This window comes from Spea bombifrons, chromosome 2 (assembly GCF_027358695.1).
Source record: "Spea bombifrons isolate aSpeBom1 chromosome 2, aSpeBom1.2.pri, whole genome shotgun sequence".
Classification (NCBI taxonomy): domain Eukaryota; kingdom Metazoa; phylum Chordata; class Amphibia; order Anura; family Pelobatidae; genus Spea; species Spea bombifrons.
Window position 1 is genome coordinate 22,759,299 of NC_071088.1, and position 144,179 is coordinate 22,903,477.

The 144,179-nt window shown below is 38.8% G+C and overlaps 4 protein-coding genes across 8 annotated transcripts in view; 1 reads left to right on the forward strand and 3 right to left on the reverse strand.

Moving 5' to 3' along the window:
* The first annotated feature begins 12,404 nt into the window (after positions 1-12,404).
* Positions 12,405-77,709, forward strand: MYO1C (myosin IC). 3 transcript variants are annotated; one of them, XM_053457126.1, is made up of 32 exons: positions 12,405-12,549; positions 45,325-45,480; positions 52,848-52,963; positions 58,629-58,827; positions 59,025-59,105; positions 59,645-59,824; positions 60,363-60,461; positions 60,657-60,770; positions 61,373-61,444; positions 62,605-62,724; positions 62,955-63,034; positions 63,480-63,585; positions 63,866-63,946; positions 64,056-64,147; positions 64,487-64,581; positions 65,700-65,746; positions 65,851-65,931; positions 66,797-66,902; positions 67,568-67,685; positions 67,780-67,893; positions 68,013-68,089; positions 68,328-68,396; positions 68,834-68,918; positions 69,324-69,483; positions 69,670-69,753; positions 70,534-70,627; positions 71,424-71,479; positions 72,003-72,138; positions 73,843-73,913; positions 74,371-74,468; positions 74,882-74,981; positions 75,769-77,709. In XM_053457126.1, the coding sequence occupies exons 1-32, from the start codon at positions 12,457-12,459 to the stop codon at positions 75,793-75,795; spliced, it is 3,207 nt and encodes a 1,068-aa protein (XP_053313101.1). In that variant the 5' UTR covers positions 12,405-12,456; the 3' UTR covers positions 75,796-77,709. The 3 variants fall into 3 exon arrangements, with proteins under 3 accessions (XP_053313101.1, XP_053313103.1, XP_053313102.1); XM_053457128.1 differs by lacking the exon at positions 12,405-12,549 and adding an exon at positions 18,743-18,820; XM_053457127.1 differs by lacking the exon at positions 12,405-12,549 and adding an exon at positions 40,374-40,584.
* Positions 77,710-92,440: 14,731 nt separating this feature from the next.
* Positions 92,441-106,646, reverse strand: YWHAE (tyrosine 3-monooxygenase/tryptophan 5-monooxygenase activation protein epsilon). 2 transcript variants are annotated; one of them, XM_053457131.1, is made up of 7 exons: positions 106,431-106,646; positions 99,614-99,813; positions 98,341-98,447; positions 97,363-97,569; positions 96,533-96,669; positions 94,996-95,037; positions 92,441-93,767 (listed from the first exon to the last, which is right to left on the reverse strand). In XM_053457131.1, the coding sequence occupies exons 1-6, from the start codon at positions 106,492-106,494 to the stop codon at positions 95,030-95,032; spliced, it is 723 nt and encodes a 240-aa protein (XP_053313106.1). In that variant the 5' UTR covers positions 106,495-106,646; the 3' UTR covers positions 92,441-93,767; positions 94,996-95,029. The 2 variants fall into 2 exon arrangements, with proteins under 2 accessions (XP_053313106.1, XP_053313105.1); XM_053457130.1 differs by lacking the exon at positions 94,996-95,037 and having other exon boundaries at positions 106,431-106,645.
* Positions 106,647-119,245: 12,599 nt separating this feature from the next.
* On the reverse strand, positions 119,246-128,783 carry CRK (CRK proto-oncogene, adaptor protein). 2 transcript variants are annotated; one of them, XM_053457132.1, is made up of 3 exons: positions 128,410-128,783; positions 125,561-126,093; positions 119,246-122,625 (listed from the first exon to the last, which is right to left on the reverse strand). In XM_053457132.1, the coding sequence occupies exons 1-3, from the start codon at positions 128,627-128,629 to the stop codon at positions 122,488-122,490; spliced, it is 891 nt and encodes a 296-aa protein (XP_053313107.1). In that variant the 5' UTR covers positions 128,630-128,783; the 3' UTR covers positions 119,246-122,487. The 2 variants fall into 2 exon arrangements, with proteins under 2 accessions (XP_053313107.1, XP_053313108.1); XM_053457133.1 differs by having other exon boundaries at positions 122,497-122,625; positions 125,731-126,093.
* Positions 128,784-137,059: 8,276 nt separating this feature from the next.
* Positions 137,060-144,179, reverse strand: part of NAGPA (N-acetylglucosamine-1-phosphodiester alpha-N-acetylglucosaminidase) — a 13,523-nt gene continuing 6,403 nt past the window's right edge. Inside the window, exons 4-9 of the mRNA XM_053457134.1 lie at positions 143,828-143,936; positions 142,982-143,110; positions 141,947-142,149; positions 141,283-141,330; positions 139,959-140,040; positions 137,060-137,980 (exon numbers count right to left, since the gene is read on the reverse strand). Coding sequence (XP_053313109.1) covers positions 137,758-137,980; positions 139,959-140,040; positions 141,283-141,330; positions 141,947-142,149; positions 142,982-143,110; positions 143,828-143,936 — 794 coding nt within the window. The 3' untranslated portion in view covers positions 137,060-137,757. The remainder of the gene's footprint in view (positions 137,981-139,958; positions 140,041-141,282; positions 141,331-141,946; positions 142,150-142,981; positions 143,111-143,827; positions 143,937-144,179) is intronic.

Below are 144,179 nucleotides of genomic sequence, written 5' to 3' on the forward strand. Positions count from 1 at the left end.
TTCCACTGCTTCCAAAATCAGTCTTTCCCTTCCAAATAAAATTACCTACTGACTTGGTTACGCAATGCAACAATATTATGTGACAATATAGAATGGACCTTGATGTGTCAAGTATATAAATAATATTCTAAAACTTAGTGTCCGGTGATATAGTCTGGCCTACAGCTGCAGGTCTTGGTGCAGAAGTCCTTGCTGTCTCAAAACTGGAGGCAAATTGCCCCCTCTTGGGCGGTCCGCTGCTGCTTAATGGGGCGGTTAGAAGGTAGATGTCCGATATCATCCTCAACAAGCAAATTTACACTATGGAGAAATGTACCAAGGGGGTCTCCATAAACCACTTTAAAGGTGCTGTGCACTTTTAACACAGAGAGCACTTGGATACCAGAGTTACTGTCCTAGAAGTAGGAAATGATTTGGTTGTAACAATCATGTTAATTGGTCCTGAATTAATTACTGTTTTCATTGGAGTATTCCATTTGCCCTTCGTGCGATTTATTTCCTCATCTTTAGTGGGTTCTGTATTAGAAGCGATTCTAATGCAAAGTTTGAAAAGCGGTCTTAAAATTCAAGTGACAACTGACAGCAGGGCAATGAGAAGATTAAGAACACTAGTAAATCTTTTGCAACAGAAACATTTTTATAAATGAACTCAACCCGGTGAGCCTACAGGTGACTACTTGTTTACTTTAACATGGAACCATGGTTAATACTGAGTGTAAAATAGTTTACATATAAGGAAAAAAGAATCAGAAGAAAATTACTTTATAATAGTAATACTATTCTAAAAATTAAATTTTTAAAAAATTATCTTTGTATTTTATTGCCCATTATTGTTTTTACAGAATTCAGCAAATTGGATGCTAAAATGGGGTAACTCACAGCAAGCTTACGGTAAATTCCGCATGCCTGGAATACTCACCAAATTCACTATTTTTAGTGGAACCGGAGTTCAGAGATTATTTTGGTTAAGATTTAGCAAATAAATTGTGGCCCCAAGTTAATTTCTGTGTTCCACAACTGGCCAATTACATCTGTGAAGTGAGATATTCTTTGTGTGTCTTTGATCTACTGTCGGTTTGTTCTTATTAATGTGTTTGTGCATTTTATGCTTTAAATAAATAGAATGACAATTTTTTATTTATTAGTTTGTGTGATATTCTTAAGTGTTGAGTTCTTATTAAGTGTTTTAGGTTAGGCAGATTGTGTGCCAGCTATCGCTGATTTACAAGCAGTCTGGAGAGATGCCAGCCTGATTACTGGACAGTGACAGGTTTGTTCTTGTCTGAATGGGAAGTACTGGGAACGTAAGATCACTGATGGGTCCTCCGTGCTCTATAACTTCGGAACAGAAGTCTTTCTTTTTACGGTACAATGAACAGCAGGTCACATGGCTCCCCGCCATTGTCTTCAACTGCAAAATATCATGGTTCACATTGTCACAACTTTATGTATTTTTTTCATTGTATGTATTGGTAAAGTAATATATTCATCATCTAGAATTTTTGTAACTGCTGTTTTACCAAATTCCAATGACTGAAATGATCGTGTGTAGGATGCACATAAATAAAATGGTAGTGTACTATTAAGTTGGTATTGTGTATTTATTTGGGATTATGTTTGCAGACATTGCATTACATTGGAGAAGGCAGTAGACCTGGCAGATCTGTAAGTTAGTCTTAACATATGATCACCAGCATTTCTTCATGCAAGACTGAAGATAGGAACGGGCACAAGGATCATATGCGAATGAAAAGATTAAATATGTTATATACTTCTGTGGCAACTGAACCTTGGTTACTATTAAAATAATACAAACTAGAATACTCTGTTTCTTATATTTTAGGCAACCAGATGAGTACATGCATATTTATACACATGTATAAAAACAAGTTTTTGAAATATACTAGAATTTTCTTCCACAATGGAAATAAACCAGTACAACAAGAGATACAAAGTTCTTAATGGTTGTTCTAACAAATGAAAAAGTTTGCCTTTCATGACTTTGGTTTGAGATGTCTCCTGTCATAGAGGTAAGTCTCAGTGATGATACAATCAGTAGCTATGCACACCTGCCATTAAAGAATATTATAAGCAGAGAATGCATGCACAGCAGCACAATATCAATTTCAAAGCGTAGTCATACATTTTAGACCAAACACAGCAAACATGTGTATGTGTATATATATATATCTATATATGGATATATATTGATGGGGAAAAAAAGCGAAAATTAAATAAATCAAGGTTCTGGGAGATTAAACCAGTGTGCTCTGACTTTTCATTTGCATCTTTGTTTTTTTCACTTACACTCTATCTCCCTCTTTCTCTCTGATCACTACTGTGTCCTTCTTCTTTCTTGCCTTCTTTCTTTATCCACTTTTCCCCGTGTCTTCTTTCTTCATCTGTTTCTTCATGAGCAATCCTCCCGCAACACTTTTGTGAAGGGGCGGAGCCTCTGGGCACAACCTTTCCCTCAATTGGAGGGAGTGGCTGTCTCCATGGCTCCACCCTTTTGTGGGAGTACTCCGAGAGGGCAAAAGGGCAGAGCCTCAGGACAGCCTCTCACCTGTTCCTACAATCTCCCTTTTTGCGGAAGCGCTCCATGAGGCCTGGTTCTAGGGGAAGTGGATGTAGACTAAAGAACAAGAAGAGGCAAGCGAAGAAAATGAGCTGTGAGAAAGGAGACATTATAGTATATCTTTAGTGAATAAATCCCTTTTAACCATTGTCTCTGCTGAAAGTGACCATTACTGAACAGAGCCAATGACTTCCAATAGTATAACCCGTCATCTTCATTGCCCCGATTTAGTTTTTCCTGTTCTTTCAGGCGTATTTTCTTCTTGTGATTGTTAAAAAGGTTTATAATATCTAGTCTTTAAGTAAAAGGGAAAAAAAATAATGCGTGATTTTCCTAAATACTGTGCTGTGTTCTAAAAAAAAACAAACAAACAAACAAAAAAAACTAAACTTGTGGCTGCTGAAGTCGAGGGTTTTCCAGCCACACGATGAAAGGCCCTGTCCGCGTATTTGTTCTTTCAGAGGAATGCATGTGATCGGCAGCACATACTGCTCTGCTTACTCATCTCAGACACACTGGGAACCGGCTCCCTTTTGTGACTCACATTTTCTGGTCACCGCAACAAACTATTTTTAATCCTTAGAGCGGCAGTCTAGTGTCTCATATAACCCAGCCAACAAAGAACGTATATTAAAGTACTCAGAAGAAACATACTTACCTTTAGAAGAGGACTGACTTGGGACCCGTATTACTCTGTCAATTTCAATTCTGAGCTCTACGTTAAATTACCTAGAATAACTACATTTTAAAGGTGCTGTTCCACTTACACAAAACATTAATGTTTAACATTTTGTAGTATATTAAACATAAACCATGATTTAATCTAATATCCTAAAAAAAAAAAAAAAAGTTCTAAGTATTTGGCAGTTCAACAGAATCTAATACGGCATCGCATTACAAATATGTTAAATTCAGCAGCACTTTTAAAAAAAAATCCCAATTGCGAATAGCTAAAGCCTATAAAGGTTTTCCAGGAACTATTAGTAATAAGTCTGTTTGTGTAGGATATTTGTCATTTTCTTTGATGTGGAAGTCCCTGGTGAGAGAATCTGTCCTATTCTCCCAAACCCGAGAGATATTTGCACACAGAGTTCATATTTCAAAGAACTGTGCATGCACTAGAGAATTGTCTTACTATATAGACTACTCCTGAGATGTGACTACATGATGAAAAAGTTTAGTTTCCCTGTAATATGTATTGTTGAAATGTTGGCACACATGCTGAGAAAGATAATACACCGGACTGGCCACTAGAGGTCGCTATGGGTTTATAGTCTAAATGGGTTTGGGTGTGTCACACGTCACCATTAAACCCATGGTTAATCCTGAATATATTTGTAAATTCAGAATATCTCAGACACATTAATAATTTAGCCTTCTGGTCGCTTCATCCCAGATTTACACAATAGAAAAACATGTAAATGGAATTATACATCTGGTGTCATTTGGTGTATATACCGTATGTCAGAAAGATAACTTCTAGCAAAAGGAAATCCTTTTTTCTTTGCAAATAAATGCAAAGACTCTTAAGTAATGTTCTAACTAATCTACATTTATTTTTGCCCCCCCCCCTCCCTTTGCAAATGCATAGAGGCATTCTGCAGAATATCCCTGGAGTGTCCTTTGAACTGAAGTTGACACTTGCCGCAGATGCCCAAAACATTGCTTACTGCGATACAATGATGATTATTTACATGTTAAGCAGTCCTAAAACCGCAGACTGCAGTCTTTACGGTCTGAATTGGACACGTCTAATATATTAGACTGTTACTTTTTAAATGTTAATAATCTGTCTGGCTGTATAATTAAGTTAAAAAGCCCAGATCCATGTGTCTCAAATCACAAGGGTTCTGAAATGTGTCATTAATATATAAACTGACCTCATGTCTACATTATGTAATGTACGGTGTTGATTTCCGCTGTTATTTTTGCCATTTGCACGATTCCCACCCAGTTAGAATTCCTTAGTTTTTCCAACAATGACACATCCCACAAATAAAAGCTCAAGGGAGAAATGTGTACTAATTAAAGTTAATCATGTGGTTCTCTGAAGACAAAACAAACAGATTTAAGTCTCTGACAATGAAATGAAATCAATAAAAAATGAGGGGGATGAATATCAGCTCTTACAACATGCAACATTGTACAGGATATGTGTATATAACTTCTGAACAAAAACCCACTTAAAGTTAGGCCCTTTAAATTCCACACAGTGAACCATGTATTTATTATCCACACCAAACAGTAAGCCAGCCCTAATTTTGCCCACTCAACAATCACTAGCCCATCCCCAAACAAAAAAGTGAGAATTGCAGTTGATCAAGGGAGAGAATCCGACTTACAGACAAAGCTGATGCTGAAGGATCAAGCTTGTCATGTGAACAAAGTGATTACCGTGATTGGTTACCATGGTGATCACATACTTCTGGCACTGAAAAAATTGGGTCTCCAAGGATCGTCTAAGTTGTAAACAGACCTCTAAAATATAGGTGCACAACAAGGACATGCAAGCAAAGTTCTATGCCATCATTAAAGCAATGGTAACATTGTTTTCCCATATGGGTTCAAATCTATAATTTTGAAAGCTCTCCATTCTCCCTGCATTTTCTGATCTACTTTGTCCTCTATTTATTCTATGACCTCACAAAAGTGATCATACTATCATTATCTTCTGCTCTTTTGGGGAAGTGCACGGTATGGCCAGAATAATGCAGATAGATTTGCGGAGAGAGAGCGGTACATAAACGCTTCTCATTTTCCACAAATCAACCTGAAAGGACATACCTTGTTAAAGTGCCGCCTGGATGCCATGGACCTACCAGGACCCATGTAAGGGCCAGCTCGGCTATAGTCTACAACATTTTACCTGAAGAAATCTTTATAAATTGTATACTGTAACAGGCTGTGAATCAATGAGCACTTGATGTTCTACCTGTATTAGCCAATTGACAAAAGCTTCTGCTCAATCCAGTCCCTACTGAGTGAGTGGCAGAATGTAAGTGTGCGTATGAGTGAGCGGCAGAGTGTAAGTGTGCGTATGAGTCAGTGGCAAAACAAATCGTGTCATGTTATCCTCAAGCCTTTTCTTTTTTCTTTCATTTAGATCCAAAGTTTCGGGGGTCATCTTATAATCAAGCAAGTATGCTAATGTATGAGCAAATGCCAGCACATCATCTACCATAACAGCATCTCTGTGAAAGCAGGGTTTTTTATGATAGGAAACCATGTTAAACCATTAAAGATCTATTGTTACTCTGTATTAATAAAACATTTATTAGTTTAGAAAACCAAAATGGGAGCCCCATCTCAGACTGAGAACGGACAGCACTGAAATAGCCTGCTCTATAAGAAGGTGCCTACTGGACAGGGGCATCATAGTTTTTTGCTCACTTCCACCAGAGGAGACCTCTCCTTCCATCAGCATGTCAGACTGCTCCCATCCATCACGGCAGTCCAGTCATAAAATGCATGGCAAGCCTCCCTTGCATGAGGAACACAGCAACCCCAGACATACATTTTGGCCTCTCATAGGTTTATTTGATTTTGCATTTAAGCCCAGAAAATATACAATTCTCTTCACTCACCATTTGCCTGGTTAAGTATTTTGTGACCTACTTTGCACTTCAACAAGTGGATATACTGTCATTCCAGGTTCAAAATCACCAATTTACTTATAAGTCAAAGATCCGAGGCCTGTAATAATAATACCGGTATATATTTTTTGCTATCTGGCCTCATTTCAAAGTTTATTGAATGTTGAGGTCTGTTCAGGGGAACAATAGAGTAGATCCAATTTGAATATCTTTTTAATCTGAGTTTACCTTTGAAATTTTATAGCTGGTCTACATGTAAAAAAAATGCTAGATGCATTGCAGCATCACCCTCAGCTGATTTTTCCCTTCTCTGGGCCAGTTTGATCTGAGGGCCAGTGTGGCAGCTACCTAGGATAGTGCCTGAAAACCTAGACTCTCATGTGAAAACCAGTATGTCTAGAATGTGGGCTAGAATATCTTATTGCACCACAAAACCATCCATGCTCAGATACACTTATGTATTGACATCCATGCAAAGTGATGCTGCTGGGTTCCTGTCTCTCCGTGCCAGTTTAAAAGTGTTTAGAAAGAGACCTACTGACCTTTGTGAACAATCTTGAATCGGCACGAGGAGACAAGAACAAGTGGTCACAGGGGCCTCTGTAGTTACCCCACTGCATTTGTGCATTAATATTGTCAGACCTCAGCTCTGTGGTCATGGAGCATAAGACCATTGGCTACTACTCTCCTCTGATTCTAGGCCTTTCTCACTGTACGCAACTTTGTGACCATTCGGCGTAGAGCGTATGCACTTCAGTCACATGTGCACGCATGGCATTACTTTCCACTTTCTTTTAACCCATTTTACCTCCTGGTGACCTAATTTCCTGGTGTGTTTTTCTATTTAAACTATGAGCTGTTAGTTTTTCCTTGACCTTTGCAGGTGTATCTTTGCGTGCTGATCCAGTTTGTTCCTACTATGTACCCGGCTTGCTTTTGTGGCTTTGATTCCATCTTCTGATTTGGCTTGTTCCCGACCTGACAATCATGCTCCTCATTACCAGACCCGGCTTGTTCCTGTGATCTTGTTTACGACTTCTGATTTGGCATTGTTCCTAACGATCATGCTGAACTGTACCAGACCCCGCTTGCTCTTGTGACCCTGATTTCATGTTTTAATTTGGCTTGTTTCTGATGTTTCTGCTCATATTACCAGTCCTGGCTTGTTCCTGTGCCTCATATCAGCCATCTCTGGTGCCAGCCGCTGTCATCATCCTGTATCTGTCTCTGGGTACTAGTTTCTACTCTGAGCAAGTTGAACAATTCATTTTCATTGGCAATGTAACTGTAATAGCCTACTATAGGTCTTTTAAAGAAACATTTTTAATGTATGCTGGAGACCTTTTTGCCTAGACTTTAGGGTGACCATATAGGCCATGTTTTCCAGGACACATTTCATTTTTACATATTGTTGACCAACCCAACTGCCTTACAGTATGATGGATGTATAGACTTATGGTCTGGTCAGCAATATGTGAAAATGTCTTCAGTGTATTTTACCAAATTGATGCATGTGTTCTCACTTTCTTTCCTATGAGCTCCCTTTTATTTTGAACAAATCAGACCCTCTCCCTTCCACTCCATGTTTTAATTGATGTGCCTGGGATGTCAGGGGGATAAATTAGCTTAGAAAGTGATCAACCCAGAACATTGGTCTAGAGGTATTTGCCCATCATCCAATATTTAACTACGTTTTTCAGTTTCCCCAAATCCTACATTTTACAGCTCAGTACACTAAATAAACATATGTAACAGTGTTTATAGCTTACCATAGGCAATAAATATGTATTATAACCCATTGTTTATGTATATACCATGGGAGCAGCCATCTTAACTTCCTGTTCCCATGATCTACATGGTGATTCCTCTAAAACTGAAAGCTGCCTTAAAACTTTGTTTAGGTTTTAAATTGGTATCTGGGACCACTAGGGAGAAAGACTGGAAGTTTCCAGTGCAGTAAATCTTTAGAGTGCTTTTTGTTAATACGTGTAAACAGTAGGTTACATACTATTTAGGGTGTGAGGGAAAGAGCAAGCTGTTCTGGTGCGTCTTCATTGGAGTAGAGTAAAGGAGCTTCATTATACAGCAGAGGGTACGAAAGGGTGGTGAACTGTCATGTCGTTTTAATTAGAAAAGGAAGCAAGTTTATCATGCAATATTTCATTAGCTTCCACTTTCCCTATTTAGCTTGAGCACTGGATGTTTCTAATCTTGTCTACTATGTGATAAACAGTATTTCTGTGTTTAGAGTATAAACAGGAAATAGCTTAGAATCTTAAAGCTACTGTCAGATAAGAGCTATTGTCTGCTTCCACATCACTTCCTTGCTCGGCCCTTATTATGACATGGGGATGAAACTATCTACCTTTAATCTGAGGCCATAGACGGCACAGCTCAAAATATGAGTTACATTTCCCACAAAGAATATAAATAGCATTTAGGGAAAAAATGTATATACACCATCATATATTTATCATGGCGAGACAGTGCTACCCGGGCAAAAAAGAGCACAAGGCTATTACGTATTTACCATGTGTCCCTCTTTAGGCACAGTCCCTTCTTCGAGGCCCTCTTTAGAATTAATACATTGCACCTCTTTGTCACATTTACCTATTTCCAGATGCCTGCTCACCTTTTGTACCTGCTATGTATATTTCCAATTGAAAACAGGAAATTATAATATTTTCGTGTATCCACAGCAACCACCAGATAATGTAGGTGCCCGAGTGCCATATGTCTTTGACCTTACTAACAGTTTATTCTATGATAACAAGGCTAAGATGTTATGTCTGAATGTTTTGACCTTAATTCTTAGCTGCCCATCCTGACCCCCTGGTCTGATTCCTGCCCGAGTATCTATACTGTACTCCCAGCCCTGACCAATTGGCTTTATTTTTATTTATTTAATTTCATTTAAATCTTCTTGGGGTGGGTAGGGGTCCAGTGGAAAGATATGTCTTTTAGTATTAGTGATTGAGCTGTGTATTTTTAAGGTGGCAGTTCTACTCATCTAGGACACTGGGAAAGCTCTGAAGCAATTAAATGTTGGTTGCATTTTTGTTTCTAATCTGCCAAATAATCAAATAAATAACAGAAAAATGTGATGGTATATTTTTGGAATTCCCACACCCTCATGGGATGAACTCTTTAATAGTCTTCTCTTGCCGTGCAGAAACTTCAAGGTCTTGTGTGCTTCAAATTAGTTTGAGTCAAGCTCCAACATTTGCATTGTTATATTGCAGCCCATCAGTATGTTCAGATCACAATTCTGATAGTGTTTCGAGGGTGGATTTTCATATATGACCCAGGCTGTTTGAAATAATTCTAAACTGTTTGCAATATCTAACTCATTTTCTCAATGCTTCGGTTATGTCTAAATTTACAGAAAACAGGAAGCCAGGACAATCAGCAATGATAATCAAATGGCACTGCAAGGCTGGAATCCAAATAATTTAATTTAAGCCTAATGAGGCTGGTTAATAAAGATATAATCACTGCAGATATACAAAAGTTTTAGATAAAATTCTCAGGGTTGAAAATATGTAACTTTTACTCTACATTTGTTTCCAACAATGCAACCCATTAAAGCTTTTAGACAAAGAGACACACTGTTAAAGTTAAGTTTAGAGTTTGTCCAGCACAATATTTTGTTAGGAGAAGCTTAGCATTGTTATTGCAAGAGTCATTTACTGAAGGATGATCCAAGGTATTCAATGATTACCCTTCAGCAACATTTAATACTACACTAACGCAATGTCACAAACTTTATATTTCATTCCAAAAATGTCAAGGTCAGAGGACACTGTCTGGGTGAAGTTTGACCATTGGTATGGCCAGACTTATTAGGGAATTTCGGTTGCTCTTACAAAACGGAAGAGAAAATATTTTTATATTTTATTAATACTTACTACCTGGTGTAGGAGGTCCACAAAGTGTAGACTGGCGAAGAAGGAGACCTATGGCAGACCAATGGGCGTTTGAACTCATTTGACATTACCAGGAGCAGGTTGTCCATTTGGGTGACCTCCTGGTGGGCAGAAACTTAATGGACTGCTTGGCGTCCATGTGACCTGGGGCACCAGCAGGTGATGTAATTTCCCATTGTTCTGCACGAAGGGAACAGGCAGTGGGACAAAGACAATTTAGGTCTGGGGGCATTTGTGGGTGCTGCTTTTGGTTAAACGTAGGCCAGCACCTCCATAAAATCACGTCTAAGGGTACAATAAACCAAATGCTTAAAGCAATAGAAGAAAAATGAATTAAAGCACAAAATTCGCCAGTGCTTTATCTATAAACAAAAATATGTTACAGTGCAGAGGTTAAGCTCACACCCACGGTGTACATATCCTCCAATACGCTGATTCAGGAAACAGTCCCTCAACTTTACTTATGATATGATTTTCCTTGTTTTTTTCTCTATTTTTAGAGTGAACAACTGAGGGCTTTCGAGTTATTGCCACCTTAATTTTCAGCAATCATTTGTTTATTGTACGGTTGTATCTGCTCAGCAGATTGTATACCACCAGTGTGTGTACTAGAATTCACATGCAGACAACATACTTTGGGATTAATCAGTAATCCTGGTTTAGGTGTTCAGGACAGCATCTCCACTTTGGTGTGGAACTAAATTGCTAACTTCTCTATAGTGAGATGCAAATAATGGCATGGATATATGTTTGTGAGTGTGCTGTATCTCTCAAATGAACAATCAGCCAGCAGTAAACCTTTTTTCTTAATCATAGGTTGTTCTTGTGCTAGGTGGTAATTATCTTAAAATCTTAATTAGCAACTGTGTTCCATTGTTTTACCATAATTAAAACATGTACTTCACTTGACTTCTTTCAGAGCCGTATAATAGTTAATAAGCAAGGTGGAACTGCTAAGTGGAATCCAACTCCATATAACTATTTTTCTGGGTAACAAATTAATTGGATAAGTTTCCATATAGTTATTTCCATATATTTAAGTGTATATATATATATGTGTGTGATGAAATATCAAATACTGCTTCAGAATGCCAATGCCCTCTACCGTCAGACCCTCTTGCCCAAAAAATTGAACAAATATATGTTGTTCTTTTTGGGACATGATTTACCATTACCTAATATAACATAACATAATTGATCTGGACAAGATAACGTTATATAACACAATAACAGCAATACGCTAAAAACGTATAGGTTTATCTGGTTACCCATTGAAAAGCTCCCCCCTAACCCTACCGTTTTAGGCATATTTTCCGATAGCCAGGAGTCCTAAAAATCTGGAGTGCTAGGGTACATATTCTTTGTTTAAACAAGATATTTAAGAGAATTCAACTAAAACCTGCCAGGCTTTCGCAGCTTGCATACCAAAATGTATCATCCATAATAATAGTTATGACAACAAGCAAAGCATACCTTTTCTAAATAAAACACTATTCACAAATTAAACAATTTAAACACTCTCTAATGATATTGGCATATTTTGTTGGTCATTTGCTCCATATGTCATTGTGTAAAAACACGTCATCTAATATTCAATTAGACAATAAATATGTTGGCTAAAACCAACCCTTTATTAAGGGGATACAGGGAAGTATAGGATGTATACTTTGTATTAAGTGTTTTTATAGAAGTGCTTATGCAGATGCTAAGCCTCGTATAAAGGAAATACTCGTGCAAACAAAATGCTGGATGTTTCTAAAACATTTTCAACAAATATACAGCAATTTTAAATAGATCTATATATAGATGGTTGATATAAGCTTTAAAGTACTTTATTCGTGTCGTGCAGAAATGAACTTTTCACCTTTCCTTTAAAAATGTAAGGATCCTGAGTGTATGCGTATTAGGTGTAACATTCAATACCCATGGCCTTATGCCAGCTGCGCTCATATTGTATCTAATGTAGTTTGACCTCTAAAGGTGCCCCAACAGGGACTGTTGAAGTTTTCTTAAGTTTACCATAATAAGCAAGGGCATAAATTAGCAGCTTCTAGGAGCCTTGACATTTTGAGGAACCAACTCTGACCTCCTGGAAAAATACTCTTGAACTTTCATTGTTGTCAGCATTCTCACCTTGACTTTGTATAAACATATAATTCCGGATTATCCACTTAAAATAGCGTTCCCTGACAAACGAGCTTTCCAGTCCTTCCTTAACTTCCCTAAAATCATCTAGTTCTAGTCCACACCATACAGTTGGTTGGTAAAGTGGAGAGGAGCATATGCTAAACCTGGTACCCCAAACAACCCAGCAATCCCCTTTCTGGATGTTGTAAGGCTGGCTTCTGCTTCTCATGAAATGATGGAGCTCAAGATTGAGTGTGTTCCCACAGGAGAGATTATCCGCTTGGTCAACCAGGATGGGGAATTTGTGTGCTCGAACTGCAAAAATGTAAGGATGTGTTCATATAACTTCTCTGTTGTCTGGTGGCTTGCACATCTAGTTTGGTTATTATTATTTTGTTCCAATCAATGTTGATGTAGCATGTACTGTATTTTACCAAGAATGCATTCCTAATTATTGAGGTTTTTGCTGAGATTTTTATTGAGGTTATTGAGCATTTACAACCTAAAATGAACAGAATTTGTATAAAGTGGGGCTTGTTCTTTGGCTGTTAGAGACTTTTTAAGGTTAGTTAATACTTTGACCCAGCAACAGCAGAGGGCCTCAGCTACCAGACCCTGGTCTAGCTATGTTTGATGGACTTGATGATCCTCAATAGCGGCTCCACCTAGGACTGCTTACTAAAGCTATCAAGTTTTTAGTCCAAGAACAAGCCATCATTTAATATTGTTATTGAAATCAGGAAAGCATTCTTATTCACAGCATCCATCTGGTATCAGACAAAAATACGCTGTTACAGTAGCAATCATTTTATTGTGTATAGTTTACAGAGTTTGTAGATTATGCAACATCATTTGTACATCACATTGTATTTGAGAGATGTAGTAGCTTTATTCATGCATCACGTGTTTGATTAATATGTTACTGCTGTTATTTTTTTGTATCATAGAGAATAATGTGTGGCTTCATACTATGAGTATTTTAATACTCCTATAGGGTTTAAACAGTGAAAATATAATCCTTACAAACAGCAAAATCTATGCAGATGTGTCTCCAATAACTACACCAACGTTGTACAGCATTCTTAACCATTAAAGTCTGCAATGAGCTCATTGGCCAATATGGTGAACACTCTATCAAGCCCCAGCAACACTCAAAGGGTTAAAAAAATCTATACTGCATGTAGGTCAGATGTCCCCCCCCCTGACATTTTGCTATAGAATGAAAATATAAAGGGAAGGTGGCATAGTTTGTTGTATTATGTGGTTCACTCTTGGTGCTGGCATATTTCCCTAATCAGAGTACAGCCAGAACTTCCTATCTCCTGTAATTGTAAACCGGTGTAACACATGTTAAACTGGGATTCCGAAGCAAAAGAACAATGGGTGTTTCTTTAACCCATTTGGCTGCCAGGAAAAAATGCTGAATTCCATATGTCTATGGAGTGTACTGTTTTGTAACTCTTTTGGGTCTTAACATTTAAAAATATATGTTTATGACAACAAATCTTATAGCATCTTATTGATACATCAGAATTCCCAGTAAAATGCTGTAAAGCCTATGTTTCACAAATCTACCACATAATTATTTACCTCTCCTGTCTCTGCCCTATGGACAGGTTTGGGGCTTATTGCCATGTAAGATCTTCCTCATTCAGGTGACCAGCATTCCTAAGATTTTCTAATAGTCCCTACCTTTCCAGGTTTCCTATGATTTCCTATGATTTCCTATGACTCTCCATGTAGTCACACATTATCACGTATTTTTGTATACATAATTATGATAATGCTATATGAAATAATAATAATAATATTTTAATTATATTGTTCTAGCAGATTCTGCAGTGGTTTACAATGGAAGTTTTGTGTAATAATGACATTTAATTGAACAAAGACATATGGTATGTAGGCTGCTGCTGCTGCTCACTAGAGTTTACAGTTAATTTGAGAAAACGGGAAAATCCCTCACTAGGTGCTTACCATAAATTGTCCAAAAACCCATAATGTCCTACACTGCATACAATGCGCAATATACTCTGCTGCTGCCCTCAGCAAAGGAAGGATTAGTAAAATAATATTTATGACATCGGCTGCATATATATATATATATATATAGCTTTATGTCTATCATTGATGTGATTCAATGATATCAATCCCACAAATAGCCTCAAAGGGATTTTTTATTCATCTGTTTGTCCCAATCATTGGTGATGCCTCTGCTGGTTTATGGCACCATGGGGATTAACCACATTGCTTATGTCTACATCCTCTAGCAAAGGGACATGGGCAACTATAAAGCTTCACATACTACACACAGCCTCCTGTATAACCTGAATTTAATATGAAGACAAGGGCCCTGATTCTGAATCCGGCATGGGGCCTGTTCTGAATCTCAGTTTAGAAATATGGCTTCCAGCAGCGCTCTCCATGATGTCTTTAGTTACTGCTACAGGCAGATGCCACCTGTCCTGTTGAGCGCTCGTATGTCCGCACTGTTATAAGGTCACCTTAACACTCTCATCCTGAGTTTACACCGTCAGGTCTGTCCTAATTTCTTGCTGGAAACATTTTGATGCCAATTTTCTGGCAAAACAAACACTGAAAATCGGCAGGATTGAGACCACCAGTGTCCACAATATGTGAACAGGGAAAAAACATAATATGTGAAGGACCAGAGAAACCCCCTGCTACCCAAACCACAAGTATACTAACGCAATCAAGCCTACGCTATACATTGTGGAACTTTTTGCTACCTAGCTCATCTGAGATACAATATCTTACTTTAAAACCCATAAAACTCCAAAACTATTAGAATGTTGGAAAAAAAAAACAATTTTGCTCACCGTATGCAAATCTATACCCTAGACCCCAATAGTCTCTCTTAGTGACTACACGGGTCCTGTCACCAGTCGTTCCCTATAAGTATTTATTTTACTGTTTGATTTTTTATGCTTTTCTTTTTTTCCTCCTACTTGACTTTTTGATACTCTCAAAGCTAGTGGGCCTGATGATGACATAGTGATATCATATGGAGTTCCCTTTAGGTATTTATTTAATCAAAAATATAATAATTTTTTTAATAATTATATTTCATTATTTTTTAAGAGGGAGACATTCTCCTTCCTGTTGATATGCCGAACCACATATGTTTTGTGCTTGCATGGGAGCTGTAGGGGCACCAGATACACCCCAGGGTGGAGACGCAGCTTGATGTCATGTTGGTCGTGACATTGGGTTGATATCCAGGCAGCAGGATACAAAAAATATTGGCAAGTATGCTTGCATGTTCTTCAGGAAACGTGACCTCTGAAAATTTAGAACACTAAATCAGGTAACGTCATGTTAACTTCCCCCATAATGCTATAAAAACTAACAACTTGCAATCTCTTCATTCCTTTGCCTCTGTTTATCAGTTTAATATTTTGAGACAAAATGGAAACATTAAGGGGTGTTTTTTGCCTAAAAAATCCAATTAGTAGTTTTTTCAAATTACTACATGAACTTGTATGTTTTTTAAAAATATGTCTAAATATTATTATGCATAGTGTTTGAGGCCAAATATACGATATGTATATCTATCTATCTATCTATCTATCTATCTATCTATCTATCTTCTGTAGTCCTTTGTGACAAGATGATACACAGGGAATGGGAGAGAATTAACTCTTAAATGCTGTTAAATTACATCTGCCAATATTCTGCCCCACAGCAAAGAATGTGGATGTATGTCATAGGTGTGTGGAGTAGTGACATCATTATGTTACATCACTGCTGAACAACATTTAGTAAAGAATAATGTCCTGAATTGTGATTGATTTTGTTAAGATACCACTGGTAACGTTGGGTGACCTGCAGCCACAAACATGCTGCAGTTGGCAAGGACATTTTTACAGTTATTTTAATGAATAAAAATGTTATAAATTGTATTTTTGGTGGTAGCAAAATCATACCCAACCCAAAGCCACAATAAGAAATCGGTAGATATCACAATGAGAAGATGTTGCTTTTGTCATCAACATGGCCATTCAGTTATGGTTGATGTTGATTTTAATAGGAATTATAATCAGCATTGCATCCATAAGGGACACAGCATGGGGTAAATAACTGAGATAAATAATGAAACATGCAACGTGCAGGGCTGCATTGCAGTTTCAGAAAATGGATTATAATTGAAGTCGGCTGGAATAATTAAGTCTATTTCCGGCTGTGTCACAAACTTTTTTCCCAAGTGCTTTAGGCACTGCACACCCCTATGGAATTTGGAGGTTGGAAGTTACATATGACCCACTGATAACCTAGATGATAACTTGGGCGTTGCATAGAATGAAAAGAGAAATCCTGTTTCATAATATATAGATCGATGTCTACAGATGAACAAACAAGGTGAAAGTTCAAGAGGTATTTACCATCACTATTTATCAACAATGTTTACTTCCAGATTTACAATTCCTGTCTCTGTGTCGTAGAACCTATTCTTACATCCGTTTGATCTTCCGAACCAGTCCATGATCCCCGCTGCCCACTATAGCAGGACAGTGGGGCTGCTGGGCAGGATAATGGCCAACAATCAGGACTGACCTTCACAGAACCAGACAGTTGAGAAGTATTTATCCCCTCCAGGGCATGTCTTCTTTGTTCAGGACACAATATGCCTTCTCTCTGAAAAGCTAATATGGAGGTCTACACAGACCACTGTAGCATAAATGGGCTGCTTTCAAGGAAGAGCTCTAATCTCTCCAACTGGCCTTTTGAGATCTGTCACTGTGTCTCACTGAGGAGGCCTGGTCTCCATCAGGTCAATAGCCCCTACTAAAGTGACCCTGTCCGTACCATCTCTATTTGTTTGGTTATTTATATATTTTTTTAATAAAAAAGAGAGATGTTTACCTAAAAGCAAACTTGACTTTCTATATCCACTTGTGTTACATAGCAGTATACTCCTATGCCAGCACTATTATTACATCACAAGACTTGGCAGTGATGATAATTGTTTGTGCACACATCTGTGGATGCTCCTTTACCAATCTGCCCGATGAGTAGTTAAATAAGTCATTGGTAAATAAAAGATTTAGAAAAAGATAATAGAAATAATGTAGGGGGGGGGTTCACTAAAATGTCCTGATAATTATACAGTGTATGGGTAACCTGGGTTTTGGTAACCATGTCAAAGACATAGCGACAAGGGGATGAAGGACCATCCTGACAGAAAAGACTGTAGTCCTCTGTGGTGGCTTTTGCTGAGATATTTCACCTAATGTTCTCCACTGCAGGAACACAGGGTCTCCACGCCATGATTCTCTAGTTACAAGGATGGGCAAAATGTCCATACCTGAAGACCTGTGTCCATGATAAGGCTTGTAGAAGTAATTGATACCATATTGTATTTACTAAAATCCCCATCACAAAGCTTTCAGTATCTTCAGTAAGCCCAATGATATCTTCCTAATAAAGATTCTTGGAGGTCACACAACAACCCCTGAAAACCTACTAGACGAAACCGAGTAAGAACGCTAACGGGGGGAACATTTTGGTCCATAAAGTACATCCCTAGTGTAGGCAGTGAACACTTTAACCTTTTATATGGCGAGCCTATAACCCACCCAGGGGGATACCTCCAAGTTTTTACCATCCTTAAATGATAAATTTAAAGATGTAATAATATTGAAAATGTTTATATATATATATACTTTTGATTATTGTGTCATTGCTGTGGTTGCTTAACCTGTAGTACACACATTTATCTTTTACTATTACTAAATTCTAATACACAGATGACATTCAACTGATTAATTTGGTTGCAGTTTATTTTCAAGATGAACTATAATGGAGGAACATTTATCAACTCAGCGATACCGAGAACTAGTGTGAATTAATAATCAGCTAATAGCAGCAACATAACTATATAAAAGGCGAGCGCGGCCCTTCTCAGAGAAGAAACATACCCAGGTCTGAGGACGGCAAGTTTCTGGTCTAGGAATATTCCTTATTAATGAGGTCACAGTTTAAAAACAATCAGAAGGACAACAGTAAATTGATATCAGGTTATGAATTCAATTTCAATGATGTAACTGTATATTTTATTGAATTCATTCTCACTTGTATAGTCTTCCTATAGGAAATGCTGTATATATTAAATTATAAATATTACAAAAAAAAAAGAAAAAGTGGAAACACATGTAAACATCAATTAGTTCAACCTAGCTGTGATGACCCATAGCACTGTACATAGGACAGGAAGTAACTTTTATGATTATCCTTGAAGGTCTAGGACAGCTGGCAGGTTTGGTTAAATAAAGTTTAAAAGGTACAATTCTGGGATGCCTTGTGTCCAAACACTGAAACGCCCTTACATACAGTACCCAGCCCAGCGCTATGCGAGTGCGATGTACTCAGCACTGTGTCCTATGTATACAAGCCCCGCCCTCGCCTCTCCCTAGCTGTACTGTCAGTGTTTGACATCAGGGTCACAGGAGGCGGGGCTAGTCGCAGCCACGCCTCGAACTCGTCCCCAGGCGCGCATGCGCAGTTAGTGGAGTCTGGACTGTCCCGGAGAGAGAGTTAAGGACAACCGGTAGAGCCACAAACAGACCTGCACTCAGGTGAGTTGTTTTCTGCGGCGCGGAGGCTTATTATCAAGCTCGTGGGGCGCCTCAGACTTGTGGGAAAGGAGCATTGGCGAGTCACAGAAACCCTGCGGGAGAGAGCTAAACACTAGAAATGAGAGAGGGTCAAAGTGAATGGGAGCGTGAGTGAGACGGCCGGTATGAGGGAGGGAGACCGCACATGAAGCCACAGGGAATATTAGGCATGTAGAGAGAGGTGGGTATCAGCAGTAAAACTGCAGCGGGCAAGTAGAGACAGCACTAAAAGAAGAGACGTCTCCAAGGTAGAGAGGGAGTGATGGAGGGAGAGAAAGAGAGTGCTGGGGACTAACTGGGTTAGTTAGAAAGCGGGCAACCCTTGCACGCCAGTTGGAGTTGGACGACAATTCCCATCATGCCCAGCCAGGCACCTTCAGACTGAGGGGAATGAAGCATTTGCTGCTCTCAGCCTCTCATCACAATCAGGAATTGACTTTCCCTTCTCAATGGAAGTTATTTTCTCTTAAAATGATCTATTTACAGATTAAATAGCTATGGTGCAACCTGGCAAAAATGATTCAGGGGACAATATCACATTCGATTAATACATCCCGCCACTGTCTGATAAACTGATACCCCAGGGGGTTTATTCACTAAAAGGTAGATTAACGCTCACGCGTCTCTATTCATTATTAAGGGTCCACGTTAGCAGGTTTCCCTGTGTAATGTATCATTCATTGTGTCAGGAGACTTTGAAGAAATCTCTATGATTGAACTATACATTATACAGGGCCAGCAGAAGAAAAGCTGGGGTTGGCTTTTCACATAGTGTAGTATAATTTGATGAAGAAGCTGAAACTACAACTCATCCCAACTCTTACTTTAGTGAATAAACCCCACTGGGTAGCGTGTAAAAAGAGCAGATCGGAGGCAGCCTCAAGGACAAAGAATTATCATGTAGTGATCTAGCTTGTGCAGTATACATGGTGCTTTACATAGTTTGGCATATGGAAAACTCAACCTACTGGACACATCTTTACATAAGGTAAAGGGGCCCTGATGAAAAACGTATACTGGTGTTACCTTGCGTCATGCTTTCATTATACACAGTCTTGGGTTGGATGGATTGCGCCACATCCATGGGCACCATGGTACAGGGATAATACGTCCTCGTTCGGAGGAAAGTAGGGTGTGTATCGCTGATGGGGGTCAGTTGATGAATAGGAAAAGTTGCATTTTTGTTGGACCAGCAAATTATTCCACCTTGTTAGCAGTTTTCACGGAAAACAAGGAAGTATCTGGCTGTAACATAATTGCAAAAGGGGTTTCTAATCTTCAATTATACTTTTTGAACTTAAACTTGGATAAGCAAACACAATGTGTCATTGGAACACAGGAGTGATGGGAGTGATAAAGAGCCTCTACACACCATTAAAAACCCGTTTCCAGCTACAATAGTCATTTACAAAATTAACAACGTCTACACTCTATTTCTGGTCCGGTTCATGTTTTAATGGACAAAATTTGCTTTTCTTTCAAAAGCAAGGGCATTCTTGAGTGACCCCAAACTTTTGAATGATAGTATGTGTGTGTAATATATATTTGTCAAACTATTTTTATTTTCTAGGTTTCTATAGACTGTTGAATGGAAATGTTATCTGGCCTTAACGTGAAAATAATCTTTTAATCTACAATGTGGTAATTCAGATGAAGTGCAGAGGTCTCTGTTTTCCTTTAGCGTGGGATTAGAGAGAAATTGCCTGGCTTGACTTCGCATCCACTTGTCTTAGGGGAAGATGCAGTTAGACTCGGGCCCGCACAATCTTATTTTCCTTTCCAGAAATAGTCCTGCAGCTGTGCCTGTCCCCGGCTGCTCTGTTTCGTGAAGAGGGAATGGAAGTATAGTGGCTTTGGATGGTCGGTCACACACGTGTTGTCCCTTCCCAAATGGAATTCCTTGGTGAAAAATCTCATATATGTGTGTGTGTATATATATATATATGTGTGTGTATATATATATATATATATATATATATATATACATACTTTGTGTTCAGCAAGTAATCATGCTGGAGGCTGTGAATGCATGATCTTCATGTATAGAAGAAAAAAAAATACGAAATGCCATTTTTAGACTGTAATTATTAAAATATGTTCTTTTTTTCTATAATATGCATCTGGCTTTTTTATGTTTAATGCGTTGCTGCCTGTCTTTATTATAGAGTAAATTGTGAGTATCTGTTTCCTGTTTGTCATGCAATAGAATCATTTCTAACAACCAATTAATTCCTTATTAGCTGGTATTTGTTGGCTTTTGATCCATGTTGACATAGACTTGGAAGACTAATTTGCTCGATGTATCAAGTGAAATTGAATACCAGTCTGGGTTGTAATGAGTGTTTTAATGGTTTTGTTCTATTTTGTATCCCGGTGAGGGATGTGATCATTGGTTAGCGTTCTTATTGCTATGCCAGGTTTAACGCAAATACCAAGGTTTAATTTTTATTTTGTTACTGTATTAGTTTGCCACGGAACTCAGTGCTACTTGTGGAGCCTCAGGGTGTAAAGAAGTTGGACCCATTTTTTTTAATGCAAATTAGTATTTTTCAATTTTATCTGTGTTGTGTGTTCAAAATATTACCGTGCTTGATTTTTAATAAGTGGTGAGCTGGCAGAGGAGCCTGAATTTGCATTGGGGTTTCCCCAAAAGCACATGGGGCATCTTAGTGACTCCCACGGCTTGTTGGCTGTGTGCGTGGGATATTAGATGACGCATCTATATCTTTCTTTCTGTGGCATAGTTATGCTAGAACAAATATCTAAGCCACTACCACCACCATCATCATCCAGGAGCTTGAGAGCTGCTCAGAGCTGCTATCTGTTGGAGGGCACTGTCTCCCCCAGGATTAACAAACCTGGTTGGGGTTTAAAGGTTGCTTTGTTCTGTTACGATGAGCTTCGTAAAGAATTTCATTGATGAGGCTTCCTGGAAAGATCTATTGTTTGTGTTGCGGAAGGTGAATTAACCTCCTTATTTCAGCCCCTGATCTGCCCAGCTAAACAATGTCGTGGTGCCTAGGTGTGTCTGCTGTGTGTTATTTTATATAGCAAGTGCTCTCAAACTTTTACTCTCCTTCCTATCAATCATGTTTTGTTTTCTTTCTGGGAAATTTGACAACACCACCCAGATCCTTCCTACCTGGAGACGGCTGTATGAGTAATTATTGTACAGATAAGCGATATACTGCAAGGGTTTACAGTTATGTTTCTTTATTATTCTTCTTGCAAGTGAGTGATTCTGAAATTGAGTCTTATAGTAAGATAGCACTGGGTTGCCATTCTTTAAATTTGTGGGATTACACATATGATAGACCTGTGTAAAAGAGGACTATATTGTGAACTTAGATTGCTTTGTAAACTAGTTGATGATCAGAAGAGGTTGTGGGCCCAATGTTGCTCACCAAAAGGCTTTTCAGTAATCTTAGCCGGTATTTTACATTATTTAATTGATAGTCGCAAACAGTATATGGATTTTGTTGGGCCTTAAATCTTGATGAAGTAGTTTTAATCCAGTTGCATGGCTGTAAAAAGTTAAAGACCTGGGTCGAAGTGGCCTCATCTCTTTAGAGTATGCCCGGTTTCTCTTCATACTCCTTGCCATCTGTGCAAAATGTGTCCGAAGCAACACCATAAAATACAGCTATAGCTCTGGCTGGGGTAAACGCTGCATGTGTGGCTGGAAAGTGCTGCTATTGATTTAAATGGGAGCATTTTCCTACCACTGATTGCTTCAAAGAGCCAATCAGTGGCAAGAACAGTCAGATCATTGAAAAGAAGGGCAGCGGCTTCTGTGTCGGGTAATAGCGTTGTTATGCATTCTTTTGAGGGGCTATCAGGGACATCAGAAGCCTTTTACCATCGAGTATAAGTTTATAACATGTTGTCCTGTCTTTTCCCTATTTATGAAACGTTTCCTATTGTGTTTGAGTCACTTGTACGTGGATGTGCAAAATGAGTCTTAAGACGTGTTCTTATATTGCATGCTTCATGCAATATCACAAGAGTGTTCTCTGGCTAACACTTATAAAGTGGGTTATTGGCCCTCATAACATTAATAATTTGCTTATTTCACCTGCTTCCATGGTGGAGTACAGTGTAGCTGCATAGAATATCCTGGATGAACAGTTAGTGACGTTTTATGGTCTGCCAAGTTAGTATTTCACTGTAATTCAACGTAGCTGTGATCCCCCCCCCCCGTATAGGCAAGTACTGAATGTTACCCCCAGACCCCCCCCGCCCAATCCCAGCCTTCCTAAAAATCCCAAACAGGCTCTGGACCTCCAATACAGAGCTGCTTGTTTTTGGCCACTAGAATATAATAGGGAGCTTGGTGATTCATTGGGGTATCATTATTTATGCAGTGCTTCTTACAGAATATACAATATTTTCAAGAGGAATGACAACTAGAATTGGCAGATGAAGACAAACCGATACATTGTGTGATGAGGGCCCGGCTCGCGAGCTTTGAGTAGTGTATGTTTCTCTGGCATTTAATAGCAGGTTAAAGGGCATTTAACGTGGGCACATGAGGTCATTAGCTGGAATGCTTGGCATCGGCTCCAATAACATGCCATCTCGTTTCATGCAGGGTAAACAAACCAAGTGACTGAGACTTAGTTGTGTATGCGTAAAAGTTGCCATAGCAGGGCAGAAATTAAAGGGATTTAAAAATGATGTGCTGTGTTACTTCATTAACAGAATGGCGGAAAAGAGCCAGTTCCCCCAATTTCTAAAAAGAATAATTAAGAAAAGATACAATTTTATATGAAGTTCCTATATAGATCAGTACTTCTGGCACCGTATAAATCTATATCGTGGCCTGGAGAAATGAAGGGTTTAGTATCGTTCAATGCTTTGGAAAGGGTTTTTCTTCTTCTCTTGTTCTAATATTAAAATCGGGCGGGTAAGCTTTGGATTGGCAGGGAAGGTATGTAAACCATTTAGTTTGGATGGCTGACACATCAGAAAAGAATGTGGCTTTTTTCAAACACAACGGGCTGATTAGTGAGTTCAGCTAAAGCTCCAATCATGTGTATTGGACAGTTTGATCTACCCAAGGATTACAAGTAGATTCAGTGGTTCCTTTTTGGTTTCGTGAGCGAATAACTCACAAATGACTCTTACTCCGTGTGTCAGTAAGCCACTGGCTGGTCTTTCAAGCCAAACCGTGCTGCCTGGGCAAACCAGGGAACGGAAAACCTTTCTATAGAGATTTTATGTACAGATCCAGTGAACTTTGCTTCATACTTTGTTAATCTTAGATTTTTGGGTTGATTACTTTTCCCTCAATCACTCCCAAATTCCTGGTTTCTGTCCATGGCAGTATTCATAAGCAACATGTTTAGTTGGCAAAAGGAGGCAGGTATGAAAAGGTGCTTTAACAAATCCCCCCCCCCCCAAAAAAAAAAGAAACGCTTAAAGGCAAAGGTGTGAAGGCAGAAGGGGCAATCGGCAGGTAAGGGGCTTCTTGCTCTTAAGAGTCCCAAGGCAGCGATTAAGCAAAAGTTACTTTAATCATTTGTAAGATTTACTAGGTTTTTTTTAAGCTGTAATGGCAAAAAGCACTGGGTGCGTTAATTTATATACAGAGACCTGATCTCCTGACACACAGGCTCTGTCTACACAGAGATAGGGTCCTTGGAATATAATGTGATACTGTCACTTTAAAAAAGTCTTTGGTCTGTAAATTCACTGTTAATCTGTAAATCGTGACCTTGTTTCTAGGGGAGAGCTTGTATACATGTCCCCAATGCCTATGCGTGCGCAGCCAGCAGGTATTGGGCTGAAGCCGCTGATAGAAGAGATAAACTGAGTATGTATGTATGTGAAACATTGCATTTGTCACTGATCAATGCTGTTTGTTCCGCTGATAAAAAAATAAAACTGGTGCTTTTCCCTTTTTGAAGTGGGAGAGTCGTTTATGAATAAGATTTCTGTTTAACTAGTCTTTGGTCCTGCGTGAGAATATTGGTTTATGAAGTCACGTAGCTGTGCTAAACCAATAACAGTCACACTAGACATCTGTTTGCTTTAAAGTCGTGCTTCTTTCAATAAAATTCTAAGTGATCATGGCACACAACTCTGCGGAAACTGTATAGTGTTTCCACTTATAAACTTATGTAAATACCCCAGGACTGTAGGTGTGGGATGAAGATGAAGCGGATGGATTTAAAATTAAATGAGGGAGCAGTATAAATGGGTTCAAATCCCTGTTGTTTGAACCATTCTGGTGTATGCTGCGTATTGAATGCATTGACATTTTCCATGGCTTTGTATTTTGGGTCTGCTCCGTTTAGCTCCAGGAAAGCAGGCATCATGGAAATAAGTGTAATATTTGCACAGAGATATAGCCATGGATGGGATAAAAATCGGTCCTGGCGCTTTAAGGCCTGTGGCCAATAAGTGATGTGTGCAGATGCACACCAAAGAGCCCCGTTTGCCCTGTAGCCAGTCCAGATAGCAGTCGGAGTGACCCATGACGTATTCCTGTCCCAAGATTTATTTTCACAGTAACGTGTATGAGACCGTATGACATACTGACACATGCAGGAAAAAGTGAAGAGTTAATGGAATTCTGTAGCCCAGAGATCAGTGGCCTTTTGCTAAACAGCTGTCATTGTATTGTTTATATTGGCTACCCATTAGGAATAACGCATAGCCTAACCCAACAGGTGCATTCTGTGTGTTTCTCTATTACTGCTTCACTTAACTCGGTTTCTTAACAGTAGGAGATTGCTTGATGCACTTTGATCATTCTAAATCCAAAGTTGATGTATAATGGTATTTTCTATTATATTTCCTTTATTTCATTTTAATATCGTGCTTTGAAGCTAATTCATTTTGCATTGAACAAATTTTTCTTGATAAGGTCACTAGTTGAAACATAAGTGTGCTTCTGCATAGTCTGTAGTCCTTTTGTGAGAGAAGAATATAAAATTTTAGTTAATGTTATCCATTATTTGCGAAATGGCGTGTTTTTCTGTCCACAAAAATCTTTAGAACTCGTAAATCGTGGTTGACATGCATAGTGCTGGTGGGTGGAAGGAATAGGGGGAAGAAAAGGAAGACTTGGTTGTTAATTGGTAAAGATTCTAAATATGTGCATGATTGGCATAGAAGCGACAAATCCATAATTAAATTGCGATGCTCGTTAATTGTCTTTCAATAAAACTGAACCTAAATTGTCTTATAACTGTGCTGATTGGTGATGTGGTATAGAGCCCTGTGCTGAATTTCTGACCAATCGTGCTCCGCTCTTTCAAACATTCTGTCACAGCTTTTAGTGATAGTGAAGAACTTAATTCCCTCATTCACAGATACTCATTCATTCCCTTAATCACGCATACGTGTTCATACAAACTTCCCCACCCCCTTAGCTGAACTGCAGATTTCCTGCGCATTCCCGCAAGGCTGCCTTTGCGTTGCTCGCACACAGTGCCTCTTCTCTTGTCCCGCCCAGGGGAAGCAGGAACAGAGTCATTTTCACTTGACTCTGCTGGGTTCCTGGGCGGAACAAGAGAAGAGACGCTGTGTGCGAGGAACGCAAAGGCAGCCTTGCGGGAGTGCGCAGGATTACTGGGACCCGCAGGTACATTGTCCTGTCTCCAGCACCCGAAAAACCACCCGTAAATTTTTTTATGTGTCCCACGTTTTAATATGGTGTCTGACCTGAATACATAGGCCCCAGACAACCAAATAGAACGTTGCTTCTTATTTCTTCCTTTTTACCCCTTTTTCCTATTTTGCCCTTATGGTGTTTCGGACGTGTAAAGCACTGGAGAATTTGTGAAGAATAAAAGATGAGTGTTTATTTATTTTTTTTTTTTATTAATATTATTTAGCTTCGATTTTTATAAATGTTAGCCTTGTCTGCTGCAACCTGTAGTGTAGTATTATGATATTGGTCCTTTCCAGTAGAGGGAGTTAACCTGTTGTATTTATGAAATATACCATTATTTCCCTCTTTATCTATCGATCTATCTATCCTGTTATTGTACATATGCATCATCGCACAGAAATCCCCCAAATTTGATTCATTCATAGTTCCTTGGTAGCAGTAAATTACTTTGTTGAAAGGGAATTCATTTGAAGTGTTTGATTAAGGTGGAACCTTTTTACACAACCCAACCTGTTATCACTCGAGCAGAAAATCTGGGTATATCTAGCAGCTGACGAGATAGATCGTAAAATAATTATGATTCAGTAGATTGATATAATTTTTTTTCATGATTGTCTGTGTATATATATATATATATATATAATTTATAGAATAAAACATATGGCCCTTCTCATTATTTTGTCTTTGTAGATTTTTTTTTAAAAAAAATTTTTGCTTACATTTAACCTGAGAATAACCCTCCAAAAAAGTAATCAGTCTCACTTCTATCGTTTGACACTTTACATTACAAACTGCTTGAATTGAATGGTCCGATGTAGGCCTTGTATCCAGACGTCGCTTCACATTAGATGGAAAACTGAATCAAAACGTGTTTTATAGGACATAACGTAGTTTGGATAATGGCTCGTAGGTTTGTATAGGGTAACATAATCATTACCCGCTTAACTATACATCCTGCTGCCACATGCTGGGAAATAGTGTAATACTGCCCTGCAACTGTATGTTACTATAAGCTTCCACAGTTAATAGGGTCATCTGGTTTATGAATCTAACCGGGGCTAAAGTAGTCAAATGGAATTTTGGGAATAATTAGGTATTTGTTTGTGAAATATCCTTGTAAAACAAAAAGCCCCCAAGCTGGTTCCGAGTTGGACAAGATGTTAGTGTAGATAGGAGACTTGGAAGGGCTTCACACGGTGTGTATGCTGATGCATTGTCCAGCAAGGGAAATTCGGTGTACGCAGCCCTACGCATTCTCCAGAGAGGGAACTTCTGATTAACTTTGGCTAGAAAACAGAGCTCAACACTAATAGCCTACCATGATCAGGACTAATATCTGTGCGAGGAAGATGGATTTCTTATTATAAGGTGGCCCAATACTTCTATTCTGCAGTCTGTCTGGCAAGGAGTTAATAGAAGAGAAATAATATATATATATATATACAGTATAGTATTTGACACTGACCTGTGTATTAAGCTGTGCAAAATCTGCTAGAATAAATATCCTGGAAGATACTAATCTGCGCATGTACAATGTAATTAAACATACATATGTGGCAGAGTCCCTCTGTTAATATACCGCGGTATATTCTGCAGGCAGTGTGGCTGAGGTGTGTGTATACATGCGGTCTTGTTCACGGTATGAAGTGGTGTCGGCACTTCTCTTTTGACCCGTTGGCAGTACTTACGCTGGAATCTGCATGATGTCATCTCACACCCAGGCTCTTTCTGAAGGCTGCAGCCTAACAGTACATCAGGAATGCTTGCTATGCCAAGGGCCTGTTCTGTGGCGTGCCTGCGATTAGCACTTTGGTGGTATTTCAGAGGAGGCTTCTCCACGAACAGATGGATTGCTCCAAAAGAAAAAAAAAAAATGTTCATGAAGAAATGTTAAGGGAGTGGAAGTTTCCAAATGCTGAAGAGATAACAAAGGTTATTGGGCAACTTTCCCTCATCGCTACCCTTCCCCATCAGGGTGGAATGTGGAATTTATGATTTAAGAAATTGCAAAAGTCTGGCACACTGCCTTCATTCCTGCACAACGTGAAGACTAGCACCGACTTGCTACCACCACACTAATACGAGCAATAATGAACCCGATATTATGAAAGGGTATGGGATCAGACATTGCAAATACACATAGAATGACTGAAACAAAATAACACTATTAGATATTGTAGCTAATAGCTGGTTATAGTCTCATTCCCTTGAGGCTGTACATTTTTAGTGTTAATGTTTATGGACGATCCGTTCCGTGTAAGCATTTATTGTGTAGTTGTACCTGCGTTGGTAGTGTGGCGGTAGTGTTCACAGAGGTCAGTCATTGGAAGATGAGAATAATTTGGACTGTGGGGAAGAGTGAAATGTGTTGGTGTAAGAGGCCGAATGAAGAATTTTGGCAGATCTACAAAATAACGCAAACTAACACTTTCATTGTTATGAGAAGTAAAACAACATCTTCCTTTGTGGTTCCTCATCAGGCACGACGTGTCCGGGGGAGTTTAGTCCCACTTTTTTGTTTTTCATTTTCAATCCAACTGTATGCGTGTTAATTCATTCTAATGCGTTAACGCACTATTACTCCCTAGTGCGTTAATACCTTATGTATGGCAAACATGGGAAAGAACTCCATGCTGGCACTTGAAAAAAAAATGAAATAAATTTAATGTGGGATAGTTAAGAATACCATGCATTGTATATATGCAAATAAAAAAAGAAGAAATTAACTAACAATTCTTACATCATCAGTTATAATCTCAATGGGAGTTTGTGCTTCCGATATTTCTGAATATACTGTAATACAGTGTGATATTACTGTCAAGTCTTGGAGTGGAAGGGAGTTATGCTTCTTGTTATGCTCATTTGTAACACCGTGTCCCTGTCCTCAAATGCCTTTACTTCAGGTGTGTGACACAATTTCATGTATATATTGTTGCAAGCACATCACTAGTAAATTCCCAGAAACTTATAGAATTTACAGGAATAAATACCTTTTTTCCCCTATGATGAGGGGTCTGTACTCATAAAGCTCTGGTCCTTGTACTGATTTTTGAGCAGCGGGTTTTGGGTCCATACAGATCACTCCTACAATGCAGTAATTACTGTTCCCCATACTGATGGACTGTTTGTGCGCTATATATAATGTATGTTTTTTAGAAATGTTACATTTCATCGGGATTGTGCTTTTAATTTTGGCGCTGAAGGCATAGGTAGGTCAGAACATGGTTGGCTGCATAATGAACGAGCAGAACTTATCGCTGAAGCGGCCGCATGAAATCCCCGACTGTAAGCGTAACAATTAATAATTAATTTCACTCTCCCGTCAGTATTTGCTTTAACTACAAGTCGCTTTGTATAGGAGAAAAGGCCTGTGAATAATTCATGAAAGTTGCTTTTGTTTGCATATCCTGCAATGGCTATTCCGATACCTTACTGGTTACGTCTGTAGAGGCAACATTTGAATAAAAAGTTACATTTTAAACTATATATAGTACAATAATCTGTGTTAGCTGGCCTGGAACATGCAGTCGGTGTCATGTGGTTTGAATGGTTAGAGTGCAGGAAGATAATGAAAGGACAGCAGGCCAAAATATAGACTTTACATTATAAATGCCCATAGGAGGGAGTCTTATAATAGAAGAGGAATGACTTTTACTTCACTAGAAATCAATTAAAGAACATTGGCCAAGGCAGGGGTTATATTACTTTACATTCTGTGATATGTGGAGCAAATCCAGCATAACCAAAAACGCTCAAGTCCTAAACTAGCCCTCTTCTCCTTGCCTTTTTTTAAGGCTGTTTGCACCAGTGGGTTTTTGCCAAAGTGGAAGAATAACAGGAGGCTTTTGGCTTTGACTGGCATTTTTCACCAGCGTGAAGGACTAAGCTGGCACTCTGTCAAGCATAATTCAGTTGAGATGTTGAGGAAATCTTAGTCTTTAAATTAGTCTTGTGTTAAACAGGGCTGCCAAACTCTTTCTATGAAATAAGCTCACTGGGGATGTACCCTCATGATGCATAGTGACGTAAAAGAGATGAAAAACAGCTTTCCTACACTAAAGTAGCCTCTGAGTCCCGAAGGACTGCTATGGCCTGCCCATTTTGTGGCTTGGCATCCCTGGGAAATTTGGGACCATACTGAGTTCATCACTAAACTCGGCCACAAGGGGGAATGCGTTGGGACTTCATGTAATGCATGCAATGCAGCGCGCACACAGATATGTCAGCCACCAGATGGTTAACAATCTAGTGTATTCACTGAAACACTGCTTAGAGTTTACTGAAACGGGTATCAGGGGCACAAATTTAGTATTATTTACTTATTCTTGGATTAAAAAAAAGTTACGACCACCCCTTTTGATAGGTGTGAGATTTTGTAGATGTTATGACTGGTTGTCCTAGTTGTAACTATCACTTTTTTTTTTTTTAACCCCCCCCCGTTTGAATGTTTTGGAATTATTGGCTTTGAATATAAAGGATTAGTTTGGTCCTGTGATGGTCAGAGATATAAAAGTAATTTCTTGTCAAGTTTGTCTATCAACTTTCTCCACATTATCTTGGTGAAATGGTCTTCCAAACAATGATTTAAGATCCTTGGTCACACTGGTTTAAACTATGCATTACAAAGGGGCAACTCCGTTACTCTTACAGGGAAATTATGCAGGGATAGGCATCTCTCCAGGTTCAAAAGATCAGGGGCAGGTAAGTGTCAGGGGCCACCCCTGGGAACGTCCTAGACACGCATGTTAATTTACTGTATCAGTGCGCCTCTCCAACTGCTGGTGGATGGTCATGAGATTTGTAGTTCATCACAATCACTGTGGAGCTGCTTGTTCCTTGACACGGCTTCACGTGTTGAAGAAACCGATTTGTTGGAAAACATTTTGGTTTCTCTTCAGAGGAATGGTGACTCTTTTTTCCAAACCCCTTTATGCCACACACTATTTATTATGAAGCACTTTGAAAACTCCCCTGAAATGTACATTTTTAGTCTTTTAGTACTTTTCCATTGTTCTTTCCAGGAATTAAATGCAACGTGTCTCTTGAACAAAACAACCTATTAAGAGTCTCCCTGGGCCTTCCTCGTAACAACAGTTCTGCTTACTGGTGCTCCGTATTGCAAGTTTGTACCAACTTGCCTTTTCAATACACAAGGGTCCTCTTATCTGTCTCCTCTCTGTTCATTGTTGGCAGCCTGGAGAGGGTTGTTTTTCTCAATTTAATTAGCTGCTATATATGACGACACGGTACCATCCTAATAAATAAATAAATATATATATTCATTTGAATTTGTACAGGTTGGAATCATCCTACATCATTACATTGATTCTAGCTGAGACGATTGAAAAAGCTTTAGCAATGCTTAAAACGCTAAAAAAAAAAACACAAAAAAACCCAACAAAACTAGGAGATCTTATCACTAAAGGGAGAGAGGAGAGTTTGCATGGGAGTTGTCTCGGCACCTCAAGTTCACTAAACGTCATGAAGGTACAATGCCAGTAAGATTCAGCTGCACAAAGAACTTGGCAAACTGTCTATAATGTGCAGTTATGTCAGTGAGTTCTTCAAACATCTCCTCACCCATTGAACTATGCATTATGCAGGGCCAGCTCAGCCGTACCTGCAGGAAACTTGTCAGCGTTGGCCCTTCCTAAGTGAAGGATTTCAAGCCAGAACTCTCCTGTAAAATTTTGTGAATTCACCAGGAGCATTATTTGTAGGACCGTTCATAGAACTGCTACAGTTTCAACTTATCTGCTGACCTTAGTAAGCTTCTCATGCAAGAAGGGCCACATGGACCCTAATTATATATATATATATATAGTTTGCATAATACAATTGGCGAGACTTCATGAGTCACCTGATTGATTGAACTATTCATTGTGCAGGAGAAATATGCAAGGGATGGAGCTTCAAAATGCCTAATGAATTCAAACCACAGACATTCCTGCCAAATCCCCACTTAAGTGAATAAACCCCATATATAACCTTTGCAAATTCACGAATCTTCATTTAATAGCTTTTCTCTTTTGCATCGCTGAAATAAACCAATTTTTATATGCAAAAAAGCTTACAGTTGAGATCAACAGTAAAGACGAGGTGAGATGTCATGTTGTCGGTCTTGCTAGACAATAACATAAAAGGTTGGCCTTGTGGAATTAGGCTGAGCATATTTTTAACATCACTTGAAGATTATGAATGCTTAATCAGATGCAACCGTGAAGAAAAACACAGGTGCTCAGAGCCTCAGCTGCCCACGTTGCCATTGCAGGCAACTCTCACACATGTGTGTAGACGTATATCGAGAATTCATTGCAATGCAAGATGGTTGATGTCAGCCGTCGCTTCTGACCAGAGGGGCTTCCAGAGTAGCATCACGTTTATAGTGCGTGCTACTTCCCGTGCTCCCCATCTCTGGGTCTCATAAGATAGAACAGTCTTTGTTTTCTTTGACTTTATCTTAATTTCACACAATCGTCGCTGGCCCTGAAGACCTTTGGTACACATTATAAACTTTACTATATGAGTTTCAAAATCTGTGCAGTGTGGAACCCTTAAGTCGCAGTAGAAAAAATGGTCAGTTCAGGAACACAAACCTGGAGGGAAGTGAAATGGAATAGTGATTTGGGATTACTAGCTCTGAAGATTGTGTCTTCTCCAGATGGTTAACCTTTTGACAGTTTTAATATCTGTCTAGTCAACCTCTTCTAATACTTAAATTCCAATTAAAAAAGGTCCTTTACATTTAATAGTGGAGTTATCTGGAACCCACAATGACCTCTGATAAATGTGGAGACATTTTTTTGGTCATTCAATATCATGCCGGTCATTCAACTTTATTATTAAACAGATTAAAAACTGGGCAATATTGTTTTACAATTTAACAAAAATAAAAATCAAGCCTGAAGCAAATGGCAAATTTCCATCTAATAACTAGTCCCTTTTTAATTTGCCTGGAACATATTATTATATTCTCAGGTTACGCAATTTTTTCTATTTATTTTTTTAATGGTTAAACATGATATGTCTAACTTTTCCTATTTAATTTTTTTTTTTTCTGGAACTACATTGATTTTCCGTATTGTGCGAGAAGAGTATAGGAAAATTCCAGAGCTCCTTCCATATCTAGAGGTAGCGCTCATTCTTCCAGAGCCGTGCTTTGTTGTTGTTGCAGCTGAGAGCCCTAGAAATTCCATTTGTCCCAACGAGCCAGGAAAGCCACCAGCACATGCCAAACATTTGGAGCTGCGCTGATAGCTCTCAACGGAAGTGCACCCTAAGTTTCCTCTTGGATCCCTTGCTATAGGCATTTGTTAGATGCAGAAGAGAAAAGCACATAACTATGAAATTATGTATTTTTCACGAGGTATAATCAGTCAGCAGTTCCATTGTAAAGCCTAGAAGTGTTTTCTCAGAAACATTCTTTCCTCCAATGCGCGGGAACTAGTAACGTATGTTTACAGGAGCCAATTCCGGAAACATTTTGAGTATTTTATACATTTGAATTTCTTTTTTTATCCAGTGTTCTTGCTCTGTCGTGTCCTTGAATATGTAAAGTTAGATTGTACCAGTAATCGGGAAGTACGCGGTGCTTTCTGGGAACGCTTTTGGGTCTGTTCACTAAAGGGCGATTTGACAGGAGATCTGTGGTTTAACTCCTTGACTTCGCTTTAAGTAATGAAGGGCCAACCCTAGAAAGCTTCTGCTACTAGAAGAGCTTGGCTGGCCCCATATAAAGCATACTTAAATCAACAAGATTTCTTCACCTCAATCCTTCTAGGTGCTCGGTACTTCAAACTAGATGGATTTAATGTTTTGTAGATGCGCTGTTTTATACATATCTGCTTCTATTTCTGCCACAGTTGACCTGCTAATCCTTTCTACACATCTTTCAGTATCTTTTAGTTTTTCCCCAGCGATGTCAGTTTAGTTTTATTGTGTATGGGACAAACATTTAGCTTGGTCAATTGCAACCATGTCTTTTTAAATACACGGTCATATATTTAGTTTTAGGAAAAGAAAAAAGGCAAAATTTAGTGTTTTACCCCGAGCCCATTTCCCCACCTCAGCTAGTTGCTATGCAGGAGATGCTTTTTGCTGGCTGAGCAGAAGCTGCTGGCAGGAGCCTGTTCAGCCAATCAAGAATTGTCTGACCATGGAGTAGGAGGAGCTACGTGAGGTAACTGCTCTTTTTTTCTATTTCGCAAGAATGCATGTTATGATGCTCATACTTTTATATGAATTCTTCTTTAGTTGGGATGTCAGGAACAATAACCTCTCTCTTTTAAGTGTGGCTATAACAGTCTTAGGTGCTTTTATAAATAATTATTTTAGCTGCACTCTGACCAAATATCTGCTGGATATATCCAGCATGCAGCCTTGACACCGCTTAACCGTTGTATGGTCCTTCAGATGTTTGCACTTTTAAGTGGCCTTTTATAAGGATGCATTGACAGTGCTTTTGAAAAGGAATCTGTGTGGTGATACAAAACCCAACATTGGCTATAAATAACCATTAACAAGCGTGAAAGAGACAAGGAGCTCCAGGAAGTGATGATTAGTTAAATGCAAGGATTGCGTTGTGTGTTGGAACTGGTATCCTTGGGCTTTTTGTCTCTGTTTCTTTGGGCATTATAAGGATCTCTTAAGTAGACTTTCTTCACTTAGATATTCCTTCGGTACCAGATTGCAAACCACTTATGTCTGACTTGGCCTTATATAGTAATTTCCCAAGATTAGATACCATCCCCAGCAATTGTGTTCACTGAAGAGGGAGGAAATCCTGTTTCCTTTAGCTCGGGAGCAGGAACTAAGCAGCATTCACCAAATGGGCAGCTCAGCTGTAACCCTTCTGATGCTAAAATTACATGTAAGTATACATGGCAGTGAAAGTGCAAATGCCTGTTGTCCATTCAGTTCTACCCAGTACAACTAGTGTAAATCACAGCAAATTGGGTCATAAAACAGATATTTTTAACATATCTAAGTCTGCATAATTATGTTTTGGGGTTATATATTATATATCTAGTTGCTCATAATTAAAATGTGGGTACAAGGCTTATACCATGCCAAACTAGAGCATGTATTCTTTAGTTATTGGAGTTGGAAAATAAGTCTTGTCTCATTTTACGCTTCCTCTGGCATTAGCATATAAACCTCTTGCACATGCTCAGTAACACTCCTGTCGAAGTCACAGAAGCAGCAGCCAATAACATGTATTCCTGCAAAACTTCAGTGTTGAGGTAGCAAGCATGTGATTGGCCGTTGCTAATCCAATTGATTTCAGTTTCAGCTCAGATCCCTTTGACTCGAGTTCTGCTGAGCATATACAGGAAGTGTACTGCGGTATGCTCCCTGCTTTTAGCAGAGGCAGCGGGGGGAGGAGTTAAATGATTTGCATGCAGTATAGTGTGCAAAAGTCCAGGCAAAATGGACTCCCTAAAGTTAGGGACAGGGTGCCCTTTTAATATCTCTGTCCCATCAAAAAAAGTGACACCACTGTTTCTTAAAGTCTAGTAATATGGATATGATTGAGTGATACATTTGCAATTAAAAGTTTTATTGATACAAATTCTTATGCTTCTACTGTATTTATTTGACATTATGACAAAATGACTCGGAGTCAGATGTAACACTTTTCAATTGGCTATACGGCGGAGCCAATTAACAAAATATAGTATTACATTGTATCAGCAGTAAAACATACCTGCCGAACAGTTATGTAAAGTAATTTGTTACAGGTAGGAGTGACGGTGAGAGGTGTCCAGTGGCTCTTTTACTTGGCAAAGATCGCACCTGATGATCTCTTTCGTAGAGTCGCCTCTACGGCTATTTTGCATAATAAAATAAACATAAACCTTTTATTAAAAAAAAAAAAATGTAGTCAAATATTTCAGCCAACATTAAAATAAACACTCGGGTTATATCCTTTTCCAGTGTAATAAAATATCTTTGTGATTACATTCGGAAAACAAATGTCCACTGCAAGTGAGGAGACGTTTGCACGGACAGAAATATAGCCGCTTTTGGTAGTGGCCAACAATTTCCTTTACCGTCCTGCTCTGGTTATCCCTTTGAGAAACTAGAGATGAAAGGATTTACTCTAAAACGCTGTAAATGTATACTTAACGCAAAGTCCATGTATACTGATCAGTATTGCTAAGGCCATTTTTAAACCTGGCAATGCCTCTAATGAGCTTCGTGGACGAGCCCAGGAACATTTACTATGTCGAACTTTTCACTTTGTAAATCTATTCCATTTTCATGTTTGACTAACAAAATTTGCAAGAACATTTATAAATAACACAAGCAGAGTCATTTTTAATGAGGGAATAATTTAGTAGGAATGGAATTTCCTTTTTGGGGATGACACATACAAGGACCTTTTGGACAATGACTTTTATTTTGAACATGAAAAACGTGGAAAATGTTTCCATGGCTTTAAGGACCCGAACCTGTTGTCTAGTTGTTCCTGCTAGGCCAGTGTCTTTTATTAACCAGTGAAACACTGTTATGTTTAAAATAAACCACCACACGCCTAATTATAATAGGAGTGAGTATGCATCCTTCCTTTCTTCCATATGTATTAAGTTATGTAGTTAAGAGAAGTCAAATGGGGGAAGTAATATAGGGGTATATACATCGTTTCAGTACACCTTCTTTATCTGCAGATATGGAGGTCGCCGTTGTGAGGCGTTATAAGATAGTTGTCGCTACCTACCTAGTTGGCACTCTGAGCTTATTCTTTATGAAAACTTTTGACTAATTAAAGCCTAGAAGTTTCTCCAGAACTCCCACTTATAAGGATTAAAGGCTTAGGAATTGTCTCCCTTCAAAGCCCAGCAAGCTGCCTGTCTCGGCTCAGTATATTGGTAGGCATCGTAAGCTAACTTCAGTCTTGGCAAAATACCTATTGCATAGGCAGGCAAGATTGGGGTTGCGTTTTAATCATATCTATGGACCGATTTTAGGGAAACCTGCACACATTAGAGGAAAGTTAACCAGAAATGACCAGTAATAAAAACATTTTCTCAAATAACATGTTTAGATCTTCCAACTTTTTAAGCATATTTATTTTCTTCTGCACGCCTTAACGCAAGCAGAGTGACTTTCATAGCGCAGCTCGACATCCATTCGGGGTGTTTAAGACGACCATCTCCTATTGGAAGGCAGTCTTTCCACTTCTTTCTTTTCGCTGTAGCCAGAGAGCCGTTAACGCTCACATTTTCCAGTGGAAACATATTTTCCCCTTAAAAGGAAGCGGCGGTGCCTCGCAGGGCAGGCACAGACTGGGAAAGCCGTGCTGCCTCCAGACTCCGCTGAAAGACATGTACGGCAGCAGAGCTCATTCTGTTGGGCTTGTGTTACTATTCAGGAGAGAACTGTAGGATGCCTACATTTACAGTAACAGGATTTGCTGGCCTGCTTTTGTTAAAACCCTTAAGGAGAGCATTTTTAAGAATGGGTTAAATTGCACATACCGTCTCTTTATCTTTTACTATTCTTGAGAATCTACCCCCCCTCTTCAACAAGTTATCTCCCGGTCATTGCAGTGACGCAGATGCTTAATGGCGATTTGCATTCAGAATGGCTCAGAATTAGAAACTGTTTTTAAATTGATACCAAACCAGAGATTAATCGGGGGCATTCTTTTAAGTTCATGTGAGGTTTCCCCTACATTTGCTTCTAGTGTCTGCAGTTAAAGAAGACATTTGATCAAGGTTTCAATTGGGCCTTAAGGTTTCTCCAGAACAAAGCAGACGTGTATGGGAAAACACTATTGAGTTATTTGCCCCGGAGTACTTAAATCATTACTCCGGTTCTGCTGCATAATGACCCCAGTGCGTGTTTTACGATGATGTATTCTGAGTTTATGGCTTCATAATCTGCCTGGGTTTCCTGCATTTCTAACCAGTGATGAGAATGTATTAAGAAAAAAGTTGTGTTTGGATTTGTAAGAGTTACAGCAGACCTTTGGGGTTGGTGTTCGTAATAAAAGTACATTAATGGGCGCTTTAAAAGTTGATCACTCATGACTGGCACACCCTTTCAGTCCAACTTATTCTGTTTCCTGTAAGACATCCGTGCATGGTCTTGTGATTCGGTTGCTGGAAGCTTTACCCATGGAAGGATTAACTCTTTGCGCATAAAACAAAATATTAGAATGTATTAGAATATATAAAGTGTTACAAACTTTTGGATCATGGACACCATGTTTATGTGTAGTAGTAAACGTGCAACTTGGAACAAATATGCCTTTTCTCATTTTCAGATTTCTGAGCAAAAAAGCATAGCAAGATGAGCTGTCAGAAGTGTGATGGGGGTTAACAAAAGTTTTGTTATGATGATGTGAGAGTTATGGCATGTGAATAGAAGGCCTTGGTACCATGACTGAGAATAAGAGGGTAGTAAACCTATTTCAAAGCAACGTGAAGGGAGTGGCACATTGATCAAAATGGCAGTTCTTGGCTCTATTTCCAGCCTATACCTACAGCTAGCCAGCTCTGACTCACGCAAGTGGATTAGTGGGTCTACTGAGCCTTCCTTAACCAGATTCACAGAAAGCACTCCAAAAGTAAAGCAAAAATGGAACCATGAAATGGGTGTGGTGTGCTGCAGCTCTGGAGCTGCAACTTCTCCTAAAGTTGAGTGGGGCTGTGTGAGACACTAGACTGTCCCTTTAATTCTATCTTCTCACAACAAGTTTCAAAGGGGTATTATGGAATTTTCCCAAATTTCAGTATCGTATGTGAAATTTATATTTCTCTTGGGCAGTTGTGCAGGGAGAGGTTTTCGGCCTATGGCCTTGTAGGATTGTGACTCCTGCGATGCCTTGGTCTCTTGCGGAATGGGAAGAAAACGTGATAAATGTATATTATCTCTCATACTAAAAATACATTTCATATGTGTCCCTATTATGGAAGCTATTCTCCAAACTTAAAGGGGATTTTTAAATTGCATATGTCCTAGCTGAGCCATGGTTAATGAGTATATATGCAATTACCTGCCAATACCACAAAGCTTGTGCAGGAAGCATACTTTAGTATGCCCCCTGCTCACACTCCCTGGCTTCAGTGGAGGCTGCCAAATTAGACGGACGTTTCAATTTATCCCTAAAGAATACTACAGAAAAGTGTCTTAATAAAACATACATCTAACACAGTTATGGGGACTAGACTGTCAAATGTATAGATGCATCTTTGTGAATATTCCCCTGAACCCTATGGTTCAAATGATGATTATGGTGATTAAAGAAGACCTGTTTCTTCCACTCTCTTGTGAAATCCCTTAATTGCATTTCAAACATTGCGGAGTCTATACGCTCAGTGAAAAGGGTTTTGCTGCCATGGATACGCATGTACAGTTCCTTCACATCTGGATAGGTTTAAAGGCACTGTTTCAGTTAGTTAAAATATTGTGTTATGTAGAATACAATTTTCCCTCTGTATCACCTTTTCTCCTGTAAAAATGCTATGGAACAAGGGAAAAAAGCAAACTTAGCTACGACCATCTACTCACGGAAAAAAATCTGCCGTGGCATGCAGAAACCGGAGGAGTGACGGGCCCTCCAATCGCAAGCCTCGGCTATCCTGTGTTGTGTGTCGTGTTTATTAGGTTTGGGCCACAGCCCAAAATTCCCAGCCCCCTTTTTTTTTTTATATTCCTTCTTTTCATTCCTGTCTTTCCTTGCTAGTGACGCCTGGACTCACAACACGCAGAAAACAGGTCTTACCTTTTACTTTGGAATAAGGAGAACTTTTGTGTCATGTTCTGCGATGTACATTTTGCCTCGAATCCACATAATCACTGCAACCAGATCTTGCTGTGAAATGGAAATGCATTAAAGGCCAGAACTGGACGCTGTTTTTTTTTTTTGTTTTTTTTGTTTTATCTTTTTTGGTTTTGGTTTTCTGAAGCTGGATCATTACATGATGACTTTTTGTCCAGGCCTTTAAATCTGCTTTCTCTATTCCTCTGATGCTGGCTATCATCTTGACGCTGGGGATACTTACCTGGGACTGTGCAAGCAGTGACTGCCTTGGTTGACACATTTCTCACTGAAGTCCGGCTTGATTGGTTAACGACGATGAAATACAGAGCAGCGGTGAGCTTAATTAGATGATTTAACCCCAGCCTTCACTGGTCTGATGATGTGCCGATACTGAACAGTGTTACTTTTACTCAAAAGTGTCACCATATACTGCAATGCCCTACTGAAGTACACTAAACACAAGTGTATCTCTAGCTCACTATTTATACTTTTTGTGCCCTGTTTGAAATGGGGGTGTTGGTGATAAGGAGGTAAAAAAGCATGTTTTAATGCTCTGAGTCATCATTGCATCGTGGCATTTTACATAGATTTTAAAGTAATCGGAGGATCGTCAGGTCTATGCTATTCAATCTAGATAACATTATATTCTATTTTCAATAGTGCACCTTATCCTCCTACAAGGGCGTGTTAAGTGAGGTTGCTCCCGACATGATGCAAACGCTGCGTGTCATTTTAATGTACATTTGCCAGCTAGAAATAAATGGATAAAATGGTCTTTCTTGATTAGAGAATTCAAACGATCTGTAATATATTCTAGGCAATTGGATAGAAAATGCATAGATCAATGGAGATGTTCACTTCCCCTTCTTCCCCAATGAGGATCTTTCTTCCTGCATTGTGACTGACAGCTTGTGCTCACTTGAGACAATAGCAAATGTCAAGTACAAATAACTACTTTCTAATAATATTACTGGCAGTATTGAACTTTTTGTGTTTAAAAATGAAAAAAAAAAAACACTTTCCTGGAAGGTTTTATTTGCGAGGACTGTATAGCTTTATAATAAAGGTTATTATTTAAACTGCACGTAGGGGGGTTAGGTTCGACTTCACCTCTGTGACCTGGTGTTTGGATGTGTTCACCAACATACGTTGAGCTAGTTATGATGCGTTATAAAAGTGACAGTCCTACGGAGCCCACAGCAACTTATTCCTCAATTCAGAAAGTTTACTACCCTACAGTAAAGTCTGTTTTGCATTCTGAATGGGCCCGCACTGGCAAGCTGCCAAGAGCAGAGCCCCCTTCTCCTGTACCAGTACGTCTCAGTACGTTTTCTCCATTTCCTTATTGTAATAGTGCTACGGGATCTGCTGGTGTTCCATACATTTATAGGCTGTCTGTCACATACCTATTCTGAGCCCCCCCATGTTGGTTTTTGTCTCTCCAGTGTTTATATGACAGTAATAGCATTTTATGAGGAACGTGTCAGCATGGTTGCAGATTGTGGAAGGAGGAGCCCAATCCAGGAGCTCAAAGTTTGTTAACCTAGTCGACAGGTGCCAGTTGTGTCCATGACACGACGGTTCTCAGTCCTGTGCTTAAGGCATACTAACAGGAAGGGTTTAGTAGTTACCACAATTTTATCTGGTGTGGAATTTATAACATCTGCATCATTGGCATGACTTAAGGACTGGGTTGGCAAACCTATGATTTTTCCGACCAAGGTTCATTTACCTAAACTAATATGTTTGTCGCTGACCTGAGTTATTCTATTCTTATTATTAATGAAATGCAAACATTGTTAGGTGACCTGGTATGCTAGTTCTTGTTTCTGATGAAAGAGCGATACTTCCCTTGGGGGCATGACATGTTTGGATTGTAGACTCTCTTGGGGCTATTTATCTACCATATGGAGTGTTGCATCTTCTTACAATGATATAACTTAGGTAGGACATCAAAAGAAAGGTTGTTTTTTCTAAGGCATGGATGCCAAAGGATTTTGGGCATTGGTGCAGGAAAAGAAGACATCTCTGATTCCAAAAGGTTACCATTTGTCTCAGCATGAAGACATGTCGTCTTCACCTGTCTCTGAGGAGGAGGAAGAGGAGGAGAAGGAGGAAATGGAGGGCTGTCCATGTTTAACAAAGATTGAAGTAACTGTCACTGTGGAACCAGAGGTAACTGTCAGCTTCTAGATTTAAGAACATTAACCATTGTCCATTGGAACAATGATTAGTGTTTATCAATGAACCATTTTGCTATTGCAAACTTAGTGGTTGACTAGTCTTTGTAGATTTAGCAGCCAAGGAAGAAGTGTTGGTTCAAAAAAAAAAAAAAAAAAAAATAGGACAATTACACAAACTGTCAAACTGTCTTAAAAATGGACAGCCACTGTGGAGTAATATATAAGGAGTTTTAGAAAGAGGTAACCAGCAGTTAACTTTTGTAGATATTCAAACTCTTATTCTCGGACACTGAACCGATAAACACGAGCTAAGACTCATGTTGTGGATCAACAACCACTCAAAAACCACCCCTCGGTGATGATGATGATGTTATGGGAAGTTGGAACAGTCTGCAGCAGATCTTATAATACTGTTTTATTAAGGACAAGAACAGAAAATGTTTGTAACGCACTTATGTGCCAAATACAGAATGTCTATTACATTGCGTTAACATAGCTTACATGTCTCAGCAACAAAAAGTGATAGTTCGGTTTGCTGGACTTTGGGAGAACTTGTATGTCAAGTGAGATCCACATTAGTTATATGGATTTGTGAATTAGATTTTTAATATAATGTTCTGACTACACCCTGAATTCCAGACCAAGAAAGTATACGACCTCCTCATAGTGTTTTCTCAACAAAAACAAATATATCTACTGGGGAAGACCAGATACACATGGTGCACTACTGTCTCTGTAACCATAGGTGATGTTAATGTAACCTTTATTCTTTTAACTTCCCGTACTTATGAAAAAGCTGTGGCTTCACAATGAAGGTGAAGCAGACAGGGAATTGCTGCAACTTTCTAGATAGATTATAAACACCCTAATGTACCCTCTAACCACAGCGTTTGTCCTCTCTAATTTTGTCCCTCTACATTTAGCAAATGAAATTGAGTTTCTTGTGTTAGCTCCTGTGCTGTTGTCATCGTTATCTTACTTCTTTAATCTGGAGGCTCACATATCTTGGAAACGCATGCATTCAAATGCATACAAAAACCTATGTCACATAATAGATTCCTATTTAGAAACGTGTTGTAATTATTACATTGTCGCAATGGCAAGTTTATCGAGATACATTGCACTTCAGTTAGGCATTTTCCCCAATTCTCTTATGTCTAAGCCAGTTCTTATGAAATTATTTTGAAATATTGGATGTTGAAGCAGACAGACTCGTTGGTCCTGCCAGTGTCTAGAATTCTTTTAATTTCTGTGGCAAATGCAGAAAGGGGGGAGAAAAACCCTCTAAAAATAAAGTTTGACCCTTTTCCTCAATCCTTCTTGAGTTGCTCAATGTAAGGGTATATAAGGTAGCCCAAGGTAGCCATATGTCACAATGAAAAAGAAATATATTTATTATTTTAGCTGGTCCATTTCATAATTTTATAGTACATTAACATTTCTCTAATGCTGTATAGTTTTTTAATAAAAAAAATACCTAATATAATTAGAACTGTTTAAAAAATCATGGTGCGTATCTCCCAGCAGGATTTATTTTATTTAAAAGACCTACCTGGGCCTGTCTATCTTGAACCAGATCCCAATATCCCTTCCTACTCATTTCTTTACTAAGTACGCTTGTATCTCATCTGTTCAGTGTCTGAAGAATTCTTCTCTCCTTATTTGCTTCCATTAGAAAGAGAAGCCTGAAAAATGATGGAATAGCTTGCCCATGTTTGTATTAAAAGAAGCCAATCATTTTTTTGTAGTCTATCTCTTTAATCTTCGTTTTAAGAAGAGAATGCATTTTCAGCTAAAATCAGTAATGTTTTGAGATACATGGTTAAATAATTATGTCCATTTTTTTTCTGTTGTGACCGCCTAATGCAAAATCCTTTCTAAATAAAAATTAAAACTGGGGTATAGAAATGTGTGTTTAACACCTAATGATCAATGCCAGAATAAAAATGTTATTTGAGGGGTAAAATCCAATCGGGGTCAATCATATGGGCAAATAGTTTAGTGTCCCATACAGACCCCCAATTGGGAAGAAAAAAAAGCATATTGAAGTAAGTTGTAGGTACTTTAATTTCTTTAACATGTAAAGGAAATAAAAAAAAAACTTGTAGCAGGAATAAAGATACTTTGGAGCTGGCGGGTGGCAAGTGGAAGAATACTCTGGGTGCACAAATTATAAGATTTCATTTTTGCTTAGTATAATTGCTTGTAACTGTTGGTAGATTAGACTACATAGTTATATTGTAGTGCTACTCAAAAAAAAAAAAACAAAACCTTAAATGATCTGGAAGCCCACTCTAAAGTGACAAGCTGTTGTAGGAAGGTCTTCATACACCATATTGGGCTATCACCACTGTGTTTTAGGAGACTATATGTAGATTGTATGTATTCTGCTCTGTGTTGCAGTCGGCCATGTGATTCGTATATTCCGTCCTTAAATAAACTCAGCCAAGTGTTGTTTTAGGGGCCTGCGTATGTGCCGTTACCACTAGAGAGATCATGAATATCTAAGGGAAAGGTATATATTACGGATTGGCAGCTCGTGCATATAGCACTGGAAAACAGAACTCACCCACGCTCATTTTTATAGAAATATTAATTGGTACTAAAATAAAAATATAAATTAAATCTACTTTATAAAGGCTTAGAATTGTCTGAGAAGTAAAATTGTTGATCACGTGAGGGAGATATTCATAAACCATACTTTGGCTTATTTGTGGATTTCTAGTACTTTTTATCTCAAGTTTGTTGGGTTTTCCATTAGGTACACTAAAGGTTAGGAAGTGTGTGTGTGTGTGTGTGTGTGTGTGTGTACAATCTATTATGTATGGTATATGTTCTGCTACCATGTCCATCCAGATTTTATTTGTAATTATCCTGTCCTTTCTTTCAGGCTCCGGCAATCGACGGGATCCGGGTAACCATGGAGAGTGCCTTAACGGCTCGGGACCGGGTGGGGGTCCAGGACTTTGTCCTGCTGGAGAATTACACCAGTGAAGCAGCATTCATTGAAAACCTAAGGAAACGATTTAAAGAGAATCTTATTTATGTGAGTTACATCTTATTAAATTACCCATATTTCAATTTTTCCTATTTCGTTTTTTTGTGGCTCGTGCTGCTTTTTGCTTGTGGGTTGGATCAGCAGTGTCCCAAAGGGGAACATAAGTACACAAAATTGTACCCTTTCTAAAATAGCACATATTTTCTAACCAATAAAAAGGCAAATACACTGACTAGTAATTAGAAAGAAGACACCAGATATGTTGTGTCAAATTTATTTAAACCCTGTTTAGAAAAGGGTGTAACTTTCCATCCTGCCTTTAACAGATTCATGTTTTAAAGGGTGGATATTCCTGTAACTTTAATAAGCAATTAACAAATGAGCCTTAATATGTCAAATTGCTCTGCTTCTTTTTATTCATGGCAGTGGTGGATGTAGTGAGCAAATGGCCTTGGTGCAAGAAAGCTCGTAGGGACATACCATATTTGCTCAATTATAAGACGACCTTGATTATAAAACGACTCCTCAAAATTTGAATATTAATTTAGAAAAAAAGAGTCTGAATATAAGACTACCCTATAAGAAAAAAAGTTTTATTAGTAGATATTGACATGTAAACAATTTTTTAATATTTAATAAAAACTTACTGAGAAAATGCTTTTTTTGCTTTTATATCCTTTTATTTGCCAACCTGCCCCCCCCCAGATATGCCTATACCCCATTATATGCCATTCTGCGTCCCAGTTATGCTTTATAGCCCCCTTTTTGCGACTCTGCCCCAGATATGCCTTATACTCCCCTATATGCCCCCCCCCCGGCTTACCGACTTGTCCCCCCGTGCTCCAGACTCCCTGGTGTCAAGTGGGGACAGCCAGTGAATGTCCAAAAGGTCACGTCATGCCAGTGCTCCGTCATGAAGCCCTAGCGGACGTTCCGGCAGCAGCAGAGGTTGTCTGCGCACATCGCACAGATGTTCACCGGCTGCCAGAGAGGAGAATACAAATCTCCTGCAGCGCTGCGGAGGACCCTCCTCTTTGGCAGCTGGTGAACGTATACTCAATGTTCATATACAACCTTTACTGCTGCTGGCACTTCCGCCTGAGCTTCTATGATGGAGCACTGGAAGGCGATCCATCATAGAAGCCCTGGGCAAATACGTTGGTGTTAGGGTTAGTGTGTGTGTGTATATATGTATGTATGTGTATATATATATATATATATATATATATAGATATATTGATATATATATATATATATATATATATATATATATATATATATATATATATATAATGCAGAAAAGAAAAAAAAAGAAAATATAATTTTAACAAAACATATTTCTATTAACAATCATAAACTTTTTTTCCCCCTCCAAGTCAGAAAAAGTATTTAAACTTCTCTATTCATCTATGTTATGGTAAAAAATAGATACATAGTTAACACTGTATCTGTAGAGATATATTTTTATTAGGAAGATCTGACTTTTACCCACCGCCTAGTATAATGCTTCTGTAAAGAATGTTGTTTTTTGCAGTGATGTGTGTAACTTTTAGCTTGCATGGGATTTATAGTCCGTCTTTAATCAGTATATATTGTTCAAATGCCGGACTTGCATTGAATTCGTGAAGTTTGATTTATTTTTTGTGTAATACAGAAAATATTACTTCTACTTGTTTTTATGATTACTCACCGATGCAATTGATTTGATGATTTAGAGATTCTTTCTTGTGACTCTCCCTGAGTCCTTCCCTATTTTTATTTGCTTTCCCAACCATTTGCCAAAAACCCGTCTGCCCTTAGGTGGGGTTTAGAAGCCGTCTGCTCCGAGGACATCCATCCGTTTCATGTTTTGTGTCACAGCTAGGAGGGTGCATTTTCTGCCAGCGACTCACTTGGGAGGAGCAGGGTTTAGAAGAATGTTCCGTCATCTGCTGAGTTTGCAGACAGTTGCAATAGCTTCTTAATTAAATTTTTCAGCAGCCAAAGGACACACAGCAAAAACACATCTCTGCCACAAATAGAAAAAACATGGGGAATTTTGCACACAATTTCTAAAAGGGAGGATCCTTAAACTTTGTTCTGCGCAGACAAAACCTTCATTTAACACACAATCACGTGTAAAATGATTTTTTTATGCTTGAAAGGGCTTCAAATTTGTTCCCGAGGTTCCTAATGCTTCATTTAGTTAAGAGAACTGTGGAAGTGTATATAGAAACGTATATTAACGTTCCGATTACTGGTGATTCCCAGTTAAAGCCTAATTTAAGATCTGGCCTGACCATTTTTCATTTACGTGCCAAAGAGGTGCAGAACAACATGTATTGTGTATATATGACTGCGCACTATTAAAGTTTAGTAAACACCCATCTTAGGAACAGTATGAGTATGTCTTTCTCTTAGAATTTCGTGGCCAATAATTGTCAAGTGATGTTCCTCCTAAAGCTAAAATTTTACAGCTTGAGAATACACAACTACGTTATATCTTTGTAAATCTTACATATGAGTGTGAGCCGTATGACGCTCGCCAGAGTTAAACCATATACCGTAATTCTTACATAATTTTGAAATTTATTGCAAGCTACACAGAGATCTTTTCAAACAAGGCATATGATTAAAAACAGAACTCTTCTCACTCGCTTTAAAAAAAAATATTTCTCACTGAAAACAATTAGATAATATATTGAAAGTGGTGTTTTGCATCCACTGTAACCATGTTAACTGGGTAATGTAACTTAAGGCACAGGGTTTGATATGTTAAAGTAAGAGCTAACGTGAGTAGCAGTGGAAAGGCAAGATGCCACTGGGTAAAAACCTATAGTGGTGTGGGAGAGGAAAGTATTGGAAATATTATTTTGAAGTTGGTTAATGTTAACAACGTGCATTTCCATCATTCTAGGGTATGGCCATATGCAAAAAGATAGCTTGTACATAAGTGACCTTATATTCTTCCATTAACACAAGATTTCCATGTGTGACATATGGCATCTATGCATGGCTGCCATCAGAAACCTCTCGGTATAAACCCAAAGGCAGGACTAGACCTGTCCCATGATCACAATGGGGCCAACAGGCCTTAAATCTTGAAATTGGGCCAGTGGGGCCCCGAAGGAAAGGGGCTACCAGGTCCAATCCCAGAAAGAGGTGTTCTGGACCCCAAAGCCCACAAGGGCCCATGAGGAGTCCTGTGACAGATCAAGTTGGATGGGCCCCATATACGTGTACTGCTTGTACCCCACTGATGGCAGTCCATGATTTATTCATGTTACTGCTCACACACCATCTCTTTACTGCAAAGAGATCGTCCAGATGTTCTTCCATATGTACAGTGTCATACTGCAAACTCTCAAAGCTCCCACTGCTTCTATTTCTGGCTCTGTGATTCCGTGCTTTTTCTCCTAGCTGTGATGTATTGCAGACCTAACTCTGTGTGCTGCAGTTACTGTAACTATGTATTTTAATGAAGGGAGTGTCTGATTTACATCCCGCATTACAGGGTTCGCTGGTGTGCTAGGAGTACAGATCTTCTTACAGTTAGTAAGGCTGGGAAAAATTTGGTTTTCTCACAAGCAACTTCTAATTTACCAGCGAGGGAAAGTGGTGTTTACATTGGCTTTGTCATTTTTTTATTTTGCTGCTGGATTGGTTGTCTAATTGACTTAATCAGGTTATAGAACACAAGACACAGCTTGGGCATACACCTTATGTACCTTGCATATGTGCCGCCCCACCTTTACCCTGCAAAAGGGAAAGCGCAAGGATGCTTTACCAGATAATATACAGTCTTTGTTATCTGGTGACGTCAACAAGGAAATATCTATAAATATAATTTCTTTCTGTGTGTTGCATTTTTAACTATAGTCAGTGGGGGAGACTTTTTAATTTGACATGACGTCATCAAACCTATGTAGTTGTGTTTACAGATGTGGACAAAATTATTGGGACACCTGACCATTACACCAACGGGGATGACATCCCATTCTAAATACATAAACATTAGTATGTAGTTACTCCCTCCCCCCTTGCAGCTGTAACAGCTTCTACCCGTCCGGAAATGCTTTCCACAAGATTTTGGTGGGTTTCTGTGTATTAATATAAACTTTCCAGTTTTTGTAAGATTTTCATTTAAACATACAGTGTATAAAAGCATTTGTCATAAGCTTGACAAGTTTTTAAATTAAACTAGTTTAAAATCTAATGCATGTTCACTTTGTTCAGTTTTATTAGGACACTTACCGAGAAGGTGGGTATTATGAACATTGTTTTTTACATTATTCAAGTACCATTTACAATGGAATACATAGTCTTACTGGCTGTCTAGGGATATCATCTATTTAGAACATGCTTATTCTTGGAGTCATGGGGCTGTTACACCTTAAGTAATGGTAATTTAATTATGTAAGTTATGTTGTGATTATGTAATATACTTCCACCTCCTTCTAAGCTGTGAGCTTGTCTCAGTAGTGCGTTCCTCACCTTTTGTGTATATAAATCCAAATCGTTCAATCACAGCTCCCATGTGGTTCCAACTCTTTGAAGCAGAACGCCTCAATTTTAAGTCATATCCCGACTTTCTGCTTCAATATATCACAAGGTTGTTAAGTAGGCGATGGTCCTTCCTCCGTCTCTGTCTGTAACTACGCTTACAGAAAGATGTCCCTCTTTGGACAACTGAAATGTTGGGGGGTTATGCTAGCCTGATTGGCAGCAATGTGCCTAATGCAGGGCTCGACAAATCCCAGGCGCCAGGTCGCCATGGCGACAGAGAATTTTGTCCTGGCGCCTAGGTTTTGTCAGCCTCTTACATCCAGAAAAAATTGTGGATGTAAGAGGCTGTCACCACACGGGGGCGCTGCTACTGCTGTCTGCCCAGGAGTCTGGGCAGACAGTACAGCCACTCAGAGCCCGAGTCTGAGATCACTCCCACGGAGTGAGCATGTAGGCTGAAAACGAGGTTGCTGCAAAACCAGCAATCGCGTTTTCAGCCGCCACAGGCAGCTTCAGGGAAGGGGGTTGAGTGTTGATTGGGTCCCCACACAAGTGTGGGGACCTGACACAACACCCCCCAGCTGCCTGATCGCTCCATGAGAGCGACAGTGCAGCGTTTACCCCTTCAATGCCGCGATCGCGGCATTTAGGGGTTAATTCCCGTTTTGTACGGGGCTCTGCTGCTGGTGATCTGCCTGGTTCCAGGCAGACCAGCAACAGCAAAAACGAGCCCCCACAAGCCCTGTGATGACTCCTGTAGGCATGGAAGCCTACAGCAGTCATCAGAGACCCCCCCCCCTGCAATGGCTGGTCTTTAGACCAGCAATTTGAGTCCCAGCTACCAGAGGCAGCTTCAGGGACAGGGGAGAGGGTTCTTTGGTCTCCCCGTGAGTGTGGAGACCAGCCCCAACACCCCCCTGCTGCCTGATCGCTCCCTGAGAGCGTCAGTGCAGCGTTTAACCCCTTCAATGCCACAATTGTGTATGACACATTCGTGGCGTTGCAGGGGTTAACATTTGTCCCCACAAGCTTGTGGGGACTAAATATCAGTCAATGCTGTGCTCCAATGGAGGAACATCAGCATTGAAAGGGTTAAAAAAAAATTAAAAAAAAAACCAAAAAACAGCACTGACCTGAAAGTCCAGGGTGCTTCCAGGTCAAATGCTGTGAGTTTAGTAAGTGGGCTGATGATGATCAGATCACTCCTGACCAACTGTTAGTTTAAAAAATCCTGGCTCCTAACTTTTTTACCTGGCGCCTAGATTCACAACAAATTTGTCAAGCCCATTTAGAGATGACAAAAAAGTTTATTTGCAGATCAGAAAGTGGGAGAGGGTTAATGAGGGGACCAAGGGCATTAATGATGGGATAACAGAGAGACTGGGGGACCGAATCAGACCGAAGAGTGGGAGAGAGTTAATACAAACCTTACAGCAGCCTGACGTGTCTTCTCCACTCAGCTCTGAAGCATCATCTGTTTGGGGTAACTAACAATAGTGCTGAACCCAGACCAACTAAATGATAATAATAGTTCACAACTGTTTTCATGATCGATTTAGTCGATTAGTTGGGCATACTCTACATGCACCTTTAAAATATTATGACGAGAACTTACTTTTACCAGTTCTTTTCATTTTTGCTGGTTTCGGATTTTCTTTCTCTAATTTCTGACATATAATATGTATAAATTATTTGCAATAAAATGTGAAGAAAATGATGTAAAGTAAGAATGCTTTCAGAAATTGTTTAGCAAACTGCAAAGCATGTAAACAGAATTAAAATTTAAATCAAATCAATATTTGGTATGACCACGCTTTGCTTTCAAAATTGCATCAATTCTTTTAGGTACGCTTACACAATGTCAGGGAGTTTGTATACATGTAGTTAGTTGTATGATTAAACTATTATACCAAACAGGTGCTATTTATCATATTTAATATATTGGTTGAAACGTAATCATTAACAGAAATAGCTGTGTAGAAGAAATAAAACTAGGTGAGGAGCAGCCAAACTCGCTAACAAGGTGAGGTTGCTGTAGACAGATTAATATCAAAAGGCATACACCATGGCAAGACTGAGAACAGCAACAAGACATAAGGTAGTTTATACTTCATCAGCAAGATATATCCAGGGATAAGTTTCAAGGCAGAAAGGGGTTACTGGTGGTCTGTCCAAGCTCTTTAGAAGACGTACAAACAGGCAGTGTTGAGGACAGCCGATGCAGTGGTTGGCCAAGGAAACTTAGTGCATGCTTATACCCCCTTGCAGTCAGAAGATGTCCAGCAGTGCCATCAGCTCAGCATTCAGAAAACAGTGGGACTCTGGTACACCATCTACTGTCCTGAGAAGTCTGGTCAGAAGTAGTCCTCCGATATGAAAAGGCATATGATTGGCCCCAAATTTATCCTGCAGCATGACAATGACCCCAAACATACAGCCAAAGTCATTAAGAACTACCTTCAGAGTAGAGAAGAACAAGGAGTCTTGGAAGTGATGGTTTGGCCCCCACAGAAACCTGATCTCAACATCATGTAGTCTGTCTGGGATTACATGTAGAGAGAGAAGCAACCGAGGCTGCCTAAAGCCACAGAACTGTGATTATTTCACCAAGACTTTTGGAACTTACCTGCCGATTTCCTTAAAATACTGTGCGCATGTGTACCTTGATACTGTTCTGAAAGGGCACAGCAAATATTGACTTGATTTTTCTTCTGTTCATTCACTTTGTGTTTTGTTAAATGGTAAAAATAAACTATTTACATGTCTTTTTGAAAGCATTCTTATTTTACAGCATTTTTTTCACACCTTCCTAAAACATTTTGCATAGTACTATGTCCAATATTTGTATGTGTATAATTTTATTACACTCAGATTAAGTTTGTTACCCTGATGTTTTTCACTAACCATGTTCCTCCTGTTCCATTTTTCAGACATATATTGGATCAGTTTTGGTGTCTGTCAACCCATACAAAGAGTTGGAGATCTACAGCAAACAACACATGGAGAGATATAGGGGAGTCAGCTTCTATGAAGTGTCTCCACACATGTAAGTAAATTAGAAATTATCTGTGCTACTTTCAGTGTTGATTTGTTGTTGTTTGTGTTAAACCAAGAGGCATCCAGATAGCAAGTAAGTTTATGAAGTCTTAGGGCAAGTAAACAATTAGTCATGTTATTTGTCAAGTTCAATATACCACAGAGCTTTGGCAAGTGGTGGAAACTGGTTTTAAGCTTGCATTTTCATATAGACACACACTGTATTTGTGATCCTTACGTTTGTTTCTGTTGTGGTATTTAATTGTCCCAGATAGCCAGTAAGTATGGTGCTTGTGCTGTATTCAACCATATAAGAGATTATTTTATATTTTAATTACAAATGCCCCAACCCATCCAATCTTTAAGGTCACCTTGAATTAATATGGATGACTTTGGGGTTTATTCGCTAAAGGGAGAGTTGTGGTTTTAACTCCTTAACTTTACTATAAATTATGAAGTCTGAACACCAGTGAGCTTCTGCTGGCTTTGTATTATGTATTAGTTCTTGAATTTATTAAGATGGTAGCATCATGTGCTGCTTTTTGAAGTCGACTTCACTTTGGAAGTCAGGTTCTATTTAATTGATGTTTATATTTAACAGGGCTGGATGTAATCATGCCGGGGTGTGTCTAGTGAAATTTCAACTCTATTCATTGCTTGATTTAGTTACTAAGGGGGGGGGGGGATTCCTTTTATTTATTTATTTATTTTTTAACATAGGGCCGGGTAGGTTTGGACTGCAGGCCTCACTTGCCTTAGTCAAGGTCGGTGTTCAGGATTCCACAATAAGAAACAATTCTGCAAAAATGGCATCCATGGGAGACGTGGGATAATAATCTGAGACTTCCAAAAGTGGAACTTGTTTGGAGACATGGGTCACATTACATCTGGTGTAAAGCTTAGCATTCCACAATAAGTACATCGTAGCAGCAGTCAAACACCGTGGTGGTTGCGTGATGGTCTAGGGCTGCTGTGCTGCTTCAATATCTGGGCGGCTTTCCTTAATCGATGTAACAGCGAATTCTGCTCTCTACAAGAAAATCCTGAAGGAGAATGTCTGCCCATCAGTTTGTGACCTAAACATCAAGTACAGTTGTGTTATTCAGCATGACAGTGATCCAAAGCACACAAGCAAGTCCACCTCTGAATGGCTTAAAAGAAACAAAATGAATGTTTTGATAATCAAAGTCTTTGAGATGCTGTGATATGACCTTATTGCAAGCGTCTGATTGCAGTTTTTGGCAGCAAGGGAGGATCAACCAGTTATAAGGTTTAGGGGGGCAATTACTTTTTCTCATGGGTGATATAGGTTTTGGTTAACTCTTTACCTTTAATAAAATTTGATCATTTGAAAGCTGCATTTTGTGTTAATTCACATTGTCTTTTGTCTTGTGAGCCTTGATAATGGCTCTTTTGCCAAAACCTGTTGATGTTTTGAATAAATAAAGGTCTTATCTGTGCAAGTTCCAGCAGGTGTTTTCGTCTATTTTCACAACTGGTTAGTTGTATTGTGATTTCTTTGCTGATATATTGTTGCAGCAAACCAATAGCTACATCTGTATCATATTTTATCCTGGCTCCTCAGTTGATTCTAAATGGAGTGTTTATTTTTTTTCTGATGCTCAGCACTCAGGGTTTTGAGCCTCTACTAGGTTACTGTTCCTCTAGTTGTGTGATAATAAAAGATGCTCAGTAGAGATCATTTGTATAACATTATGGTCTGGTAATTCATGCTGGCATTATCCTTTAATTTTGGTGACTTCCGTATGCATGTTATCATTTTGTGACGTACTTTAGTGAGATAGGGTGTGGTGTGTAATAACCCAGTTGATACAATTTGCCTGCAGAAATGGAAACAAATCTCTGAATGACTGACCCTAAAATTCTGTAAATTCTAATACCTCTAATGCAACATCAGATTTGGCTCAAGACTTCTTTTTGTCTTTGGCTAATATGACAAAATCCATTTCTCTCATTAATTGCCAACAAGTGCTATTTAAGGGACTGAGCAATACTTGTAATGATCTGTGAAGTTATCATGGAGTTATTAGTAGCTTTGTTAAAACTTGGTGAGAAATCACCCTCCCAAATATATGATCATGTTATTTTGTGATGCAGTTGCCATTGCTTGATGGTGCGGTTGTAACAGAACAGCATTCTTTTATACGGTTTCTTCATCAATGGTGGAGAGCTGATTGTTGTTCTGTCTGGCTAAAGATTGTGCAGAGGTATCATAGCATTACATAATGCCTTATCGGAAATGAAATAAGCTACAGAAGAATCTCATGGAGATGGTGTGTGGGTTGTCCACTTTTCAGTAGACAGACTTCTGTGTCCATGACTAGAAAAATGTTGTGGGTTTATGTGCTATGACTGTGTATCATCTCTTGCTCTTCCCAACATAACAAGCTCCAGAACCTTAGGTCTAAACTTCAAGTCTCCATAAAATAACATTTTATTTAAGATGATGGGAGAAAAAAACCCCAAACCCTTAACGAGTCTTATATGGATTATGAGCTGGGGTAGCCCTTTCGTGTACTGTGAAAGCTCAGAGCCTCAGCGAGATGACAAATTGCAATTTCTAACCGTTCTTCTCAGACAAATTACTGGTGCCAGGAGGAGAGTAATACTGTTGGAATTTTCCTTGGGTACAGTTCTTTCTCTTCCCTTAAATCTGGAAACTTTCTGTTGGACTTGGCCTATTTGCTTCATACCACAAGGTTTTCATAAGTTATTTTTGACCTGTGTTTTTTTTTTACTATTTCACTTGTTGCTAAGTTACAGTGAACCTAAAGCACCAAAGAATGTGTGTATTTATACACAACATGGAATGTGCTCCCACCATTCCCTGGGAAATGTTTTTTTTTTTTTTTTTTTTTTTTTTTAAATAATGTATTCTCTTCTGTGTTTGCAGTTTATTCTACTTTTTTCCCATTTTTTGCTTGACTTAATGAGTCATCGCCCATAAGCATTTTTAAGATTCCAAAGTAGTGATCGGCATTTCATTGGTTACTGAACACGATATGTAGACTCAAACTGGAATTATAAAAAGATTGTAAGAATTTTTATTGCCTCATGATAAAATTCAATATGTGGATGCAAAATAAGATATCGCTAGCAAGTGCTAATACAGATAAAACGTATATGGAAATCAAAATTGAATAAAAAAACTAAAATCTTAAACCTTGTTTGGGCGCACACAGCACATTTAAACATAAATCCAAGGAATGATGGAGGTATATCTCCTAAAAATAATACTCTTGGGGCCCAAAATTCACATAGTACTTGTGGATATACCTCTTGTCCTACAAATTACATTACCCCTTAAATTTTTATGCCTAGTCCTGAAATACTTTTGTGCCTCCTGCGTTAATGTTAATAACTAGATTTATTTTCTAAGGCTATTTCTCCTCCCTGATAAAACATTACATTTTGAAGGCCATTTCTAACAAGCTTCTTTTGAAAAAAGGACTTGGCTAGCCCTGTATAATGCATAGTTGAATTGTCACTATATTTCCTATGCCTTATGCGTGAGGCTCAGTCCTTGCCAGAATTAACTTTGACTGGCCCTTAGTAATCCTTACTGATTTTAGGTACAAATCTCCTTCAAAGTCCCACTTTAGTTTAATATGCCTTAACTATGTAAGTAGCAACAGTGTGATAATAGGTGTTCTATGTATATAGATCGGTATACTTTCATCTGAGCGTACCTACAGGTAGCTTTAATATAAGATAGCATAGCCTTTCTCCCGGGGGGGGGGGTGTGGCTTAACCAATTCAAGGCCACTTCTGGTAGCAATTCCCCGTTGAGAAGCTAGCCTTGATTCCTGTGACCAATCTCTGGTCCCTTCTTATTCCTTGGAGAGGGGCATCACTGTAGAAAGGTTTTACGGCATGAAAATATGTGGGACTGGAGATGGACTGTCGCATAGTAACGTTAGTGTGACCTCACAAAACTATGATTTGAATAAACTGCCACTAGTGCGTTATGTTTTTCCAATAGACCAGGACAAAAGGAATAATAGCATTTTTTTTTTCTTTGTGGTTCATACATCAGCCAGAAAAGGATGTGATATAATTCCTTTCCACTCTGTAACAATATTAGGCTGGGCCATCCTTTTAAGAGATCACTTTGTAGCACCACAGGGAACCTTACTACACCATTCAACAATTCTTTGGCATATGAGGTTTCCAGTTATCCCATAAATTAAGGACTCAGCAAGAAACCTCATCTCAAGCTACACAACTAATTGCACTTCCGCTAGAACAGGGGTTTCCAATGTGTGGTTTGTGAACTACTGGTAATCCTGTGGCTACTGGAGAACAACTTTTGAATCGCTGCTGGACTCTTATCTGGGGGAGTGAGATGATGTATAATAACTATAATAATAACTAGAATTTATATAGTGCCCAGGACTCAAAGTGCTTTTAGTGCACGCTCTCGGAATGAACCGAATCGGCAGCTGAATAGCCGCTACGTAACCCTGATGTTACCAACTGAGCTATCTCACCTGCATGTATGTATCTATTCTGGCACCAAAAAACCACCCCAAAATATCATTTAAAAACAAACCAATAACCTAATAAAAGGTTTTAAAATATTTTGAAAAAACAAAATCATTCTTGTATTAACACATTCCATTTGAGCTCTTGAAGATCGAAACACTAGCACAGTCTAGATTATTTTTTTCTACAACCCATTTAAGTCATGTTTGATTTACACAAGAGGAACTGGCTAAATGTGTTGTGTGATGTAGAGACCTGGGAATTGTCTTAAGCAGTTGCCTTTCACTTGCTTACAGCACTGGTCTTTAAATACAATATTGTGAAAGATTTTAATGGATTTTGGTAATAGCTCTCCTACAAAAAAAAGGTATTGTAAGTATATATCCTGCACTTGTTGGAAAGCTTCAGGTAGTGTTTATGGAAGGTGAGCTGGCAGCTGAATAATGAAGCATTATGATGCTGTATTGGTGGGAAAAAACATGTTACAACTGTGCCGCCTGCCATGTGTGCTTGTTGCATTGCATCAGCGTTATCCAAAAGCAGTGTTTCACTTAATATTTAATGCTTCTAGAAAAAAAAAAGGCATTTATCTTGGGTGCATGACGTTTTAAAAGGAAAAGTAACTTATTGTCATTGTATTGAATTTAATTAACGTAATGTTATATTTATGCACATGCCCATGTGCTACCATTTTTCAATATTTAGGGGCAACATGACAGCTCATCATTTCAACTTCAGTTTGGTCCAGTAGATATCTAAATTCAGGGAAGTTGAGCTCCCTTTGAGATTTGGGGAATCAGTAACATCAGGCATCGCTAGAGGTTTTAGATACCAAAAGAAAGTGCTAAAGAACCAGCAACCTTTCGCTCCATAGAGAAAAGCTGGAGAAAAGTGTGTGTGTGTGTGGGTGTGTGTGTGTGGGTGTGTGTTGGTGGTTGTGTCTTACCGCATCATGGTGTCACTTAGCACTTAGTTTGCAAGTGGTGTTCCTTTAAGCAACAACATTTACCTCCGATGTTCTGGTGTGATTGAGCCAGATACTTGCATATTCATTAAGCAGGTATAGTTTTTTTGTGATTACATCCCTTTAAAGCACTTCCAAAAATCCCTGCATCTATTCCATGAGCATTTTCTAATAATGTCTAACACTACACAATGCTGTTTTGCAGCTATGCCATCGCAGACAACTCTTACCGATCTCTACGCACTGAGAGGAAAGATCAGTGCATCCTTATATCTGGAGAGAGTGGAGCGGGGAAGACAGAGGCCAGCAAAAAAATCCTCCAGTACTATGCTGTGACGTGTCCGGCCAGCGACCAAGTGGAAACTGTGAAAGACAGACTCCTGCAGTCCAACCCCGTTTTAGAAGTAAGTGATCAATGGAGAGGGCAAGTAGGCTCGGACTGCTATGTTAACACTTTGGGAAAAAAAAACAAACAAAAAAAAAAAAGTAACTTGGAGGGAAAAAACAGTTTTAGAGTAATATTTGATTAACAATTCATTATTTTCTTGTAAAACAAATCACTAACAGTTTCTTTTTGCATGATTTGTAACTTTTTTTTTAGGCATTCGGCAATGCAAAAACCTTAAGGAATGACAACTCAAGCCGCTTTGGGAAATATATGGATGTGCAGTTTGACTATAAAGTGAGTACGCTAGTATAAACACTTGGTTTTAATGAGATTATTTTTAGAATAGGTTTACTTGATTGTGGATTCCTTATCACTCTAGGAGTCTCAGTATTTTATTAGGGCCTGTAATAGTGTTTTACATTTTTGTTTTTAAAGGAATAGCAATGGTTGTTTGGATTAGTGTCAAGTTTTTGTAGGTAGCTCAGCTGTGATTTGTACAGCCATCATATATACTTTAATGCGTATGACAGCTCAGTGTCACCTTTAAATTTACATTTTTCCCTCATGCAAATACACAGAGGGATTTCTTAGTCTATTTTATGTAGATTTTTAGTTGCCTTTTGCATAACTGTGCAAAACATGACATAAATAGATACCTACTATATGTTAAGGTGAAAAAAAGTATCTCTGAAGAGTGTCTTACTTTGACGTAATGGTTATCTCATAAATCTTTACAGTGGTTTTCTAAATATATTAAGACGTTAGCATTTCTGGCTCTTCTCCAATGTATATAAATGGCTTTTAGGCCGGTACTAAGGCTGTTATATTTTCAGGGAGCCCCGGTGGGAGGACACATCCTGAATTATCTCCTGGAGAAGTCGCGTGTGGTGCATCAAAACCATGGAGAGAGGAACTTCCACATCTTCTACCAGCTACTTGAGGGAGGGGAGGAAGATCTGTTGCGCCGAATGGGCTTGGACAAAAATGCCCAGAACTACCAGTATCTGGTGAAGGTGGGTTTTGGCTGGTCTAAGATTTAGGCCATACGACTTAACAAGTAACAGAAGTTAAAATATGCTAAAGCATTGTGTGCAGTGCAACATGGATTCAAACCTTTAAATTGCTTGCAAGGGTGACTGTTTTATAAAGTTGACAATTTTTTATATTTACTGTTATTTACACATATGGTCACATCTACAATAAAGCATCACATCTATAAGCCGGAGTTTCCAACACAAATAAGTCCTTAGGGGCACATTCACTGGACTTTCCTGAAGTATGTGAAAACTGTTGTATTTTCAACATAATCATCAGAGAATTATTCTGGGTTCTATGGATGTTAGACTAGCTGTTTTTGATAATATTGTGCATATTGTTTGCCAGCCTGGTTTTGGGAGACCTTGTTCAAAAGGGAATGTCTGGTCATGCATCTTGTCAATGTGTTTGTGCGTGTTTAGTCTGTGTTGGGAATTCATAAATGCAAATTGTAAGCACACAAATATTTTCATGTCAAATAGCCTTCAACGTCAATATTGTTTTGTGTGTCACTAGGGTCAATGTGCCAGGGTCAGCTCCATCAATGATAAGAGTGACTGGAGGGTGGTTCGAAAGGCTTTGTCGGTCATCAACTTTAATGAGGATGATGTGGAGGTGAGTTTTTGTCTTGTTGGCCATAGTTTTTGTAATGGCAATGTCTAAGAAAATTACCAGAGTTATACTAGAGTTTGACCTGAATTTAAAGTGACCATATATAATGTGTGCACATTTTATCTTTCTTAATTATACATAATTTTCAGTCTGGTCTGACTTCTTTACTTCATAAGTTCATTATTTTATATATTATAGGAATTGCTGAGTGTTGTGGCCAGCGTCTTACATTTAGGAAATGTTCAATTTGGCGCCGACGAGCAGGGCCATGCACTGGTCACAACCGAAAATCAGATTAAATACCTTGCTAGGGTAAGTAATGCTTAAATGTAACATCTGGAATGGGGTCTTCTGTTCAGCAACCGGCTTGGTCTTCCATTCGGCCTGTGGACCAAAAGACATTTTAAAGGGGCAGTCACGACCATCTTTTCCCAGTAAAGCAATTTAAGGTTTCTTCACTTTCCCGTATAAGTGAAATTTAGGATAGAATGTACTTGGTGAATGGTCCACTGGTGTCTGTCCAGGCACTGGGAGTGTGTATGCATTCTCAGGGTGCCAAAGTCAGAAAAGAGGAATAACTTCCATAGAAACGCTGTGCTCCTTGGCGAGATACATAGATGATTGTATACATGGTTTGGCAATATGTTTTGATTGACGTGTGTGGCATCCTTGTTAATTGCTTATTAATGCTGTGCAAGACACAGGAATACCGTAGAGACTCCAATTATTTTTGTAATATAAAATAATTTTTAGGATGAACCCTTAAATACATGAGAACCTTAAATATCAATAGATACTGTATTTATATCTTGTGTATGGTGCTGTGAGTAAATTCAGAACATTATTTCTTCCTTGGCTATTTCTTTTTTGCTTTGTTAAAGTATGTTTTTGACCTCTGTCGTTCTCTATTCCAGCTTTTGTCTGTTGACAGTGCTGTGTTGCGTGAATCTCTCATACACAAGAAGATTATTGCTAAAGGGGAGGAAGTAAGTGTTCCCAAACACCGTTTTTCTTCATGCGCATCAGTGAGCCAAAGCCATCTGTGTTTTTTAGCATATGAAGAATAAAGTAACAATTCTGGCATCAAAAAGAAAATTATTTTAAAATATAGATTATCTGCACCTTATATTATGCAGTGTTTTTTTCCATATCATATATTGTAGGCCAGGGAAGTAATAAGGGTCAGTGTTAGTGTATCAATGTGTAATGGAAATGGAATTCCTAAATACAGGTTTCTCCTGTTAAAAGCCAATTGGCCTTGACACTAGAACCCTCCTTTCCCACCACTTTAATGCATTTGGGCAAGCTTTTCAGAGAAATCTCCTCTACAGCTCTGCCACTCCAGTCCTCACTGGGGCTACCATCATCTGTATTCATTCTATTGGTGAGCCTATTAAAACGTGATGTTTGTTATGGTAATGATATAAAAATTACTACATCTGTTTAGTAGAGATGAAAAAATTGATATGAAGGATGCCGTTATAAAAAAGGTTGTTATCCAAGGGTTTAAAGGGTTAACAAGGCATCTTGCATCCATATGAGAAAGAAGGTAACTTTTCCTTAGGCAGCATTCTACCATAAATGTTATCTGGTGTCCTGGCCAGACCCCATTATTACATCAATGAAACATGAAGACCACCCAAGCATGGTGTCTTCAAAGGTTTCCAGATGTCCTGTCCTGGGTGCCATCAAATCTTACTGGGGTCATGCAGGGGGTGCAGCACCTACCATCTTCAGAGTTATAATTTGAGAAATATGGTTAAGTTTCCATAGTAGAATCAAAACATGAAGGTGTTCTTTGTGCTGACAGTGTGACCTCCAGAATCCTAGGAAATGTGGCAGTAGGGGGTTAAACAGGGCCTGTGAAATAAGAGTGGCTCATCTAGCTGTTTTTTTATACATCTATACTAAAAAATCTAAAGTGGTAATCTTATTATCAAATTGCATACATGTCCATTTTAATGTTACTGTTAATTTTCACTGTCTATATTGTAATAGCACTACAGAATCTGCTCGCATTGTTCAGCACTATGGAATATGATGATATATAAATCAATAAATAATGCAAATGATGGAACATTGTAAAAATGAGAGACGACAGTAGGTGGTAAGAACTTCTTAAGCTTAATTTCCCTTTTCTTTGTAGCTAAACAGCCCTCTGAACCTGGAACAAGCGGCGTATGCGCGAGATGCTCTGGCTAAAGCTATATACGGACGCACATTTTCCTGGCTTGTCAGCAAGATTAACAAGTCTCTTGCTTACAAGGTATATTCCTTACACGTGCACCTTTCTGGCATTAAGTGGTTAATCACAAAGTCCTTCTTGAATTTAACACTTTTTAAAATAAATTCAGCAGTGAATCGCATTATTCCTACTACTATTGAAAGTTATACAGATAACACTGTATCGTGTTGGGTCAGTCTTTATTTTGCTGGAAACATATATAATTGTTTTGTTGCAAACCATAAGCTCAATGATTTCTTTTCCTTCTTCAGGGTGGAGATGTCCTGAGCCTTAATGCTTCAGTCATAGGACTCCTGGACATTTACGGGTTTGAAGTTTTTCAACATAACAGGTACATATTTTTATTTCCTATCAGACAAATTTAAGAATTTATAGTAAGAGAAAAAAACTCAGTCTATACCTTTGCTTCAAGTTTTCTAGCTCCATGTTTTTCATTTCATCTCTACATATCCATTCTAAAAATTGTCTAGTAGTTTTTATCGCACTACCTTTCCTCTTGAACTGCATATGAAACATTAAAATCCGTTCTTTAAAAACATATGGAAGTTACAAACACTAAAGCTAAAAATATAAACACTTGGAACGCACTGTGTAAATAAAATGTTCAGAAATCATTAGAAACAAAATGAAAACTCAATTAAAAATGTTTTAGAGCTGTGCATTTAATTTGGGCAAATTATAACATTATAATGCTGGTATCATTGGTTGGTGGAGATGCACCCAATGCCAGCAAATTCTGAAAGCTATTTAATGCCCTTTTCCACACTTGCTTGCAGCTTTGAACAATTTTGCATTAATTACTGCAATGAGAAACTACAGCAGCTCTTCATAGAACTGACCCTAAAATCTGAGCAGGAGGAGTATGAATCTGAAGGAATTGCGGTAAGTCAACATTCTTCTTCTCTTGTCTGTCCCAATGCAGTAGAGCTAAGACCTGCTATGGGTTGGAGACCAGCGCTTACCTTGACCCAGATCATCCGGCCCGGACAGATTATAATGAGGCCAAAATGGGAAATTTATCATTATGGGTAGTGTTGATTTAGATTGTTATTATTAAGAAACCAATATATGCGAATGTTCTTCCTTTTGGTGGGGGGGTTGTAATTGTCACAATATGAATAAAACCAAACCATGGTTGTTGTGTGCTTTTTATTTTTTACAGTGGGAACCTGTCCAGTATTTTAATAACAAAATCATCTGTGACCTGGTTGAAGAAAAGTTCAAAGGCATTATTTCGATTTTGGTAAGTTTGTGGTTGTTTAGTTTCAGTGTTGTGTTCCTATTCTGCCTGTGTTTTTGCCTCCATCCGTGAAAATATATTAATAAAGCTGGTATATGTTTTGTCTGTGTAGGATGAAGAATGTTTGCGTCCCGGAGATGCAACAGATATGACATTCCTAGAAAAGCTAGAGGACACTGTGAAAAATCACCCACACTTTGTGACGTGAGTATTTAAAAAAAAAAATGACAGTTCACAAAGTGTCATTTGGTGGTTTTGACTATTGAGGTTTATAAGATATGGAACTAACACCTAAATTATATAAAATGTGAATTTAAAAAAACTGTGTACTATTTAGGCATAAACTCTCTATGTACACAGTACATACTGTTAGATCTCTAGCTGCTGTGCGCAGCACTCTCTATTATGCTCTGCAAGGGCTTAAACACTTTTTTTAAAACTCTTTACAATCCAGTAAGCATGTATGAAGTCTGGTACATTACAACTTTATTAAAAGTCTCATGAAATGGCAGTTATTTTTTTTGTCTTTTTATTATTTTCTAGGCACAAATTGGGTGACCAGAAAACCCGAAAATCTCTTGGGAGAGATGAGTTTCGGCTGCTGCACTATGCTGGTGAAGTAAACTACAGTGTAGTAGGTAAGTGGGTTGCGAGACCTCTCCTAGTGTAACGGTACAGCCTACTCCTGGCTCACAGAAACATATCCTATGGTGCAGATAAGCGCCGTTTGACCCACCGACTGTTCCCATTTTTTTTTCTAAATACAATAAATGTGTCTGCAATCCCAATAGACAGCAGGAATAACATTGTGACAAGGTCCCGTGCTACATATGGTCCATAGCCTGGGGTAGGACTGATGTCTCTGGCACGTTGATTCCATTTTTTATTTATTACGTTTCTTGGGGTGCTGAGTGGTCATATATTTGCTGAAATACACCCACCTTTTCATAATAGACTTATGCCTATTATGGTTATATGCTTATGGTTATCTCATGGATTTTAAACCCCACCACTTTATTATCCTGTTCTATAGGATGATTTTTGCTCATACCCACCAAGTTTTCAGCGAATAAACACTTTGGTTATATCTAAGAATTCTATTAAAAACGTAGAATTTGATGGCAGATAAAAATATATATATATTTTTTTTTTTCTTGATTACTTTTACATTTTGTATTCATGCTGTTTCTGTGTAAGAATTTCTATCAAATCTTAATTTCTTTATGAAAGGGTTTCTGTTAATTTCAGAGTGAGGATTTCAGCGAAAAATACCACACATCTGTTTTGCATACCCACAGCAACATGACATTATTTCCAAGCATCAACGAGGGGAACCAGTTAAAAAAAACAAAAAAAGACGATACCGATACTTTAACAGATATTCATTTACTCCTAAAATGAAAAGCTCTCTATAACTGTATGTAGAATGATGCGTGTGGACTCATACAGCAGATGCTGTTCAGTTTGTATCATACAAAGCCCACAGGTTTTTGCCTTCTTCATGTATGGACAAATTTATGGGCATTTTAGTATTTCTGGAGCAAGAGTGGGGGGAAAAATGTGTTTGTAGGGGAAAGACCTGATTACGGTGAAGGCGAGGGACCACTGTCAATAGGGAGAATCAGTACAGTAACATACAAAAAAAAATATCTTTAACAAATCTAATAGTCTTTTTTTTGGGAATTTTGAATTCAGTTTATAATGTACTCGACTATATTGATTTCTGTGTTTTACTTAAATACCTATTCTTCTGTAGGATTTTTGGATAAAAACAATGATCTACTGTTCCGTAATTTGAAAGAGGTAAGTGCCATTGCTCGTCCTGTGCAAGTGCTATTGAAATTTCCTGTATATTTATGGCCATGCGGTGTTTCTTACATGTTTTTTTATTTCTTTTAAATTTGCAGGTCATGTGTGACTCAGGAAACCCAATCGTGCATCAATGCTTTGACAGATCTGAACTAACGGACAAAAAAAGGCCTGAGACGGTAGGAATAAAAATTGTAATAAAGGGGTTATCAGATTAATAGCAAATACTTCCTTAACCCATCGAGTACTGGGGGTTGGGGCGCATTTTCTTTCTCCTCAGAGGCCACTGCAATTTACTGTAGTTTTGCTATATTTAGGTATAGACATCAACCTTGTAAACAATTTAAGTGAAACTTATCACATGACATAGTGGGAAAAGTACAAGCTGGGATCAATTTTGTTCCTCTGCATGCTGGGAAGCTGATCTCGCAATAGACAACACAAGTTTTTTTCCTCTGGAAAATACCCCTTGTTTTATATTCGAGGTCATCTTATAATCCGACCTCAAATACTCTGACTATGAGACTAAGATCCAGATCCCCCGCAGCGCTGTAGGGACCTGGATCCTCCTCTCTGGCAGAAAACCTCCGCTGCCGCCCGCCACTTCCGCAGGGCCGTCTGTGACGGAGCTCATTAATATTCTTGATATTCAAATTTTGTTGGGTCCTCTTATAATCAAGTAAATACTGTGTGTTATATATATATATATATATATATATATATATATATAACGTTACCATTGAAGCAAGCAGTCATGTTAGGCCGTTGCTTGCCCCATGAACCACATTTGACCTGAAGACAATTACTTCTAAAAGGGTATTGGTCTCAAAGATAAATGAAATAAAAACTATATTTCTATTGTTTGAGTGATTTAGTAGAGCTAAAGTTCTGTTCTACTGTTATTTTTCTGTATTTAAAGTCACGTTGGAAATGGCTCCTGTTTAGTATTAGAAATATAACATCAAATACCACACCATATCTCTCTCATATAGATGGTGTACGAAGAAGCACATTTATCACATTTATATGTTATTTCTACTTTAGGCAGCAACTCAGTTTAAGAATAGTTTATCTAAGCTGATGGAAATCCTCATGTCCAAGGAGCCCTCTTACGTGCGATGCATTAAACCAAATGATGCCAAGCAACCAGGTAATCCTCAGGCCTGCCACTGTTATTAGTGCTATATTCTGCGTTCAGCATAGACACAACTGTCTGCTTCAGAGTAGCCTGAGTGGACACTTAATAGTATTCAACGCTGTTTAGACCACTTGAAGTTCCAGTGATACCTAGAGTATGTTACTACACCGTTTAGTGAAAGTGGAGGCTAATAGGTTGAATGTCCAAGTAGCTTTTTAGGGTAGCAAAAAGATTAAAAAATTAATTAAAAATATGCCATTATGGATATAGTGGAACTAATATTAATAATAATTCCTCCATAGTGTTGATAGTCTCCCATGGCAAAAAAAATAGCCCCAATGTCACCCTACTTGCAGAGAAGGTGGTCTTAGGAAGCATTTGTCTTGAAATGCTTGAAATGTTGTGTATATGTACTTGACGATAGTTTGGATTTAAATATGTTTTATTACATTTTTAGTACACCAAAAAAACAGCAGCTACCCCTACTAAGTGGGAAATATGTCACTAAATGCTAAAATGAGCTGTTTGCATTTTAGATGCAAACATACTAATTATATCATAGCATTCTAGATGAGATTGATGGTAAAAGGTTAAATATTCTGTACAACGAATAGTAAAATGATGTCCTCACGCACTGTCTGATTTAGTATAATCTTTATTCACTCCTGTCTTTCAAGCTCGATTTGATGAGGTTCTTATCAGACACCAGGTGAAGTACTTGGGTCTCATTGAAAATGTACGTGTTCGCCGTGCTGGATTTGCATATAGGCGCAAATATGAAGTTTTTCTGCAGAGGTAAGAGTTGGGATCAATTGTCTGCTGTATATCACTTTGTGTCAGCACATTCTCATGAGAGTTGTAATACCATGGCTGTAATTGTAATCCGCAGGTACAAACCCCTTTGTTCTGAAACATGGCCAAACTGGAATGGAAGAGCACACGATGGCGTCTTGGTTCTAGTGAAGAGCCTGGGTTATAAGCCAGAAGAATTTAAAATGGGCAGGTGAATAAAGGCTTTGTTAGCTTTTTGGAAATGTCAACTCATTGAGACAGTAGACAAATACAAGACTCAATCAAAAAACTAAAATCTCCATCTTTGTTTCTACTTGTATGTTAATATAGGACAAAACTCTTCATTCGTTTTCCAAAAACACTCTTTGCAACTGAGGATGCCTTGGAAGAAAGGAAGCAAAGTATAGGTGTGTTAATACAGTTTGTCCTGTGACACTTGTAATCTCTTATTAAAAAGTACACTTTTCCATAGAATTTCTGTCTTTTATTTGAATTGCTGTTAATTGATACCCCATCTTGGTACACTATTGCTATGGATGTCTGTTATGTAACCCAGCCTACTGTTGGACTCCTGAAAGCTACTGTTCCTAATTGTTCTCATTCATTCTTCTATCAACAGCTTACTTCTGTTTACTTTTATTTCAGCAACTTTTCTCCAGTCTAGATGGAGAGGCTACCACCAGCGCCAAAAATTCCTACACTTAAAACATTCCGGTAAATCCACAGTTTATTCTGTTCTGGTTATTACTGCTACATCATTTTAAATGGCTGGAGTACTGTGATACATTCATACACCCAACTTTTAATGTAAGGGGATTTATGTGTCATAGTTAGATTGCCCCACCAAAGTAAGGATAATTGAGTGGGGCATCACATGTAGTGTTCATTAAATGAGGAAAGGGAAGCATACACACCCATGAATGTGCTGTTCATTTTGAGAAGGCGAGTGTTAATGCACATGCCTGATGACATACTATTTAGTGTTTTCTTGGTATTTTATCATTCATACACAGCAACACTTTGCAGTTAGTTTTTCTTAGTATGTTATGTTTACAACCTGTAAAGTTTCATGGATCTAAATTTCGAATACCTAAGGTCTCTGGAACGGACCTTGGCATTCATCTATTCTAAATACAGTCTTTTATCTTCAGCTGTAACTATCCAGTCTTGGTGGCGTGGAACAGTTGGGCGCCGAAAAGCAGCCAAAAGGAAATGGGCTGTAGAAGTAATTAGGAGGTTAGTGTAATACTGTTAAAATAATATGCAAAACATTTCCGTTAAGTACAAGTTCTCTGTTTGTGTGTGTATGTGTATAGAAATGAATTTTATGTGCACGTTAGTCTATGATGTGTCCTGGGTTTTTCCTGGGGGGGGTTTGCAGGAAATTTGAATTCAACTTACTATCCTATAATCTGTAGCTTCACTGCTGGTTTCCTCTTTTCATATCTGTACAAGTGTTATAAACAAAAAACGTGTCTGTATTTTATGAATCTTACTGTAATTATTGAATAACATTTACTGTATAAATATATTTATATACAATTTGGCATACAGTTGGTTGTCAATCATGCGTTCCTTTTTATAACAAGTAAAGACCCAATATTTTCCCTTGATAATTCCTCTGTGTTTTGTTTTTTTCAGATTCATTAAAGGCTTTATTTATCGGAATTATCCCCGCTGCCCAGAGAACGAGTACTACCTGGATTATATCCGCTTCTCTTTCCTGATGAATCTATTTCGTAATTTGCCAAAGAATGTGTTGGACAAGTCTTGGCCAACACCTCCTCCATCACTGAAAGAGGTGAGAAGATGACACTGAACTGTCTGCATAAATATAACTCTAGACTTTGGTTGTAATCACTTAAAAACTTTCTGCTCACTTGAAAGTGTCATGTGTAGGTCCAAATTTCTGAATGAACGTGAATGAATGTGGCTTCACAATAGACTTGTGGCTGTCGGTCTCTGACAATATATCTGTTCCCTGTAGTCATCAGAACTGCTGAGAGAGATGTGCATGAAGAACATGGTGTGGAAATACTGCCGGGGAATCAGCCCTGAATGGAAACAGCAGGTACTGTAAATAATCAGATCTATTATGAATCACATTTATTTTGTTAGTAATACCCACAAGGAGAAATACATTTAAAGGGCCGGCAATGGCTTTTTTCCTTCCAGACATGGAGGTTTTACGGTGGGTCTATCGCTTAACTCAAACCAGTATCTTATAGTTCCATACACTTATTAAACCGATGTGGCTGTGTTTACAGACTAAAGTAAGCAGCATATATGTAATAAAAAAACCACTTACACCGAGCAAAGATATCTTAACCTGAAGATATACTTGATTATTCCTCCTCATGTTAGCCCTCACCTACTAGGTTGCTGATTGTTGATTGGGAAGGTTTAGAAAATGGTTAGATGATGTTGAGCCTGTCGGGCTGAGCCACAGTTCTGAACTTCTTAACTAAATGTCCCCAAAAATATTACACTGACATAAAGCCCAAGCTTATTGCTAGTTTTAATTAATGAATTAAAGCTTAGACTGCATCAAAACATTAAAAACTTTGAAAACGTCCCTAAGAATTGAACTTTGGTGTCCTTAAATAAATCGTTGTTTGACACGCTCACACTTTTAGTACCGCTCCCAGTCATCCGTTCTTGATGAGCTGGGGGTTCTCATGAGTTGGGACGGAGCCATTTATAGCTTCAGATAATAAAATGCTGTACAGCCAAACCTATGCAGCTCATAAGAATTTGATCCATTGTTCCATTTTGGGGCTGAGTAATGCAAGAGATGATTTTGGGATAATTGATTTGCAAATCCATCAGTTTCCATATATTCTGTCTACAGCTGGAGCAAAAAGCAGTTGCCAGCGAGATCTTCAAGGATAAAAAAGACAATTACCCACAAAGTGTTCCAAGACTCTTCATAAACACAAGACTTGGTGAGTAATTTACTGTATAATGGAATATAAATTGTTTAATACAAGCTTGCAGGTGTCTGTTAATTAAACAAGGTTGCTCTATGACAGAAACGGACAGACAGTCCTTGTGCAGAAGGTATATTCAGTTGAAAGCCTGTTTTATTCATTAAATTGCTTACATCGCTCTTTTTCTTATTGCTCCTGGGTAAAATGATTTGGCAAGTTATTAGTGAAACCTGGAATAATATGTGCGGCTTGCAAAACGATAGCAGTTGTGTATCAGAAAATAACTAATTTGTACATGCCGACAGTCCTATATTAAGTAAGTCTCATTTTACCTCCGTAGTGTAGTATTTTGTGGTATGTTATAAATATCTCAGCAGGGAAAAAGCAGTGGCAGGAGCCGTGACTCTCCTATGATTTGTCGGTCAGTGAAATTGCCGGGTTCACTGAACGTTATTTGCTTAAGCTGCCGGCATGTTCTATTCATTTTTTGGGCTGCTTACAGTGAAATTTAACCATATTAAAGCATCTGTCACTAAATACAAAGTTGGCATTAAAGGTTTACTCGTCTGAAAAAAATACTTTTTTCAGTTTCTATGGATACAGTATATATTGATGCTTGCTTTTGTGTGGTATAACAATTAAGTGTTCCCATACACAAATTATCAAAGAGGCAAATTTTATGTAATTAAAGAATTCTAACATCATAAAGACACCAAGTAAACATGTTCTACTATTTCAGGAATATGCCTCTTAGTTTGGGCTTTACACCCAGTTTTAATGTGTTTTTTTTTTTTTTTTTTTTACTGTTTAGCCAATGAAGAGATCAACACAAAAATTCATCAAAATTTGGAAAACCAGGCACTCATGGTAACTTTAATTCCCTCTACCATTGTTTTACGTTAATTAATATTACTAAGTTTGTAATTTACAATAACAGTTAGGAGCCTTGAGTTTATTGCTAGTCTGTCAATGCAGCTCAGTTTCATTAAATTATTTTAAGGTTTACCGAAAGGCCTAGCTTTAGGTTCTCTCGACATAGAGGGTTAGCAGCGTTCACTTTACGGCCGGGGTCTTCAGCAAATGGCTAGCTTCTACTTAAAATTTTTAAACTCCTTGTTTAGTGTATATAGGTTACCAACTGTAATAAAACTAATGTCGAGAATGTAGTATACTTAAAGCCAAACATAAAAACATAAAGTAATATGCTATATGACCTAAAATATATCCCCTATCCATAACTTGGATTTTTGTTTTCCATATTTATTACTCATTAATGAAAGGTTGGACGCTTTTGCTATAGAGCTGGTACTTTAGCTTTCAATGAAAAAAGGAGTGGTTTGGGGAACCTTGTTTTTGGATCATCTACTGACCTGACCGTTTACACTTTTAGTATGCTGTTCCTGTTGTGAAGTACGATCGGAAGGGCTACAAACCCCGAAAGAGACAGCTGTTGCTAACTCAGAATGCTGTCTACATCGTGGAAGAAGCCAAACTAAAACAGAGAATTGACTATGCCAATCTGACAGGTACGAACGGATAACTTGGTGCTTTTAACTAGCACTTTATAGAGTGTTAATGCCACAACTCGTTAGTAAGTGTATCTGCTAGACAGATGGGTTGGTAGGTTGAGATCAGGAAGATATGTAGATAGTTATTTCAAAGGAATTTAAATGTTCCCATTACAGCCCCCTAGATACCGCTTGTCTCTGCATCTGCCTTAATGTATTATGTATATGTACGTAGAGAAGGCTCTGAGACATGATTTTCCTTCGTTCATCTGCTGGTTTTTGCTGACTTATGCCAACATAACCTTTCTGTGACCGTGATCACCACGTCTCCTCTCCTTCACAAAACTGTAATTGGGCTGGACAAGTGGCGGTTCACTGATTATCATATATCGGGCTTCAGCACTGTCACTGGATGCCAGCTCCTGACTAACAAACACGTCGATTCTCCTCAGAACAGAGACAATGTAGCCTTCATTCCCTGGTTTTTCAGTCTTGTCGTGAATCGTTTTGTCGTTGTGCCCAGGCATGAAAACATTCTTTCATTATGGCTGTAATGAAGATTCTTGGACTGTATGACACAGCTGTTCTGTTGAAATGCGATGTGGGTTATGTAATTGTGAAAGTACTATCACCTTTCCTGTCACTTCCGTTTAGTTCCCCCTTGTTGGGATCCTCTTGGCTATGTTTCTTATACAACAGCTATTGGACACAACGTATCTCCAGACATACCAAAAATCCCACCGCTAGCACTGTGCCATCCACAAACTTTATTCTCCCATTACCCAAAGTCTATAATGGCACCCCAAAATCATATCTGCAAACCCTCTAGATTTGACCCTGGATATCAGGTTTTTTATGGCAAGTTCACTGTAAGTGGGTAAATTCCCAGGACCCTACAAACTGGAGCCGACTCCATATTCTTTTTTCAGATCTAATTATATCCCAACATACTGGTTCTTTTCTCTGCGCTGTATCAGTTGAAGTCCTTGACTGAATGTCTGTGATTTTCGTACTGTGTAAAGCAGATTCCTGACAAGTAACGGTTTCCATACGTTTTACAGCACTGTCGAATATGATGGCTCTACATAAATGAATACTGGGGCTATTAAACTTTAATATTTGGAGCTCATTTAGAATGTTTTCAGCCTCTGCCATGTAAACGTCAGAAATATAAATGATAGAATAAACAGAAGAGTAGGTTTGTGCGCTAAAACAGTGGCATTATCTATGTTGACAAGGAATAGAGTAGAAAGTCATATTCATTCAGTTGATATTCAACTAGGGCCAGGTGTGTTACATTTACTTTGATCCCAGTTATGTACTTTAGAAGCCTTTCATACTTATTTGATCTGTTTAGTTTTACATCTTACCATTTGAGTAGAAATGAAGGCTTTTGATGCTATCCCCTGTGGAAGTGGCGTTGTTGATTCTAGCCCTTTGCTGTCCTGCAGAAACAAGGCATCAGTTGGCCACATTCTTCATTGCCTGTCATAGAAGGAATTCATGAAAGACTTATATAAGGGAGCAATTTCTAGAACTAGCTTGTTTTTGTTTTTTTATATGTCTGGCCAAAGTAGCAACTGGTAAGATCCCTTTCCAGCACTGGACCAAGTGGTTATTCGGTACTGGGAGAAGCGTGGAGTTGGGTGATGGTGATCTTGGGGTAGACGTTGTGTGGTTTGTAGGTATATGATGATATATTTCGCTATCTTTGTTCTGCAGGAATCTCTGTCAGCAGCCTGAGTGACAACCTATTTGTTCTTCATGTGAAATGTGAAGATAACAAACAAAAGGTAAACCTGTCTGGTCCCTCTTTAAATAACAGTCATGGAAAAACATTTTCTAACTCTAAATACAATGCTGTATCCTGCAGTTTGATTTAGTGTTGAAGTTCTAGTTTTGGTGTTCTTTATCTGCAGTCTTAGAGTCTGCCATTGTAGGCGTTTTGGGTAACTGTCGGCTTAAACACATCACTGAGCTGATTCTTTATGGCAATGCTTGTCTCATGAAATTGACTTTTATGAGTAAGCGTGTCTGTGTGGTTAGAACGCATTCTGTTTACCAAAAGGGTGTTTATCAATTGATTGGGTTATAATATCAGAGCTAAAGCACATAAAGATGACATTTGTTTCACCGTTGTGTGCGTCAAAATATATACTGTAAATACAGGGCAGTTATCTTGATAAGCGATTACTATATGAATAAGCTGTTCCTCTGTGGATTTTCGTTTGAGCCGTTTTCTCTTTTCAGGGTGACGTGGTGCTGCAGAGTGATCACATGATTGAAACATTGACTAAAATTGCCATAACTGCTGAGAAAATCCACAATGTCAACATTAATCAGGGCAGGTCTGTACTCATCACATACATAAAACTTCTGTAATACTTAAGAAGGTGCTTGCTGCGCAGCTCTTAAATGTTTTTAAGTCTTGGTACATAACTTCTACATGGACTTTAGTGAGGACATCTGGAACCAAACCAGATCCGCACGCCCCTGCTCACTGCTGCAGTGTTGTCGGTATGGCCGATCCTAGTTCACGACAGTGCATGGTGCATTTTACCCTAATTTCTCTATAGTCAGGGGTATCAAGGATTTCTTAAGTCTGTTTTAGGCTTTTGTATTAGAGATCCATTTCAGCCTGTTGATAACAGTTGCAACATTTGACAGTTAAAATATTTAGTAAACTGAAGTGTCTGAAGTACATAATTTGGGTTTAATTTTCACATATAAACAAGTATGTATATTTATTGTTTCCATTCAGCATCAAGTTTACAGTCGGGCAGGGTAAAGAAGGAATTATCGACTTCACACCAGGCTCAGAGTTGCTTATAGCCAAAGCAAAGAACGGACACCTATCTGTGGTAAGTGAATCTAGATGTCCCAGCCGTCTGAAAGCTCCCTTTCTTTTCCCTTCCTGACCTAACAGCAGTCTGTATAAACATAACATGTTTTTATATGTTTAGTTTTAATTCCACTATACTTGTTATGGTCTAAAGTTGTCACATTTTAGCAAACAGGGCAAATCAATGTGTTATCCGCTTTTCTGTATTTTTGTCCACTTCTGTATTTTTCACCAGTAAAAATGATGTACTAATTTGAATGGAATTCAAATTAATGAAATAGCTTTAAGTGAATTTTTGTCTTGCTGTCTGTGAAATAAACTCAAATTCGCCCAGTGACTGTGGGCCTGCTGCAATAATGGAAAGATTAGGGGTTTTCTAGAAATGTGTGAAAACGCTGCCACCTTGTGTTAACAAGCAAAGCTCCACATTATTCAATCAGTTCAGGGAAACATTCGTTTTTTGTGTTTATTTTTAAAACCTGTGATAACAGACGATCCTGCATATGTGAACAGCACAAGCTTTAGGGGAGAACTCGGTGACAAAATAAGTAAGATTATCGTTACTGGTTTTCTAAACAAAAGATGAACAAGGAAGAGAAAAATTACCACGCTACGCAAAATCTGTGGAGGTGGAATTAAAACCAATAGCTAAAAACTTTTAATTTAGCGCTTAAAACCAGGAAAAACATACTAGACTACATATCATTTTTTTTTTTGCAACTGTCTTATGGCCTAAACGTTATGGTACATAATTAAGTGTATGTGATAAACCAATAATCGCTTTACTTTCTGTTTTTATTTATCAGGTTGCTCCACGGTTGAATTCTCGATGATGAAACCTGACTCCTCAATAGGAATCTGGTTCTTGATAAATCAGATGGCTTCAAATGCGTCCCTTTTTACCACTGGCTGGACAATACATCTTTTCTCGCAATAGGACCTGACTCTGCTTTTATATTTTATAGTTACCAAAGACCTGTGCTGCTTAAACGATTACATGAAAACAAATCATTTTATATATTTGTTATTTCAGATTTTGTTTTAGATTTTTAACCATAACTTGCTTTTGCTAAGGCTGCCTCACTAGTGTGTTTTTGTGTATTTCATGTGCTCTTGCACAAGGTGTAAGGGGGATACCCTTTCAAAGAGGGAATATGATCGCTTATACATATATAGAAGCGTGTAAGCATTTAAGCAGGATTATATCCACCGGCCACCTTTGACTACCAGATGCCTGCAGCTCATTGCCTTATAGTGCGGTGTGTTAACCTTGTGTATTGATCACCACCCTAGAAAGCAATGGGTTAAGGTTCTTGGATAAACAAATGTTATTGTAAACCGCTTTAGAAAGAGCAAATTATTGGTCTGCACTAATTCAAATATGTATTTATGCAATCTTATTACTGCAATATAGTTACGTTTTTGAGGAGTAGTTAGGCAGATTTTATAGTCTTTTATTCCACTAAAAATATTGTATACAATTTGTCTTTAAAATGAAGGACAAAAAAAGCCTTAAAACGTCGTTATTTTTTGTAAAACAAGACGAATGTAAGCCATACGTTTAATAAGTGTGTGACCGTGTTAATACAAAAACCAGTAAGTTCCAGTAGAAAATTTGACATATTTCTTGCAAGGTCGATCATATATTGCAACTTTAAGAAAGTATAATGTGCAATAGATCCTGTCGTTACGCAGGGCACCTTAACTAACGTTTCTTATATAAAGAGAAGAAAAACACATTTTTGCAACTATTTATCTATTTCATCTTTCACTCAAAACTTCATTCTATATGCAAATCTACTGTATATGTTAACCTGCCATGCACATAACACAATGGATTCCACTTCAAACTCCCACTGTGCACAGTCTTAATTTAACCTGTCGGTTGCCAGTGGGCTAAATATTGCTGAAATTCAAAGGGTTAAGTACTTCGATTTTTGTTTAGGCTGTAATGTTTGTTTCGTTATAGTTAGCGTGGACCTTAACCATTTATATCCTTCTTAACCCTGAGGGGTGCCAAACATTCAAGAGTCTAATATATATATATATGCAATATACTGACAAATGACTTCTTTTTAGAATAGAACTGTGTGAACGTCTTCTTGGATAACACTGACCAACAGAGCTTTTTTTCCTCTTATGAATATTTTTTTGCAGTTCCTTTTTTCTTAATTGCATATATTATTCGTAAAAAAAAATCTATAAGGGCTGGTTAACCAAAACACTAGTATAAAACTGCCATATTGGCCCAGTCACAATACCACAAAATGCATTGTTTTCATTTGCTGCCTCCAAGTGCCTTGCTTTAGAGTGTTATCTTTTTTTTTTTTTTTTTTTTTGTAACGGAATGTTTTTTTGGACACTACAGATGACTATTACCTTATTTTCTCTGTCACGTGTAGTACACAAAGATTAAGCAACTGTCCTGGCTCCTGGAGTCTCTTGTGCAGCTTCTTTTGACTACTTTACCTAGTTTTAAACTTTTTAGTCCAAAAAATTACACAGTTTGGAGAATACCTGCACAACATTTCACGCAAGGGTGAGAGACCTACAGGTCCACCAGCAGGACAGAACTTCTAAATGGCTCTGCTTATGGACAAGTGACACTAAGAATATCCAGAAATTCCAGAAATGGATACCACTTCTCTGTTTGTATTATTGGTATATGTACTTGTTCAAATTAAAAAAAAATGCTTTAATGCTCATAATTTCATTTGAACCTTTTCACCAATAAATGTGTAAACGAACATGTTTCTCGTCTGCAGTGGCCTTTAGGGTTCTGCTTCTAAACTGGGAAGTGCTGAAGCTTTAAAAAGAACAATGGCTTTTCTGTTCCACATTTGTCTGAGGATCCATTGTGATTCTGTCACATACAATGAGATGTGCTAATTGGTGCCACATTGTTACTGTATAAGCCTATTGTTCAGTGACATCACATTCAGTTTACATTTTCATAGTAAAGGCTTGCACGGTTGCTGTTATGCTGTACATTACATTAGAGATACATACGTATCTCTGCGTTTAGAGTTTGTTGATATTAGCCAGCCAACAAGGAGACTCTGGAGTAGATTCAATTAAATCATGTTGATTAAAGCTGGTAACTAATTTGGTGGGCTTTAGTGAACAGATCTGTGCTAGATGGGACAGCCTGTCCAGTCTTGGCAGAAAGCGTACTTTCCACACATGCTCAGTAGCACTCCCACTGACCTCAATGAAAGATCAGATCAGCAAAACAGTGTTAAGATATACATACATTCGCTCCTGATGCTCACCGTGCTAAGTATGTGCTTTCATACGAGGCAGCTGGAAGAGGAGTTAAGTGAGTCAAGAGTCTAATTCTCAAACTACTATAACTAAAGAATGCATTCAGTAAAATCTATAGGACTCCAATATGCATTTAATATATTTTTGATGCCAAAAAAGTGACTGTTCCTTTTCAATGGTATTTAATGGTATGGTCTGGTTAAGCATGCTTTTAAACACACACACACTCTTTCTTTTGATGTAGCTGGGTCAACAAGGAGCCACCCAGTGTTGTAATTGTGTGAATCACATAACATCTCCTATAAGGGGTGGCTGTGATCAAAGGATCAGTAACGTGTAAAATGTTTAATTTACTTGCATTTATTTTAATATTGAGGCCCCCTTCATGGGCGTAGGCACAAGGGGGGACAGATCCCCCCCAGTAACTCATGCGGGGGGGGGGCGATAATGAAGAAATCCCCTCCCAGGGCCGTAGGAACCCCCCAATAGAAACGCCGCAAAAGCGGCCCGCGAGACCTCGAGCTGCGGCCCGCTTAAGATCGGCAGCCAGGGCATCCGATCTTACGCAGTCCGCACCTCGAGACCTGTGGGAGGGTCTTCTGTACTGCACAGAGGAAGCGGAACCCAGCAGAGTTCACGTGACATCACATCCTGCTTCCTCTGTGCAGTACCAGAGAACGCAGAGGGAGGCCGCGCCCCCTGCTGAAGTCTGTGAGCGGCATCGAGGAGCTGCAGTGCAGGTAAGGGGGTGGGGAGGGTGTTTGAATCAGTATGCGTGATTGAGGGAATTAATCTGTGAATGAATGAGTAAATGAATGAGTGTGTGTGTGTGATAGCATGAATGTGTAAGTGCTGGAACCTAGGCATGATGGGACTGTTAGCAATCACACTCCTATCATGCCAAGTCATATTGCTATTTTTTTGGTCCAATTGTGGTGTGTTGCTTTTATTAAAAATGTGAGTTTTTATTATTATTTTCAAAAGGTGGGGGGTTATTTTCGGTTTTGGCTAAGTGAACCGTGAATGTGTTGGTCCAGAATTTTCATTTTGGTGCATCCCTAGAATAAATAGAACTATTTCATTTTTAATTGTCCTGAATTTGTAGTCACACAACTTTCTAGGCCCAGGAATCAGTGAGAGGAAAAGTAAAGGTTTTGTGTCATTTACTTTATTTTAATCTGCATATTTTATTAAAGGCCATATTTTCTCCCAAGTGAAAAATAAGTGCGGCCCGCGCACGTATACAATTCTGATTAAGTGGCCCACTGCAGAAAAAACTTGGACACCCCTGGGGTAGACCGTGAGAAGGGGGTGTAGGGAGACGGTAGCTGGTGAGAAGGGGGGTAGGGAGAGTGTAGCTAGTGTGAAGGGGGCGATAGGGAGAGGGTAGCTAGTGAGGAGGGGACGATAGGGAGAGGGTAGCTAGTGAGAAGGGGGGTAGGGACAGGGTAGATAGTGTGAGAAGGGAGGGTAGGGAGAGGGTAGATAGTAAGAAAGTGTGAGAGGGGGTAGATAGTGTGAGAGATGGGGAGAAAGTGGGGATCTGATGGGGGAAAATGCTGTCCCCCCCAGATTTTTAGGGGTTCCTATGCCCATGGCCCCCTTCCCAAAACTAAGCACAGTGCTTATAGCAGAAATAGGGGTCAGTGAAACAAGCTTCTTATGGTGTTTTTTCTTAATATCACTGTGTCATATAGGATTTAAATATTTTATTTTTTAATGGATTAAATACAATTTTTCCCCAAATAAGTAAACTTAACAAAGGAGAACTTTGCTCATAAGCGCATTATCGTAAGACAATCGCTTTAAAGGAATAGTGTACCGTAGAGTCATTCACTGAAACTATTCCCCATGCTCACCCTTTCTCCTGGTTATTGCATTTAGGATTACTGTTAAAACGTTTTTATTGATTTGTATCCTCAATCAACAGTGGCTGCATCATGAAAACACAATTAACACAACATCTGACAATTACCACTGAAATATCCAGCAATGGATAGCCAGCAGGGTCCACGTGCTAAAGGTCCACAGATATGTCATCTTCTGGGTCTCTGGATTATGGTAAAACATGCAAAACAGCCATGTGGCTCTAGGATTAAAAACAAATGCCCTTTGTAGCACTTTCATATAAACTTGCTAAATTCAACCTTTTCAGGATGTCCCTACTTGCACTACTGAAAATTAATGAAAAAAACAATGGCACATAACAATTTTGAGAGTGAAAGCAAAACTTTCATGAACACCATGATCAAACCAAAACACTGGGTCAACAAGGAACCACCCCGTGTAATAACTGTATAAACCCCATCACGAATCCTGTGATCCTGTATCTTGGAGGATTACCTTGGGCCCCAAGGTAAAACATTTCAGCACTGCTACTATTAGAGTGGAGGCACCGAAGACAGCAGGAAAGGTAGTTTGGCACTTGATTAATGTGACATCAAAATAAACCGCTAATAATTGATCTATGTGAACATTGTTCTCTCAATTAGCAAATCCATCAAGTGCTATTCCAAATCACATTAGCCCAAACTCTAGAGGTTTATGTCACAAACTTCTCCAGGCGGAGAATTACCACATCCATATGCAAACCAAGGTATTTTCTATAAAATATATCCGCCTTCAAGATAAGTGGGTTATGGTGAGATTAACATGGTCATTTTTTGTAATGATTCATTATGAAATGTTAAGTCATATTTTGAAGGGCATAAACCTAATACACAGAACGAAATATTGGAAAGAAACAAAAATCACCTGATTTTATATGTGTACATCTGGAGTGATTGTTTAGTTCCAAAATGTATATGGCACATCTTTTTGTCTTGTCAGTTGTAACATATTTCTAACTCTATTTTAGGTGTCATTTGGGAATGGTGTTTGTTAAAAAAAATATTGTTTTACAATAAACAACTTGGCATAGCGTTTAGTTAAAATGCTGTCTTTTTTTTCATCCACAAATTGTATCAGATATGGGGCATTGTGTATAATCTGTTATGAAATTAAAGTACACTAAATACATGTTCCTTTTACATTGTTTTGTTTGTCTATTCTAATGAGTTGGTCAGTCTAAACAATATGCCAGATACAGACTATGGTTGTTTAATTTTATCAACATTTCCTTGCCTTTGAGAAAGCACACAAGATATACACTCATTGGCCACTTTATTAGGTACACCTTGCTAGTACCAGGTTGGACCCCCTTTTGCTTTCAGAAATGCCTTCATCCTTTGTGGCATACTTTCAACAATGTGCTGGAAACATTCCTCAGAGATTTTGGTCCATATGGACTCGATGGCATCGCGCTGTTGCTGCAGATTTGTTGGCTGCACATCCATGATGCCAATCTCCCATTCCACCACATCCCAAAGGTGCTCTATTGGATTGAGATCTGGTGGCCGTGGAGGCCATTGGAGTAAAGTGAACTCATTGTCATGTTCAAGGCATGGTATTCTGCATACCTTGGTTGTAACAAGTGGTTATTTGAGTTACTGTTGCCTTTCTGTCATCTCGAACCGGTCTGCCCATTCTCTTCTGAGCTCTGACATCAACAAGGCATTTTCATCCACACAACTGCCGCTCACTGGATATTTTCTCTTTTTCGGACCCTAGATGTGGTTGTGCGTGAGAATTCCAGTAGATCGACAGTTTCTGAAATACTCAGACCAGCCCGTCAGGCACAAACAACCATGCCACATTCAAAGTCACTTAAATCCCTTTTCTTCCCCATTCTGATGTTGACTACATCTACATGCCTTAATGCATTGAGTTGCTGCAATGTGATTGGCTGATTAGCTATTTGTGTTAAGCAATTGAACAGGTGTACCTAATAAATTGGACAGTGAGTGTAGAGTATTCTACATTTGCCACTTCCCCCACCTCCCAGCTATTTTCCATGCAGGGGATGAGTTCAGCTGCCATATGACATACGTACTACCAGTCAGCTTTAGCACCGGCTCAGCGAACGTTGTGTTGGTTTCAACCATAAGATTGTACTCTGCGCCAAAGCATACGTTTGAAAGCTTCTATTCCAAAAAGGAGCGATATTTAAGTGTTTAGAATCTAATTAATACAATAGAACAGCAGGTACACATTTTCTCACAGCTCTTATATATCCTTTTCACACTGTATACAGAACAATTAACACTAATGCTAAATTCGTTTTCTGTGTTACATTTTTTTATTGTCAGAGGGAGCAATTTGCTTGAAATGTATAATAATGTAATTTGTCTTCTGTTTTAAAATCTGAGTATTGTTAGCTGAGCATTTATTTCTCCTTGTCCATTCCTTGGTAGTACAGAAATGAGAGACGGCTTCTCTTATAATATGGAGGGTAGGATTCCAAGATAATAAATGCCTTGAAAGCCCTACTTGCCCTCAGCACAATAAGCAAGAATTGCTCAAAAAAATAAGAAACAACAAAAATATTCTACAGGAGAATGGACAATAAATACTTCTCACTGCCCCCCGCCCCTTCTCACTATCTACCACCTTTGCCCCTTCTCACTGCCTTTCCCACCTCTGCCCCTTCTCACTGCCCCCCCCCGCCCCATCTTCACTTTAACCCACACCATCGATTTTATTTGTAATATTGGGGCTGGCTCTGAAAGCTGTGTTACCATCATACATGATTCACGTTTGAAGGTAACAGCATTTTTTTTATTCATTGGTATCATTTCTCTGTTGTAAAATTGATGTCACACCTCCTAGCTACTGAATTAATTACTGAATTTCGCACACATTCTAATTCTTGCCTAACACTTTCAATGACAAAGTGTTTCCTTTTTCCAGGGTAAAGCATGGCTACAGGGAAGAAACCTGTGTTCAAAAGGCCAGTATGACATCAGAGACCCTATTTGCCTGTGTAGCACAAACCTGCAATAATTTATTTTGGGAATTTCTGATGCCTGTTCTGAAATCATTATAATGACCCACATGCCAGTGCTTTGGATACTTGAACAATCAATAATAATAATAAAAGTGAATATAGCCTTTTAATGGCAAAACATCACCTCCTAAGCAAGCAGGCATTGACAGTGTTTTAACTCCTTCAAGAAATAAAAAATAGGATTTAGCGGATCAGATGCTGACTACCCATAACATGCACAGTCAGGGCCTTATTAATAATGTAATTTTAAAATGGACTCTTTTAACAATTTTGAACTCTGCCACAAGCGGAAACCAATTGGGAAGTTCTTTGTGAGGTACAGCTTGAGGTGTCTCTGATAAATGAGTTGCATTTAAGCCTTTTTTAAATCTACCAGCCACCCCATGACAAAATGTACCTTTCAGAGTAACAGTGCATCCCAGCAACACACATTTGGTGTAGATGTAGATGTGCTCAATGATCAAAGCTCATTTAATGTATGTCATGTTTTCGCACAGATACAAGACTTATAGAGCTGCGGTTAGAATAGGTCCACAATCAAATCAGCCATTTTGACATTTCGATGGACTTAAAACTACTAGAAAGTGAGTAACACATTCATCTATGGCTCTCTATACCTTATGTCTTTCTTCACACCATTCCCTCTTGAGTGTAAGCTTGCGAGCAGGGTCCTTTCTACATAATGTGTCGGTATGTGTGGGTCCAATTCTAGTTTTGTCATACCTTTTGAATGTATGTACTGTAAGAGGTGCTGCTAAATTATTAGCACTATATAAATAATAATAATCATTTAATCATGCCTTTTTTTTAAGGGGGCATTTTTAAAACATGAGCTAAAGTACTGTGTAGTATTATGAAAAAATGGCCAATATGGTCACCTGGAGACCTTCCCTGAGCAGAAATCTTTAGCTAGGTCCTCCTGCAGATTCTCAGTAAAGGCCTGGGCTGTTCATCAGTCAGAGCAAATCCTCAGTATAAGAGGCATTACAAAAAACAGAAGCACAACATGATATATAGAGGTCAGATATAAAAAGAACTTCTGATGCAAAACATTATAAGTGGTAGGAAAGGGGCACTCTAAGCACCAAACGTATTCTTTATACATAAATCCCATAATGACATTTGCATCAATGCATAACATTTTAAGTAAAATAGCAATCGGGAAGCTAAAATCTTAGAACTTTTGTGTTAAAAGGAATACTTGAAAATAATCAGCTAATACTTTTACATTTTAATCTATATAATTGTTAAACCGAATAAATTGGAAAATACATGATAACACATTTCACTTTTCTTTTTTAATTTTAAATTATATTTTGTTAATTCTCATTTGTACCTGTGACTGTGCATGAATATCTTAGAAGCTACTGCAAGGTGTTAGACTTGTGCATTTGGATTTATTTGGTCTTGTTTTTCATTTATCTCTACAGCCAAGCATGGATTCTATTGTGATTTAAAGCAGCTTCTATTGCAGGCACTGCATGTGTGCACTACGTGCCCCTCCCCTTCTTCTGTGGTTTTTCTATGCAGCAGTACATTGTCTCACATACTGACTCCCCCCTCCTCCTCGCTCCATGTCACCATGGTCTCTGCATCTGCTAAGAAATCAGTGGATATAAGAAAAGAGCTGGAGAAGGTGAGTAAGCAGTTGGGGGTTAGATACAAAGCATGGGAAGGGTGCAGGGGCACAGACATGATCGGGGGGGAAAGAGAGAGAGACATGTGTTTGACCCCAAATCTAATTTCCAAATTAAAAAAAGCCCCCATATTCCATCCAAACAAAAGGGTGGGAAATTAATGTTGATGCTTGAAGGAAAAATAAAAGGAAAAGAAAAAATTATCTGAAACGATATTGGACCTTGTGCACAAATCTACTGTGTAGTATGATGAAGAAGCCTATAAACCGCCTAAAAGTGATGGCCTATACATAAATTAGGAGGCACAGTAGACTGGAACTTTCCAGTTTGTGGGCAGTCACACCTGATATGAAGAATGGAACCCTTGGCTCTATGACATCTTCAGCACATCACATCAACCCCTGCTCTGGAGCAGCTGTGGGGTTCAGTACCAGTATGTCAGTAACTTATTATTTGTGAGTTTTAGTAGCAGTGGAACTCTTATGTGTTAAAATAAAAATCTTTTTTAGAGCTATTTCTAATTTTGCTAACTAAGTGGGGGGAGGCAGTGGCTTGTTGGAGAATATCAAGTTGTAAAGCCCTAAAGTGCCTGAGCCTGAGCAAATAAGTTCAGTCTCATTTCATTGTGTTCAAGAGATGAAGTGGGATATGTGATGGTAAGTGAACCTTTCTAAAAACGTGGGTGTTCTGAGGGAAGCAAATGTTTCCAGTTTTTACCTTGTCATTGTGTATAATTTTGTGGATATGTATAGGAATTCCCCAAGGAATGCTATGGAAGCCATGGAAGCCATGGGTTTGACCCGGTGGGAAGTCAGGATTGTCTAAAAGTGGGAGCAATGGCAAGGGGGTGTATTTCAAGAAAACGTTTAAATAAAACACATCTACGCTAGAATCTGTGAGGTAAGGGAATGAATGAATGAGGGAAGGAGGGAGCGGGTAAGGGAGGGAGTAGTAAGAGCACATAAGTGTATATGTGGGTGTGTGTGTGGGAAAATGGATGTGTATGTGTAAATGTTTGTGTGTGAACATGGATCAGGTGGTCCAACCTGTGGCCCTCCAGCTACTGCAGGACTACATCTCCCATAATGCTCTTTCAGCTAAGGGGCTGGCTGAGAAGTATGGGAGATGGAGTGTGGCAGGAGTGCCAGAAGGGGATATGCCAAATATAGGATCCGACTTGGGTGCTAAATACTACAGGTATGCCCTTGATAACAGCAACAATCTGTCCTATCCTGTGGGTGAATGTGGAATGGAGATTAATGTCATTAAACATTTTCCCACAACAGTATCCCTTTACAAACATTCACTGCCTCTCTATTCTGCTCTGAAACTCAAGGCCCTTTTTCTTGATCCTATTATCACCCTGCCGGGCTCCCCTTTTGGGAGATCCAGGGAGGAAATGAGGAAGTCCCATCCTGCAGTCTGCTCTACAGCCTTTAAAACTGCAAAAAAAGAGAACAAGAAAAAAGCAATTCACAGAGACAGAATTATTACAGGCTACCTGTGTAACAATGGGTTTATTCTTTCCAAAACCAACAGGAAGGATCACAGAGCCAAGAAAATACAATCTTACGTTCTTAAGGAATTCCTCACCTACAAGCCCTTACGTTCACTGACAGCTTCATCTCACTGATCTCCGGTTATGTACATAGACAAAGAAAAGTATAAAATGTATTAAATAAAAATTGATACACGGCTGATTTATCTCTACAGACAGGCTAGGATTATATTATAATTTAGGATAGCTTGTATTGCAGGTACTGTACTACATGCCCTCTCCTTTCTCCTGTAGTTTCTTTCCTTCACAGCTCTACACTCTCCCACATACTGACCCCCCTCTCTTGCTCCTCCCTCCCACCTCTACTGTCAGTATCATCTCTATTAACTTTATTGTCACAACTGCAGAGAGATCAGAGGAGACCGGAAAATGAATGGGGGTGATAAGTGGGCAGGTGGGGGGCAGATACAAGGCAGGGGAGAGTGCTTTTTTTATTGTGCTCTATGTATGTAGCCTCAAGCACCCTGCCCTTGATTGTTTCCTGGGGTGTTTGCATTTGCTAAAACTTAATAACAAGCACCTATCCTACCCACTTTGTATCTTGACCACATTTTGTGGGAATGTTGCCAAAGATGCTAACCATAGCTTGTTTAAGCCTCTTTGACCCACAGGAAATGTAACAACTTGTAATTACTGGCTACAGTCCCAGAAAATGTTTCAGAGTAAAAGATAGCTCATCTACAACAGGCAAACGAATGAACGAAACTTAACAAAATTTCATATGTTTTGCCATTGGTTTTCGTTGGCCGTCCTCCTTATCCAAAATTGGTACAAATAGGTAATGTGTTTAGAATGCAATGCAGATGCCCTACATTCTGTTCATTCACCTGTGGGACATTATATACTGAGGTTTTCCATAAAGCCTCCCACCCAATAAACCGCCCATGGGCGCTTATTTTAGGTGGGCGGCTATATGGGGTTAAACATTATCTGAGTCCATCTCAGTGGTTATAACTACGGAGAAGGGCTCAGATACCGCTACTACAGGTATACAGGCTGTTCGAGTCCCGACTCCAATTTTCCTCATTCCGAGGAAGCAGCCTGTATACCAGTAGTACTCGTCAATGGGGACGTAAGCACAGAATTCATACGTACTGTCGTTTGGACCTTGTTTGTTTAATTGCTCACTTTTCCATTTTTTATCTGCAAGTCTAGAGGGGTATAAAATGTGTCCACTCTTTTCCCTTTTTACAGTTGTATATAATTCAGCAATAGCTGAAACTATTTCTCTGTAGTAGTGATATCTGAACCTTCTAACCTCTGCCACATGACTTAGCTGCTGGTTTTAGAATCCAGATGTTCCTGACACCATCAATATCAGCTATGGATTAACTGCTTTTAACTTCTCCTGCACATTGTTGCACTGATTCCCAAACAGATCCGAGTCTTCAATAACAGCGCTACTGCAACAATAAAAGGTTAACGATTATATGCTTTTTCTTGAAGCGCCATTGCTCCAGTTCACCGACAATAAACAAGAATTAGGCTGAGCAGTTCTTTCAGAAACTGTCTTAAATCTACATGTTCACCAAAATTTTGAGTACCTATGAGAGATGGAAGCCTGGTTCTCTGGCCTTGAGGCTGAGTTAGTGGGAAGCCAGAGATGGTTCTCGAGTCCTCAGGGATGTCCAGCCTGGGTCCGCGCCACAGTTCGTACTGGGTGTGGGTCACACTCCAGCACTAGGTTGATATTTTGTGTTTGGTTCTTTTTATTTTGATGTCAGGAAAACAATATCAAGATTTTGATATTTGGTCAGTGGTGGGAGAGGTACCTTATGGTGCTCATCTTTCGTTGAGGTCTTTAGTGATCCCCTCATAGCACTCTTCCAAGAACATCTGGCCCTCCTGGAGACTTCAGTCAGAGAGGTAAGTAAGGAGAGGCATCTCCCCTCAGAGAGGCTCTTACCAAGTACTGTTAAGAATAAATTGCCTTACAGTGAGTATGTTACATGGGGCACCAAACGCTAGATTTCAAAGGGTTTCTAAAAATGGAAACAAAATAACGTCGGAAACAAAAAAAGAACTGTCTCAGGGTCACACTGCTTTTCTGGGAACGGAAGAGGAGCTAACATGTTTTTGTCTTTTTCCCACTAATAACAGGATGTGATTCTGAATGATTCCTGGGAGAATTTCTTTGTAGTTAATACTGTAATTTGAAACATTTTTTATATACTTAGAATACCGCTGACATTTTTGGTTACGAGTGATCTGAGGGGGCGTACTTAGCACCTCAGTTTTTGCAGAATACAGCACATTCAGCCAAATGCACAGGACCCTCCCATTTACCAGAAGCCCAATTTTTTGTGGCTGATACAATGTAGAAGAGTGTGTAGAAGCCATTTAGACAATTTTACACCCTATATAGTCGTATCCACCAGATCAGACCTGGTACATATCTGTAATACCCACTAGTCCAATCTGTTTGATTAACAAATGAACATTTTAAGGGTATTATTTTTTTCATAAGGAAACTTTAGCCTACCAAGTTAAAATGAAAAATGTTATCAGTTTCTGCAAAGCAACTGATTCTGCCTTGGTACTCTCATGAATTTTCAGTGCTTGCCAACGCTGCAGATTTTTTTTATTATTAGATTATCACTGGCTTATTGTATTAATTGATATGCTTGTTAAATAAAATCTTATTTTCATTAGCCATTCATGCTGTCCAATTACCCTTAGGAGTCATATGTTGCCATTAAGTTAGCATGGGAACACCTAATCACCCTTACACTCATTGTGCACCAGAATAGGTAGATATTTAATTTGCGATAGATACTTGCTATGATACAGTTCTACACAACTCTTCATGAAAAGCATAGCAGATTGCACTAAATAAATTAATAGGCCTGGTAACATACAAACAAATCGGCTAGTGCAGTGGTTAATGATATCACTGCACACGCAAATGTCATGTTTCAGTAATTGCAGGGAATATGTGCAGGAGAGATCCTTATATTCGTTTATTAAAGTAATTTTAATTAACTAACAGAAGCTATGTGAGGACTTGCTTGAGAGGCTAGTACAAATACGGTCGTATTTGCTAATTAGGCAAAGGTACTAAAACTAAATGACTCCGTTCACATTTAATGTTTTCAACTGTTCCCATTTCCGTTTTTCATCCCTTCTCTGTTCAATTTCCATTTCCCTTCTCCAGCCTTATGTTATTTCCATTTCCTATTTCCTTCTGTGTGCTTCTCAGCCATCTAAGGCTTTTCCACGAGACCCATGGCTCAGTGATCAAGGCGCAGTGGCTTGGGAGGATTGAAGATGTTAATGTAGTCTGACATCAGTGCATCCCAATGAGCTCAGTACCAGTGTACTAGATTGACACTACCTGACACCGGTTCGATGGGCTGAGCTCCGTGAAGCTTGTTGTATTTTGCAAACTGAACTACAGCCATGATCGTCCTAGCACCTATTGGCCTAGTTTCTTTCCCCTAAATGTTGCCGTGTCCTTTCTTTAAATTCCTTGGACCGGGGATCCCAAATGCACCTTCTGATAAATCAAACTGGACTTTATTTGCTTTTTGAGGGGTAGTATCTGGTTATCTGCATACTGTTATGCCAAGGGCTTATATGATCCGTGTTTATAAAATTAATCTAACACATTTCATTAGACTTAAGTAGCACAATTTAATGATCTTGTTTTCTGTGTGTTTAGGAGGCAGGGAATGTTTTGAATAACATATTTTAATGACATTCACACCAGTCAAATGAATAATAGAATGATTGATATTATAATTGCTGAAGAGAACGCCAGATTTGAGTAAATAATATAATATATACTTCATGCAACATTTGTGTACACGTTCTTCATCTCTGATGGTAGGGGCGCAGACAATTACCTACAACACGAAGCCGACATCCCGAGATTAAGCAAATTTTAAATGCTGTCCCGTTTGTAAAGATTGCGTTTTAAGGTCAACAACAAATTTAACAATGTATTAAAAAGTTTTAGCACCTATTGAAAGGAATATTTAGTCCTTCAACAGCACATACACATTCTGTTAAAGGAGAAGGTGGACAGGGATTTTCTTTGGAACCTTAAGCAACTGCAAGAACAAATGTTATTTTTAAGTTTAAAAGGCATATTAAACTAGAAGAGAACTTAAAATATATCTCTCTACATGCCTAATTTTATTATAAAGACAAAAACTACGAATTTGAACGCCTCAGCAAACCTCTCTCTTAGGCTCTTCCCCCTCCAATTGTTCTTCAGAATACTATGAGTCTTTTCTGTTCCCAATCCTGTTGGTTGCACCTAGGCAGTATTAGCTAGGTGGCACCCGAGTAACTTTCTAATTCTTTCGGCCTAAAGTATGGTCCTCCCTTTCATTGTGTATCAGGGTGATTCCTTTTTAGATTATCAACGGGAGCAGAGATGGTTATACCTCATACAGGTTTGCCCAAACGAGTCACTGTTGTGTAAACCACTACAAAATCCGCTGGCACAATATAAAAAATCCCAGCCTTCTGACAGCATCCACATCCGTTGCTCAATCCAGTGGAAAAACACTGGGAATGCAGGCTGGGAGTGGTTAGGTGTCTGTACCAATGCAGCATTTTATTTTCTAAAACATTTTTCAGCTTTAACAAAATCAGCGACATTTTAATGTTAACACCTGAAAATACATTTGAGCATAAATGGTACTTTCATTTGGAGGATAGTTTAAAATTAATCTGATTTGACATTTTTTTGAAAGAGAAAAATATTCTTCGATCACCAAATTTAGTGATGTATATCATATTGTAGTTTAGCATTGTCCAAGTCTTGTTAATTGGGCTAACAGAGCAAGAAAATACACACGACTAACATTCAACTGTTGAAAAACACTATGTGAAAACAGGAATATTAAAAATGGACTCTTAATCTAGTAGTAGTAATGAAATGGTTGGAGTTCCGCATCTAAAATTGATTGACAAGCGGTGCAATAATAATGATAAACGAACCCCATGACTTTGTTAGTTTTAAGTTATCTTATTCTTTACTAATCAAGCTGTATTTTTCAATCTTTGCAGGACAGAGAATACAAACAGGAATAAAACACTGCTAATAAAGCGTAAATTTGTCACTTTTCCACACTAGACCATCTTGACAGTAATCGTTCCCACCAACCTCCTACTAGCAGTCTCAATGATAAAACCACTGCCCGCATATCAATGGGTTCGTAAACTTGCGAGCAATGCTTAGAGACATTGACATGCTGAATTACTTCTATGATCAACTTCACTTACCTTTAGATAATTTTGATGGACAGTGGTGGTCCAAACAGGTATTTGTAAAATCAGCGACTGAAATGTCCTCGGATGACCGGATTTTTAAATTAAAGACAAAAATAATTGACTCTTTAAGCTTTTCAGTGCTTGTGGCTATTAAATTGAACATAATGTGATCACCATTGTGTTCCATTGTTAACTAGTTATTTAAAAAATTTTATATTCCATATTTTTTCAGCTCCCAATTCTCCTACATACATATTAAATCAAATCCTTTTTTTCCCCGTTCTCAAATATCAGTTTTTAGGTTTTTGAATTGGCAGCACACCATCCACAGCAAAAACCAGCAGGTCTTTAGTGACATCCTCCTGCTGCTTTGTCAGAAGGTACTGAGGAGAACCAGTTTAGAAGAAGAACTCTGCTGTTTTGAACTAGCGCCGTCTGTTGGAACAGATGCCGTGGGTAAATTTCAAGATACCATGTTACCTTGGCTTTTCGCTCCGATTGCCATCATCTCATCATGGGAAAATTATGGAAGGTTTGTGTGAAACCACTGGATATGCCTCGGTGGAATAATATGAATCTGAGTAACTTCAAAAATATTATATTAAACTAAATGTATTGATCCTACCTGTAGTTTTTTTTTTTGTTTTAGTGTAATTGTAGAGCAGATTTTTAGTTACGAGTGTACTTCAAGGAAACCAGAGTACACAACCCCATCCTCAAGGACCAAACAGTCCAGGAACTTTGTGAATCCTTCTCTGAAAACAGCCTGTTCTCAAGCTGGGTTATACAATACAAAAATCACTATACAACCAACTTTGTAGTAAACGGCAAAAAGCAGCGGCAGGAAAAGGTACACCGTCAACACACTTAACAAGACAAAGTTGTGTTTACAATAAAATAAAAGTAAGATGTTTACTTTATGGATGCTTTTATTTCTTTAAATGAAGCCAATTACACGTGGGTAGCCTTTCTGCTGAAATATCGAAGACTATACCATTCAGGGACAAAAAGCCAAAATGTCACACTAGTTCTACTGCATCCCTCCAACAGTTTAAATGTTAAGATAAAATCATTCCCATGAAAGGTTTAAATACTTACAAATCAAGCTGAATATGCAACAGTTTTACGTGTATCCAACTATTAGCACAACCACACGATTATAATTTTGAAAAGGATTGTTAATGGCTGTCAAACAAACATTATAGATTGTGACTCAACCATCCGTGTTCTAGCTCCAGAGGTGAGAAGACAATATTCTAACAATGCTGGTCCTTAAGGCTACTCTGACTATCAATACAATTTTAAAAACACAGACAATAAGAAAGATCAAGTAACAGTAATATTTGGCATTTTTAATTTAGGTTTGTTTATTTAAGTTTAATGTTAATTCCATGCTGTGTTTCAGTAAGAACAATTACAGATTCTGTATCTGTGGCTCCAGTCAGATATCCAGTAGTACAAATTAGCTTCAAGTTACACATACTGAACGAAAGATAGGTTGAGCGAGAGAAGGGGGAAGGGAGGAGATAGAAAAACAAAAAATTTAAACACGCATGCAGGCTATTCAACACCAGCTCCAATGCTAACCTGCTCTGAGGAGGGAAAGTAAAAAGGAGGCAAGAATGAATAAACCCGGATTTGTTGACATGTTACCAGCATCAGAATTTTCAGCAAGATTTGTGCACAGTTTTAAAATACTTTTACAGCAAAACCACTACGAGGACATTCTGAAAGCAACCTGCAACGTCAAGCTCTAGCCACATTTTAAACAATAGTATGAAATTAATTTCAAACATTTATAAAATAAAAGCCACCACACAAATTCTACAGTGCGATTGACTCTGGTCTGCCCTAAATAAGTAATGTCATTGTTCACTCTATAGGTTTCTAAGAGATTACAATGCTGGATGACAAGGAGACAATCTAATGCTGAAAAAGATTCTATACAGTCCTGTTAGTGTCTTAAAAGAACCTAAGATGGCTGGCAGCAGCAGCAAAATCCAGTCATTCACTCTTGCCTTTAAGATTTCTTAAACTGTGTAAAAATGATACACCCATCTGGGCAGGAACCTAAATCCTGAGAACCAGTGTAAAAGTCAAATTTTGATGGTCCTCAGAGTGAGACAGGATATTTTGAGGGAAGGGGCAGTTGGTTAGAGAGGGTCTCTTCTTGGCTTTTAAGGTCTCACTGATTTTCATCTTCCACATCCTGCAGTGCTTCTTTAGTCTGTTCTTCACCTGCAAATTGCAAAACGTCAACAACAGATCAGTAAGATGGGAAAAGGTTGTATGTCAAAAAAATTGAGAATCTGCAACAACCTCACACAAACACTCAAAAACATAAGTTTATTTTCTCTGGTCTGGGCTAAACAAACCCTGGAAGCCAGCGAGCCACAGTTCCCAACCCTAAATCTGTGGCCACCTAACTTTTGTGTTAAATTATATTGATAACTATGGAAAGATCCCTTTGTGGGTATAAAAACAAAACCCAAAACAGGTGGTTATTCCACTTCCAACCACTGAAATATATGTAAAAAATTTACTATGCCCTGTGGAAGTTGCTGAGGGAACACAGCACTCATATTGTGAGTTGATATATGCATTTGTTACTAAGTGTGGCTAACCTAAATGAAAATTATAGAAAGAAGAATACAGCTTAACTCAATTAGAACAATTAATCCAAAAACCCATTACATGAATTGCTATCCGAGGACAGATTTTCCAGCTAAATAAACCCAACTGGAAGATTTCTACATTTTTATCTAAGGGTTAAGACACTAGAAGTCTATATGAACAGCAAGGTGGACACTGAAGCTACACAAACCGTACACACACACACTAGCATTAAACGGATCGGAAGGACACACTGATGCAGCACAAGAACCACACGCTGTCCGCAAACACAATCTTCATGGTGTAAATATCCATGTATTATACAGACATACAGTTAAGATAACACACCAAGACTGTTACTTCATTGTGCAGTTAGTATTTCTAAGGTTAGCGCCCCCCCCCCACGTGTAAAACATGTTAACAGCCAAGTTGTTTAAAACGTAATTGAAAACAGAAGACGACTCCGGGGCCACTTGGATGACAGGACTGCAAACAGAAGAATTTGCCTTCATAGAATACAAAACAATTATTTACACACCACAACCAAAGCCACAGAACTGATTATAATCAGCACCAGCGTGATTTATACTGACCTACAAAGTCTTAACATGCGTAGTTCTTCACTGGGCAAACAAAGCAAAACTAACATCTAACAAGTGATACGGTCATGCAGAAAGCTTGTACTATCCATCTAACCACAGTGAAGAATTTCACTTTATATAGGGGATTATTATCAATGCCATTTTAAAGTTTGGCCAGAATGAAGCACAAAACAGACGATGCAAAAAAGGTGCAATGTTATGATGAAAAAGGACAGATGGCCGCTTCTCGGGCGATCGACAGATGAACTTACAAAGAATTTAAGAAAGAAACACTTGGGTTTTCCTTTAAGAATCTATACAAAAGAGGGGAGAATAGGAATCACGTGAAAGGGAAGGTAAAAGCATGAGGAAAACAAGGGAAAAAAAAGCTCAGTGACGCAAGCATCAGAGTAATAATTAATTTTAACAATTTATTCACTATGCACCCAGCAGAGTGCATCTGCGGCAAAACAGGATTAATGGGACTGCTGCGATCAGACAAGAATATGGCACTCAAAGTTCATGACAACAGAATGGGTTGCCGGGGAAAACCTTGAAGTCAATGAATACGGTTATCACCTTAACCCAAAAACAGCCACCTAGAACATAATGATGTAGTGCTTTGGGAAACATTTTTTGGACAGTTAGTATTGCTGTGGGAATGGCCGATAGCGTTCTGTGATAATTGCTAGAAAACGTATGCGGTTAAATAAATGGCTACATTAAGACACTGATTTTCAGGACACTGGTAAGGTCCAAACTTGTTCAGCTTTCCTCACTAGTATGATCTGGTTGTACTAATCACAGATCAGTTATACTGAAAGGTTTATGCCAAACTGTGGAAAATAACCCTTATGCTGTTGGCGTTCTACAGATTTGACTGACTAGACCTCCAATTTCTAGTAATAAATTTGTAATCCCATGATCCCCCACATTATTGGAATACAAATTAATTAAAGCCCGTGCTATATGTATATGCTAGACTGCTGTCATTTCTGTGTAGTGTGGCTCCTAAGCTGATGGGCAGCCTTCCATGTGTACAAACAAAACATTTCCATCACACTCAGCCAGGACTGAGGAGAGTAATAGGAGCTGTAATCCTTAAAAAAAGAGAGGGATGCAGAAGAGTGGGGATGTGTATTTTCTATTTTTTCTTTCTTTAGCATTATGGCATTTAAGCTCTAGTATGTGACTTGTCACCAAATTGGGTTGTGTGTGTAATATACATGTATGTACTATACATTTAGCTTTTTAATTCCCTAGGTAAACGGTAAAATGTTTCAAGTTGGTTTGTTTTATTGATAAAGAAACACTGGCTCCTCACTGTATATGGTGTGCTACACAACTAATGTTATTTGAGTTAGCACAGGCATGTCCAAAGTCCGGCCCGAGGGCCAAGTGCGGCCCGCGTTCCGGACTGATAAGGCCCCACAGATAAGTTGCCCAAATATAGATCTGTTTTTTTTATATTAAAGGCAGAGTGATTTACCACCTGTTTAGATTTGTCATCCAAGTCACAAAATGAAAAGTATGCCGTTTTCAATAAACTTTGCATAAATAGTTAATTTGCATTTAATTTTAATGGTTCAAAGAATGTCAGGCAAAATGGTCGGCCCTCGCACATGTTCACTTTATCAAATCTGGCACTCTTCGAAGAAAGTTTGGACATGCCTGAGTTAGCAGGAGAGTCATGAGCTCATAATGAAGCAATGTCCTTAATCTTGGAGGCTATTAGCTCAGAGAAATGTTTTCACTTCTATCACAAACTGTGAGGCAACAGAGATAACAATAGACATCAATTTTCCTTACCATCTCCTTGCATATCTGAAGTCCATAGTGTCAGATTATCACGTAACAATTGCATGATAAGCGTGGAGTCCTTGTAACTTTCTTCGCTCAGTGTGTCCAGTTCTGCAATAGCATCATCAAATGCTGCTTTTGCCAACCTACAGTGAAAACAGAGAAAAGCATCGCTGAATGCTGCAAGACTATTCAAGCTCCAACCAGACTCTCACCAGAGCACAATTACAACAATCACCCCTTTCTTCAAACCCTCTTCACAAAGGCTCCTAAACAAAGCCAAATGATCAAAAATAGAAAGAACATAACTAGGAATAAGCATGTAGATACCAAGAACCAAAACCTAAAATGACTGCCTGCCCCCCTTGGTCTACAGTGTTTTGCTGCTTATTTTTATATTTAAACAACTGTAAAATGATTATACAGCGTTGTCCATGATTTCACAAAGGCATGATAGCTAGTAAATGTGTAAAAGTTACACTTCAGTTATGTTTTTCCTTGCCACTTGGCTGGCAAAGTTTACAGGTGAGAATTTCCCCCCTACATTTACCTTTTTTTTTCAAACAGCTGCAGTTAGAGATGAAGGGAATTATAGCTGCTTATCTTTACAAAGATTAATAACAAGCTTTACACGCACGTTCTGTCCACATGGCTCTATCCTCCTGCACTTAACTGAAGCATCTGATGTTACAAGTAAAATTGAATTGAACTTTATTATATATTTTTAGGGCATCAGTACTTTCCCAAAGTATTACATTTTGGTATTACATCAGTACATTCACAGTACTTCACAATGTGACGTTTTTGTATATCTCCTTAAAATGTAAATAAGCACCTACCTGCAGGCACGGTCAGGGGAATTAAGAATTTCGTAGTAGAAGACAGAGAAATTGAGTGCGAGCCCTAAACGAATTGGATGTGTTGGAGGAAGTTCTGTCATTGCAATATCACTTGCAGCTTTGTAAGCAACCAAGCTGTTTTCAGCAGCTTCCTTCCGGTCATTACCTACAGCAAATTCTGCCAGATATCGGTGATAATCTCCTTTCCTGAGATAAAAAAATAGATATACTTAGATTATATGTAAAAAGATCCATTATCCTCAAGCATAGAAGTATTGTGGACTTCAAGAAGACAATGCAGGTGTGTGCCCACATTAACAAATTATGCATGTTGGGGCAGAGAACAAAAAAGTTTTTTTGACATACGGTCAGTGTGTGAGAGCGCACGCACAATTTATATACCAAATGTTTAAACCTAACAAGAACCCCCCCACCCCCAAACTCCTTCAGATACTCAATCAAGCTATAGACCAACAATATTCCATCACAATAACGGCCCCCGAGGACTGGCATTGTGTCTCATTTTAAGTGCTATACCTGAACATGGGGGTCTTTGCAATGAAAACACTATCAGAATAAACAGTGAAGCAAACCTCAAGTATGCAGTGGTATTCAAGACAGATAAAGGGATTTATTATGCGTATCCTATTGTACTTGGGATTACAATGAAAACATAGCAGCTGAAGCGGATTGACACGCAGATAATAAAGCACACTGCATTAATCTAAAAACTGTCCTTTCCATGGTTTAATTCACTGTAAAAGGGGCACTTAGAATGGGTGCGATAACAAAAGCATAAAAAGGTGTGAAACATGTTACATTTATACAAGATCTGTAATTTGGGTTCTCTTGTACAGAATCTGTTGCCACAGTATCATTTTTTAATAAATTCTTCTTTTGGTAGCAATGCATATGTAACCTAATGTAGCCGCCCTCAAATTATTGCTCTGCACGGGACTCGTCCCAATGAACACTTACATTTTATAGTAAAAAACTTTGGACTCCCCAGTGACTGCAGCTGGAATGAGGTGCTTGTCCAGTACATCCAGAATGTCGTTACAGATATTTTTCAGCTCAAGCTCAACCTGAAAAACAAAAATCCATTTACTCATTTTTCTTTGCTCTAAACCATTTTTTTCCATACTGAGGGTGACATAATCTAGACTGAAAGGTCATCTCCATTTTAATGTGAAAAATAAAGATCAAGCCTCAAAAATGTAGTCTCAACACAAACAAAAACACACCTGTAATCTTGTGATATTGTAAAGATAAGCATTTAAATCCTCAATGGCAGGGAGAACCCAACGCAACCGAACATACTTAATATATTAATATTCATATCTGTATTAACCAAAGGTAAATAGAGCACCGCCAATGGAGTACCAGGTATGTCATGAAAAGATGTCCCTAGAGGACCAATGACGTTCCTGACACATGATGGGTTAAAACAGTCCCATGTCGTCATACACCACCAATGCCAGTACGTATACCAAGCACTCCTGATTGACCGGTCAGTAGGCAGCATCCAGGACTTTGTGAAAATGCTGTTCAGATACCACAGAAACAGGACATTTTGCTGGTTTGCTTGCTTGTTTATCGTAAAGCGACTTAACATGTATGCCTCTATATTGGAGCATTCAGTTTAGCACACTCCCCGTAGAATTCAATGACCCTTTATATCAAAGCTTTCTTTTGGCTCGCTTGAGCAAATTCTTAGAACATCACTAACTTTTTTGTAATTAAATTGGTCCTAAAATAAATTGATGGAGCATAAAATGTGGATTTAAAACATTAAGATTATTTAAAAAAATAACCCAACGGTTTACAAATTATTTCAGGAGAGGTTGTGGTGCAGGAAGCACAGTTTTAGTTGAAAAGAGACAAACACTTGAGCAATTTAAACATGCATATAGCTATTCTAAAAAACAAAACAAATGTATGAGTATTTGGGCAGATGAGAAAATAAAAACTAGACGGATTACTGGCTTTTGTCATAATACACCTGTCAGTAGCACATACTTTGAGAGATGACAGCTTGCTGCTCTACTTCTGTACCATATCACAGCAATGTAATGCCATCACAAATACTTCACCCATATCCCATATAGGAGGTCATGCATATAGCACAGAACACGTGTCGTGTATTAAAAGTTGCTGTATTTGCATTTTGTATTAAGAATCAAGCACTGATCGCCGTGTCCAGTCTTCCTTTAGCATTTTAATTAATACCACAAGGGACCCAAAATCTTACCGTTTGCCGATACTCCTTGATCATTTTAAGTTTGTCTTCTCCACCTTTGTTCTCCTCTTTCTGTTCAATGCTGCTGATTATTCTCCAGGACGCTCTTCTAGCCCCAATCACATTTTTATATGCAACAGAGAGCAAGTTTCTTTCTTCTACCGTCAATTCCACATCCATTCCTGCCACTTTCTTCATTGACTCAACCATTTCTACAGTAGAGGAGCAGAATTCAGTTTATAATTAAGAAATAAAGTATAAATGTTTCAGAAATGGAGTAATAACACTCTCGCCTCACATATTTTATAGCTTATGGTAATAGTTTTAAGTTCCTTCAAGGAATCCTTAGCAAGGTCATTTTAGTATCTTTAATAAGCACAGGGCAGCTTCTGACATACCAGGACACAATCTGAACATGTGCCAAGCACACAGTGTACAGTCCAACTAACTTGGCTGTCTGTTTTACCATTTACAGGGATGCAAGGAATAAAAAAACCGGTATAAACAATTACACATAAGGCTACACTAAAACATTGACTTTTCTATTACCGTTTGAATGTGGTGTCTTAAATGGTTTACGTACACCGAGGTGATTCCCTTAAAACAGCTATATAAAAATAGGAAGTAAAGACCCATACAAAAATGATATATTAATCTATTTAAATGTGACTTTATAGTGAGCTTCTCCCAGGTATTTATTTCATTGTGACATTTTAAAATGGCAGCACAGACCTCACTTCGTTTCTTTGGGTAGCCAAGACTGAATAATGCATGTCAGTAGAACACATTTTGCCTCTTCAGACCTACTGAGGGAGTCAGGGAACTGGTAACTAGTGGTAGGCATTTCTAAGGCTAAAACAAAGGCTGAAGGAGACCCCAGAAATTTTAAAGAGAAGCATTGGAGAAGCCCAATCACCACCCCCTCTGGAAAGCTTCAGTGGAAAGAGGAAAGACACCAAGTGGCAGCTTGGCAGGCAAAGGGCAGATAAAAAGGTTTTTTATCCCAACATATTTTGGCCCTTTGGAACTCAACTTGATGCAGAAACAAGTTTAGAGACCATCGCTTGCCCAAAACCATTCCAAAACATTTTTATACTTTTTTATATGCAAGAACTGGTCACCCCATTTAGTCAGCTGTAAAAACCTTTTCTGTTAAGTAGGAGAAACAGGATTATACACACACTATGAACATTGAATATCACTAACCTATTAACATCTACTCCTTCTGCTGGTAGGTTGGTCCTTTTGCCCAAGACCATCTCTAAGTCAAAATGTCAAGCTTCCTTAGCATCTTCTAGTTTTAGACTATAAGCTCTAGTCCTAACATTTATTTTCCTTTGTTGAACGCCTTTCATGTATTTATATGTGTATCACATCCAACCTCATCATTTTGAAGTAACACAGATTTGAGACAGTTTCTGAGCCATCAGGGGAAATGAACTTGGGAGTCATGCCTGCAGGTCATACTCCCAGATCAGGAAGCTCCAATAACAGTACCAGAAATGTTAACTAAAAATAAAAAGGTTATCTGTGCCTGTAATAAGTAAACTAAGGACTTCTTCATTGGGTCACAATTGATTTCCATGGTTATGGAGATGTGTGCCACATATTCTTGCTACCCTCAGAAATTTAGTGTGTCATACAACCAGACCTTCATACAAAGTATGTGGGCATTTTAAAGAATACAACTTCATTTGAAAAATGTGATAAATAAAACTCACTTACTAAAATAAATTAATGCATTTCACAAAAGGTATAGAAGTAAAAATTGATTATTTTAATCAATGGTGCTTTAACCAGTGTTGTCCAACTCCTTAACAGAGGGACTGGGATTAAGCATTTCTCTAAACATACTTACAAATCAAGTCGTTTTTTTTATTATACATGTTAAAAGCAGATTCACCACTTTCTCCAAATTATATGTAATGTCTTAAAAATAAAATATTAGGACATCACTTATGGGAGTACACCAGCGTAACCATCTCAAGTACTAATGTTCTAAGGATTTATATAAAGATTCCATTTCAAGTCATTTCTACCCTTCTGTTGCAACTGTACCATTACAGATTATATCTGATCATATTACTCCTATGTAAAAGAAACCATACGTTCTTTTCCTAAAAAATTAAAAAACCTAGAATCTTAGTAAGAAAAGCATTACACAGGAAATGTCTGGTGTCATACAAAATGCCTATATTTAAGGGTTAACAAGGCATTGTGTGTGAAGAATAATAATAAAACCGTTTTTCTCAGGCCACATCCTGCATAAATGTTATCTGGAAACTTGGCCAGACCCAACCATAAAGTTGGGGACCAGGCACTGGGGTTACAAGGGGGACAGCACCTGGCATCCTCAAAGTTATCATTTGAGAAATATGATTCTACTATGGAAACGTAACCATAACATGAAGATGTTCTATGTGCTGACAGTGTGACCTCTTGAATCATAGGAAACATGGCAGGAGGGGGGTCAACAGGTTTGGTACCTGTACATTTGTGATAATATGGGGGAAGGGGCGTGATTAGCCCAGAGTTATTATTGTACAAGGTACCATCACAACAAAATATGGCATTAAAATATGAGGAAGGAGTTTGCTGTCCCAGCTCATTAGGAGTGTTGTAAAGTGCCTGGGCGACACACTTCCCTGCCATGTGACAGCAAATGGGCGTCTCCTGGAGACAAAGGAAGTAGATTCCTATAAGAATAGGAATTGGGGTGGAAAAGTGAATTTCCTGTAACATCATTCTGACAAGGGACCTAACATCGTGAGATTTACGCAGAATTTTTTTTTGTACGTTTTTTAACCACTTCAGTCCCCTATGGACGTACAGGTACGTCCAAAAAATGCATCCCAAGAATCCCCTACGAACATACCACCACCTTCAAAAAAATAACACCAACATCGGACAAAAAAACAATATATATATATATTTTTTAAACAGCAATCACACTCCTATCATGCCCAGGTAACCAGTACATGCTGGAATCTGGGTATGCCTGGGCATGATAGGAGTGTGATTGCTATTATATATATTAATAGTGCTATTGAATTTTTTTGTCCAATTTTGGTGGTATTTTATTATTATTATTATCCCCCCCCCAAAAGGTGGTGGTTGGGGGGTGTCATTTTCAGTCAGGTGAATCCTGAATTTTCGGTCCAGAATTTTAATTTTGGTGCATCCCTAACTTACATAGAACTTGGTGGTGGCAGCGAATAAAGGTATAGATGCTCTGAACCCTGCAGGGAGGACATCGAGCTAGCCTACAGGCTGTATTTTTCCATTAACCCATGCTTCTTAACACCACAGTGAGAGCCAGCAGGTGGTGGTGGTTCCTCTGGTTGTGTTCAGGGCATCGGTGACACCTGGTTGTAAGGGGTATTGAGTGCAAAGTATACATGCAGTCTGCTAAAACCAAGCAGTAATAATCCGGGAAGGGCGTTACAATATTCTACTTGGGCTAATAGACTTCCACTGCAGTCAAAGGGGGGGATCTTTGAAATTTAAGGCAAATTTGAATTATATGCCTGGCTATATCTCTGATTGATGTTGGAGACAGAAAATAAAAGGTTTATATAACCAAAATGTGGGTCAAAGATCTTTTACAATTTTAGGAGTTTCCAGGAACCTCTGGTGAGGATTTTTCCATATGTATTGCTTCTGAGACATCAGTCGTTTTGACTGATTTTACCGCCTGTAAATCGGGAATATTCTATAAGTAAAAAAACGTTTTAAAAATGGTACATGAATGTAATAATAGAAAGATATTAAGGACTGTTTGGCGGCTGCAGCTCCAAGAAGGACTTTCATTATAAGGAATAAAATACTAAATTATTCTGCTTTACTGTAAGCCATGCTTACAGGCACCACCTGTAATAACTGCACAAGGCTCATGAGCGAAACTATTGAGTTTAAACTCAGGTTACAGGCTTACATTTATCATCAGTTAAGAGATAGGTGACAATGAACACTTACTACCAATTGGGTCTTTTTCACCATAGATTTTTATTATTTATATGGTAAATGAGTAGGATACACCCCCTCCCCCAAATGGTACATGTAATCTCATTACACTAACATCTTAAATGTGCTGTTCCATGTACTCGGCTCAATGGAACAGTTTGTAGTTACAAGCAGCATTCGAATCACTATGAAATATCTTGCCGCACGTATGTTTTGTCAAAACATTAATGTCATGTGACACAAAAGGAAGCACTGGTGGGGGGGGGGCAGGCTGGTGGACACCTCTACCCTCTTGTTAGATAATTTCTTGCTCTTTCCTTCTGGTGACAGCTGAATGGTGGTGGCTGCCGTAGTGGGGATGGAGATTATATCAGAGCAGGAAACTGGTATGCTAGTTATATAGGCAGAAAAAACAGACATGCGTCCATCAAGTTCAGCCTTTCCTATATCTGTTAATTTGTTGCTATTGATCCAAAAGGAGGAACAAAACCCAGCTTGGCTCTTTCCAATTTTACACTAACCAGGGAACTGATCTACTGTCCACGTAACAAATATACAATATTAAGTTGTGTTTTAAAAATGCTTGTGGGGGGTGGACTTGTGACCATAGTAACTAATAGAATGGCTCTACTAACTGGATTATACTTTGTCACTGTAAGAGCATTCTTCATAATCATCACTGTTATATTATGTGATAATGACCCGCAGTGTTTTTAAATTTTGAAGTAGTGTTCGCAAAGTATTGTGGGAGATTTGGTAGGCCATCTGCTAAAAAACAAACTATCACAAGCCATAGGCTGTGAAGATCATATGTACACATAAATCTTCTAACCTATTTCGTTGTAAAGAAAAAAAAAAGGACACGTAACAAGAATTAGTGTTTTTTCCATATTATTCCAATTCTCAAGATTGTAAACTTGCGAGCAGGGTTCCGCCACCTAATGTATCAGTTTGTCTTAGTCTTGCAATACCCCTTGAATAATTGTATTGTAAGAATACTGCGCAAATTGTTGGCGCTATATAAATAAAAGATAATAGCTCACATCCTTCACCAGGCCAGGAGGTAGTTACTTTGAGTAGACGTATGGTAACTGGGTGACACTTTACACAACCAGCACAATAGAATAATGGTTTATCTAAGCTAGTCCTTTCCTTCACAGACTTTTAAATCAAATTATCTCTTCGGGTGATTAAGACCGGTACACAAGAGAATCTATGAGGCCTGGGAAAGCTAGAACTCATACATAATGCAATTATGCAAATAAAAAAAAAAGTGGAAAAAAGGGTGTTTAAATCCCACCATAGTGGAGGCATACAAACATACGTTTTCCATACTACCAAGATCTAACGATTGCATGTTGTGTGAGCTCCCCATGTGCTGCTTCAATGAACAGCACTGACATAACCAGCAGGAAGTACTAAGGCAATATGACATAAGCATTTCCTGAAGATAAAGGAGATCATCCTCTGACCATAAGCCAAGGATTTTTATCATGAAGATTTTGCTATATATCACCGAGTGAAATCGGGCTGCCAGGATGCTTAACTGCATTAAACATACTACAGAATCGTTGTCAGGCTCAGCTTTTATTGAAACAGGTCAGTTACAAAATCCCGTACCGCCCCCTCATTACAATACTAGCGTAGTGAAAAGCCTTATATCGCTGAAAGCCGAGGGTTCTAGAATAAATGCGTAACATTTAATTGCACACAATTGACATCCAGATACGCAGTGTGCGTAACATATAATCGGTTGAAGACGGCTGCCTCCACCCTATAAGATGGGACCCGCCCTTGATTGCCAGTCTCGGTGAACAAACGCACCTAGCTACTAAGCGGAGCAGATCCCTCCGCACGATCAGGGACCGGTCTGACAAGAATGAATGAAACCGGGCCGCATTTTACAATCCTGCACCAGGGCCATGTCTGGGCGGAGAAGAGAACAGCACGTCCCCATCACCGTGACAAGGCCTTGCATGTAGAAACTCCTACTGGTGTCCACGGTGACCGTGCAACATACATGCAACAGCCTTATAATGGGGGAGGGGGCACAGGCACTCGAATTACATACTATACATTCCTTTGTAAACGGGCACTGAGGTAATCCTACGATACCCGGCGATTTTTTATCCCCACCACAGCACTATACGCCCTATTTAAGACCTGCCCATCACCGTACATCTTAATGAATGGGTTTGAGGCACTAGTTATGTGTACTCTGTATCATAGTAAGCGTTCCTAGAGAGTATTTCCATTTTACTGGGGCGCCATAGTGGAAGGATTATCGCACCCTTTTCTGAATGGAGTATTAGCCTTATGCCAAGCACTAGCGACAGCAGTTTGTGGTAAATAAGAACGGTGACGCCCGGCTGCACGTTATGGTGCCGCAACACAATACGGCGGATGAATAGGTGACCCCAGGCAGTCATCTCCCAAATGCACCACTGCGGACACCCTGTCGCTTCCCCTCCCCCCAGCCCGTACCGCCCTTTTCGGGCTAACGGGGAGCCCGTCTTTTGGCCGTATTAAGCATCTAAAACGATGAGCCCGCTAGAGGATTACCCGCCAACATGCCCCCACCACCCGCGGTCTCGCCCTACTCGGCGGTCGCCATTTTCTAGCCGTCTCTCTTCCTGCCTCCCGCCTATGCTGCATAGGCTTTATTACCTACCGGCCTGGGGTGATTTTACTAAACCAGGTCAGGTTGCCGTTTACATGTTAACCACTTAGCCATGAAACCCACCCTTTCTACCTTAGTGAGAGTCCCCTTTGTCCTACACTCCCTTTCCCAGACCCTCCGCCATTTTGTCTCGCCTCCATTCTCTCCGCCCGCCGACCTATGGGGAAAGCCGCAGAATTTTCCTACCGTCGTATCTCTCAGCCTGTTCAGCCAGCTTGGCTTGGTACACTAGATCCTCTCGCTCTTCCATGGCTGTAAGTAGCGGGAATTAAAGGTGATCTACTGGGCGGATGGAAGCCGATTGTGTCTCTGCGTCTCCAAGCGGCTCAACCTCTCCGTCTGTCTAAGCTCAGCCCGGGAAAGATGGCGGCTCCTTGATCCGGGGACTTCCGCCTGCGCACGCGGACAATCTCTTAGCTCTATGGCAACAACTCCTTGGCAACAGCAGCAGGCGCGGCAGAAGAGGGTGGAGTCTAGTTGACTCTTGCATCAGAGTAAGGGGCGTGCTCAACTATGCGAGTCTTAAAAGGGAGTCCGGAGGCCTACTTAATGTCTGCCAGTTGGCGCTTCCAGTTGAGTACGAGAGTAGAGGGGTATTGGCACTGGGTTGATAAGAAGTAAGAGAAGCTCAAAAAGGCTTGAAAGGCGCTGGTATTTAGTTAAATGTTTGTATGTTCAGCTCTTTCCGCGGTAACTGCGTTCTGGGCTTTGATCACCAGAAACACTAACGCACCATACCTTTAGTTGTGGTAAACCGGTCAAAACGTTCCTTAATTGGCGTTTTGGGGCTTTAACGAACGGCAAATGGAAAATTATTTTATAAGCATTTTCTTCAAACTATATATGCATTGTATTTGGTATGTGTTTATAAAGCGATTGTATTATATAAACAATTTTTTTTACATTTTGTCCGCAAGATACAAAAATACAAATCTTTTGGGCAGATTAAGAGCATCATTGGTCTGGTGCTGAGGATTTTGGGCCTTTTTGTGGAAATAATCAGTGCTCAGCAGATAATATAGGATAGAATCTTATGTGATGGGACTGGGAGTAGTCCTCAAGTCACAGTTTAGTGCCCCTAATCCTTTTTAATAAAATATGCAGGTGGAAATGGAGTAAATAGCAAAAAACTTTTACTTTTCCTCTCACTGATTTCCGGGCCTATAAAGTTTTGTCCTCGGAAGTGACTTAAAATTCTGGAGAGTGTTTTAGCTCTAGATAAGTAAAACTTAAATAGTTTAACCCCTTCAAGACTGGGATGTACCTGGTACATCCGGGTCAAAGGTCACCGGCAGACCGGGACGATCCGTAGCAGCCACTCCCCCTCAATTCCGTGCACGTGATTGCTTTGCAGCGAATCACGAGCACGGAATTTAAATATTTTTTTTAAAAACTGCGGTCTTCAAGGGAAGACGCAGTTTGCCAACGCTGGTCCTGAAGGGGTTAACAAATACAGGACAGGCTCTGCCACACTGACACACACACACCAGGACAGGCTCTGTCATACCAACACACACCTGGACAGGCTCTGCCACAAGGACACCCAAACACACGCTTGGAGAGGCCCCTTTAGTTTTGATTTATACAATGCCATCAGCCAGCACCCCCTTTTGAATTAATGCCCTTGCATATTGCCCTTCTTTAGTATCATGAACAAAGAAAAGGAATCCCAGCACTCCAAACAGCTTCCAATCTTTAGAATACTTTATTTCTCTAAATAAAGTATCCTAAAGATTGGAAGCTCTTTGGAGAGCTGGGATTCCTTTTCTTTGTTCGTGTGCTTCAAGAAGGTTTATGCTGTCCCTTTTTTCCTGCTCGCACCCAGCTCCCTGGGAGTTGAGTGCAGAACCATTTTTCTTTTTTTCTAAAGGTACTCCTTTAGTATCAAGTCAGCCCTGGCACCCAGATTGCATCCACAGAACCTGTCCTACACTTAGAATGGCAGCGTGCCGTCTTTGCTCCAAACAGCCTGCCTGTGGCATCCTAGCCTCAAACAGCCTCCCTGTGCCATGCTTCCCCCCACTTACACATCCATGCTATCACACGGATTACTTTATTCATTCACAGGTAATCGTTCATTCACTCATTCACAGGTACTTTACAGGTCATTTACAGATGCTCATTCAGAGATACTCATTCATACATGTATCGTTAGACTATTATTTTAAAATCTGCTCACCCTACTTTGTAGGAAGGTAAAAACACTGATCTATATTAGGGGGCAAGGCTTTCTTCAGGGGTCCTTATGGGTAAGGAGACCCAGTATACCGAAGTACATCTTTTTTGTAGCACTGTGCGGCCCGCCTGAGATCAGCAGCCAGGGATCACAAGAGCCCTCCTTCTTACCTGTGGGAGGATGACTCTGCTTCCTGTGTGCAGTACAAGTGAACGCAGAGGGAGGCCGCGCCCCCTGCTGAAGTCTGTGAGAGAGCTGCAGTGCAGGTAAGGGGGTGGGGGAGGTTATTTGAATGAGTATGCGTGATTGAGGGAATGAATCTGTGAATGAATGAGTGTGTGTGTGTGATAGCATGGATGTCTAGGTGCTGGAACCTAGGCATGATGGGACTGTGATTGCTGTTAGCAATCACAGTCCTATCATGCCAAGTCAGCCAGTACATGCTGAAACCTGGCTAGCTGCCCCCTTGTGTATAAATGCTGCCAGCAGTATCGGGTCTGCACATAACTTACAGCCACCCTGTACCAGCATGTACTGGCTGACTTGGCATGATAGGAGTGTGATTGCTTACAGTAATCACAGTCCCATCATGCCTAGGTTCCAGCATTTACTGGTTGCCTGGGTATGATAGGAGTATGCCAAGTCATATTGTTAAATTTTGTTGTCCAATTGTGCTGTGTTACTTAATTTTAATAATAGTGTGGGTTTTTTTTTATTATTTTTAAAGGTGGGGGGTCATTTTCGGTTTTGGCTACCCTGAATTTTCGGTTTTGGTCCAGAATTTTCATTTTGGTGCATCCCTAGATTGATTTCATAAAACAATTTCATTTTTAATTAACCTGAATTTGCAGTCACAAACTTTCTAGGCCCAGAAGTCAATGAGAGGAAAAGTAAAGATTTTGTGTCATTTACTTTATTTTAATCTGCATATTTTATCAAAGGCCATATTTTCTCACAGTGAAAAATGAGTGCGGCCTGTGCACGTATACAATTCTGATGAAGTGGCCCACTGCAGAAAAAACTTGGACACCCCTGCGCTAGGTGCTGTTCAGTACCTTTATGTGTACATTTACTAGGTCTGCAGAGGAGGGGCACATTTACCTCCACAGTTATTTGTACTTTTTTCCTCCAGTATCATCTATTTGCAGATGATACCGAAAGTCTCTCATGTCCCGTATTACCAACTGCTTGTCTGCTATTTCTTCATGGATGTCACAACGCTACTTGAAACTTAATCTTTCTAAAACTGAACTCGTTATTTTCCCTCCTTCTTTCTCCACTCCACTACTACCTAAATTCTCTATCACCATTAACAACACGACTATCTATCCCACTAGCTAGGCCCGATGCCTTGGGGTGATTCTTGACTCAAACGTCTCCTTCATTCCTCACATTCAGTTCCTCGCCAGATCCTGCCGCTTGCACGTAAAAAAGATCTCTTGCATCCGCCCATTCCTCATCCCAAGAATCAACAAAAACTCTGGTTCATTCACTTATCATTTCCCGTCTTGACTACTGGAACACTCTTCTGCTTCGTATTCCACTGTCTTGACTCTCTCCTCTGCAGTCTGTCCTAAAAGCTGCTGCTAGGCACACCTCTCCTCTTCTGCTTCCTCACTTTGTTAGATCCTCCACTGGCTCCCAAGAACCTTTGATCCACGGATCAGACTTGTTTGTCCAGATGCTTAGTTGGATTGAGATCTGGGGAATTTAGAGGCCCGGTCAACACCTAGAAACTCGTTCTGTTCCTCAAACCATTCCTGAACCATTTTTGCTTTGTGGCAGAGCATATTATCCTGCTGAAAGAGGCCAATGCTAAGGTAGGTGGTATGTGTCAAACTAACATCCACATGAATGGCAGGATCCAAGGTTTCCCAGCAGAACACTGCCCAAAGCATCACACTGCCAGCTTGCCTTCTTGCCATAGTGCATCCTGGTACCATGTGTTCTCCAGGTAAGTGAAGCACACGCATCCACTTAATGTAAAAGAAAACATGATTCATGAGACCAGGCCACCTGGTCTAGTTCTTATGCCTACGTGCCGATTGTAGGAGCTTTCAGCAGTGGACAGGGATCCGCGTGGGCACCCTGACTGGTCTGTGGCTACGCAGCAAACTGCGATACACTGTGTATTCTGACATCAGCACAATTTGGCCGTCAGATCCTTACGCTTGTCCAATTTTCCTGCATCTAACACGTCAACTTTGAGGGCAAAATGTTCACTTGCTGCCTAATACATCCCACTCACTGACAGGTGCCATGATAACAAGATCATCAATGTTATTCGCTTCACCTCTCTGTGGACCTAATGTTATGGCTGATCGGTGTATATAAACTCACTGGCCACTTTAACCCCTTCAATCCCCTATGGACGTACTGGGATGTCCAAAAAACACCTCTAAAGAAACCCCTATGGACGTACCAGTACGTCCAGCCCTTCTTGAAGTGTCAGGGACACATCCCTGCATTCGTTTGACAGCCTGGACTTCCCACTGACAGCAGAAGCCGACATTGCCGGCTTTCTGCTGTTCGATCTGATGTAACTGCTGATGTAACCCGGAAGTTCATCAAAGGGGCACAGACACTGCAATCTCTATGCATGTCTGTGAGGACCTGCATATCCCTTACAAAAAAATACTGCAGTTTTTCTGAAGTAATACTGCAGTTTTTTGGACATGAAAAAACTGCAATACTGCACTTTTACTGCAGTATTACTGCACATTTACTGCAGTTTTACTGCACATTTACTGCATTTGTACTTCACTGTACTGCAGTTGTACTGCAGTTATTTTTGTACGGAAGTACACATGCAATAAAGCTACAGCACATTGAAGTAAAACTGTAGGTTTGCAATATAAAAAAAAAGTGCAGTAAATGTGCAGTTATACTGCAGTAAATGTGCAGTAATACTGCAGTAAAAGTGCAGTATTGCAGTTTTTTCATGTCCAAAAAACTGCAGTATTACTTCAGAAAAAACGGCAGTAATTTTTCGTAAGGGTAGAGATCGCGGTGCGATCGGTGCAGGGGGATTGCAGGGAGGGGAGTGAGAAACCATGTCTCTCACCCCCCTCCCGTCCTGAAACAGAAAAAAAAATAATATAAAAAAATCATTAAAAAAATATAAATAATAATGTGAGCTAAGTGATGTTATTGTGACATCACTGGCATGTTCAGGAGGTCCCTAAGAGGACCTCTAACCAGTTTTGTGTAAAAAAAAAATATATAAAAAAGATAATGATCATAAAAAATTAAACAACCTTACATCCCATTGCCCTAGCATAACATCTAGCCAGTATAACCCTCCTGCCCCCATTCACAACCCCCAAACCCATTAAGCCATAGGCATAAAATTTATACAAAAAATGTACACCTTATAGTATGCTCCCTGGTGCTGGGAAAGTATGGAAAATCTATATAAATTAGGTATTTCTGAAATCAGGACACCTGAATTGATAAACTTGGAGGGGGCTTTCCATCACCAATTTTGTGAGGATTCAGAGGGAAAATGTAAAAAATATTAGTTTTTTTTTCTAAGGCTAGGTTTCCACTTGGTTTTTTGTCCGGCGTTTTTTTCTTGATGAAAAACGCCAGGAAAACTGCCAAGAAAACTGCCACTGCATTTACCTGCGTTTTGGCGTTTTTTCTGCAGTTTTTTCTGGCGTTTTAGCCTTTCTGTGGAAATTGCTTTTTTTGACCTTAGGCAGTTTTTCCAGCCTTTACAAGTTAGAAGTTTCACCCAGCTAAAAGGGATTAGGATAAATGGCAAGTATCTACCCTCTCCTGATGTCATTTACTTGGTAGACCCTTTTGTCTCTTTTCTGTGGTTTGTAAGGCATGCTTTATTTCGAATGTCTGCTCCTCTGGGAAGATTGGCCCCAAATGATGGTGCAAATTGTTTGCTGTTGCTTTTGGCACACAGGATCCGGTCGCGTATGTTTGTTTGTAATGGCATGTTTGTTCCAAATGGTGTAAAATTCAATATGAACTTTGTTTTGTGTGAAACTGTTTGTTTTCAGCCTATTTCTCGTAGGACACACAGATACTGGGTCCATCCTCTGCATTGTAACTGTGGAAAAAACGCCATAAAAAACGCCAAGGCAATAAACCCACATGGCTTTTTCATGGCGTTTTTTCTCTCCCATAGACTTCTATTGGAGAAAAAAGCCAAGATTTCTTGCAAAAAACGCCAGAGTGTCAACATGCTGCAGTTTTGAAAAACTGCCACAGAGCCCAAAAAAGCAGAAAAACGCCAAAGAGGACTGAAAAAACGCCAAACAGAAAAACGCCAAGTGGAAATGGCATTTTGCGATTTCCTATTGAATTACAGCTAACATCTGGCTGCAGCCGTTTTTCACAAAAAAACGCCAGGTGGCGCTATTGGCGTTTTTATAGGCGTTTTTAGCAAAAAAAACCCAAATGGAAACCAAGCCCAATTGTTGCTAGTTTTTACTAAATTTCTCATTCTAAATTTTCAGCTAATTATCCAACTATGGTATCAAAAGAAAGCTCTATCTCTCCTTGAAAAAACTATATATAGTTTACATGAGTACACTATTCACGGGAAAGGAGAATAATCGCTAAACCGACATACCGCAAAAATGGCAAAATTGCTCTGGGACTTGAGGTACCAAAAAACCCTGGGATTGAAGGGGTTAATAGGTACACCTGTTTAATTGCTTGTTTACACAAAAAGCTAATCAGCCAATAACATTGCAGCAACTTAATGCATTTAGGCATGTAGACGTGGTCAAGACAACTTGCTGAAGTTCAAACTGAGCTTTAGAATGGGGAAGAAAGGGGATATAAGTGACTTTGAATGTGGCATGGTTGTTGGTGCCAGAAGGGCTAGTCCTAGTATTTCAGAAACTGCTAATCTACTGGGATTTTTGCACAAACCATCTCTAGGGTTTGCAGAGAATGGTCCGAAAAAGAGAAAATATCCATTAAGTGGCAGTTGTTGATGTCAGAGGAGAATGGGCAGACTGGTTCAAGGTGACAGAACGGCAACAGTAACTTAAATGACCACTCGTTACAACCAAGGTATGCAGAATACCATCTCTGAATGCACAACATGTCGAAGCTTGAAGCATATGGGCTTCAGCAACAGAAGACCACACCGGGTGCCACTACTGTCAGTTAAAAACAGGAAACGGAGGCTACAATTCGCACAGGCTGACCAAAACTGGACAATGGAAGACTGGAAGAACGTTGCCTGGTCTGACGAGTCTCGATTCCAGCTGTGATATTCAGATGACAGGGTCAGACTTTTGTGTAAACAACATGAAAGTATGGCACACTTTGGGCCCCTTAGTACTAATTGAGCATTGTTTAAACGCAACAGCCTACCTGAGTATTCTTGCTGACCATGTCCATCCCTTTATGACCACATCTTCTGATGGCTACTTCCAGCAGGATAATGCACCATGACACAAAGCTCACATCATCTCAAACTGGTTGACAGTATGTAGTTGCGCCCCCCACCCCTTTGCAGCTGTAACAGCTTCCTCTCTTCTGGGAAGGCTTTCCACAAGATTTTAGAGTGTTTCTGTGGGCATGTTTGCCCATTCAGAGTACCTACAACTCTCCATGAAATGTTTTAGAATGTGTTGGATCTCTATAGAAGATGTAGTTCAGCCAAAAGGAAAGTTTTTACATGCCTGTTGGTATGTTGACATGGTGTAATTGTTCTTGAAAAAAATTGTTCCCGATTAACCATCAGCTGTTCATATATATGATACTAGACGCACAGTTGACATGCAGACATTCACTTGAAATACATTTATTGAATGCAGCTAAGGTTGTAATCCCAATGCATCAGAAGCAATTGGATTTAATATTGTCCTTGTTAATTCCATCCATATAGCGGAAGATTTGGTAGCTAATGTGCTGGGTTAGGGACCATACATCTCTCCCTGGATGGAATTTGCCACAGGAGTGGATTGTAAAAAGCTATTGAATGCATGCAAGATAAAATGAGTTGTGAGGTATGAGTAATCACTTTCTTACATAAAGTAAGTAATCACATTTATTCTCTAGAACTAGATATATTCCAACCAAGAGCTCTTCACTATGTCTTGAGATGTATCTTGATATGGGAAGATCCCACCTTTCATTCCCACAACCACCCTCTGTTTGATGTTAATCCTTAAAGGTTACTGTTTCATGGATATTTTAGCTCCATCTCCATAAAGCCTGTATGTTGACAAAACATTGTGGTGGAAATTTTTAATAAAGAAATAAAAAGTGTAACCGAATCGGCCGTTTTTTATCTAAGCAATATGACTATTTTTGCACCCATGAAAGTCCCCAATAACTTTGACTCATAAATTCACTCACAAGTCGGCGATTAAAACTTGCTAAAAATATTTTGGCCAAATTCAGTAAACATGCTAGTGAAAATATGGCATGGATTACCAAAATTAAACACATTAGATTTAAAGGGAAATCCAACTGTCATGTGAAATAGTCGATGCTGTGGGTAGGTGGGAGTCGGAGCTTGATGTGTCGTTCACTATGGCGCAATGGGAAAAATGTACTTTGACGCATGGCTTCTCCCTTAGTACCAGACCACAGGAGTTATCCTATACATTTCTCTCGTTTGCATGCAATGTTCCCGGTTCATTCGGATTTATGTTGGAGATGTGGGTTGTCGGTGGGGTCGTTTCTTCATATTTGGTGGGAATGTCCCCTTATTGTCCCTTTTTGGAGAGCTGTCCATGGCACTCTTCAGAATTTCACTGACTCCCCGCCACTTTCTGACCCCGCCAGTTGTTACATCATACTTCCCTGTCAGTGGTTAGGCATTTGCTGAATGAGGCTAAAGCCTTGATTCCCTTGCATTGGGGTACAGCTACCCCGCCCTCGTTAAGAGAATGGGTGATGAAGGTTGAGAATGTGTGGGCTTTGGAAGAGTTGGTGTCTTGCTCTGATCGGCTGGGTGAGCGGTGTAGATGGACCTGGTTCTACTGGTCCCGATAATTGGTGGACCCCTCTACTCAATTGCTACTAATCTAATTGGTCTTGAAGAGCTGGGTATGGCGGATTTGCCTCTTGTCTTGTGGTGCCGTTTTACTGCTTGATAATGCGATACTGTAATTTACCCTGCTGTGTCAGGGTTTCGCAATATATTCCTGTAACCTGTAAAGTCCTCTTTTTGTTTTTCCCTTCCCCGTTTTTCCCATTGTATTCAGGTTTTTTCTTTTTATTTTACATGTTGTGACACAAAATACAAAATTTGATTTACCAAAAAAAAAAAAAAAAGAAATAGTGGATGCATGGAAGGGTAATCCAGTAGAGGTGTTTCTTTGTGTTAGCATACAATGGGTTAATCTGATGTTGATTTAAATGTTTTTCTTTGTGCATGCCCTCTGTATCTGTTTTGGCTAGAAGCGTCATCTTCCCAGAGGACCTCTGTGGTGATTCATGGCCCAACCGATAAGGTTTCTGAGCTGTAGGAATTCCATTCCTAGATCAATGCAGTCCTCTAGTCCGGACCGTGACAGCTCCTTTATCCCATGAATTGATAAAAGGAAGCAATAGTTTTCAATACCTTGATCCTAAGAGATCTGGAAACAGTGGTAAAAGACTTACAGGATTTGTCATTAGACCAGCAGACAAGGGTGGAAGCATAGTACTTTTGAATAGAGCTTATTATTAACAATCTATACCCTCCTATTTAAATGATAGTGTAGCTGACATCCATCTTGTGTGGGTACAGTAAACGGAAGCGGAGAAAATTACTAAAAACAAGCACCGCAGAAGTGTTAGAACAACCTTGATCGTGAAGGGTACAAAAAATAAAAACACAGCCTGGTCCTTAAGATGTTAAGGTGCGATTGCTCTGTGCAGTGAACAACAAGTGAGACTGATTGGGCTGGTTGTTCTGTTAACCATTTCACATTCACACTACCCTAACATGACAAAAGAGCTGGCAAGTAGCAGATCACGTGGATCAGTGACAACAAATATAAGGCCTGTTAGCCCCTCACCAGGGCATCAACATCCACACACTGTATGGTGGCAGATGCCCGTTTTAAAAGAGTTTAGGAGGCAATCAACAATCGAAAAAACGAAAAAAAAATTATGCATCAGAGGAACCATCCAGTTCCAGCAAAATGTAAAAAAAGTCCAAAAAATAGAACAAAAAAAAATAAGTTTATTATGAGCAAGTGCTAAAATTAGCACTGTATCTTCCCAGAAATCCTGACATGGAAATACTTAAAGTAAAAGCATTTCAAACACCCAAGGGGTGTCTAATTTAAAAAAAATGGTTTCATGGGGTAAATTGGAGTGGCTGGGCTCAAAGATAGGGCATAGGCACAGACTGACCAAAATCGGGGGGGAAAAGGGCACTTCCTAAAAGATGGCCTTTTAACCCCCAAAACACCAGACAAACCCATGCATGGGTGGTATCACTGTACTCGGGAGATGTTGCTGAACACATATTGGGGGGTGTTTGATAGTGACGTATACCTGGTGGTAGAATCTTGTGCATGTAAAGGGTTAAAATACTAGCATTTCAAATACATTGGGGTGTCTTGTTTTCAGAAATATATGAATTGATGGGATAAATTGAATTAGCCGGCTTCAAACATGGCCCTATTAGGACATGGATGCAGTAGAACCAAGTAAAAAAAAAATATATATGCACTTCCTAAATGTGGCATTTTACCTCCCAAACATTATTGCTAAACACATATTGGGGTCTTGTTTGAAAGTGACATACATCAGGAGCTGTAAATCCATACCTGAAGCCCAATTTTTGTGATAACCCCCCCACAAAATAAATTACTACCACAAAGTTTGACAAAGGGTGGTAGTAGAATTAGTGCATGTAAAGGGTTATAATACCAGCATGTAAAATACCTTGAGGTGTCTAGTTTAAAAAAAAAATAAAAAAATATATGTTTGATGGGGTAAATTGCATTGGCCAGCTTCAAAGACACCCAAAATGACACATGGGGGAAGAATTACCAGATTCAGAAAAAAATTGTTTTGAAATAGCAAAATGCTACTTGTACTTATTGTCCAATTACTTGCAGAAAAAAGAAAAAAAAACAGACATCAAAACATTGGGTATTTCTAAACCCAGGACAAATGGTTTTATCTATTTAGCAGGTTTTTTCATTAGCTTCTTTTGGAAGAGTAAGATTTTTTTTTAGGTAAAAGTCACTTTTTTAAAGAAAGTTTTCATCATATTTTATAGGAAATTAGATATGATCCAAAAAAAATTATATCTGAAGAAAGCCCTTCTTGTCCTGAAAAAAATATATAACTTGCGTGGGTACACTAAATGAGCGAGGAGAACATTACATCTAAACATGAGCACCGCAAAAGTGTTAAAACAGCCAAAGGGTACAAAAAGTAAACAGCCAGGTCCTTAAGGGGTTAAATTACTATATGTCTTGACTGTTTATTGCTGTGTCACATTTGAAAGAAAATCTCTTATTAACTGAAACACAAAATGTGTAGATAACTATTTACTAAGCATACTATGAACATACATACATGCTATTAAAAAATGTTTGGATGAGAAAGTGGATAGTGTTAATATACAATGAAATTTTAAAGGCTTGCTTTTGCTTGCTTCCTCTATGTAACAGTGGGATTTTAAAGGGAAGTTCTTCTAGACAACAATAAAAATAGCTAAAATGTTACTAATTCACAAAATGTTAAAAAAAAATATGTATCTGCCATCCGGCAGCAGGGATAAAATGCAATTGTACGTCTTTATATGTACACTTTTGTGTGTTCTCCCCACTAAGTCTTAAAGGAGAGGAAGAAATAAAACAAAAACTGCATGGTAGCTTTGTTAATATAGCACAGTATTTTGGCAATTAACTGAAAAGTGTTAAAGACAAGCACTCCAGCTCATGTATTCCATAGAAAATGTTAGCCACAAAATGTGTGGATGTTTTTACATTGAGATAAAACATTTTCACAAAGAATTGCTTTAAATACCCGGGAAGGTTTACCCTCATCTGTTAAGAGTCTAAACAAGCTTACCGCTATAGGAACATAGCCCTGACTCACTAGTACAGGAGGGTTTACAGAACACAAAGGATTTCAGCTCTATTTTCATGTTAAATGCATATTGGAGTCAGTTTTACATGGACTAATACATTTTAATGCATGCAAATCAGTGCTGCCATCCTTTATTTTTTATCTTCTCTTATTTAACTCCTCTCCTACCTGCCATTGTTAAAAGCAGGGAGCATACACTCAGCTCGGTATACTTCTTGCACCAACTCTGTGGATCCTCCATTCACAACAATAGGGGCGGAGCTGTCTGACACCAATAGGGGTAGCAGCAGCCACAGCCAACCACATGTGTGCAGTCTGAACACTGATGTTCTTGCTTGTATGCATGCTATTGGCTGCTGCATTACTCCAATAACGGAAGAATGAATGCTCCATTCTGAATGCAGTGAAAAGCGTCTGTCCTTCCAAATGGACTCCAATATGCATTATAAATATACAATTTTGGGAACTAATGTTGCTTTAACACACCTATAGTATTTTTGGCACACACAGGGCTTAGACGGTTGTAGTTGTCTTTAGTAATCATGCACACTGACGTCAGTACACGGTAAAAGCGTTATAGGACTCCTCTTACTTTCACCAACATCTTGCTGTGCGGGTCATTTATAACATGTCTGAATACAATGTAGGACGCGTCTGTCACCTGATTTAAAGTATACCACACACCTTCACAAATAGAATCATTTGCTGCCATGTCTTGAAGTTGTTGATTTTGGACCCCTTACTCAGGTTTTGTAGTCACAATTATAAAGCAGCAAAACTCTTTGAGCAGATGACAACCATAGACAGGCAGACATTACGTATATTTGGTTTTTCAATATAAACAACACTTCCAAAGCATTACAGAGTCAACCTTACACATGTATCCTTTAGTATTTTATGGTTTTCCATGAAACTATACAAGTTCATTTACATTTCAGGAAAAAAATGGTTTACAATAGAATATTGAAAATAAGAGGCTTTAATGTAATACTTAAAATGAAAAAAAAAAAAAATCAGAAATACAATCACCATCAAAAGCCTGTAAAAAAAAAATGTTATTTCCTCCACACTAAAGTTAGTGACAGTCTGTAACAGGTGTGTCATACAAAGGGTCTGCAGATCACGCACAAATCAGGACATCAGATTATTCTTCCTCGAAGACAGATTAGTTTCAGTCATTTTGAACGAGGCACCCGTGTTTTAAGCCGATATAAAAGTCAGAAACCTGCCTTGTTTGCAACCCTCAAGTTTGACACCGCTGCATTATAGTAACATACTACTGGTCCCTTTGGCAGAAATGTGCACATTTTGGCAAAAAGATTGTAAGTGAGCATCACTACTAATCGTGAATACAAGGCAAACATGTATGCAACTTATATAGAACTTGGTTATTTGTAGATCATTAACCTAAACATTAATTTTCCCTAAGCTAAACATTTCCCTACAAACTTCATCATTTCAGATTTAGAGATGTGTGAGGAGCTTCAGAATTTACAGCTTTCGTAGAATACATATTTCAAAGATTTTTACAGGTCAGCAGCTTCATCTGGACACTTCCTACAGGTAAAATATTAGGGGGGCATATATAATGTTAATAAAATGCGATGTGCCGGGTTTTTCCTAGCTGTTTTATGCTGATATGGCACAGAACGTGGCTCCAAAAATTATTTAAAAAGTTGCATTCTACAGAGAATGGACTAAAGATACATTTCATATAGACTGCGCTAATTCTATTACAATCTGATCTGCGTTGTAGAACCCAGAACATGTCTAAAAGTTAGCAAAGATCATTTAGTCTGTGCAACGGAGGGAAAAAGTAACCCAGATAGCATACATAGTTTGTCTGAAACACAACCTGAAAAAAGTATATGTTGTTCGTCCGAGCACCAACATATTTTAGATCTATTTACAATAGTGTTACATGAGCATTAGTGTCGATCATAAATTAGCTCAGGAGCATTTTAAAAATGTTTAATTAGCAATGATGGAAATTTTTATTCTAACAATATCGTATATACTAAAGGAAAATATAATTTGTATTTAAGTAGCCATTAGCGATAAATATAAAATGGAAAATTAAATGGATATTAGTACGTAGGCTAAATGCGTAATTGTAATGGAGAGAATTAGAAATGATTTTTTAAAATATCCCCTTAAATACTAGAAACACTAACCCCTCAATTTTGTCGCTCTGTGAAAGTGTTGAGTCAGTTTTAGTTTTACAAACACTGGTCGCTGGTATCAAAGTATTTTACACAAAGGAGTAACGGGACTGGAGCTACCAATAGATTACTTCTAACTTCAGACTTCTTTAGATTGCAGCTTGAAATGTACACTTATAATGGATGACCAAATAGAAGGCATTGTTGGAAGGCAAACGAATAATCTGGTAAAGCTTTAAAGGTAATAAAAGAGCTCAACATTTACAAATATAATATGTTTCCAACAGTTTATAGGCTCCTGCATAGACTGCTTACTCTGTCAGAATTGTTTGATGCTAAAGCAGGTCAAACAAAATGTAAGCAACCCCCCCATTTGCTAGGATCACATGCCTTGGGAAGGACTATACTAATAAGTAGAAGACACCCTACAGATTTGTCCAGTTTGCAGATACATCTCGATAGTTCCCAAACCTTGTATACTCTATGGAAGCCTTGGCTATAGATATTTTCTGGCAGGAAATGTAAGATTTAAATTTGAATAAACATTTCCATGAGTTTTAATCCAAATGTATAATCAGAAATAATTTACAGGGACTTATTATAGACCAATCTCCCATTTGTCAATATATCTAGACTTATCTATTTTAATATTTATCATCAAGCAACCTAATGGCTGCGTATTTAGACAGGGCAAGTCTGAAATGCCAATTTCATACTGCATGCATGATAACTCATTACACTTAAATCTTCTCTATGGTTAGATTAAAAACATTAATACTTGTGAATGCATCAATTTAGAAGACATTGCATGTTTAGTTACAAAAAACTGCTAAGCCTTGATGCAAATAGGGCACTGTAAATTAAAACTAGATTCTGTAAAAACGAGTGGAGAAGGTTCAACTAATATTTCAAGTGTTAGCACTGAAGCAAGGATGGACTACAGACTGCGGGGGTCACATTATTAAATTGAAAACTTACTTTCTCGTTCAAGTTATACGGGACTGTAGTGTCCATTTCCCCAATGAAAATAAACCTGTTAGTTTGCAAAGCATAGCCAATGGTCATTACAGTCTGGCTGTGCACTGAGCAGTTTAATTCAGAGCGCCAATGTAAGAAAGAAACAAAAAAAGGCAGCAATTCAACCACTTCAAGAAACATGGTGCATTTTCCCCTCATAATTATTCATTATGCTGTTATATGAAATGTTTTCCAATAGTAGCCCCCCCCAAATCTGACAAAAATAAAAACAGTTTGCACCCCTTGGAAACAGCTACTCATTTAAAGAACTAAAAAAAATCTTAGAAAAGCTGAAATCCAAATGTGCATTACCACTAAACATTTTCTTTACAAAACCAGACCAAATTGATCATGAATGGGTGAAGTAAAACATTCAACTTGACTTAATCACCAAGTCATAAAAACGGATAGCTTGTGCCCAAGTGATTTAAATACCATACAGTGTTTACCTTAGCAACCATTAAAAGAAGGCAAATATGGAAGCACATTAAGAAATGGGTGCCATCCAACGCCACATTTCTTAGTGATTACTGTTGGTTTGGTTTAAGAAAATAAGGAAATAAAGGAAAAAGTCTCTTGTCCAAATAAAATGTTTTGCTACAATAAATCGTGCAGTTCTCTGCATATGAATGTTACACGGCCATAGGAGAACTGGTTAATCCTTTTCGAAAGACACAATCCAAGCTCATACCCCGACTCTGCCAAATCTCAGAAGGACTGATTTTTGGGGAGGATGGTGGGGCATTGCTACTTTCTACACCTATACAGCTGGAAATCTGTAGCAGGCAGTCTACATGGCAGATCGAAAAACAGAGGGAGACAGAGCAAGATTGTTCGCGCTTTTAGAATTAGCTCTAAGCCAAACTCAGCTAAAGTCCTCATCAGGATTCTGTTGATCCAGCAGACGCACGTGTGTGAATGGGAAGTGGCCACATTTTCCGTTGCACTCTCCTTCCCACTGACCACTCACGTTAATCTTTGTTACTTTTACAAGATCACCAACCTATAAGAGAAAAGAAACAAAGAAAATTATATTCACTCAATAACAACATATTTGAGATAGCCTAGAAAAAAACATTGCATGCAGGTATGATTTTAGGACTCCATTTGCAGTTATTATAAAACTAATGTTATTTTGGAATTCCTGCAACCTATATGGTTTTCTACCACATGATACTGAAAGCTAGAATCAGATATTAAAACGTAAGACAATTTTGTTTCAATTTCTAATATAGCTGCACTAAGCAACTTAAGCAAAGCAGAAACACAGATGATTTGTTGACATACCTATGACTAAGTAATGATTTTTTAAAAATATAAAGCCTTATGTAAATGTATAAGTATGTATGCAACATCAGCCACCAAAGCAAAAAAAATCCCCACAAAAATCTGCTTCATTAAGTAATCTTCACCATCACTGATGTAATGAACAGTAAATTCAAAAAGTGGAAAGTGGGTGCCGTGGTTGTTGTTACACTTAATACTGGTTCCGGTATAAAGGTAGCGAGTCGGACGGAGAGCTCTGGTTTTTACTTTTACTATGCATAATAAAGGGCAACCCCTGTGAGTTTCTGCTGCAGGAACAGATTAGTCTGCCGCACATAATGCATATTAAAATTCAGTGAGGTTCCTTGCAAGTCCTTTAACCTACTGAACTATGGATGCATTATGCAAGTCCAGCTCAGCCCCTCTTATAGTAGAAGACCATTGGTTTTAGCTCTTCACCATTAATATCATATTGCAGTTTAAGATGTTTAAAGTCATTGTGCATATGTGCTGCCCAAATGGAAAATGCAACTGCTCCCACATCAGGAACGGCCGCTCATTTAAGCAAACTCATTAAAAACAAGAGGCGGCTTGGAAGACTGTCCAATTCATGAGTTTGACAACTGGTATGCCCTTGCGGTGCTTTGCCACACGTCATTTGTGCGTATCAGAATGGCTGCAGCAAGTCCAGGTTTTTAAGGTGGTAGCGTTGGCAAATAAAAACAAATAAATAATGTGAAACAGACATTGCCTTTTAAATACTGCAGGAAGCCGTTAAAATTGAAAACAGAAAATAAATATTTCATGCTACAAGACCAGGAAAGGTGATTCACTAGAGCAGGAAGTAAAGCTCCAACTGAGAAAAAGGTGAAGAAAAAAAAAAATTCTCTTTCACACATCTAAGGCCTTATTCATCCGACATTACAGAAGCAACACTAGGCTAGAAGTTAGCCCGGAAAAGGCGCAGATATAAACATGAGTCAGATCATGGATCCAACTTCCTCACATGCAGATTCCTATCGATAGTCTTATCGATAGAGAGAAAGGGAGAGAGAATATATTAACATATAGAATTCTACTGTGTACACTCCACGTGGTCTCAAACAGTAAATTTTACCTGACTGTCAGCATATGTCACTGATGTGTGATTTATACTTCAATTGTCAGTTTTAAGGCATCTCTACTATGTAATTTCATGACTTCCTAAATGTTCTTCATGGCAAGATTTTTTTTTTCTTTTGTGCCAAGAGCTCTTTACACTGTTTACCATGTTAAGCCAGGATTTCCCTTGTATTTTATTAATAAGGACAAGTAAGGCTTTTGTATAAACTATATTCATACTTGTAACACAACTTATCTTCAGCAACACCCCCGAGAACAGTCATACCCACTATGGGGTTTTGGTTTGGAGTTTTTTTTAGTGAATTATATAAAAACAGGAGAAGAACATGCTTGGGCACTTCAATAATATTTTGGTCAACCTTTTAAACTTCAACTTTATAGACATAAGGGATTCTTCCTTTAAGCAGACAGTACTCCTGATGTCTTGAAGAAATCACCAGGGTTTGTACATACTTTTAATTTAAGTTAAAGAGGAACTACCTCAGAAAACAGGGTTTCCTTCAGTATAAAATCCAGTCTTGTATATGTTATAAATGTAGGTTAACCCTGACAAAAATATTTTTTTTCCATTTTGTTAACTTCCTTTAATGGCAGACGTGGAGGCTGCCATTGTTATCATTCATGTGATGGGTGACTTTTCATTTTCAAACACCAACTGGATGATAACAGCCATTCTACTATTTACCATAGGCAGCATGGTAAGTATCATTTTACATGAAGAAAAACTGGCAAACTAGATGGGCCGAGTGGCTGTTATATGCAAATGTTTAAGGGGTTTAAGCTGTCTAATAGATTGGGCTAAGATAATAGCACAATATTTCTTGTGGTTAATAAAACTTATTATGATACCAGGAATGGCGGCCATGACACTTTAAATTACATTTAAAAATATATAATTTTTCCTGAACACTTTTCCAATCTTCTCACCAGATCTCAGCGATCTGGAAGCAGGGCTGTTGTCCTACATTCCTCAGAAGTATGTTCAATGTGCCCAGGGGAGGACACAGCAGTGTCTTCGATAAGCCCACAGAGATATAATAAACAGGGCTCAACAAATCTAGGGCAACAGGTGGTAACTGGGAATTGCTCCACTTCACTGCAACCACTAGTTACCTGTAATTTTTAGTTGAGACAAGAACTCATTGGCCAATATTCCGCTAATTAAAATAATGGTTGGAACAATGGCACCTTCTCATTCTAAATACCAGATAACGCCAACAGAAAAATAGGTATGGTTCTTACACAATACAGAATTAAACAAGAAAGGGCTGGCGGTCACTAAAGCAACAAGGTCATGATGCAGTAGCAATAGAATTTATAGCAGGCTGGGGAAAAAACCGAAGCATGTGTCAAACATATGGGCTTTCAAACAGTGTTGTGACTATTAAATAAACCTTCACCACTAAAGTTATAAAGATCTACTCTTCAAACATATTCTGGTCCTCATTCACACATAAAATAAAGTGTAATTTAGACTAAAGGAGGATATGTACTGGAAAGGAAAATCCCTTCGAAAGAATTTTCCTTCAAAAGTTGTGCCCATTATATACCTCCAAAGCCAAGGCTGTCTTGTCGTAGGCATTGGGGACTCGCTTCTGGATAACCCTGGCAAATATGGGCCCATTCTGGAGGTTAGGCAGCGGAGTGTTGACGCTGGGCTGGGCATAGGGCCCTGGCTCCGGCCCACCCAGTGGCTGCGGGTGCGAATTTTCCTGGTTACCTCCAATTAAAGCGGACCCTGCAGTAGAGGGTGGCCTGTACTTCTCGACGTACGGTACTGGTATCATGCCCTTCCTTCCTTCGTTGTCCTCAGCATTCCACCACTGCTCCTCTGGCTTATCTCGGATCCTTAGGATGTCTCCTTTCTTAAATGGAAGGTCTTCATCATCATTACCATTAAAGTCAAAGAGAGCCCGCACATATTCTGCTTCCTCTTGTCTCTGGATTACACCAGAGTGCCTTGATTTGGAAACTGGCTCTATTAAAGTGGTAGTGTCCAGATAATGAATTTTATAAAATTCCAACAGGGCAGGTAGTGAATCAAACTCTTGATCCCCTATTCTGAATCTTGATTGATTCAATGCTGTGAAAACAAACAAAGAGTTATTTATGAAAATTTATCAGGGTTCCTAAAAGTAAATATTACTCCCAATATAACTGGCTCCAGATTTTGTCTCAGTATCTAAACTTGAGCCTTAAATGACATCTCTTGTGATGCACATGGGACAAATACATTTGCTATTGTCCACAACGTGTACAATTTGTTACATCTTCAAATTATTTGTGTATATAAAGCGTCTACATGAATAAATTCAGTGAAGTAGGCTAGTGTTCATTTTCATTAAATATAGGAGTGCATGTCCAAAATGAAAATTGCCAACAGAATAAATGTACTTTTACTGATAATCATGTGTTAATTACATATTCAATTATTTGTAGCCGTTGCGATGAATAAACTTTTACTAGGTTGATTTGTGCATGACCTAAAGGGGTTGGAACATATTGCCCCCGGAAAAAAAGCCTACAAAGGGCTATCTAGCATACAGCTAGTATGGAAGGTCAGGGAGGTAAACATCACACCAAAAATGAATCACAGCAAGCACTCTTAGTTCAGTGTTACCACGGGCAACATTTGGAAAGAGATTACAAATAGCATTAGATTTTTCCCACCTATCCAGCACTTTGTGTTTCTATACAGCCTTTAACCATCAAACTTTAAGTCTTCAGTTACACAAAAATACAGTCGGTGGATGATTATATATATAAAATATGCCATCTGTTTTATAAAGGTATATGCATTTATTTATTACACACACAAACTTATGTGTGCACCGTTAATGACAAGCGGTTGATGCCAAGTGAACTTACCGTTCTCCCCCCTGCCAACATAATGTACATTTCAAGATATGTTCAACTGTATATAAAAAAAGTATTTACAGTCGTTTTTAATCATTCCTGCAAACATATTTTTCATTGTTCTATCCTGTTGAGATCATACACCTCAGAATGAGAGATCTAGTGAAGAGTTAAAGCGGTTATCTAGCTACTATAAAACTAAAACCCAAATTATTTTTGACAGTATTGGGGGGGGGGGGTGTTTTATGATTGGGGTTGGCTCAAGAATTACTCAAATCATCTTATTTCATACAAAAAAACATTGTTTCAACCCTATTAGAGGGCGGATCATTGTCGGGGGGGGGGGGCGGGTTGAGACCTATCAGCCGGTAGAGAAAGAATCAGCAGATTGCATGAGCTAAATTGCTCATATCTTCCACCAATGTAAAAACACAGGTTCTAATCAGACAACAAATGCTTTCGGCTCATCCATCCTGGCCATTTTTGCACCATTAAAATCTCTACCATTATTTGATCCTTGGTCTTGTCTGATATTAGATTGCTTTATGCCCATCCCATGTGTGTTTAGATTGCATTGCTGCATTAGCCTCTATTGTGCTGGAATTATGCTCCACTTACCCAACAAACTCCAAATGAATTAAAAAACCTATTTAAGTTGCATCTAAGCCTTTGGCCCTCTAGCATTAGACTATGAACTCTTGCCCCAAGATTCCCCCTTTAAAAGAAAAGTTTCTCATGCTATGCTGAATCCCTTGATATATTTAAACGCTTCTATCGCATTCTCTCTTCTATACATCAGCCGTACATGTTGAGGTCCTTTTGCCTTTCCTTATAATTTGAATTCTAAAGATCTTTACATTGGGCCACTTCTCAGAGTTTAAAGTTAGTTTTAAGGCACCTTTTGAATAAATTTACTTCATATGGTTTTTCGCTCACACATAACAAATGTTACTTTAACAGAATCTGATGGACCCCCCCCCACCCCACAATATTAGCCAGTTACAATAAAACCGGCCAAACCTCTCTCAACATTTAAAAAGTGCTACAAAATCAACTTGATCCATAAGACATGCATAAATAAGAGATATAAACATTTGGATAACATCAAGAGAAGCCAGTCAAACCTCTAAAAAGTTTATTTGCAGTTGCCTATCCCATGTTTTAAACAGGGATATCAACGCTAGCTTCACCTATACTATGAGGGGCTTTAATATTTCACAGCCTCTCTTTTTCGGGATATAAAATGATAACGTAACAATATAGCTGTCTCTTAGAACATTTAACAACCAATAGTGATCACCATTGGCAATTCCCTTTCTGGTTCCTAGCATTGTCTAGATGATACCCACGCCATGCCCTCCCACGTATTGCTCATCTTATAACGTGGGTTGTGTATTTCCCGTGTACAAGAGTGCACCCCCCCCACAACTATTGTTATAATTTAACCGACAAAGTGGGCAAAACTACTATTTTCCACTACTTCAATGATCTTTCTGCCATACCGATTAAGAGAAGATGGTCAGTCAGGACTTCGCAAACTTACCGGGCCCGCTCTGCCGATTATTGTTAACACTGTTGATTATATAATGAGAGACCTTGGAGTTCTCGGACACGGACAGCACGTAGTCGCCTGGAATGGTAGTGGAGTCCCGCACTAGGAATACCCCATGTCGCTGGCCCTGCAGGAGGTTTACCGCCTCCTGTCTGTTTTGCCTCCCCCAATACCAGCTTGCTCGGTCCTCGGAGTCGAAGTTGCCGGCCATGGCCTTCTCTCCTCCTCAGGGCCTAGATCTTTCCCCGTTGGTCGTAACCTCCTGGCACTAGGCGCCAAATGACGCCACCCGAAAACCACGCAACGACCGACCTCCTCCAAACGATCCCAACCTCACCAATCCCGAAATGGCGGCACAGGAAAGATCTGACCTCACCTTCCGGAAGTACGTCATCAGCCGAGCGACTTTGTCGCGCGATAGGAAAGCGAAGCCATTTGAATGAAGTACTGATAAGACAAGTGGAGGGACTCTGTCTGTTTAAACAGCGAGGCGTTGCAGAATGTGTGTTTATTTTATTTTTCCGCAAAATACCTATCGGTGGAAGCTTTCGGTATTTATTTTTACATAAAGAAAAATACCTGAAATATTATGGCATTGTGTGTTTACACCTGGAATCAAGTTTACATACTCTAGGAAGCCTAGACCGTTTGGATGTGTCTTGAAGGCTGTGGCCTATGTTGCATTAACTGCTAGTTTACAAATCCATATTTTAAGATTTGCTGAAAATCACTACAACTGGCCGAGTTTGTATATAACGATTATATTTATTTGTGAATATGCTTTAATACTAAATGAACAGCTTTGCTGTAAAATACCGACTAGTTAAAGAACATTTAAATGCTATATTTTGGAGAAGAATATTTACACATGAGATGTGGTACCTTTTATGTCTATATGATTGTACACTATTTAGTTCTGAACACCCATTTAACGCTACCCAAAGTGTTATTATGGGGGGTATCCCCAGGTGAAGCTAAATATGTGCAATATGGAATAACATTTATCTTCTAGATTGTAAGCACAATTGGCCAGGACCCTCACATTTATTTTATTTTAAAGTCCAGATTCTTATGTGATTCGCCATTGCTTGTGTCAGAGACCCCTACTCCGACTAAGTAGCTCGGCTATGAGATCTTCCTTGCCGCTGAAAGCTCAATTGCTTGAGGGATTAACCCTTCGTATTCACCCAAGCACTAGTTGAGATGTAGGGTACAACACATGATAGGATTAGGGGTATAATCTCATCAACCACCAGATAGCCCGGCGCCACCATACAGTTATTTTAGGGCGATCCCAGGGGAGCAGTGTTAATCCCAAGTAAAAAACATGGGGAGCTCAGGGTCCGAGGATGTTATGTTTCAAAAAGGTGACTTGATTCGAAGTCGGGACTCTTAGCTACAGTGTGAGAAACGTACCCGGGAATAGTACGCCCGGTAGCCGGGCCAGGGTTTGATAGCTGCGGCTGGGTAAACCCTGGTCCTAAATGAGTCTCAAATGAGCTCCCTCAGTAACCACCTGTGAGTGTTGCCCACCGCGAACATAGTGTAACCCCAAAAGCACAACGTGGTGTGGCAACGGGTGTCTATAGCAACACAGTTCCAATTGCCATGGTTCCTAGCCACCATATAGTTCCATGAATTCACGGCTAGGTCCCAGTCAGGCACCAAGCAGGGGGGAAGCGGAATCTGGCCAGCACAAGGGGAACACAGGGTCCACGAGCCCTTAATCCTTGAGAAAGTCAGTGAACATATCTCTTTTCGCTGAGGGGGATGGAGGTGCAATACATAAAAACAAGAATGGGGCCAAAATAACATTGGACGTCAAACAGATCCGCTGTCACACTACTGTCCTGTTTACCCTCTGTACAGTGGTGCACATTACATTATATATATAACGTGCTATATGAATCAATAAATTATAATATCAAGCAGGGCCGAACTGACGAGGTGGCTCTGGCACTTTAAGGCCAGCGGCTGCTTGATTACATTGGTGTGTCTGTACCCTATGTTTTAATGCTCACATATGTCCAGCTGTACGTTGCAACATCTGATCTGCTCCTTGAATGAAAAACCAAGCGATTGTGTGCCGCTGTCCGCCAGCTGCCCATTGGGCATTTGCCTGGTGTTCTAGATGGCTAGTCCAGGCCTGATATCAAGTTAGCTTTTATCTTAACATCAATTCCTAAATTCATCATATTACGGTAAATTACCGTATTTGCTCGATTAAAAGACGACCCTGATTATAAGACGACCCCCCAAATCTGAATATTAATTTAGGAAAAAAAGAAAAAGCCTGAATATAAGACGACCCTATAGGAAAAAAGTTTTACCAGTAAATGTTAATTCATCTAAACTATTTTTTTTTAAATAAAAGCTATGATTGAGAAAAATATTTTGGTTTTATTTCCTTCTATTTTCCAACCTGCCCCCCCCCAGTTATGCACATCTGCCCCAGAAATGCCTTAAGAGTGGCATATAGGGAGGTTTTAGGCATTCAGGAGGCAGAGTGGCGTATAGGGGTTAAAAAGGCATTTCTGGAGGCAGAGTGGCATTAAGGGGGTTAAAAGGCATTTCACAGAGCACTCTGCCTCCAGAAATGCCTTATGCCCCCCCCTTTAACACTCCACCGCCCCCCCCCCAAACTTACCGGTGCTTCTGACTTCCCTGTCATGTAGCCAGGGCAGCGTGTAGATCTCACGCACTTCCGCTGCAGCCGGAAGGAGGCGTGGCTAACAGCGGGGGTTGTCTGCGTCCATCGCGCAGACCTTCCCCGGCTGTCAGAGATCAGAGTTCCCCGCACGAGGTCTGATTATCAGACGACCCCGATTATAAGACCTCGTCTTATAATCGGGCAAATACGGTACCATTATTGTCTTGTATAGATGTTAAGTTTATTGTTCTATGAATTCTGGAGAAGTTTTATTGTGTATTAATAAAGCTTACATTTTTATGTTACTATTTCTTTTGAGATTCATTGTTTTAGTTTACAGATCTACTTTTGTTTGACTGTTGGCTTATAGAAATTTTTGTTGTATGCTATTTATACCATGACACAATATGCACTTTTTTTAATATGGATTTTGCACTTTTTCCTTACATTTTCATTTTCATGCCCGTGGTACACTATGTCATTCTTGTCTCTTTTGGATAGTGGGGACTTGTTATTGACTACAAGCATGGCTTAGGAGGTAGATCACATAGCTAGATGAGGTAGTACATTTTTGCACTAAATAGCACTAAAAACTGGTTTAGGTGATGTCATTAATGGGCATCCTGTCTTGAGAGTGTTTTTTCAGTCCTCTTGGTAATTACTACATATGTCTTGAAGTGTTTTTCTTTGTCACATCAGACTCATACTGAAAACTATGGCTGAACAAAGGTATGAAGAAGCAAAAACCAATAAAGACATTAATGCAATCCTAAAACTAGAAAGTTATACTACCAGATCACACAAGTCAACTTCTTGATGCACATAAGATTTTCAACCATTTTGTATCGCTTTACCGTACAGAACCCAACCTCAATTGTTTTCTATGCATGTTTACCCTCTCTTTGCTATATTAAGAAAGCTTTGTGGATATTTACTTACATCCTGACATCCTGTTTGTTAATTTTGCTTTGTCCACATAATAGCAAACTTGAGGCTTAGGTGATTGTCTAATATGAACAGCACTGCGGAATATGATGGCGCGGTATAAAACAATACATATTAATATGTTTTGTTATATTATAAGTAATCTAAACCATCTATGTGTTAAAAAACAATGAAACAGAGCATATCAACCAGATTAAACAGTGATCTTTGGTTGGAGGGACAATCACAACCAGAGAACTTGGTAAATTAATTTACTGCAAACTCCATCTCGTAGGGCTAAGTGCAAGGCACAAACAAATTATTACCACAGTTATACAAATTTCATGCTGAAAATGTTTTACTTTACTTGACACATAAGATACATTTTATTATATTATTAAGTACCTTACAAAGTGTTTAGTTAAACAAGTGCAAATAATGGTTCTGGTTATATGAACAGTATAAAATATCTATGTACATCAAACTCTATTGCAGAATTATTTTTATTCTACCATTAAAAATTGAATATAGTATTTTTGTTATGTTCCATTCGATGACTAACTTCTAAAGATGATTTTGGTCTTTGTAACAGACAAACGATTTAACCACAGTGTATTGTTACTTCATAAAGAGTCATGCTTGTTTGTAAGGAAGACTTATGCTGTCAAATCCTGTGTAATAAGTACACATGCACAAATGCTTTTTATACGTATGGTCGCTAATAGCTTGGCAAACGCTGCCACCTTGTGGGGACAATATTAAACACTAACAAGTGCCAATGAGGGTCCAAGTGTATTTTGAAGGTTAGAAAATGCTTACTTAAGAATGCAGCTTTAAAAAAAAAAAAAAAAACATTTAACTTATTTTACTGTTCAGTTCATGGAAGGAAGCAGTGTTAATTTTGTCGGAACACTTTACACCTTATGTTACATACACTACATAACCAAAAGTATATGGACACATGCCCATCACACCTATATGAGCTTGTTGGTGTCCCCATTCCAAAACAATGGACATTAATGATGCTTTTCCACCTAGAGGACCTCTTTAAATATCCTTAGATAAGTGCTACATCATGTAGAGGAAAGAAACCTATCTGCCATTGTCTTTTTCTCAGTGCTCCCTGTCACTAGAAACAGAGCCCTGTCATTCTTCCAAAGCCCCCCTGCATGCTCCTGCCCGTGAAACAGCAAAGCTCTAGAAATCCTAATCAGGGCTGCTATCACAATTCTTGGGCCTCGGTTCCCACGGCCCTGATTTGTTTCTGCAGCATGGCAATGACCCCAAACACAGAGCCAAAGTTGAACTATCTTCAGCGTAAAGAAAAATAAGGAATCCTGGAAGTGATGATATGGCACACACATCTTACCATTATCAAGTCTGAGATTACATGGAGAGGGAAGCAACTGAGGCTGCCTAAATTCACAGAAGAATTGTAGTTTGTTATCAATCTGGCTGCCGAGTTCTTTAAAATACTCTGTGCAAATGTGCCTCATTTGATTTAGATTGTCTTTTCTGGAAACCATTCTGTAGTAGATTTACTTTGACGTTTAGGGCCATTGTCTTGCTGCATTACACAACTTCTACTGAGATTCAGCTGGCAGACAGCCACCCGGACATTATCCTCGATGATACCTTGACATGCTTGGCAATTTATTGTTCCCTCAATGATGGCAAGCTGTTCAGTCCCAGGGACCCTAAATTATGATGCTTCCTCCACCATACGGGTCATGTTTTTAATGTGGGTAGGTGGTGCCCTTTTTACGCAATACATAGTGCGGCATGTTCTTCCCAAACAATCCAACCTGTGGAGTGTCATGGTGCTCTTTGGCAAACTTCAGGCAAACAGCAATTTTAAATTGGAGCGGCTTCATCCATGGTGCCCTGCCATGGACTCCATGTCTGCTCAATTTTTTGCACTTGGTAGACTCATGAACAGAGATATTAACCAGTTCTTGCCAATGTATTTGTCCCCTGGAAGCACATCATCTGAGGATTTCAAAGACAGCCTACTTACCTTTCTATATGACCCACAGCATACATGAAATACACATTTAAACAGTCTTGAGTTGTTGCTAGGGGAAGGTGTGTCTGGAGTGCTGTATGTGAGGGATAGCTGTGAGGGAGAGAGGAAAGTATATCCATGAAAGAAAGTGGGAGGAGTTTAAAAAAATAAATTAAATCAAAGGAGACAGAATTAAAGTAATTAACAAAAGGAACAGACAGATGATTACAAATCTAATTACGTTCAACGTGATACATTTCAAACAGTTACGAATCAGAGAGCGTAAAAGGATGCAGTATAATTTGTGGACAAAGATACATGAGCAAAAAGTTCTAAACATGCATTTTCAGGTTTTATACCTTAGGACAGGGGTGTCCAACATGCAGCCCGCCAGATTTCAAGGTGTAGCCCGCGTGAGCAGGGCTGGACTGGCCCCTGGGAGTTTTCCCGGTGGGCTGGCTGGTCCGTTGGCCGGCAGATCATCATTCAAAGCAGCTGCCAGGATGCAAAGTTCTAAGCAGCCGTCATGCGGCTGTAGTTAACAAAGCTAAAGCGGCCGGCGTGCACACACCGTGCAGCCCAGTGGCAGCAGTGCCTCAGCTCTTCATTAAGACGCGACATTCAAGGGGGCGGGTTCACAGAAGAGTTCCTCCTGACAGGGAGAGGATCGTAATGTCGGAGGACAGCAAGGGGGGGGGGGGGAATAGGGGTTATAGGAAAATGGACCCATATTCAGGGGGGGGTCCCTTGGGACAAAAATTAAATACAAAAGGGGGTGGCATTACAAAATCAATAGGGGTGGTGACTGGCGGTAACACACATGGCAGTGGGGGCATCAATAGACAAGAGGTCTATCAATATACAAGGGGGCAAAAATACAAAATGACAAGGCAGTGTAGAAAAATACATTTTTTTATGCTTCAGTGCCTGTCCTGGTGTGTGTGTTTGGATGTCGGTGTGGCAGAGCCTGTCCTGGTGTGTGAGTGTTTGGGTGTATGTGTATTATTATTGTGTATTGTGTGTTATGAGCATGTTGTGTTTATCTTTACATGTAAAGTTACATGTAGCACAGATCACATTTTATAAAAAATAAATGCAGAAAACCAGGTATTTTCATTTATTTTTCTTACCATTGCACACATACACAAAATGGTCTTATGTTTATTTTTGTTTACATTTACAAAATATTTTTGTTACGTTAATGTTGTTAAAAAAATAGAGGATTTCCAAAATCTTTGCAATACATTTAATATAGCTATAACCCCCCCCATTGCTTTTGTCATACAAATTAAAGCTGTGAGACACCCCAGGGACATTTAAACACATGATAATTAAATTTGATGACAAATCCTATTCAAAACAGATCCTCTGTATCACGACTCACTGCTGATAAAATGTTGATTAGCTTATAAAACCAATATCCATTGCAAAATAGAGGGTTTGCAAACAATGAACAAAATGGGTCTCTACACCCCCTTCATTAAAAAGGCTACCTGGTTGATTAAAACAAATTATAACATATCACCAAGGACAACATTGGTGTATTTTAATGAAAAGAAGATTTGCTCAATTACTAAGTAAAGCACATTAACAAAGAACACAGCCACTTTTAATGCTTCTTTCAAAAGCATATGTTTCATAGCCTTTGTCAGACATCTGCCAGATTATGTTTTTTATTATTAAGCCATATCAAAATAGATATTGCCCTTATCACGGAGAGCTTTTGGCAGAATAGGAAACACATGAGATTTAGAGAGCAGCTGCTTTGTAACACTTCGATATATGTTTCATGCTGGTCATAACACTGTTGCTTTAAGTATGTTTTCAAATAAATTATTAAATAAAAATTAAACATCTTAAAGAATAATTCACAGGAAAAATTAAATACAGGTTAAGACATTCACGGTTAAGACTGTAACATTAATATTTTCATAAAATCTTTGAAGCTTCATGAACATTATTAACACTCTTGCAACAAGATCTATGTTAACTATGTCAGAAGACAGACCAAACATTAAATAAAATTGTAGAAACATTTCAACTTATACACTGCAACATTCAATATTCCAGTAACTGGTTTCATAAGTTTGTCTATTTAAATATACTATCTACTATAGAAAACTAAAATTGTGCTAATAGGACTTTTATTAGTTTTTCTGTTATCAATAAAGCTCTATCCTTTAAAAAAAAAAAAAAAAAAACCTACACCATTAGCAGCAGTTGACTAACAGGAATCAATATTGTTCCAAACCAGCCATTGGTTTCAAAATCATTTCCCCAAGTTTACACAGGAATAGTATGCTATTTCGTATTTATACACCTGAGCCCACAAAGGGTTAACACGACAATTATACCTAATACTTAAAGCAACATATCATGTCTGCCTCAGTTTGTTACAAACGTATATCTCCAACTAAATGACCGACATCCGATGCGTCAAGCAGTGATTGATGTCTACACTATTTTAATATACTTTACCGCTAAATTAATGGTTGATTGACCCCACAGACTTTTTAAGAGGAGATATAGATATATATAATATATATATACACACATACACACTGGCATTGCAAAGCCACTCTAAAGTCAATGGAGGGTAAATGGTAGTTTGATTCCCTAAGAAGCATTGAAACCAATGGAGGGTTAATGCCAAAGTGATCCCTTTAGAAACATTGTAATTGATTCATGGTGTGCAAATGATATGTAACATTTAAAAACAAACATTCATATCTACAATGGTTTTACCAATTATTTATGAAAATTGCCGAACTCTCAATAGTCATATTGTTTACATTATGAATTGTTTGTACAAAGTATATACGGGATATTTCCCCTATTAAATATTTTGCATTTAACCAATTCATTGTCAAAGCACTTTGGTTGCTTATTTCTTGAATAGAAGTGAAAGATATCGAGATGAATTCTATCCTTATTTTTACATAACGTTAGACATACACACCACATTTGGATTCACTATTTAGCAATTAATTATACTGATGCAGTTATTATACTTGTTATTAAATTGCAGTGGTTACGCATACAATTTAGCTTATGACTAATCGCCGTCTAAGACGTGAAAGCTTAAGCTTTGTACTTTTTTCTCCCGTTTATTATCCCGGGTATATTTTTGGCACTTTACTCCTCATTAAACCACTTTATTACCGGAGTGTGAAGCTTGTGTATATTTTTTGTGGGTCTTTGGCACCCGTCCCCGAGCAGATCTGTGGTTGTGCGGCTGCTTGCAGGAGTGTTGGAGGATCTTTGGCATGCAGCCAGCTGGAAGTTTTTTGCAAAGTAAATGTTTGGACCCAAGTCACGTATGCACATGCTCACCTTCACAGAAACCATGTAATGCTGCCTGAGCAGGAAGCAGCGGCTAGGAAGAAAAGCTTGTTTCAAATATCCCTGAGAAAAACAAACAAGGCCATGATCGGCCCTTTAAAATCTTACACATAGCTCTTAACCACTGACAAAATGTACAGTATATACATTCACCAGGGCTGGACTTGGAGGAGACAAGCCGCCCTGGCACTTTAGGGTATGGCTGCATGCTACACTTCTGCAGGTCTGCAGCGGGGATGTCCAGCCCAGGGCCGCATTTTCAAGGATTGGAACTTCCACATGAGTAAGTAGCCCATGCCAGATGGCTAATAATTTCTTAAATATTGCACATTGTAAGGTACAAACAATAGTCTTTGAGGCACTGGTTTGATGAACAATTCTTGTTTTTTTTGCCTATTTAAGAAATTGGCTATAGTTTTCAACTCTGAGCTTCTGAATGCAAGGATTCCACATAGCTATTTTGCTGATTCAAGTTCCATGGTTCACAAATTTCAACAGCATCCGCATCCCCCTTAAGTTGCTGGTATGAGTACTTCCAATCTGTATTTCGCTGTTGGCACCAAGACACCCGCTTGATATTGAATGCAGCACTAACTGCCAGCAGAACAGCAAGAACACAGCTTAATGTCGCCCATGTCTGCCTGCAAGAAGGAGTAGGAGGAGTTAAGTAAAAGAAAAAAGAAAACATTTTTTTAACCCCTTCAGTCCCAGGGGTTTTTGGTACCTCAAATCCCAGAGCAATTTTGCCATTTTAGTGGTATGTTGGTTCAGCGATTATTCATCAAAAATGAACCCAATTTTTTTTGTTGTATTTATTTCCCCCTCTGAATCCTCATAAAATTAGTAAAGTGATGGAAAATCCCCTTCAAATGTATCAATTCAGGTGTCCTGATTTCAGAAATGCCTAATTTATATAGAATTTCCATACTTTCCCAGCACGTATAGGGAACATACTATAAGGTGTACATTATTCGTAGAACTTTTACATTAGGTATGATGACATTGCGACCTTAATTTTAAACAAATAAAGCCCAAATACCCACAAAGTATATACTTCTGTAAAGCAGACAACCCAGACTATCGTATGAGGGGTATTTTTGCACTCTTCATGCAGCTATTTGGCCACCAATAACTGTTAAATGTGTCTTTTTGCTAGAGAAATTTGCACAGGCTATGTGTTACGGCAGAGAAACCCGGCCAAAATTATTGAGCTGCATCTCCTGATTACGGAGATACCCTACTTCCTTAGTTTTTTTTTCTTTTTAGAGGGCCATATCCATCCCTTACATATAGTACCCTATAGGGTGGTATTTTTTATACTTATGGCTTAACAGGTTTGGTGGTTGTGAACGGGGGCAGGGGGGGTTATACCTTTTAGATGTTGTGTTAGGGCAATGGGATGTAAGGGTTTTCTCTTTTTCTTTTTATAATTTTGTTTTGTAATTTTGAAAAAAATCAGTGCAGTATGGTTAGAGGTCCTCTTAGGGACCTGTTGAACATGTCATTAATGCCAGTGATGTCACAATGACATCACTTAGCTCACTATTGTTTTTTGTTATTTATTATATTATTTTAGTAATTTTTTTTTTAATTGTTAAAAAAAAAACCTTTTTTTTTTTATTCGTGTTTCAGCGTGTGAGATAGACTGGCATAGAGATCACAGTGTCTGTGCCTCATTGGAGCGATCTAGACAGACCCTGCAGGGGATATCCTGTTCTCCGATGACCTTCCGGGTGACATCAGCAGTGATGCTACCCGCTTGGGCATTTTAAACTAACAGTTTTCCGGCACGAGCGCTGGCAGCTGTTGCAGCAGAGAGCCAGCGATTTTGGCTTCTGCTGACTGAGGGGAGCCCAGGCTGTCAAACAACAGCCTGATCTCCTGTGCCGCTTGAAGAAGGTCAGGACATACCATTACGTCCATAAGGGTTTTGTGATATGCGTTTTATGGTCGTACCGGCTTCAGGGGACTGAAGGGGTTAATACCCCCACGTGTACAAGTTGGGCAGCATTGAGACAATGGATTGTCCCTATTTTCACATAATAAACCTGCGCAATGTCATCTGTCAAGCTATTTGAACATGCATTTGAGCCTGGTAAATCAAGCATCCTGTAAGCTGAGCGAGACTCACTGGACACTTAAGGAAAGGTATACACTTGTTTGCAGCAGGACAAAACACTAAAGTGGAGGAAGAGTTTGAGCCGACTTGGCTTTGAGTCACAATCCTCCTCTTTTGATGAGCCTGGCCAAGCCAGACACAGGTCACTACCACAAAAAGTATCCAAAAAAGGAAAATTGTAACCGTTATTTTTTTTTATTTTACATTACATATTAAGTGTGCGTGTGAAAGAACATGTGAAACACTGTAAATGGAGACTAAATAAGACTAAGCAAAATCTATAATTAAATTAAAATATTACTCCTATAAATAGGACATAGCACACCTTTAACTAACACAAGCAATATATATAGTGAGATACCACTTTGGAAGAAGAAAAAAAAAAAACGAAAAAAAAAAACAGGTATAAAACAAAGCCTAACACAAAATAGAGTACTTACTACCTGTGCATGGTCCACAGGTATTTAGATTATATGTAAATAATAAAAACATTAACTTACTCAGTAAATAAAATCATCTTGGCACCAGACTCTGAGGTGTCTCTCTGAGTTGTATATGTCACAGGTTCATAACTGTAACTGACTACAAAAAGAGAAATGTATAGAAGAAAAACAATTAGATGGATAATCCTACATTCACATAATATCTACATAGTGTTTTGAAGACCTGTTCTGGTTTCCCTAATACATTGGTTACAATAATGTAAATCTGACTAAACGCCATGTAAATGTGTTGCGTACGTCAGCACAAAGTCACAAGACACCAAATCAGCAGCTGGCCAAAAGCATGGCTTTTAGATTCTGAAGTATAATATTTCAATGAATATTCTGTTAGCATTTGAAAGCCCAACTTTCAGACAGGCGTTATCTACAGCAAGAGCTCTACTGACTTGGTAATGGTAGCAGTGCAAGAATAGGCAACTCTCCAAGGACAATAAAAGTATTTGCACATTATATATATAATATATATACATACACACACACACATACATACATATATACACATATATGAGTGGCTCATTACAACACCAATTGTTAACTGCATTACTGGGTTCTGATATAATTACCAGAGGCAGTACCTTACCTCTGGGTACACAGAACATGCACAAGCCAAAAGTTCTGCAGAACATTTCACAGAGAAACTCAGCAGAACGTAGAAGGGAATGGGGAGTTAATATAATGAATATAATTACATCAAAGAAACAGATATAAATCAGAAATAACAATTTTTAAATGTGTTGTGAGAATGTTTTAAAATTATATTCCTTTTAACATTTGCTCTATTAAAAGCCATCTGTGGGAAAGAATGTATTTGTGGGTAAGAATGTATTTGTGGGTTAATATTGGGTATTTGGGTACATATAAAAGGAGTCTCATACTCTCAGACTTAATTGCAAATAATTTCCATATGTTCAAACAGACTCATGATTCCAATATCAAAGACTTGTAAGTTGTAAGTGGTGTCATCTACCAAATGTCAATATGAAACTTCTGACAAAATAACCACACTGGTAGGTTCCCAGAAGAAAAGGTAAAAAATAAATTACACTAAATACATTGCCACGTACCTTAACCATGGAACTATCATTTATAATCCATTGTAAAGCACTATGGAATATGATGGTGCTATATCAAGCAATAACAACAATACACATATCTGTATTATCTGCTATTGAATACACCTTAAACTTTAAAAGAAATTAGAATATACCAAGTATATATAAAATATACAATAAGTGAGTAATTGTATTATGACAACATGTACAATTACATAATCAAGTACAATGGTATAATTAACATTTGTGGTACAGGATAAATGTTTTACCATTACTGCAGTCATCACCTGTCCAGCCAGCATCACACATACAGACCCCTGAAAAACATTATTAAAGACGACATTTATACAAAAAAATATAAAACATTCACCTTATTCATTCCGGATCACCAAAAACATGGGTCATAAAGCTCTATTTTTGCTCCACCCGTTACAAGTAGTGAAATCATATACAATTCACTAGACCAGGAATAAAAACATTTGTAATTTGTATGTTTATAATAGCAGATTGATAAAACAGCACCAAAAAGTAAATTGAATGTTAAGAAATAAAATGCGACACATACAATGGCAGTTTTTGTGGTTTTCATTAAATCTAAAGAAAGTTTGCTATAATTCTATACAATTATTGTTTACTGGTTTTACTGATGACTGCATAACAAAAAAACAAATGGCAGAAGCCTGTTTATCAATTGTTTTAGAACTAGACGACTATATTGCTATTATTTAAAACATGACAAATAATCCCTCTACAGACCTTAGATACACGTACAAACTATAAGCTTGTATTAAGAAATTGCCAGTTCCAACCATTATATATTGAAGGGCAACCAAGGATCAGACCCTCAAATGTGTTATAGGTAGTCATCTTAGCATTTTACTCTCGCAAGGAAAACGGCTAAAACGTATGTTGTAGCAGATGTACACCGCTTACCCTCAGTGCAGTTCCCATGTGCACAGTTGGATGGACCACAGTTGAGGATGTCACAGGCAGGACCTGTCCAGGCACCAGAACACCGACACTCTCCTGATACACATTGCCCATGATCTCCACAGTCAGGTGGATCGCAGTAGGGCTCATGAACACATATGATTGTAGAGATGCTTCTTGGGCAACGCCACATGGGGTCAGCCACACTAACAACACAAGAGCCGACAGTTTGATCAACTGAAAATACACTCCTTCATCAGACTGTTTTTGAGATGCACCTTTCTTCTCTCAGTTGACTTAAGCATACTCATTTCATCCCCACTAAAAACTCTTGTCTATGATGTGCATCTGGACTGATAATCTCAGTGAAAGAGTCTTCAACAACCAAGAAGTATAGCATAACGTTTTGTATGCCACTTTACTAAAATTAGGAAATAACTACTAGGCAGTGACACAACCAAAACACTTTATTTGATAAGGAGATTTGTAACAAAAATAGTGAATCCACATTCAAAACCAGGCGTTCATTAAACCCGATATGAAATTCAAATTTGTTTAGACAGGTGAATTAATTATTGTGGGATACCTAGTGCCTTATCTATTTTCACTGGGAAAAACATAAGCACTTTTAGCAAAGTTGACATAATAGGACAGATTATCTGTCTGATGAAATTGCAATGAGGTACTAAAAGCATCTTGTGTCAAGTCACAAACAATATTATATTGTTAACAACAAATTGGAAACCGTATGAACGGCCCAACAGCATTAATTGTACTTCTTATTATGGAAGTTATTTTTAACCGAGGAACAATTTTAAATATTTTACTGTTGAATACTCTAAAGGTTATTTAAAATGACATGGTGCCAAATAACCATAACAGTTGAAACTACCTACATGCAACAAAAACCAATAAAAATAATAATTAAAAAAAACCAAACAACTAAATCTGCTAAATATTCTGAATATAAAAAAATTAAACCTATGTTAAATCATATGATTGTTCTAACAGTTTGTAATACATTTACAGAACACGTACCAATGATCAGATGGGTAGTTAGAAAGGGTTCCATTTATAACCAGTGTAGCTGAACCACCACCGTCTAAGTTTATAGCATTAATGACTCCTTGTTTTTTTAAGAATGTGGCCATCTCCCACAAAGTCAGTCTTAAAAAAAAAAATATAAAAAAAATTAGACAATGCAATAAAGCAAAAAAAATAAATAAAAAAAAAAGAGAGAGAGAGACTAATAATATGTAGTTTATCTACAAACTCGATTTTAATCTCAATCAAAACCATGCTGTGGTACTATAAAATTATAGTTAAACTAGACTCCTTGAGATTTATCTGACTAATTGAACTATGGTTTAAGCAACTTCCTAGGGATGGGCCTTCATAATGCATTGTGATTTGCAAATACAACTCTCCCGCAGCCACACCTGTTAGCTCCCTCTCTAGCGAATAAACCAGAAGTCTCCGTAATTAGGTCTTTTCAAAGCTTTTCAGTTTTTAAAATTCAGAACTCAAGCTTGTTTGAGAGCCACACCAACAAGGAAATTGTTTGAAGGTAATTTTGTCAATCACTGTTTTGTGTAATCACTACCCAACATACCCATCTCTAAGAGATGAGCATTGCAACCCCCCCCCAAAAAAAAGATGTACAAATACTTTAAGTAAAAAGTGTAGTCTGGTTTCTAGGCTGATTGATAAACAGGTGTGTTGAATAAAAACACACCTGTTTATTGGACACCCTTCCCACCCTAGTATCCCTGTGTGTTGTTCAGCAGAGAACAGGTAGCATATAAAACTAAATCAATGTATTTCTGAATATAAAAGAATGCATTCCCAACCATAATAAAAATTAATTATTGAAAACACTCTTACCCTCTACTATCTGTCTGCCCATCTACATGAAACAGAATAAGTCGACCTTCCTGATCATGTCCCACTGCTGTCCTTGCAGAGACCACATCAACAAAGTAATCAAAGCTACCTGCAAATGATAAGAGAAATGATGTAAAACACTTTAAAAATGAGGGAATGTTTTTGACGGTATTGTGGCACAATGTCTAATCCCTTGGACACTTTTTTCACTTTTGGTTGCATGGTAGCTAACTGTCTGCTCCATTCATGAAGGATGTCTTACAGGACAGTCTTTTGTACTGGGAACCGTCAGGAAGGGATGTGCACAAGCACGCACGCCACTACTTTATTCATGATACTTTTTGGCACATGT

What these genes read in the sequence shown, in the direction of transcription:
- CRK (XM_053457132.1), bottom strand. Translation starts at nt 128,629, where the DNA reads ATGGCCGGCAACTTCGACTCCGAGGACCGAGCAAGCTGGTATTGGGGG. An exon ending in TAATCGGCAGAGCGGGCCCG is followed by an intron (nt 126,094 to 128,409) that starts GTAAGTTTGCGA and finishes TTGTTTTCACAG; the next exon opens with CATTGAATCAATCAAGATTC. An exon ending in AGACAGCCTTGGCTTTGGAG is followed by an intron (nt 122,626 to 125,560) that starts GTATATAATGGG and finishes TTTCTCTTATAG; the next exon opens with GTTGGTGATCTTGTAAAAGT.
- MYO1C (XM_053457126.1), top strand. Translation starts at nt 12,457, where the DNA reads ATGATGGAGCTCAAGATTGAGTGTGTTCCCACAGGAGAGATTATCCGC. An exon ending in CCTACACTTAAAACATTCCG is followed by an intron (nt 68,397 to 68,833) that starts GTAAATCCACAG and finishes TTTTATCTTCAG; the next exon opens with CTGTAACTATCCAGTCTTGG. An exon ending in GTGAAGATAACAAACAAAAG is followed by an intron (nt 73,914 to 74,370) that starts GTAAACCTGTCT and finishes TTCTCTTTTCAG; the next exon opens with GGTGACGTGGTGCTGCAGAG.
- YWHAE (XM_053457130.1), bottom strand. Translation starts at nt 106,494, where the DNA reads ATGGAAGAGCGAGAGGATCTAGTGTACCAAGCCAAGCTGGCTGAACAG. An exon ending in ACAGGCTGAGAGATACGACG is followed by an intron (nt 99,814 to 106,430) that starts GTAGGAAAATTC and finishes CCTCTACTGTAG; the next exon opens with AAATGGTTGAGTCAATGAAG. An exon ending in TCCCCTGACCGTGCCTGCAG is followed by an intron (nt 96,670 to 97,362) that starts GTAGGTGCTTAT and finishes TTTTCACTGTAG; the next exon opens with GTTGGCAAAAGCAGCATTTG.